The sequence below is a fragment of the Spermophilus citellus genome (assembly GCF_964194105.1).
Source record: "Spermophilus citellus genome assembly, chromosome: 1".
Taxonomy (NCBI): Eukaryota; Metazoa; Chordata; class Mammalia; order Rodentia; family Sciuridae; genus Spermophilus; species Spermophilus citellus.
The window spans coordinates 239,288,239-239,413,501 of record NC_138182.1 but is presented as its reverse complement, the minus strand read 5'-3'; the positions used below and the strand labels follow the sequence as shown (position 1 = coordinate 239,413,501).

At 36.6% G+C, this 125,263-nt stretch overlaps 1 protein-coding gene across 1 annotated transcript; it reads right to left on the bottom strand.

Moving 5' to 3' along the window:
• Positions 1-27,759: 27,759 nt before the first annotated feature.
• On the bottom strand, positions 27,760-95,809 carry ELOVL7 (ELOVL fatty acid elongase 7). The gene is made up of 8 exons (XM_081302919.1): positions 95,655-95,809; positions 55,791-55,921; positions 45,469-45,659; positions 41,550-41,630; positions 40,593-40,649; positions 38,335-38,440; positions 32,907-33,043; positions 27,760-30,418 (listed from the first exon to the last, which is right to left on the bottom strand). Exons 2-8 carry the CDS (start codon positions 55,852-55,854, stop codon positions 30,209-30,211), a joined length of 846 nt encoding a protein of 281 aa, XP_081159045.1. The 5' UTR covers positions 55,855-55,921; positions 95,655-95,809; the 3' UTR covers positions 27,760-30,208.
• Positions 95,810-125,263: the final 29,454 nt, after the last annotated feature.

Genomic DNA, 125,263 nt, shown 5'->3' with positions numbered 1-125,263 from the left:
TATACACTGAAAATATAAAACACTGCTGAGAAAAATTAAAGGTACAAATAAGTGTGGAGATACATAAAGTTCATAGGTCAAAAGACTCATCTTACAAAAATGTCATTTCTTCAAAAATTGATCTGAAGACTTTGTGCAAAAATTCCATCAAACCTTTTGTAGAAAATGACAAGCTAATACTAAAATTCATAAGGAAATTCGCAAAACCTAGAATATCAAAACAACTAGGAAAATGTTGGAGGACTCACACTATCTGATCTCAAGGTTTATTACAAAACAAGAGAGTGCTATATTGGTGTAAACATAGACAAACAGAGCAACAGAACAGAATAAAGTCCAAATATCAATGAATCACATTCCCAACATCCATTTGTAAATAAATTTTGAAACTCAAATAAATGATTTCCTTATAAACTGGAATATTAGACATTATGGAAAGAGTCCCAACACCCCCATCAAAATTCTATTGAGCTAAAATATCCAAATTTATGGTTCTGCTGGAGTTACCATTGAATTTCTCCACCATGTGGACTGTGTTATGCATTCTCTCAGGCCTACAGCTAGTTAGAGAATTCTGTATCTCTTTTCTCCCACTTGCTAGAAAATGGGAGAAAAAATTCTCCTCATTGTATCAGACTGAGGGCTAGCCCTGTGGCCAAGAACAGAGACTCCAGCAAGGTAGGGGCTGCGTGGCTGGAGGGACAAGGGCTTTATATTGTATGAGCCCCCAAAGGCATTTTTCCCTCTGAACTTGGGATACCCAGATGGGATTCTTTTCCTCCTAGCCTATGTTGGGAAAGAATGGTATTCCTCTCTTATTCATGTTTCCATATGTGGAGACTTCATTAAAGCAGTGGTTCTCAAGTTAGCATACTAGAATTACCTGGGGAAGCTTCAAACCTACTGATCCTGCCTTCCACCTTCACAGATTGTGATTTTAATTATTCTGGGATGTGACCTAGACATAGGATTTCCAAATGATTCTAATATACAATTTAGTTTGAGAATTGGTACCCTAGAGAAATATTTCTGACCTTGTAACTCTCCTAATATGGAGTTTAGAAGGTAAAACTAAATTAGCAGGGTTCAGATTCTCTGGATTTTCTGTAGGATCTGCCTGCCTGTAAAGTCTGCTATTCTGTTCTACAGCTCCAAGCCATAAATTTTATAAAAACAAGCCTGTGCAGAGGAAGCAGGAAGTGGGAGAAGTCCACTGTTGTCTAGGACTGATTATGACAAAGTTAACTGTCTAATTTAGGTAAAAGGAAATAGCAGAGAGCCCACTAGTCGCAGGCCTAAAGCCATCTTCTCTTAACTACTTACTGCATTTTTTATTTGGAAAAATTTTGAACCTCCAGGAGACTTCAAAGTATCATCCAAGGAGACCTATATATTCTCCACTTACATTTATCAATTGTTAACACTTTTGCTCCATTCTCTTTCTTTCCCCATCCCTATCCTCCATCCCCCACCTTCATACTTCTCTCTTCTAGTTTTTGTTTTGGTTGAAACTATATGTCTCAACAGGTTTCTCCTAAGAACAATGACATCTTTCTACTTAACCACAAACCATTTTTACATGTATAGTTTAACATTGATACAATTATATTACTTGGGGCTGGGGTGTAGCTTAGTGATAGAGCACTTGCCTGGGATGTTCCAGGTCCTGGGTTCAAGGCTCAGCACTAGGAACAACAACAATTTTTTAGAAAACAATAACGTTATCTAATATGTGATCCATATTTAAATTTTTCCAATTTACCTCAAATTTTCCCTTATAGCTATTTTTAGGAACATATTATCACATTTGGTGGTTTTCTTTACCTTCTCTAATTTAGAAAATAATATTTTTACTAGACATTGACCAATTTTAAAAGTCTAAGCTATCTGTATGGAATGTTCCATTATGACTGCTCCTTATGATTGGATTCATGTAAAGTATTTAGCAAGAATGTTATGTTGATGATTGTATGTACTTCCAACTGCATTAAATTAGGAGAACGTAAGGTCAGTTTGTCTCTTTATCTCTGATGCTAAGTTTGCTCACTTGGTTAGAGTGGTGCCCACCAGATCTCTCCCTGGTAAAGACACTTTTTCCCCGCTTTATACTGTACTGAATAAGCAATCTATGGAGTAATGCTGTGAGATCACAAGAACATCCTGTTCTCCATAAACTTTCACCCAGTGTTTTTTAATAATCTTTATGTTATGGTTTGTATGTGAAATGTCCCTCAAAAGCTCACATATGAGACACAATGCAAGAAAGTTCCGAGGAGAAATGATTGGGTTGTAAAAATCTTAATCCAATCAATGATTTAATCGTCTGGTAGGGATTAATTTAGTGGTAACTGAAGTGGTAGGGTGTGACTGGAGGAGGTGGGAATTGGGGTGTGGCTTTGGGTATATATTTGTATCTGTCCAGTGGAATCTCTCTCTCTGCCTCTTGATCACCATGTGAGCTGCTTCCCTCTGCCACACTCTTTGCCATGATGTTCAGCCTCATCTCAAGCTCTGTGGAATGGAGCTGGCCTTCTATGGACTAAAACAGTTAACCTCAAATAAACTCTTCCTACTCTATAGTTGTTCTGGTCAGATCCTTTAGTCACAGAAGCGAAAAAGCTGACTAAAATACCTTACAAATATCAATTAGTGATTGCAAATACTGACTTTCCAATTCCACCATTCTTTCTACATGTTTAGCAGACATTCTTTGGGTATGAAAAGCTTTCTTCCCCTCCCTTCCACTGCATTTTTTGAATATCACTATATACTCATGAATTCTTTGTTCATTAATGAATTATAATCCGTCATATTATTTTTCTTTTTGAAACTGACTCTTACATCCCTTTGCTATATCCCCATTAGTCTTTGAGTAGTTTTTATTTCTGCTATAGTGAGATGTTTCAAGCGCATCTTGTATATTGCCGGCTTAAGGCCAGGAATCAAACAATACTCTAAGGTACCCCAGTTTTTTTTAACAGGAAATGGCTCTTTTCTCATAGAATTTTTCTGAAGTAGTCTTAATGAAGTTTCCATCTGCCTTGCTCTCCTGCATTATCCTCTAAGTTCCTTACAGAGTCGTCAGGGGAAAAATAAGGTGTTTTGTTATTGATCCGCCTACACCTCGACTGACGCCTGACCTACTGTGATATGGAATAGGTTTGTCACAGGTGGGTGGAGAGTTGAAGCTCTAAACCTCAGTTCTTGTAGTTCAGTGAAAGGAAATTTAAAGTCATACACAAAAATCCAAAGAGGAGAAATTTATTGTGAGTGAAAGTAAAGTAAGGCTCAAGCAAAGAACACTCACAAGAGAGAGTGGGCTGTCTTCAAGCACAGAAGGACAAAGAAAGCAATGCTGCTTCCAAATTTATTGCTGTTTGGTGTTCATCAGGAAAACTGGATTCCACCTTCTGCAGTCTTTACCAATTAGATGTTTAACTCCTTCATGTCAGGCAGAGGAATCCTTGACCCTGGTTGGTCCTCTCCAGAACTGCCATGATAACCAACCTATATTGAAGGTGCTTTGTCTACAAGTCAAATCCACCATTCGTGGGTGCTGGGGTCAGTGACTGGACAGACTTCATCTCAGTGTACCTGTATCATTACTGTAATCTCCCTTATGAAACACACTGAAATCTGTGGCCATAAATCTTTACTATGACTTCAGTAGACCCTGTCAGACCCATTGATCTTTCCATCTTGATGCATTTCTTAATTGTCTCCCTTTGTTTCCATGTTTTTGTTCTTACTGTTAGTACACCTGTTGTTGTTCCACGAGTTACTTGATTGTTTATTAAAGGTGATGATCCCACTACTTTGTTGGTTCATATTTCACTGCTCATTATGACTACCTAACAGATTTACACTTTCCTTATACTGATTCAATAAATATTTTTTGAATTTTTTTTTCTCTGTTAAAGATGATGTTAAGCTTGGGGCATATAACTTTAAGGAATATACACACAATCCTGCCTTCATGATGCTTACCTTCTTAATGGGGAAGACATATCAATCAGGTGATCACATAAACATTTAACTGAATGTGTCAGTGCTCCAAAAAGCAGGCACACTGAGTTCTAGGCATACCACAGGAAATCTCTCTGGGTAGATGGGAAGAGGGGTCCCTAAAAATAGGAACTTATATCTAATATCTGAAAAATGGGTCCTCTCCTTCTCAGGCCAAGGGAAGGGGTCTTTGTATATGCTGGGGACAGCCTGAGGGGTGGGGTGGGAGTGGGGAGTCTAGTGAGTAGGAGCCCTACAGAAGCCAAAAAAAAAAAAAAAAAAAGGGACCTGTACACTTGCAAAGCCAAATGACTAAATTGAACAGCAAACTGTGACTGAGGACAGGGCAGATGCTGACTCCATAGGCCCTGGAGGACAAGGGGAAGTATTTCAGTCTTATTTCTCAGTGTAATGAAAAGTCATTTAAGGGCTTAAGCAGAAGAGAGACATAATTAGATCTGTATTTAAAAATGAATATTGGCTAACAGAGAAGAGATTGGCAGGGGCAAGGGTGCCTGCTACCTAGCATTTCAGCTGCAATGCTGTTTGCAGTAGTGCAGAGAGCTGGCAAGTAGCACATTCTAGATTGGTGGCTGCAAAATGTCACTGTCACTTCCTGTCACTGAACAAGCACACACCCATTTTGTGGCTCTCTAAAGATTTCTAAAGATAATGGGAATCTAATTAATAAACTCTTTCCTAAGCTCTCCTTCCCAGCCCCCACTCTCTGGGTTGCCCCTTTTTTCCTTTTATACCTCAGAGAGAAATACACTAGTGAGACTGGAGTTGACAACGAGAGTTTAGGAACACAAAACCAGTAAACATACATCTTCAAATGCCTTCAAAAGTAGGGTAGAGATCTCTGGGTGAAGGGAAAGAAAGTGTAGGAGATGGAAATTTATTTGAATCTTTGAAAGGGAGAAGGAGAGGGGAGGTTTGAGGGGAGGAGAGGGAGGTGTCTGAGCCCAGGGCTCACCCTCACTCTTCCTAAGCAAAGGACTTGCTCCTTTGCCACCACAAGATGTGATACACAAGTTGGTTTGTCCCAACATTGGAAAGGGTTTAACATGGGGGCAGTGGTAATGGTTAGGATATAGCAGGAAAGAGTGTGGGCTGTAGTGAGGTCATACAGATGAGCTGTGATGAAAGAATTTTGGTAATGACAGCTGGGAGGGAGTCCAGAGAATAACCTGAATGTTTCTTTGCCAGTATACACAAAGCTGCAGGCCTGAAGTTCCAGTTACACAGGAGGTTGAGGCAGGAGGATCACTTGATCTCAGAAGTTCAAGATCATCATGGGTAACACAGTGAGAATGCATCTCAGAAAAACAAACGAACAAAAATGCAAACAATTCTTCAGCAGCATGAAAGCATCCAAAAAGATTTAAAAAACTCAAATGCTTTCCAACTCTTTTTACAATCCTATCATAACCGACCTCAAATCTGATAGACATAGTAAATACAAAGGGAAAATGGTAACATCAAAATAACCACCTTGATCAGATTTAAGTGTGCAGTTCAATAGTGTCACGTGCACTGATGTTGTGCAATCAGTCTCCAGAACCCTCTTCATCTCTTGCATCTTAACTCTTCATGATGTAAGAAGTTCTTTGGAACTCTTTTTTCATCTTGTTGGTATACATACTCAAAGGATAAGATTACAATTTCTTTTTAAAGTTTTAATGTTTATTTTTATTTATTTTGGTGCTGGGAACTAAATCCATGGCCTCATATATACTATACCTTGGAGATCTTATTTGGCTTTATTTTCTAGTCTAGAATCAAATAACACATCATTCCATAAAACAGAACTAGTGTTCCAATGAGCCAAGCAGAGGAGGTTAGTTTTATAGACAAAGAAGTCTGAAGAAAGCAGAAACAAAAGAACAAAAAGCAAATTGGTCGTTTCAAAGTTATTTTCTTTGTAAGGTGGGTACAGGGAGAAAGAACAATAGAAAAATAACTGGTTGGCTAACACCAGATTATTTCAGGTCACCTTTTTTTAATGAAAAGATTAAGGCAGAGGAACTTCATTATCTTGGCAGTTGAAACTGGCCTGTTTGAGAAGTTTGGCTGTTAATCACTCTAATCCTGATTTCTCAGGTCAGATAAACAGGTCAGTTTTAGGTTGGTGAGGAGGAACTTTAGTACAAGAAGTCCCATTTTGATTTTTAGCCTGGTCTGTTGGGGCCAAGTACAACACCGTTGAACAATAACACCCTACTCCACCCTCACTAGCCCCTGACAGTCACATTCTATTTTCTCTATGAATTTGACAACTCTAGACACCTTAGAAGCAGAATCACACAGTTTGCTTTTCTGTGACTGTCTTATTTCATTTGGCATAGTGTCCTTAGCAAGACCTCAGTTCATTTATGTAGCAGCCTATGTCAGAATTTTGTTCCTTTTGAAGGCTGAACAGGAGTCCATTATATGCATATACTATACTTTGTATATTTGTTCATCTAACAATTAATGGGATTAAAAAACTGCTTCCACCTTTTGGCTATTGTAGATAATTGCTACTATGAATATCATATACACATATCTTTTTTAAAAAATATATTTATTTTTTAGTTTTAGGTGGACACAATATCTTTATTTTATTTTTATGTGGTGCTGAGAATTGAACCCAGTGCCTCACGCATGCCAGACGAGCGCGTTACAACTTGAGCCACATCCCCAGCCCTACACATATCTTATTAAGACCCTGATTTCAATTCTTTGGAGCATATATTCAAAAGAGAACTGCTAAGCCCTAAGGTAGTTCAACTTTTAATTTTTTGGTGGGCCAACATACTGTTTTCCAAAGTGGCCACACCATTTTACAACCCCAACAGTGTACATGGGTTCCAATTTTTCTATCCTTCCCAACTCTTTGTCATTTTCTTTTATTTTTTTAAAGTGGTAGCTTTTTTAACTATTATTTTTCTTTTCTTTTTTAAAAATATTTTTTAGTTGTCAATAGACCTTTATTTAATTTTTTTATATGTGGTGCTGAGAATAGAATCCAGAGCCTCACACATGCTAGGCAAGTGCTCTATCAATAAGCTACAACCCCAACCCCAGTACTAGCTTTCTTAATGGGTATGTATTAATTTTTTAACTAGAAATATGTTTTTTGTGTGTGTGTTTAGAAATCAGACATACTTAAAAATGAAGAAAATAAAACCAAAAATGGTTTTGAACATTTTGTATGTTACATTTTAAAATGCAAATGCAAAGGGTTAGTATATAAATGCACAAACTTATTAAAATTTTAATAGAAAAATGAGCAAAGGACAGGCACAGAAAGGTTGCAAGGGATGAAAAAGACATATGCATGGGCTGGGAAGACAGGGATGGCAGCTGGCTAGCTCTCCTGCTCCTTCTGAGGTGGTCATAATAATAAAATCCTCATGTTCTTCTACAGTAGGGTTCTCCTCTACTCTGCAAGGATCCTAATGGTTAATGGTATAACACAAGAAAATGAAGCCTGGATAGCCAGATAAAACATTTCCTTCCCTAAGAACAAAACCAATGATATAGTGCTCCATGGAAGTTATGAGAAAAAACTAAATTCTTAAGAAGCTCTAACAATATGGGTTAAAAGCTCTAAAAACATTTTGTTTCAGAGAGAGTGCTGGGGCCATTTTGAAGAAAAAGCAAGAATATTAAAGCATTCTTTTCAGACTGCAATGCCAGATACAAGTTACTTGTGTAAATGTTGATTATTGGACTAGTAGCTCAACAACTCATCCAAGAAGCCCTGAAGATGTAGCAGCTCCCCCCTAAAACTGTAGCGGTTTGAAAACATGGCCCCAGCTGGGCATGTTGTTGCATCCCTATAATCCCAGTGACTTGGGAGACTGAGATAGGAGGATTGCAAGTTCTAGGCCACCCTAGGCAACTTAGCAAAACTCTGACTCAAAATTAAAGCCAGATACAGGTGATAAGGGGAAGTTGGGGGTATAGCTCAGTGATAAAATGCCCCTGTGTTCAATCCCCAGTATCTCCCATATTCTCTCTCTCTCTCTCTCTCTCTCTCTCTCTCTCTCTCTCACACACACACACACACACACACACACACACACACACACACACACAAGAAAGAGAGAGGAAGAAAGAAGAAAGCATCCCTCTAGAACACTGTAAAACACCTCCCATTGAGGTGGGTTTGTGTGATCTGTCTTCTCCTGTAAACTTAGGTGGGCTTATGAAGTGGCCAATGGAATACAGAAGATGTGATCCTGTGTGATTTCAAAGAACTATATTTTACAAGACCACACATCTTCTGCTAATTTTCTTGTATGGCTTACCCTATAGAACGTACTCACACTGTCCCGCTGGAACACAGACATTATGCTGTAAAAAGACAGGCTATGAAAAGGACAAGTCTCAATTCACTGTTGTGTCCCCACTGAGCCCAGCCTTAAAATCCTCTCAGGCCAGATTCCAGGCACAAAAAATAAAAAAGCCTGCATATGATTCCAGCCCACAGCCTTCAAGACATCTCAACCTTTTGAGTCTTCCCAACTGAGGCCCCAGACATCATAGAGATGAATGTACATGCTGAGTCCTGTCAGAATTCCTGATCTACAGAATCTGAGAGCATAATGAAAGTATTTGGTTTGTTTAAGACAAGGTCTCACTATTTTACCCAGGCTGGTCTCAAACTTCTGGGCTCAAAAGATTCTCCTGTCTCAGCCTCTCAAGTAGCTGGGTCTACAGGCATGTACCACCATGCCCAGCAAAAGTGTTGTTTTTGAATGCCACAAAGTTTAGGCAGAACAAAATTGTTAAATGACTAGCACTATAGAGAAATTGACTTTAACCACTGGTTAAGAATATTGATTTCCTTTACTGATAAGATGAATAGCATTATAAGGACTTAAAAGTCAACGAACTTGGAATATTCACGTAGCTGTTAAACATTTCTAGGAATGTTGTTCTCATTTTGTCAATAGAGCCATTCTTACATGAAAATTCAGATAGAGCTGTAGAAACAAATTATCCTGATCTTATGACTTAGTGTCCCACCAGTAGAAGTGTTCTTTGTCATGGGGTTTCATATTAATGTTTGATGATCATGGAGGATGTTCTATAGGATTCCCCATTGGGGAAGAGAAGGTTATTACTAGTGGCTATGAGCTCCCTTAACCTCACTTTAGAAGAGAGTGTAATGATATATTTTCTCTCTGTGGACTTTTGAGATAGGTGGTACAGGACAGGGCCCAAGGTAGACAGCCCTGTTACAGTCCTCGCAAGAGAAATGCTTATGGGATTTAACATAAAAATGAAGTGGCTAGTTATACTGCTGATGAATCTCTGTAGTAATTACATTAGGGTGGTAGACGGCCTTTGAACAAACCAACCATAAAATTGCTTTGAATATGCACAATATTTGCTACTAAATTAACAATCATAACATGAAAATAATACAGCATTTAATACAGTTATTAGAGGACAGGTATTAAAGAAATTTTTATAGTAAAAGCATTCTGGATAAAAATTTAACTTATTATTGTATAAAATTTTGAACACATAAAGGAATTATCTTAGTCAATTTGTGCTGCTGTAACAAAATACCATAAGCTGGGTAATTCATAAAGAACATAAATTCATTTCTTACAGTTCTGGAGGTCAGGAAGTCCCAGATCAAAGCACTAGACATTTCAGTGTCTGGTGAGGGCTGCTCTCTACTTCTACAATGGCTTCTGTTGCATGACCTGAGTTGGGTACAGGAAGGAACATTGTATCCTCAGATGGGGGAAATTAGAAAGGTGAGAGAGCTGTTCTGTTGTCTTACTTCATATATCAAAATTATTTATCTATACAGTCTAGGTCTTTTTCCATATTAGCTCATATTGTCCTTGATTATTAAAAAAAGTGTCCATATTTGCCACCTAGGTCTGTACGGCCATAAAAAAATATATTGCCAACAAGACATGGGATAAAATTAATGTTATCAAAGAACATTCTGAGTAATCTGCTACTCAGTTTCAGATTAGCAGCTTTTTAAAAAAACTTTTTTAGTTGTTTATGGACCTTTATTTTATTCATTTATTTATATGTGGTGCTGAGAACCAAACCCAGTGCCTCACACATGCAAGGCAAGTGCTCTACCACTGAGCCACAAACCCAGCTCCCAGATTGGCAGCTTTTATTTTTCAGTCTTACAATCCTCTTGTGTGTTACACATGACTATTAAAAACTTAGACCATAGTGTCTAGGAGTACTTAAATGTATTTACATTATTTATTTAGTTACATAATATCTAATGTTTCCTTTTCTTTTTGATTGAGGAAATACAGATGTAGTTTGTTTATTTTGCCTTGACAAAGGAAGGAGGAAAAAATCACAAAGGTAGATTACTACTACATGATGTTAAACAAAAAATTTTAAAAATATAGATTAAAGAATTAGAACTTTGCAGTATGAATTAAACATACCAATTGTTTAGACAACAAAATGCTTAACAGTGAAGATTATTCTTGCAATTTGACAATCCTTGTTTCTTGAGGCCCAAACTGTTAAAAGGGGTGAAATGCTATATTTTACTAACAATATATTACCTTTATTATTTTTTTTTCATTTTAAAATGAGAAAACAAAAATCATACAAGCATCCAACAACAAAAAAGGCCAAGATAGAGTTAATCAAAGTGCAGGTCTCCCAACAATGAAGTGTAAGAGCCTAGTAGGAAATAACAACAAAGATTTCTATGCAAAACTGTCAATGTTATTGTGCATCACAGATGACAATAAATTCTAAAAGTATTGAGATTCAGTTTGGAGATTTTTTGTGCTCTCCAGTAGGATAGAAGATCAAGAAGAGTCTGCATAATCAAATTCCTCTAGCCACTAGTAGCCCAGAAGGAAGAGGTGGGCACAGTTACTGATGGGGGTAAGGGGGCCACTGGAAGTACAAAACAAATACACAGTGGTACCACCACTGCCACCATCACCACCAACAACAACGTAGCCATCACCATCACCACCACCACCATCACCATAACCACCACCATGATCACCACCACCATTACCACCATCACTATCGCCACCATCAATGTGGCCATCACCTTCACCACTACCACCATCATCACCGCCATCACTATAACCACCACCATTACCACCATCACCATCACCACCACTACCATCACCATCAACAACATCACTATCACCACTATCAATGCTGCCATCACCACCACCACCACCACAACAACCATTGCCATCACCAACATCACTACCACCATCACTGATCCTGAGTGTAGCCCCACTGACCTTCTCTCCTCTGACCAAACACAAGAAATTGATTGCTGCACCTTTAACTTAATACTTTTTTGAATGGACAAAATGTTCTCAGACAAAATATGTTCAGTTTTATGCAAAAGTGCTCTCTAGTGAAAGAAGTAAATAATGACAAGGGAATGCGCTTTAGGTGAGGAATTGCCATGTGAGGCTACCACTTCCATAGCTATGAAATGATTCACATTCCCAAATCAGTCTTAAAGCTTCTTTCTTGGTAGCTGTTATTACTCTTATAACAGGTAGGGGAGTTATGGAAAGCATTTATCTTGATTCACCTTTCAAATGGTGTAAAGAAGAAAGAACGAGCATGATACAGCACACAGTGGGGACGATATATGGGTAAGTACCATAGGGCAAGCAATCAATCCACTAACAGCACGGGAGTGACAACTCAAACTGTATCAGGCTCTGACTCAATCACTTTCTGCTTGAATCCTGACCCAAAGACCTCCAAGATGTGGAATTCTGAGCAGTTTAGTTTAGTAAAGTGAGAGAGTCAGAACAACCTCCCTGAGAGGATTGAATGTAATTTTACATGTATACAACAGGTATGGATCTATCAAAGGACAAGATCGCAACAATTTAAAGGTCTTCATTGGATTTATTTTCTAGTTTAGAATGAAGTAACACATCACTCCATAAAACAAGGCATGGGAAGGGAGGGAGGGCAGGGCTTTTGTAATTTAACTTTGGAAATACCCTTGAGACATCCAATGACTACAACCACCCACTCACCACCCAGGGATCTAGTGCTGTTTCTCCTGGTTTCCTTCCTACGTTGAAACCAACTTCAAGGCCCAAAAGTCTTTACCAGGTGCTATGGTTTGGTGAGTATTTCCAAAGGTCCATGTATTAAAATTTCGTCCCTGGGGTGGTGGTATTGAGAGGTACTCTGGATCTTTTAGGAGGTTGTAGTTTCTTAAGTCATTGGGGATATACTTCCTGGCTCAAGGTTTAAGGGTAACTCTGCCACATATTCCTGCCATGATGTGCCCTTCTTGCCAGTGCCCCAAAGCAGGGGCCACCTAATCTTGGTCTGGAACCTTGAGAACTATGAGTTAAAACAAACCTTTTCTCTTTATAAGTTAATTTCCTCAGATTTTTTGTTATAGTAATGTGAAGCTTCCTTATCAATCAAGCTCTTTTTTCCCCAACTGACTAGAGAGTAATGTCTTCTTCCCAGGGATAAAATCAGAGGGCAGGTGTAGGATTCCTCTGTTCTCAGGAGCCACAGGTATCTCTCGATATCTTTAGATGTCACTCCCCACTTGCCTCTAGGAAGTTAAATACTTTCATTGCCTTGAGAATTACTAAATATGAAGTCGGATGTTTCTGAGGGGAATAAGTTATATATCAATCATATATGTAACGATCTATCATATATGTAACATTTAAGTTCACAGTAGTGGTTTGGGAAGCACACCATAATCAAACACATTCTGCATAATCAAACATATTTCTGCAGTGAAATATATGAATATTCACCCTACATGAATGAATAAAGAGATAAATTGCCTTGCAATGCCCAAGTCAGGTTTGACCAACAAATAAACTTGCTGCAGTCTTATAAACTTTTGGTTTCAGGGTTTTTTGGATTTCATAAGCACAGGAAGAGATTGTGGATCAGTAATTGAAACTGAGTAAGTTAGACATAGATATGATATAACCCCACTACACTACAATAGAAACAAACAAAAAAAGGTGTTGCTAAGAAGGTCTGAAAAGATTTTACAGAAGAGAAAGCATGAAACAATGACTAGAGAATGTGTGAAATCTGCAATAATAAAAAAAATGAAGAAGAAAAGAGGCATCCTGTATGAGGAATAAAAACGTGATTACACTCAACATCATTTGTCATAAAAAAGTGAAAACTTAAATAATGAGATAACACTATTTACCCACTAGAAAATCAAAATTTAAAAATCTGAAGATACAGTAGTCCTCTCTCTTATATAGGGATGGCACGTTCCATCCCTAGTAGATGCCTGAAACCGAAAATGCTATCAAACCCTACATACACTGTTATTTCCTTTATTCACCACTGTTAGTCAAGTCCCAGAGTGAATCTGTCCTTCCATGTTTTATGCCTGGTATTTCATTTGCATCACCATTCTTGTACTTTAGAGACATTAAGTGAAATAAGGGTCATTTGAACACAGCAGCACTTTAGAATTGTGAGTCAATGTTGTAACCGAAGGTTCCTATGTGACTGACAGGTGGTTAGCATATGCAGTGTGGATATGCTGGTCAAAAGGATGATTCACATCCCAAGCAGGATGTCATGAGAATTCTGCATGCTAAAAAATATGGCATGCAATTGAAAACTCGCCGTATTTCATGGCATAATCAACACTACCACATTAATGTATATCCACAAGTATTCTGTGTATCCTAATCATCTATCTTTGCACCAAAGATAGTTCAGTAATAAATTATTTTAAGTAATATTAGCACAATTTTTAAAAAATTCAAATAATGGTTGTACTACACCTTTTTATTAGTTCATTACAGTTATACATAATATCGGGGTTCATTTTTACAAAACTGTACAAGCATGGAATATAATTTGCCTCAATTCAGTCCATAGTACTTCCTCATTCCCTCCCCTCTCCTGCCTCCACTCATTCCCCTTTCTCTAGTCTACTGAATTTTTTCCTATTTGTTCATAGGTTTTTTAGTGCATTATGGATATGCATAAAGATGAAATTCACTATGGTATATTCATTCATATATGTGCATCAGAAAGTTAGGTGAGACTCATTTTACTGTTTCTCCCTTTTCCCATCCCTCTTCCCTCCCCCTCAATCTCCTTCCTCTAATCCAATCATCTCTCTTCTATTTTCATGAAAATATCCCCACACATCTTTCTTCCTTCCTTCCTTTCTTTATTTTCCTAATGTTGGTCTCATTTCCACAAAGGAGAGAAAACACTTGATCCTTGACTTTCTGGATCTGGCTAATTTCACTTGGCATGACAGTCTCCAGTTCTATCCATTTAGCAGCAAATGCCATAATGTCATTCATCTTTATGGCTGAGAAATATTCCATTGTGTATATATACAACATTTTCTTTATCTATTCACCTGTTTATGGGCACCTAGGCTGGATCCATATGTCAGCTAGTGTGAACTGTGCAGTTATAAATATTGATGTGACTGCATCCCCATAGTATGCTGACTTTACATCTTTTGTATATTAACCCAAGGAATGGGATAGTTGGATCATGTGATTCCATTCCTAATTTTTTGAGGAATCTCTATACTGCTCCAGAGCAGTTATACCAATTTTCAGTCCCACCAAAAGTGTATGAGTGTACTTTCCCCCACATACATCCTTGCCAACATTTATTATTATTTATATTCTTGACAATTGCCATTCTGACTGGAGTGAGGTGAAATCTCAATGTAGTTTTAATTTGCATTTCCCTAATTATTAGACATATAGAACATTTTTTCATATATTTATTGTTTATGTTTATGTTTCTTCTTTCTTTTTTATTGATTGATTGATTGATTGCATTTCTTCTTTCAAGAAGAATCTCTTTAGGACCGGCAGGTCAGGCCCAGCAACCTGTGGAGTGACAGAGCTGCCCCACGCGCCTGCAGAGTAGGCGGACCTGCGACCGACCGGCAGAACAGACCTAGCGGCCCGCCAGCGTGGTAGACAGATCACCCCAATTGGAGGAGGATCACAGCCACTACCTGCCCTGCAAGGGAGATTTTTCAACTATACAAGAGCAATATAAATAAATAGAGGGAAAATTTCAAAAACACAACAGTTTCACCAAGCAGAAAGAAATGCGAGCAATATGAAAAGACAAGGAAAGAAAGGACCACAAGCAATGCAGGTCAACTCAACTCTAGAAGAGGTAATAGTTGCAACAGATGGAATGTCAGATAAAGAATTCAGGATATACATGCTTCAGATGATCTGGAGTCTCAAGGAAGACATGAGACAGCAAAATCAGACAATGAAAGATCACTTTGACAATGAATTACATAAACAAATCCAAGAAGCAAAAGATCAATTACACAGGGAGATAGAGGTAATAAAAAACAAACAAATAGAAATCCTAGAAATGCAGGAAGCAATAAACCAACTTAAAAACTCAATTGAGAATACTACCAACAGAGTAGATCACTTAGAAGATAGAACATCAGACAATGAAGACAAAGTATTTCAACTTGAAAAGAACATAGACAGCTCAGCAAGATTGCTAAGAAACCATGAGCAGAACATCCAAGAAATATGGGATAACATTAAAAGACCAAACTTAAGAGTCATTGGGATACAGGAAGGCACAGAGCTCCAAACCAAAGGAGTAAACAATCTATTCAGTGAAATAATATGAGAAAACTTCCCAGACTTGAAGAATGAGACAGAATCCCAAATCCTAGAAGCCTACAAGATGCCGAATGTGCAAAATCATAAGAGATCCACACCTAGACACATTATAATAAAGATGCCCAACATACAGAATAAGGAGAGAATTTTAAAAGCTACAAGAGAAAGGAAGCAGATTACATTTAGGGGTAAACCAATCAGGATAACAGCTGATCTTTCAACACAGACTCTGAAAGCTAGAAGATCCTGGAGTAACATATTTCAAACACTGAAAGAAAATGGGTTCCAACCAAGAATCATGTATCCGGTGAAATTAAGCTTCAGGATGGAAGATGAAATTAAAACCTTCCACGATAAACAAAAGTTAAAAGAATTTGCAGCTAGAAAACCATCTCTTCAAAAAATCCTTGGCAAAACATTACAGGAAGAGGAAATGGAAAATAACAATGAAAACCAACAGTGGGAGGTAGGACAGTAAAGGGGGGAAAATAATCAAAGAGGAAAACAAATCAGGTTTAGTAACATTAATAAACAAATATGGCTGGAAGAACAAACCATATCTCAATAATAACCCTATATGTTAATGGCTTAAACTCACCAATTAAGACACACAGGCTAGTTGAATGGATCACAAAACAAGACCCAACAATATGCTGCCTACAGGAGATGCATTTGATAGGAAAAGATATACATAGACTGAGGGTGAAAGGTTGGGAAAAATCATATCACTCATATGGACTGCGGAAACAAGCAGGAGTGTCCATACTCATATCAAACAAAATAGATTTCAAGCCAAAGTTAATCAAAAGGGATAAAGAGGGACACTACATACTGCTCAAGGGAACCATACAGCAACAAGACATAACATCATAAATATATATGCCCCAAACAACGGTGCTGCTATGTTCATCAAGCAAACTCTTCTCAAGTTCAAGAGTCTAATAGACCACCATACAATAATCATGGGAGACTTCAACACACCTCTCTCACCACTGGACAGATCTTCCAAACAAAAGTTGAATAAGGAAACTGTAGAACTCAATAACACAATTAACAACCTAGACTTAATTGACATATATAGAATATACCACCCAACATCAAGCAGTTACACTTTTTTCTCAGCAGCACATGGATCCTTCTCAAAAACAGATCATATATTATGTCACAGGACAACTCTTAGACAATATAAAGGAGTAGAGATAATACCATGCATCTTATCTGATCATAATGGAATGAAACTGAAAATCAACGATAAAAGAAGGAAGGGAAATCATGCATCACTTGGAGAATGAACAATGGGTTACTGAATGATCAATGGGTTATAGAAGACATCAAGGAGGAAATTAAAAAATTCTTAGAGATAAATGAAAACACAGACACAACATATCGGAATCTATGGGACACATTGAAAGCAGGTCTAAGAGGAAAATTCATTGTTTGGAGTTCATTCCTTAAAAAAAGAAAAAACCAACAAATAAATGATCTCATACTTCATCTCAAAATCCTAGAAAAAGAAGAGCAAAACAACAGCAAAAGAAGCAGAAGGCAAGAAATAATTAAAATCAGAGCTGAAATTAATGAAATCGAAACAAAAGAAACAATTGAAAAAATTGACAAAACTAAAAGTTGGTTCTTTGAAAAAATAAATAAAATCGACAGACCCTTAGCCATGCTAATGAAGAGAAGAAAAGAGAGAACTCAAATTACTAGCATACAGGATGAAAAAGGCAATATCACAACAGACACTTCAGAAATACAGAAGATAATCAGAAATTATTTTGAATCCTTATACTCCAATAAAATAGAACATAGTGAAGGCATTGATAAATTTCTTAAGTCATATGATCTGCCCAGATTGAGACAGGAGGATATAGAAAACCTAAAGAGACCAATATCAATTGAGGAAATAGAAGAAACCATCAAAAGATTACCAACAAAGAAAAGCCCAGGACCGGATGGGTATACAGCAGAGTTTTACAAAACCTTTAAAGAGGAACTAATACCAATACTTTTCAAGCTATTTCAGGAAATAGAAAAAGAGGGAGAACTTCCAAATTCAATCTACGAGGCCAACATCACCCTGATTCCTAAACCAGACAAAGACACTTCAAAGAAAGAAAACTACAGACCAATATCTCTAATGAACCTAGATGCAAAAGTCCTCAATAAAATTCTGGCGAATCGGATACAAAAACATATCAAAAAAATTGTGCACCATGATCAAGTAGGATTCATCCCCGGTATGCAAGGCTGGTTCAATATACGGAAATCAATAAATGTTAACCACCACATCAATAGACTTAAAAATAAGAACCATATGATCATCTCGATAGATGTGGAAAAAGCATTCGACAAAGTACAGCATCCCTTTATGTTCAAAACACTAGAAAAACAAGGAAAACAGGAACATACCTCAACATTGTAAAAGCAATCTATGCTAAGCCTCAGGCTAGCATCATTCTGAATGGAGAAAAATTGAAGGCATTCCCTCTGAAATCTGGAACAAGACAGGGATGCCCTCTCTCACCACTTCTATTCAACATAGTTCTCGAAACAATGGCCAGAGCAATTAGACAGATGAAAGAAATTAAAGGCATAAAAATAGGAAAAGAAGAACTTAAATTATCACTATTTGCAGATGACATGATTCTATACCTAGCAGACCCAAAAGGGTCTACAAAGAAACTATTAGAGCTAATAAATGAATTCAGCAAAGTGGTAGGATATAAAATCAACACGCATAAATCAAAGGCATTCCTGTATATCAGCGACAAATCCTCTGAAATGGAAATGAGGACAACCACTCCATTCACAATATCCTCAAAAATAATAAAATACTTGGGAATCAACCTAACAAAAGAGGTGAAAGACTTATACAATGAAAACTACAGAACCCTAAAGAGAGAAATTGAAGAAGATCTTAGAAGATGGAAAAATATACCCTGTTCATGGATAGGCAGAACTAACATCATCAAAATGGCGATATTACCAAAAGTTCTCTATAGGTTTAATGCAATGCCAATCAAAATCCCAACGGCATTTCTTGTAGAAATAGAGAAAGCAATCATGAAATTCATATGGAAGAATAAAAGACCCAGAATAGCAAAAACAATGCTAAGCAGGAAGTGTGAATCAGGTAGTATAGCGATACCAGACTTCAAACTATACTACAGAACAATAGTAACAAAAACAGCATGGTACTGGTACCAAAACAGGCGGGTGGACCAATGGTACAGAATAGAGGACACAGTAACCAACCCACAAAACGACAACTTTCTTATATTTGATAAAGGGGCTAAAAGCATGAAATGGAGGAAGGATAGCATCTTCAACAAATGGTGCTGGGAAAACTGGAAATCCATATGCAACAAAATGAAACTGAATCCCTTTCTCTTGCCATGCACAAAAGTTAACTCAAAATGGATCAAGGAGCTTGATATCAAATCAGAGACACGGCATCTGATAGAAGAAAAAGTTGGCTACAACCTACATACTGTGGGGTCGGGCTCCAAATTCCTCAATAGGACACCCATAGCACAAGAGTTAACATCTAGAATCAACAAATGGGACTTACTCAAACTAAAAAGTTTTTTCTCAGCAAAAGAAACAATAAGAGAGGTAAATAGGGAGCCTACATGATGGGAACAAATCTTTACTCCTCACACTTCAGATAGAGCCCTAATATCCACAGTATATAAAGAACTCAAAAAATTAGACAATAAGATAACAAATAACCCAATCACAAATGGGCCAAGGACCTGAACAGACGCTTCTCAGAGGAAGACATACAATCAATCAACAAGTACATGGAAAAATGCTCACCATCTCTAGCAGTCAGAGAAATGCAAATCAAAACCACCCTAAGATACCATCTCACTCCAGTAAGATTGGCAGCCACTATGAAGTCAAACAACAACAAGTGCTGGCGAGGATGCGGGGCAAAGGGTACACTTGTACATTGTTGGTGGGACTGCAAATTGGTGCAGCCAATTTGGAAAGCAGTATGGAGATTTCTTGGAAAGCTGGGAATGGAACCACCATTTGACCCAGCTATTCCCCTTCTCGGTCTATTCCCTAAAGACCTAAAAAGAGCATGCTACAGGGACACTGCTACATCGATGTTCATAGCAGCACAATTCACAATAGCAAGACTGTGGAAGCAACCTAGATGCCCTTCAATAGATGAATGGATAAAAAAATGTGGCATTTATACACAATGGAGTATTACTCTGCACTAAAAAATGACAAAATCATAGAATTTGGAGGGAAATGGATGGCATTAGAGCAGATTATGCTAAGTGAAGCTAGTCAAGCCCTAAAAATCAAATGCCAAATGTCTTCTTTGATATAAGGAGAGTAACTAAGAACAGACTAGGGAAGAAGAGCACGAGAAGAAGACCAACATTAAACAAGGATGAGAGGTGGGAGGGAAAGGGAGAGAGAAGGGAAATTGCATGGAAATGGAAGGAGACCCTCAGGGTTATACAAAATTACATATTAGAGGAAGTGAGGGGAGAGGGAAAAATAATACCAGGGGGAGGAATGAATTACAGTAGAGGGGGTAGAGAGAGAAGAGGGGAGGGGAGGGGAGGGGAGGGGGGATAGTAGAGGATAGGAAAGGCAGCAGAATACAACAGACATGAGTACGTCAATATGTAAATCAATGGAAGCGTAACTGATGTGATTCTGCAATCTGTATACGGGGTAAAAATGGGAGTTCATAACCCACTTGAATCAAAGTGTGAAATATGATATATCAAGAACTATGTAATGTTTTGAACAACCAATAAAAAATATATTTAAAAAAGAAGAATCTCTTTAGTTCTTTTGTCCATTTATTAACTGGGTTATTTGTATTTTGGTATTTTGTTTGGTTTGTGCTTTGTTTTTTTTTTTTTTTTTTTTTTTTTTGGTGCTAAGTTTTTTGAGTTTTTTTTAAAAATATATTCTAGATATGAATCCCTAACTGAGAAGCAGGTAGAAAAGATCATCTCCCATTCTGTAGGCTCTCTCTTCAAGCTCATTACCTTTGCTGCGTAGAAGCTTTTTAATGTGAAGCCATGCCACATATTGATTCTTGGTTTTATTTCTTACACATTAGGCATCTTGTTAAGGTAGTCAGTGTCTGTGACAATATGTTGGGGTGCTGAGCCTATGTTTTCTTCTAGTAATTGTAGAGTTTCTGGTCTTATTTCTAGGTCTTTGACTTTGAGTTGACTTTTGGGTAAGGTGAGAGATAGGCATCAAGTTTCTTTAATCTACGTATACCTATCTAGTTTTCCCAGAACCATTTGTTTAAAAAGGCGATGTTTTCTCCAATGTAAGTTTTTGGCACTTTTTTTTTTTTGGTCAAGTATTAGATAACTGTATCTATGTGCATTTGTCTCCATCTTCTACTCCATTCCAATGGTCTTCATGTCAGATTTGGTGCCAACACCATGCTATTTTTGTTACTATACCTCTGTAGTATAATTTGAGGTCTGGTATTGTGATATTCTAGCATCAATTCTTACTCAGGATTGCTTTGTATATTCTGGGTCTCTTATTCTCCAGATAAATTTTATAACTATTCTCTTTTTTTCTAGTTCTGTGAAGAACTTATTTTTTTTTGTTTGTTTTTAGTAAGAGGTATTGAACCCAAGGGTACTTAATCACTGACCCACACCCCCAGTCCTTTTTATTTTTTGAAACAGGGTCTTGCTAATTTGCTGAGGCTGGCCTTGAACCTGACATCCTCCTGCCTCAGGCTCTCAACAAGCACCACCATGCCTGGATTCATTGGTATTTTGAAGGGGGGGGGTCACATAGAATTTGTATAACACTTTTGTTAGTATGTCATTTTGATAATATTAATTAATTCTCCCTGTCCAAGAACATGGGGGTCTTTCCATTTTTGAAGGTCTTCTTCAGTTTCTTCAGTGTTTTCACTGTGGAGATCTTTCATCTCCTTGGTTAGATTTATTCCTAAGTATTTTTTGAAGCTACTGTGAATAAAGATAGTTTTCCTAATACCTTTTTCAACAGACTCATTATTGGAGTGTAGGAAAGCAATTGATTTACCTATATTGATCCTGCTACTTTGCTAAATTTGTTTAGCAGATCTAGAAGTCTTCTGGTAAAGTTTTTTGAATATTCTAAATATAGGATCATATTATCAGCAAACAGATAATTTGACTTCTTCTTTTTCCTATTTGTATCCTTTTCATTTCCTTCTCATATCTGGTTGCTCTGGCAAGAGTTACAAGGAATATATTGCATAAGAGTGGTAAGAGTCACACGCCACTTTAACAAAATTTGGCATAAAGTCTGCAACAATTATGCAGTGAAATATGATATGAATTGTTTTTGTGTGGAATTTTCGATGTAATATTTTCTAACCACTGGTGTTGGCCCAGAGTAATTGAAACCAAGGAAATCAAAACTGTGGATGGGGTGGAGGAGCATAATGTATCAAATTTTGGCAAGAACAGGAGCACCAGGAACCCTCATATGTTGACAATAGCAATGTATAATTGCAGAAGCACTTTGGAAGATATTTTGGCAGTTTCTTACAAATATAACAGTCCTACAATTTTATAACTGTGTTCCTAGAAACTGATTTTAAAACTATAGCCATACAAAATCAAGCATGTGAATATTTATATTAGCTTTATTCATAATTCCTCCCAAACTGAAAAAACCAAGGTATCCTTTAATATGAGAGTGGATAAACAAGTGTGTTTCAGTCATACAATGGAACCCTACTGAGCAATAAAAAAAGAATGTGCTATCAAGCCAAACAAAGACACGGACGAATCTTAAATGTATAATTCTAAGTTAAAGTACCTAATCTGAAATGGCTACATATGGTATGATTCCATTTATATGAAATTTTGGAAAAGGTAAAACTACAAGATCATATAATCAGGTCAGTGGATGCCAGAGCTTCAGGGTGAGGAAGGGTTGAACCAGTGAAGTACAGGCTCTTCAGGGTAGTGAAGCTATTTGGTATGATACTATAATATTGGATCTATGATACCAAGCATTTGTCCAAACTCAAAGAGCATTTTAACAGAGTCAACATTAATATATGCAATTTTTTAATATAAGAGGGGAGAGAATAGAATGCAAAATATGATCAAAGAATTGAACGATTACAAATATATGCAATAACAGCATTGAGGAGGATGGGAGGAAGGTGCTTATCTCTGAAAGCATTGAGCCTCAAGATGGAAAACAATATTAATTCTGGTTGATAAAGTGAGGTATGGATCAACAATTCTGAACTACTATCTGAACAATTAAGTGACAACACGGCAGATTTTGGGAACTAGATTTCTCGGTGCTGGAGTTACAGACAGGAACGAAGCAAAGGCTAAGGGGGTCAGTGTGGTAAGGAATTAGAGTTGAAGACATCAAGATGAACTCATGTTTATATTAATACAGATAGAGATGGTCACACATAGAAATATTTATGGATAAATGTATATATACTGGTTACTGCACCGACATATATTTACTTGTTCTGTCAGCTGAGAGGGCCTAGAAGCAGACACTACCATGGCAATGAACACATCTACTACCAGGAATTGCTTTCTAATACCTTTCTCCAATAAAGGAACCAAGACTCCCTGAAGAATTAACTGATTTTAAGACTAGGACATAATATATAAAGATATGCCCAAAACATCTTGTGTGTTAAAAAGTAAGGAAGTGTGGGTATGTCAAAGTAACATACAAGCCATCATAAAAAGTTCCCAATATCTAAAGCTGGACGAATTTGAGCAACAGAATAAAGTAGTATTGGATTATAATCCAAAGTAAAAAACAGATTTTCATGAGTCCATACAAATACAACGAAAAGATTGGATGAGTAAATGAATGGGTGGATGAATAAATAAACAAATAAATAAATGGGAGAGAACAGGCAATTCCCTCATGCAGAAGAATTCCAAATAATTTATGTAGATACTTGTGACCTTAAAAGGTATCCTTAAGTTTAATGAGCAAGAGTGACTTCTTTCCAGAGAGTATAGTAAAAAACAGAGGAAAAAGTGAGATATTGACTCAGCCAGGATATCCAAGTCAAAATCACCAGTGAAAAGTCATATTGACTGTATACATGTACCATTGGTATAATGTGGAAGGAAAAGAATGACATTTTACCTCTACTGTCTTCCTCATAAAGCCTGATAACTCCAATCTAACCATGAGGAAAACATCAGACTAATTTCAGTTCAGAGACATTTTATAAAATACCTGATGAGTCTTCCTCATAACTCTCGAGGTCATCAAAAACAAAGAATCTGGCCTAGCATGTGTGAGTCCCTGGGTTCACTGCAAGAAAACAAAACAAAAACCAAACAGTCTGTGAAGGTATCACAGCCAAAAGGAGTATTCAGCTCTCCAAAGTTGTTGACAACTTTAAATCACTAAATTTTGGAATGATTTGTTAGGTAAGCATAGATAAACTACGATAGCTTAATAAACAAAACAATACTAGTTATAGAAAGATAAAGGCTACACAAATAGTATATTAACTGAATGGAAAATTATGTGCTGAATATATCATTAATTTTAAAAACTATAGTTATGATTATATAATTAGAAATAAAGATAATTGTATATAAAGTATATTAAATATATAATAAATTATGTTACATATATTACATATAACATGTCAATTATATGCATTTGTGTATACACATTTTTTTTTTCATTCAAAAATAATGGTTGATCATTTGCTAATGCCAGGCACAGTGCCGGCCCTAAAGGATGTGTTCGATCACTTTTCCTTTTCAATATTGAACAACTATATGTATTTCTCTCCAAAATAATGGCTCATTGTAATGGTGGAACCTCAATTAGTAAAGTTACATCAGTTGCCTACTCAAACTTCATTTCTTACCTTCATCCCTACTAACAGACTCTGATTTTATCAGAGTTGTCAGTGTGCCCATCTAAATTACATTTCTCAGCTTCCCTTGTTGCCAGGGATGACCATGAGGCAACTTTGACCATAAAGACCTAAATGGAAATTGCTATATGGGCACCTGGGAAAGTCTTTCAGGAAACAGGTTTTTGTGTTTTGGTTTTGGTGCTGGGGATTGAATCCAGGGCCTTATGCATGCTAGGCAAGCACTCTAACACTGAGCTACATCCCCACTTCAGGAAAGTCTTAAAGAAGGAAATAGACCTAGACTCTGATTTAGTACCCTAGAACTAGGCATCTGAAGGCACATTCTTTCCCTGTGGCATATATGCAGACTTTCTTTGCACTGCTGCCCCTTCTCAGAGGCTTTGCTATATAGCATGATGGTTTAGAACAACAACCAATGGCTTCCCACAAAGACACATAATTAAATGGTAACAGGGAACCTGAAGTTCCATATGAGGGATTCTTCTCCAGAGCCTTTCATAGCAAAACTGATTGTTACTCTTCCAATAAAAACTTTCAGGGATAGGGCTGGGGATGTGGCTCAAGCAGTAGCATGCTCGCCTGGCATGCGTGCGGCCCGGGTTCGATCCTCAGCACCACATACCAACAAAGATGTTGTGTCTGCCGAGAACTAAAAAATAAATATTAAAAATTCTCTCTCTCTCTCTCCTCTCTCACTCTCTCTTAAAAAAAAAAAAAAACTTTCAGGGATAGCTGGGGTTGTAGCTCAGTGGCAGGGCACTTGTCTCAGACCTGTGAGGAACTGGGCTCAATTCTCAGCACCACATAAAAATAAATAAATAAAATAAAATATTGTATTTATCTACAACTACAAAATATTAAAAAAAAAAAACTTTCAGAGATTCCTAAATAACATTCTTATTGTTGTAGCAAAACAAATTATTTTACTTTAGGAAAATAGATAACTGCAAATCTGTAATAAGCTTTTCACTTGGCAGTATGTATGTCATTCTAGTTTTTGTTGTTATTGTTGTTGTGGTTTAGACCTTTATTTTATTTCTTTATTTTAATGTGGTTCCCGGGATCAAACCCAGTGTCTCACGTATGCTAGGCAAGCGCTGAACCACTGAGAAACAACCCCGGCCCACCATTCTAGTTTTTATTAAATTTTTATGTAGGCCTTTTTCTAGAAGTAAACTATTTCTTCTTTTCTTTTTTGCATACTAGGGTATGGGACCCAGGGGCTCTTTACCATTGAGTTACATCCCTAGCCCTTTTTGAGACAGGGTCTCACAAAGTTGTCCCTGCTGGCCTTGAACTTGCATTTCTCCTGCTTCACCTCCTGAGTGGCTGGGATTATGGGTGTGCACCAACTCGGTTGGCTTTCTGTAAACTTCTTAAGGGCAGAGACACATGAGGGACATTTTAAAGTTTCTCATAACACTTAGATGCAGCACATAGTCTAAGTGGTGGCTGGTCACTGGAAAATGATTATGTTAATTCTGTCACTTTGATTCCTAGCTTAGAATTGAAAATTGCATCTGTATAAATGTTATAATATACACAATTTCTAAAAACTGGAAAATTTCAAATATATACAAAAGTAAAGAGTATAATAAACTCCTTTAAATTCACGACTCAACTTCAATATTTATCAATACCTTCCTTTCTTCTTACCAGAACATTTTAAAGTAAAATTGGACAATCTATCATGCAAATTCATACATACTTCAGTGTATCTCTCTCATGGATGAGGACTTTTAAAAAATATTTGTAATACTATCATACCCAGTATTAATAATTTCTTAATATCTTCTAATACCTAGGTCATGTTTGGCTAGATCTATTACACACAAAAAATGCATTTTTACGATTGATTTGTTCAAATAAAAATTAAAATTATATTTGTTGGGCATGTCTTCCCTTCTTGACTCCCTGTCTTGAGAGAGGGTATTTTTATGTTGTCTAGGTTGGCCTCAAACTCACAATTCTCTCACCTTAGTTCTCCCAAGTTGTTGGGATTACAGGCATGCACCATCAACACAGGGTTTTAAATCTTTTTTTAAAAAAAAATTTATTGATTCTTTTTAGTTATACATGACAATAGAATTTATTTTGACATAATAATAAATGCATGGAATATAATTTGTTCTAATTCAGTCCCCAGCACTTTCCCTCCTTTCTCCTCCTGCTTCCTTCCCTGCTCCATTCCCTCTACTCTACTGATTGTTCTGCTATCTAATTATAGCTTTTTTAAAAAAAAAAATCTATGAAAATTCCCTTCTCCTGGCTTTCTAAAATTTTTGTTTATTTTTTTAGTGGTACTGGGAATCAAACCCAGGGCCTTGCACTTGCTAAGCAGCTGCTCCAACACTGGCCCTCCCTGTCAGTCTTTTGAAGTTAGGTCCTACAGAATTTTCTGTATTTTGGAATTGGTTGAGTGTACTCCCTGGAAGCCTTTTAACATTTTCTTCTATCCACGTTATTTCTTACAACTGGTAGTTTAGGTAGAGAGGATTGATGAAATTCAAGTTCAAAAAATATTTCTTTTTGGAAAGAATACTTCATAGTATAGCATATTGAGAGACACATAATGTTTGTTTGATTGTCACACTTTCAATGACATTGAGAATTATCAGTGGGTTCAGGTCATATCAGCATTAAGTCACCATTATAAATTCCCTCTTCAACCTTTCACTTAATTGTTTTAGCAAACATTGAAGATCATTACTTAGAGCCATTGCTTCAGTTAGGGTTGAAACAATTATTCTTTTTTAGTTTGTTATTTTACTTAGGAAATCTTGCCTACTAACCCATGACCTGTTTTGCAATTCTGTACTTAAACATACAGATAAAATTTAAATTCCTTCATGTAGTCTTCCCTGTTTGCTAAAGGGCAGGACTTCTATCCATTGGCATCTCTCATATTCTGCTCTGCCATAAAATTTCATCTGCCAGTCTGCAGGCCCAGGAGAGCCCACATATGTCCTTGGGATCTATGTATCACTATAATTTTCAGCACAGTGCTCTGAATATAGCAAGTGTACAAAAAATATGTGAAAATGTTTTGGTGAGGTGAGTATTCAGATTAAAAATGCCCAACGCATACAAACACAAGAGCTAGATTCCAAAATGAAAGATACACACACATACACACACAAATATACATGTAATACCACAAATTTATTAAATACACAGAGAAGAACAAACCCAAACTTTGACAATATCAAGAGTTTTCCACAGTCTTTCAAAAGTTAACAGAAATAAGGGATAATTGAGGGGACATAAATTCATAATTCACGAAACAATGTAGCATACTCAGTTAAGAATTACACTGAGGAGTTAAGACTATAAAATGGCAACATCCCATAGATATTTAAAAATTTGTATTTGTATTTATTTACAATATGGATATAGGTCCTCAAGGACTCATAGAGCTGTAGGTAATAAACTAGATTATGTAGCTGGGCTTTTTGTCTGTTAGATAAGCTCATCCAATGACAATAAAGTCTTACAAAGTGGACAAAACCTCAATAGAAACTGTTTGACCGCACAGAGCCCTTTAAACAAAACATTGCTCACACAAATCCTACACCCAGGGACGCTTATCTTAATTTGCTATTCCTATGCAGAGAATACTTCTGCCAATTGCAATCTGTTTTCATGTGGCATTCTAACTCCCAATTTCTATCCACAGAATTGAGAATGTGGTTTCGTGGCATATTGCTGTTAGTTCATAGGCACATCAAACATTCTAGACTTCAGAAAGGTTAGGAAAGGTGATGCTATGTGGGTCATAAAAAAATAAATCAAATTCCCTGTTTTATCTTCAATTTTTTTCCTTCCTTTTGGTCTTTACCTTATTTGGGTCCCCAGGAACTGTTATGTATGTATAGCAGCACCCTACACACCTTCAGATTTTTAGCATTTTTACTTTGGATTCAAAGAACCAAAACAGAAAACACTCAAGGAGTCGTGAGACCTTTACGGTGGTATTACGGTGGTAAAAACTGGAATAGCTGTTTCTTTTAGTTCTGCTCTCCTGTTCTTTCTTTATTTTTAGTAGGAAATTCCCCCCATTTACCAACCCTCACCTTCTCATACTGTAAGCAAGTGAGATCATAAAGGTCAGTTAGTGAGAAATAACCTTATGAATCTGGTAAGTGTGAAGACAAAAGGTCATAGTATAGTCATGGGCCTGGGGGAGACAAAGAACAACCGATATTACAATCAGTGAAAACTCAGGCTTTGTTGTACAATAAGTATCACCGTGTGTTATACAATAACTGGGACCATAACTGCTAATTGTTCAAAGTCGTTTGCACATAAACAATCCTTCAAAATTTAGCATAAATATAACAACAACAAAAAGCACAAAGGAAAGGTTCACAGATGTCCAAATACTGCAGTTCTTGGACAAAACTATCGATTGGTAGTTTTGATTCTCCAATAAGATAATGTGAAAACAACAGCATACCACAAAGTAGCCACTTTAGAGAAAAAAGCAAAAACCTATGACAAATGAATTTCAGCACTTCATTATATGGTGTGTAGTTCTGAAAAAGAGAAATCCAGGCTAACTCACAAAATACTTTATTCATGTAGTATCTCTCTAACAATAAATATGTAAATCTATAACTATAATGTAATTTGTCTCTCAAAATTTGTCTCTTTATTTATATAACCAAATCTTCCCCCAATACTCTCTTGTGCCACCTCCTGCCTCCAGTTGCTTCATAAACCACTCTAAACCCTATCTGGATACTGTGTATGATGAGTGGTCTAAAATTATTTATGCTTTAAAGGTACCTGCAGTATGCTAATCATATGAACATTTACGTCTTTAAACAATGTATACTTAGCCAAGATAATTCTTTAAACCATGACAATATCACAAAATGACATTATAATATAACGGACAACAGATTTTTCCCTACTGAATTACATAGTATTTTCTTCATTGATAAATTCACCTTTTTTCCAGAGATATACAGAGTTAATTGCAAATTTGTAACAGCTAAGTGTTCATTAACCCATCCAGGCAAATCACCTTGCTTCCAAAATAATATTAACTCTACCTTAGTGTCAAGTGCCTCAGGGTACTAACTGGAAGGAATTCTCATCAGCAAAAGTGGTGGAAGCTGCTCAAGAAGATACATTAAAATTTATCACGAGTGATTTTTAAAAGTGACTGATCCCAAATTCATGTTTATCAGTGTTAGTGCTTGAGAATAAGAATTGACCTCTAAAATAAATACAGTGTCTTCTGAACACAATCAACAAGTGACAGAGCCCGAGCCTACAGTGGAGGTTTCCAGCCCCAGCAGAAGGAATCTATTGTACTCCATGGGTCTCTGTCCGTGCTCAAAATATCTAATATTTTTCATCTATACTGGACGTCTTTGAAGAGTACTATATTGTTTCACATCCTTCTTTCACTGTAACAAAGCATATTAAACAAAACTTTTCAGTTCAGTTTAAAAGCAGCTGGAAAACCCATGGCTGCTCTAGGCTCTCATTATCAAAAGACTTATCTGGGAACTTTGGATTCTCAAATATCAGAAACTCCAATAACTTATCAAAAAATACAAGCTCTTGGTTTTGAAAAATATACAAAATCATGGCATAGGTAAATATATCTTGATTGTCAAGGAAGACAAGATATCAGTCTCAATCATGCTGTGCTTGTATTTTAGTGACGTTTGTTTTTGCAGTTTCCATTATTTACACTTTTAGGCAATCTCTGACCCTTGGTGTAAGCACGGTACCAAAAGTGGAGAAAGAGCAGCAGAAAGATGAACCCATAACTCATAATAATGTAGAGAAAGACTGGAAACTGGTACTTGCAATCCTCCATGAAAAATATCTGGCCTATGTGGATGGTGACAATAACAAACTGCACCTAAAAAAAAAAAAAATCAAAGAATTAAAAAAAAAAACATTTAGATATGAAGAGTTAACAATTCTTTTCCTACTAATGTTTATACACTCCTCACCCAAATCTGGGCCAGGGACGTTCACCTTTAAATCTAGCCTCCCTGAGAGTAGAAATGGAGGGCATAATATCAAAATACAGATGGGAGTTTGGAACCACTGTACAGACCTGCTGAACGGTGCACCTCCAGGGGGTCCCACTTAAATGTCCACTGGAGTTGTACTCCTCAGAGAACCAGCAGGGCAGGTTTTCTTTGGCAGTCTGAGTCCTTTACTCTGACAAAATGTACATAAGACCACTACCTCATGGCCTAATTTTCCATATTGGTTTCAAATTTCCAATATTCTCTCCTGCTGTTAGACCAAGTATTTCAATTTTTGGAAAATAAAAATATTCAAATTAGAGTTCCTCTCATTTTGTAGGAACCAATACATCCCTCAGTCCTCATATCTGCCATGTGTCTCACATTGTCACACATAAAAATAGTTCCAGATGCCAACTAGGTGTAGAATTAGCAAGGACTTAGAGGGTACTCATGTCCCCCTAGTAATACTCAAAGGCTTTCTGGACTGGATCATTCTATGCATTTCTAACAGGCTCCTTTTCTATGCCAATGTCAGACTTTGGGATATATATATTTGTCCCTGATTAAAAGGGAACATTGTTCTAGGGAAATTTAAGAAAAGAATATTCTATAGAAATAAATAACAATTACAATTCATCTAGTTACAACCATGGTTAAGATTTTCAGTTTCTTTTATAACCATTTTATTGTTATCATCATCCACTTTCTTTGAATTATTTTAATGAACTTTTCTTACATTCCTGCCCAGTAGCTACTATTCCTTTCATTTAATAGAGGAAGGAAAACTTAAGATCAAGCAAGCTCTACACTCCTATGCCTGTGTGTGTAGATGACTAACATTTGAAATAATCATCAACCAATGTCTACCCTTCACTTCTACATAAAAGTTTTTCTACTTTACTGAAATTTTTTTCAAAAAATTAAAGAGTGTGTTAAGTGAAAACAAAGACAAATACAAATTTGTTTATGTAGTATAATATAAATCATATAAAATGTACACACATGTGCATAAAGGAGAAAGCTGAATAAGAACAAAATATAATTTTCAGTATGATAATCTCTGGGAGGTGGAATTATGCTTGTTTTATTTCTCTTTGGCTAATTAGGTGGTGTAATTTCTCTGCAATGAGCATATATCATTTAAAATAAAAAAATATTTTTTAAAAAACAACAGTAAATAATTTTCATAACTTCATAGAATTTCAAAGTATATGAAACTTATGCCTCTAGTTCCTTATGTCTGGTCATTTAGGTTGCTGCTAATTTCAGATAAGATAAACAACTGCATCTAAGGAGAGTACCTTAGAGGAATCTACTAAATTTTACTCAGCAAGTTGTAGGATTTTAACAACAAAAAATATCTATCCTTAATAGTCTACGTATAATTACATTCATAGTTTCCCCTTGGCATTGCTGGCAGAATATGACATCCAATTTATTATAGACTACAAATTTGGAAATATGAAGTTAGCAGAATTCTCCTTTTAATAGAAGACAGTAACACTTAAAGCAAATAATTATCTTGTACCCAAAGTTATAATTTTAAAATTTATAAGCCTTATATATTTTAGGATTAATGCTTAAGTATCATTTGGTGTGAACTGAGTACCTCTGCTCTTTGAAACACTGTCTACGTGAGGTCAGTACTCCAAAATGTACATCACACATGTATGTTGATTTACTGCTGTATCCTTTAATCGTCACAATACATTTCCTTATTGGAGGAAAGATATACTTATGAATGTTAGGAGTAGATAGGCACGCAGAAAGGCTTGTCATTCCCTCAAATTAGAGTGAGGATATGGAATTTCTAACTTCTAATTTAGTATTAAGCCTATTGAGGGTCACATAACTTTGAGGTTGGTTATTTGCTTATTTTGTAGTGCTGGGGATGAAACCCAAGCTTTACATATGCTAGGCCAGTACTCTACCACTGATCTATAGCCCAGTCCATATTTTTTTTTAAATAAATGTTGAGATAGCATACAGAGGGTATAAGATACTGATGCTGATTTAATTTTTTAAACCTTTTGGTTACCAAATATGCTTTCTTTTCAATGAACTTCCTGACAAAGTTCAAATAACATCAAAAGGATAGTGTGTGTGGGGGGGGGGGGGCTGGGGTTGTGGCTCAGAGAGGTAGAGCACTCGCAGAGCATGTATGAGGAATTGTGGTTTGATCCTCAGCACCACATAAAAAAAATAAAATAAAGATTTAAAAAAAAAGGATAGTGTCATATAGGGGCCAGAAAGTATACCTGTGCCGTTTCATAAATTTTGTTCTATATTTAGCAAGTATTCTAATTCACAGCAAAAACAAATGACTGCAGTTTATTTCATATCTGGTTTTAAAGAAAGTTAGTTACTCACAAGCTGTAAAGATGTCAAATATTTTTTCCACCACAAATACTTCTGGTAGGCTGGTCCCAGTGCACAAAGTCCATAGTAGAAATACATGACTACATGCACAGCTGTATTTACAAAGGCATGGAATGTTCCCAAACCACCTGGGAAAAAAAGTTATTATAACCTGGGGGTGTTGTTCCTTAAAATCAGACACATTTTTGTCTGACCTGAGATTTTAGTATAACTATTTCTTGAATTTTAGAAGGAAGAAAGAAAAGAACATATAAAATATCAATTATGTTAAACAGTTATCAAACTAGAGAGAGCTTGGTACTATATTTAATAAAATACAAATGCAAATCAGGAAATAAATCAGCACATTTATTTATTATATTCTAATTTAAGAAGGTTTTTTGATTTTGGCTTACTTTAACAAACTGAGTTATCTCCTAAATATGATACTTTGTTTAATAATAATCAAAATCTTCTTTTAGTGAAGGTTAACACATATAAAGTACACAAAGTACATTAATGTTAAGTGTTCAACTTCAGGTTTTTCATAAATACACCCACATGACCAACACAAAGATCAAGATATAGAATATTCACAATACCACATAGAGTCCTATGTGCCCTTCCCAAGGTAACCTCTTATTTCTATAAATCACTCTTAATTTTGCCTGTCATTAAGTTTTATATAAATGGAGTTACATGGGAGGTACTCTTTCATGTCTGCCTTCTTTCAATCAGCATAATGTTTTTAAGATTCATGCACATGTTGGTGTGTGTACACTAATACTTGTCTTTTTACTGTTGGCAGTATTACACCATATGAATGCATCAATGTTTATTCAGTCTCCTGCTGAAAGATACTTGGGTCATTTCCAATTTGGGCTATTAATAATAAGATTGCGAAGCATATTTTTATACAGACATTGTGTGGAATCAAATCTACTTTTCCCACTCTCATTAATTTACATTAAATATTTTTAGAGTCACAAAAATACTGGCAGTAAAACCATTGGCTTCCATTAGTAGGCTCTGCTAAATTTGCTTTAATCAATTATTGTTTTTTTCCAAAATAAACATTTATTAACTGTTCAACCATCCTTGCTTACTAGCTCGATTTGATTATGCCTTCTTATCTTGGTTTTCCTCTTTTAATTTCACCGTCTTTAATTTAGAGGAAGAGCCAAGAACACTTGGGAATGTAAGAAGAGATCTTTTAATTGTCTTTAGCTATAATAGTAGTCACTGGAAGAGGTTGTAGGGAGTTTAGCTGATGGTAGGGGAAAAAAATCCCAAAAAGTTTCCTGAGGGTCTCTTTCTGAAGAGGCACAATAAGAAAAATTGGCCTTCTTTATGTACAGTCTGACTGTGCTTATTAATGTTCACCTGGAATTTAAAATTTTCTCCAAAATATTTTTTGTCTTATATACCAGAATTCTTTGATTCAAGAAATAAAACAAACCTCACATATTTGAACTAATTATGACAGAGGAAGGACCGAAATCATAAACACTATGAATTATAGAAAGTTTAAAGGGAAAACACAAATTTAACACTTTTAACATAATCATCTAAGAAAAATGTCATAAAATTATTGCATATCAGAAACAAACTATTATTTGATAATTTTTCATACCAGAGGCACTTCTAGATACTTCTGAATAGTACCTCTGCTAGAGTACTCCCTTCAAGTGACCTGTTCTACCTAATTACTTTTGAGTAGTTAAATCTTCCCCTAAGGCATACTTATGCTATTTTGCTCTGCTTTGTAAACATTTTATTCCTCAGTAGAGTAAATCATATTTTAGCTAATCCTTCAATTTCCACAAATTTTAGAAAAAACAATTAATGAAGCTTATTAACAACTCTCAGCTTTTATTATTTAAATTTGGATTAGTCTTATTTCCCCCAAAGAAACTTGAATAAATAAATAAATTATTGTGGTGTGAAAACACCTTTTCTAGGGTAATTTAAAAATAGAGCAGTTTTCTACTTCTGATAGCTTAGGAGTCCAGTTGCTTCACAGAGGATAAGCCAAATACCTCTCCAGTCCATTTATGTGTCATGATAATATGCCCACAGGAAGTCTATGTCGGCCTTCATAAAGAACTATATCAGAGCCTTTTTGCACTCACACTCCTCTCCCATTATATGATAGAGGAGCAGCCATTTTCCTTTTGGATACTTTGATCATTTAAATGTCCTAAGATGAGAATCCTGTGACAGGGATTGAACAAAACACTGGTGTAGCTAAGAAGGTTTAGTAAAGCCTACTGATCAACAGAAGCTATACAATAAAATCCACTCACTTTTTTTCTCCTGTAATGAATATTTTCTAAGTTATTTCAATAAGTTTCTTCATAGAACAATCACATCTTAATTAGCAATGCTTTTTACTTTGCTATTTGAAGTACTTTCTGAGTTTGCTTGCTTTATGAGAAGGGGTCTAAAAAACAACCACCTCAGAATGAATTAAAATCAGTGCCATCACATTATACTCCTTTGGTTTGGAAAGAAATAAAGGAATCACTGGGTAATTATCACAATTTTCCATATTGCTCAAAAGGGGTACATACATAATTAATACAAAAAAACTGCCACAGAAATATTTTCATTATATCCCAGAGAAGGGCACATGATGCAAACAGGAAATTAAACACTAGATAGAGATCAGCTGTGCTCAAGTTTTTGACAAACACCGCTTAAACCAGACAGTTTCATTCTAGGAATGGAGGCCAGTGCCTCTCTGCACCTCTGGAAATATCTCCTGTTGCTGTGCTTGCTACTGAATAGACATCAGGTAAGCTGTTCAAGTGTTTACTAGAATTTTACACCTAAGAATGAGTGGGAATGACAACTCATGAAACATACAAGAGACCAGAAAACATTATCTTCTATATTTTGTAAAAAAAGGGGGACTAAGGTTTGAACAAGGGATCCATTATAAAGTGAATGATATCCATACACATGTTAACATTTAAAAATTGGGGTACATTATATATTCAAATTTTCATTATTGAAAGCATTACTTGTTTTTGAAATGGAAATTTCATCTGTGAGCTAAAAAATTAAAGTGAGAAAGTAACTACATTATTTAAATAAAATTTACGTTTTATATATATAAAATTTTATATATCAGATATACAATACAGAAAAATGAGAAAATACAGAGAAGGAAAAAGAGAAGAAAAACCAGTTTTTATTTCAATATCTCCAAATCAATATTCTGGAGCATTGCTTTGCAATGTTTTTTCTATTTCTATTTATTTGTCAGAGTTGTAATATAGTGTAGCTGTCTTTTGGTACCCAAGGAGATTGGTTCCAGGACTCCCTGGGGATACCAAGATGTCTGGATGTTCAAAGTCCCTTAGATAACATGGGATGGTATTTACATATATTCTATGCACATCCTCCCATATCCTTTAAATCATCTCTGGAGTACTTATAATACCAAAAAATGTAAATGATATGAAAATGGTTGTTAAGTTGTATTGTTTAGGGAATAATAACAAGATTTAGCATAGATGTAATTTTTTTTGCATATTTTAGGTTCATTGTTGGTGAAATACATGGATAAAGAATCCATAGATATGGAAAGTCAACTGTATTCTAGTCTCATGGAAGAAAAGGACATAAATTATAAGGATATAGAAATGTCTTTACTAGCATTCTTTAATATAAAATAATCATTTTCTGATAATTAGGAGTTAAGCTGCCTAATGGAGAAGATGAACTAAATACTTCTCAATATCATTTTGTTTCATGGTATTTATACACATAAAAAATAAACACTCTACTACTAGGCAATGTTCAGGTATTTTGCAATTTTTCGTCAACACAAATAAGGTGTTAATGTAGATCACTTAAGAAAAACCTAGAGACACAATGTATATGTGAGAGAAAAAAATAACACAGATAAGTAAAATAACAAAGATTAAATACTATAGCTACATTTGATTTGTGAAATGGACACAGCTAAAGACATCTTGTTAGAAAGTGAATTAAATATTTATATTAACATGCATCATAAGAAAAGGAGTTATATTTACTTTAAAATTTTCTTAACATATAAATGCCAATTTGGGACAAAGAAGAAAATTTTATGTACTGGGAAATCCAATGCCCACAGGCCCTGTAGGGAAAATCCTTTACCCACATTTCTCAGCCCTAGTGGCTTTTCTAGGTTGATGCCTAACTGAAAGGAGCTATTCATAGAAATATTAAAGCATTGTTTCGTATGAGCTATAGGCTTATTTGAAGAATTCTTAAATTTAGGAAATTAGACTAAATAAATCTTACCTTGCTAAGGTAAGAATATGTCCGTGGGGGATACTGCTTATTTAAGACTTTATGATGGGATAAAATTACTGCCTATTTTCTCCATTTCTAGATATTCAAAAACATAAAACCAAAATGAAATCAACAGAAGAGGCTGTTTGTCAAGTTTTTGATTTAAACTATTTTTGACTTTAAAAACACCAGAATGCTTTGGGAAGTTAAGCTAACTAAAATTTGACCCATTTTTAAAGAGTTGTTAGGTCCTGGGGTATGCCATTGTTTGAAAATGTGTCTTTCTCCAAAGGTTCATGTGTTGGAAGCTTGGACCCAACATAATGTGTGCTGAAAGGTGGTGGGACCTTTGAGAGGTAGGGCCTACTGGGAGATGACTGGGTTATGACCATCCCCAGGAAACTGTTATTGCTGGTCTTTCACAAGTGGATTATTTCCCTCCAGATCAGGTTTATTACAAAAGAGTGAATCAGGACCTTCCCTAGTCTCTTGCTTCTTCTCTTGTCATATCACCTCTCTCTAGCATGCATTCCCACCATGATGCTATCTGCCATAATATGACACAGAGGGCCCTCACCAGAGCCAAACAAATGAGACTAAACAATTCTGGACTTTCAGTCTCCAAAACTGTGAGCTAAAGAAATACCTTTTTGTATTTATCAACCAGCTGCTGATACTTTGTTACAGCAATACAAAATTGACCAAGATGGCATATATGTAAGTTATTCGGAATTTGAAGGCAGATAAGACATGGGAACTTGAGATAAATATTCTGACTTCCTGGGAACATATAAAAAATAGTTACCTAACTAGAGTCCTAGGCTTTTTACCATTTTACATATTCACTGTTTATTTATTTAAAGACATGTAATAGAACTCTTTGGGAAAAGAATAAAATCCAAACAAAACTAAAAACATTTATACAAGACTGTGCCTCTAAATCATGTGTACCTAAAGATTTGGGGAAAAAGTCTAACTAACAGTCCTATGTTTACATATCAGGTAATAATTTGAAAGTCAGAAGTTAACCAAAGTGACTCTTTGATTTTTTTTTTTGTTTCTTATAAAGTATATTTAAGGATAAAATTTTTTATTTGTAGCATACAGAAATGTTATCATTCATATCACATGATCCCAGCTCTCCCTTGGCTACCTGCAGCAAATTTGACTCCAAACCACCAGGTCCATGGCATGATGGTATGATGGAAGACATGAAGGAAAGTCACTTGGCTACTTTTCTTACGCAGAACAAAAAAGATCTGAAATAATTTAAAGATAATCAAGTTCATAAAAATTATGCAATAATTTATTGAATATTACAAAAAAATTGGCAAAGAGCAAACTATTTCACATCATGATTTGCTTTGAAATAACTGCCTTATGGAAAGGTTATAGAATTAGCTGTTTCTCTGAGTGGCAGCTCGAAAGCTAACATATGACTAGCTGGGAATGATATCTCATCATGGGAGAACCAATAAGAAAGTGAAAAGAAATTTTATGCAGATATAAAAAAATCAAAGATATAAAGTGAAGAATTTGGCTAAAAAATGATTGAAAGAAAGGCTAGTGGTTAAAAAAAATTCCAATGGCCTTTGAAGTTTATGGGAAACTAAAAGTCCTTAATTCTCAGAACTGAAATTATTTTTATTCAACATTGCTCTCTGATACATCCTATCAATCTGGAATAAGGGATGAGGCAAACCAAGAGAGAGGTACAACATATCAAAAGTTAGCAAGTTAATATAAAAGGAAGATAAAGAAGAGTTAATTTTAAAAATACAAGGGCAAAGAAAGCAAAGTTGTATAAGAAAAATGAGAAGGGCAACAGACGTACCATTCAGATCATGTGAACTAGGGGGTTTGTAGAATCTTCACAAAATGAAAAGCAGAATTTTGGGGGGAAATGTTCAAAAAATATTCACAATACCTGAACTTAAACTAAGATATATTTTAAAATTCAGGACTAAACAGAATAGTGCAAAGAAAAGTATTACTGTAATGGGAATAGTTGAGAATATAGAAGCAGCAACAGTTTCCTTGCAGAAGCTGGAACTGAAAACATGCAAAGCAGAATCAATGAAGCAAAAATGCATTTGTTTATGCACATGGAAGAATGAAGCCTGGTACAGCAGGAAAAGCCATAAATTAGCACTCTGGGTCCTGGTCCCAGTCAGTAGTAGCATTCCTCTGATAAGTCACTGAATTTTTAGCTTTAATTTTTTTCTGAGTGAGGACTCTAGAATACCCTAGGTGTGTCTTATAATATCCAAGCATATTTTTAAAATAGCCATGTTTGGTCTCTACTCCAGACCAATTGACATCACATCCCTGAAGGTAGAGTCCACGTTTTGTTGTTTTTGTTCCTAATGCAATTAATTCTACGGCTATGAAGACTAAGAACCATTAGACTATGACAAGGAGGTTCTCACTTTAAAGTGTGGCCCTTGGATGAACAGCATTAGCATCATCTGAGATCTTGTTAGAAATGTAAATTCTTGAGCACCATCTAAAACCCATTAAATCAGAAGCAAGGGGTCCAGGCATTTGTGGTTTAAAAAACCTTCCAGGTAATTCTAACACATTAAAGTTTAAGAGCCACTAGATTCTAATTTCACTAAAGTCTCTTCCAATTCTATCTAACATAATAAGATTAGTCAACTGAGAAGTCGAAACATGTTAAGATTTCCTATAAGCTCAGGGATAGTACACACTTGTCAACCTCAAAATCAGAAAGGATTCCAAGTAACTAAGATATATTTGCCAGGGAGATATAGTCAATATTCAGCTTCTGGAAACAAAGGCTCATGGCTTTCTTCTCTCATTGACACTAATCTTTGTCACTCTAATCTTTGATATTTGCTTCTCCCTGGACCCAGTCATCCAAATACAGAGTTGATCCTCACCAGGATCTCATAGGAAGAGCTAGGGCCAAAAGCACACAGTTCAAAAAGACAGTTCGAGAAGTCCTGGTGTTCCCCCAATTCCTCCTACCCCAGTGGTAATCTCACATCCAAGTGTAACCTTAGGGAATTTGAAGCACTTATCCTCTTAAAGGAGTGTGGAGGAACATTGCTTTGGTAGAAAAAACTAAAGGGCTCTGTTCTTTGCTTCATGAACTTTCTTCATAAAACTACACTACCATCGACATAAAGATGTATAGTTTTTGGAGAATAAGTGAGAATTAAATGCTTAACTTAATCAGGTGTTAAATACCTTTGGGAGTTTGTGAAATATTGGAAAATAAGCTTATCCTGCTGATTCTAGTAAGCTACTGATAATAAAAGGTAAAAGAGATAAGAGTAGGTCTACCTGAGGAGAAATAGCCCAAGTTATTAGACAACTGAACTAGAGCACTTTATTGCTTTCATTGAAACATCAAATATTTACCAAATGTGGTGACCACATACTCACAGTGTCTAACAGCTCAATAAATTTGGAGAAGTAATAAAGCCAGCAGGTGTGTGCCATCTGCAAAAATACACACAGTTATGAACTCATTTTATTATATTTTTAGCATGGACAAAAGTTTATTAATTTTTTTTATAAAATAGACGCAACAAATTTATCACCTTAACCATTTTGGGCATGCAGTTCAGTGGAGTTATATTCCCACTGTTGTGCAACTATCACGACCATCCATCCATAGAATTCTTTATCTTCTAAGATTGAAACTCTGGACTCATTCAAAAATAACTTCCCATTTCCTCCCTTCCCTCCAGTCCAGCCATCATTCTATCTTCTGTGACGAGGTGACTACTCTAGGTACCTCATATAATCATGCAATATTTACCCTTTTGTGACTGGATAATTTCGGTTAGCATAATATCCTCAAGACTCAGTCATGTTTTAGCATGAGTAAGAATTTCTTTTCTTTAAAAGGCAGAATAATATCCCTCCCTGTCCCCTGTCTACCACATTTTGTTTCTCCACTCATCCCTCCATAGACACTTGGTTGCTTCCACCTTTTGGCTCTAATGAATAATGCTGCTGTAACAGAGAATATTCAAATATCTCTTTGAGTTCCCCCAATTCCTTTAGGTATATATACAGAAGTGGAATTTATAGACCTTACGATAATTATTTTTGCATTTTTCTGAGGAACCTGATATAAATTTATTTTTAAATTGGAGAAATTCATAGAAAAAGCACTTATTTTCATTTTACATTAAACAACACACTGATTATTTCCTGTAATTTTTAGTTTTCTTCCCCCCAACATATACAATCTGATAATGGAATCATTTAGTCATTCTGAGTTCACAGTCATTATTGCAAATAGAGTCCAAAAGGTTTTAATTTGGAATTACAAGTTTTCAATTTGGAATTATAAGTTTTTCCAAAGAGAAACTTACCCTTAAAAAAACTTACCCTTAAAGCTGTGGGTGACCGTGAATAGTCAACAATTTCACATTGAAATGAATAACCTGTACCCCAGCCAGACATCACAAACTGCAAGAAAGCACATGCATATCAAAGAAGGAAGTGTTTGCTCAACAGCTACAACAAAGGTAGTTTTGATTGTGTCTCCATTAGTTTATCAGCTGAGTAAGCAGTCAGTGCAGCAGAGAAGGCGGTTTCAACAATGACAATCTACAAACACGCTTGACAGAGAAGCTTGACATTGAGAATTTTCAAAATCTTAGATTCATATATTATCTTTATAAACTGTATTCTGACAAAATTTTCCATCTCTTGGGATGGTTATTCTAATATAGTGAAGAAAAATCCCTGGGAGGGTTCTGCTTAAACAGCAGCTACTGAGAGGTAATTTATCTTATGCTCATCTATATTTGTAAGTCTATGCATCTGTATACTTTTAAAGGGAATACCTGGCTCTGAATCAGTCTTTTCAACTCTCCCCTATTAGTCAATAATTAAATAAACAAATTAAAGTTCATTGATGTACTGATAAAGTGACTGAAGCAACTGAGTTTTTCCTGTCCCTGGGTGAAGGGTGTGATGTGAAGTGGTGGACCATGGCTCTCTTATTCTTTCCTCATTTCAAATCAAGATGGGCCATGAAGGAAGATCAGTTATAGTACAGGAAAGGGACCTGGTTAGGGACAGGGGAGGGCAAGGGAAAATACTGGCAAATGATATTGGCCAAATTATATTGCATACATATACAAATATGCAAAAACAAATGCCACCATTATGTACAACTATAATGCACCAATAAAAAAATATGGAAAAATAAATTTAAAAAATCAAGATGGACCAGACCCAAGACTCACATACTAGTTGTGATTTGGGTTCATAAGATGAGAGAGGAGAATGCTCTTGTTAACAATAGGAGTACAATCTGGAAGGCCTTAATTCCAACACACCCACAAAGTGACTTTCCACTGGTGGTGAGAAGAAAAAGCCTATTGTTGATAAGTCTGAATTGTAAATCAAAGATTATATTGACATTCTTTCAGGCTGATGGTGGGAAGATCTTCTTTTAAAAACAGTATCTGAAAATGAAAAGCCAAGGACTTTAATTTTAAATTAATGCATATGTTAAATGGTTTGCTTAATTTGGGATAGGACAATATGATTCTCTTCTCTAACTTCTTCTCACAAGTGCTAACATCTTCCTTGCACTGTCCTCCTCCTCAGTTTTATGGTTATATCATGTTCTGCCACTGAAACACATTTTTAAATTTCTATTTTTGTCACTGATAAAGCTAAAATTACAACTTCACACTAAATTAAATTCAAAAGCAAACACCTATTAGTCTTTATCAAAATGACATTTTACTGGTGCAAAAAAAAAAACAGAACAAAAGAGAACAACTTTTAATGATGGTATTTAAAAATACAGCTTTCAGGGCTGGGGTTGTGGCTTAGTGGCAGAGTGCTTGCCTCACACCTGTGAGGCACTGGGTTCGATCCTTAGCACCACATAAAAATAAATAAACAAAATAAAGATATTTAAAAAATAATAATAAAAAAATAAAAATACAGCTTCCCTTTCTGATATAAGCTCCTAGTTTGATTTATAGGACAATATAATACATTGTTAACCTGACAAATTATGAAATACTGAAATTAAGGCTCACAAAAGTACAAGATACACATTTCATGGATCAGAAAAAATGTCTCACAAAAGCAGGTCAACAGATCTTTTCAAAGGAACAAGGGAATGTGACAAACGGCTAATTCTGTTTTACAAAATCCTGCTCTAGTGAATGTTCTCATGTCCTCTTATACTCAGACTCATTTTGACGGATGTAAGTAATACTCTAAGCCCAGAGCTGTTTTCTTAAAATGAGGTGACTAATTCTCCACCTTATCCTAACACAAACAAGTGCTATGTTGAATAGAAGAAGCGGTATGACTTGGCCTATAGTGGGGTCTGACCTGGTCTGTCTTTATTAGGGTCTGACAGATGCCAAGTATCTAGCACATTTGAACAATCACTCAAAGGCATCTGAGTTCCTTTAGCCTGATGAGTTTCTCTTTCCTTTTGTTCATATCTGGCCAAATATTCCTAGTGGAGGTGTTTACACCAAATGAAACCATGGTGCACACAATAGCCATGTGTTCAAATGTGCCATCAGCAGATGGCATGTGGTTTGGCTGCTGAAAGTCTGTTTAAACCGAGAGTGGAACGTAATGTTTTCCCGATGTTAGGCTCATTCCAACAACCCATAAAGTTTTTGCTATATATGTCTATGTTTGAGGCTAGAAATAAGAAGAAATAATTTATATTTGGCAGGTAATAAGCCCTGAAACTTGGTTTATTCAAGTATTATTCAAGTAACTCAAGTATTTAGGGTGAATGCAGATAGAAACTCTCAAATTTAGATGTTTTCAAACCTTCTTTTATGTTATAATTGATAAAATGGGAACCCAAACTGCCTGATTATAACTGGTTTCCTTTCCAGTCTGAGAAATACATTTGGGGGACATCACAATCAATGACACAATCAGACAGAGAACCTAAGAATACCAGAGCATTCTGGGATCTGAAAGACAATTTGATTCCATTCTGGTTTTATAAAATGAAAGGACTGAGGCTTAGCAAGATTTAGTAACTTCCTCAAAATCATGTTGAATCAGAGTACAAAGAAACCATGATGGTGACAACTCATTTTAGAACAGGATGAACTCTGATATCAGATAGACCTTCATTCAAATATTAGCAAAACCAGGACTAAATAGTCCTTGGTCTCCTAGCTTCCAAATTTATTCTTATCACTACTGTAACATGCTATTGCTATGTCCTATCTCTGAGAACATGCTAACAGCATGTATTTTCTGTTTCCCATCCCTACTACTCTTTCCCAGTCTGATGTTCATACTCTAGAAGGGAGAGTAGAGTGAGTTAATTTAGAAAAAATAGTAAAGGAAATAGAAAGTAGCAGAGTGAGTCCAGACTTAGGGAAGGCCCATGAAAAACAAAGCTGGAGCATGAAAAGTGACCTGATCAGGTGGATTTGCAGCAAGAAGAGGGTAGAAAGGATGCTCATGGTGAGACTTTGTTGTACAGAGAGGCCACTGAAGTCCTGGGGGATTAATATGAATCCCAATTATGACTAAGCACAAGCTATGCTGGAGAGGAAGTAGAAAAGAGGGCAAGGAAGCACTGGAGTAGGAGAAGAAGCAAAGAATCCCAGAGAAGCAGATCTGTGAGGGTGGCTGAGATACTTTTTAAGAGCAGAAGGAAAAGAGAACATCCATGAATATGCTTTTGGTCCTGGAAGATTCCCATCTCCATTAAGAACAATTCAGGAATAGACTTCCTACTGCTTTGTATGGTTCTGTATTCTTTTTCCCCTCAAAGTTCAACCAAACCCAAATAGTCCACTGTTGTACAGCTCATCAGAGCACACAGAAACCAAGAGTTTTCACCATGATGGTGACAACTCATTTCAGAACAGGATGAACTCTGATATCAGATGGACCTGATTTCAAATATTAGTTTTCCACTCACCAGCTATGTGACTACTTTGAGTAAGTTACATAATTTCTCTAGGCATAAGTTTTTCCAAAGCTAACATTTATGGACTTGTTCAATCATCTACTAAGGCTAACTGTGTGTAATCCCTGGATTAGGAATTAATTCTTTTCACTACCTGAGAAGTGGACTACCCTGAGATCCTCTAAAGAGTCTGTTATTTGATGTAGACCTAACCATTTTTTATCAAATACCTGCTATAATGAGTGCAGTTTCTGAATTCCTTAATTATTAAGGGTTGCCCTATTTTTAAAAAATGACATAAACAGAAAGACCCAGGCAAAATTCTTCCATTAGGAATACTGGGAAAAAAAAAAAACAGGGAATACCGAAGACACTTGCCTCATAACACATATACAAAGAAAAGAGTACTATGGAAAAATTGTACGTTATCATCACTTTCTTGAGTTCAAAGGGTTTTCGATTCTCCATGAGCTTTGGTCCCAGAGAAGTGACAAAATAGACATAGAGTCCCAGGATGATGGTTTGTGGCAGAGGCGAGGACATGAGGAGCCAATCTTCAACTCTTGGATCTAAGAGAAAAATAATATGTAAGTGCACACTTGCTTAGCTAAGAGATACGGACAGCAAACAACACTTCCTGAGGTAAGCACCTAGATTGCAATGCTGACAGTGTAGCTTTGGGCAGTGGTCACCAGTGACTTTAGGAAAGGTAGTGGGAAATCATCAGAGATGGTGGAACACCCCTGGCCTAGAAACAGTGAGGATGTTAGCACCCTTGGATCTCAAGTAGTAAGCAGACCTCAGAAGGACTCATGTGGAACAACTCTTCTGGGGAGGAACTGTGTTATAGAATGAAAGTCTGTGCCCTCCCAAAGTCCATATGTTGAAACCTTAACCCCCAATGGGAGGCTGATGGGCTTTTAGGAGGATGGAATCCTCATGAATGAGTTAGTGCCATTATAAAAGGGACCAGGGATTTCTCTTGCCCTCGTTGTGCCATGTAAGGATACAGGGCAAGAAGACAGCAACCTGGAGGAATTTCTCACCAGAACCCTACCATGCTGACAACCTGATCTTGGACTTCTGGCTTTCAGAGCTGTTAGAAATAAATTTTTGTTGTTAGTGACAGACAACAAAGTAGCCTGAACAGACTGACAAGCTGTGATCATCAGTTGGGCAGGATCTGGCCTGCCCAAGACAATTCTGCAAGTAAATGGCCAAAGGAATAGACACCTGAAGCCCACCCTCCCTCTCTCTGGTCTCCTGAGGTTCTCCATTGACTGAACCCAATCAGAAACCAGTGCACAAGGGTGTAAGCCCAAGATATAGTCCTACTAGTCATCCTCCAAGGGCCTAGCACAGGGTTGAAGTAGATCTGGAGGAAAGGTCACCCCATAATGGTCCATCATCCATCTATAACCACTGTTAATATTCAAAAGTTGTTCATCCAGACATTCTTTTATACATAAAAATGTTTGTGTTTGCTGGCTTCTTAAGTTTCTTCTTTCCCTAAGAAAACTGGCATATTTCCATATATTCTGAATCATAGAATCATAGAGTTGAAAGGGACCTTAGCATCATCTAAGTACCTAAAGTGTGAGCTCTGCATGTCCAAAATTTGGGCTAACCAACATGATACTTTGTGTGTGTGTGTGTGTGTGTGTGTGTGTGTGTGTGTGTGTGTCCTGGCCTTGCAATCATGTAAAGAGAAATTCACCCAGTCCTTGCCAGTTTCAGGCTGGCAAAGTTGGATTGATTAAAAACTTCAACTCAAGATGAAATGTGATTAGCTCTATAATTTAAAGTGTGATTCAAGTGGAATTTCACTGAATGGCCTCTTGAAGCCAGAGTATATGAATGAAAATAAGTATAGATAAGTTTCTAGTTATATCTGACTCAAAATTGACAAGACTTGGAATTTGAGTACTTTGATGAGCCAGAAAAGAAAAGTGAGGAAATGCAGGCCTTGCTTATTTAAATTGCGAATGATGAGGCCAATTACTGACAAACTTTGAGTTACCCCTGAAAGTTTGACTTCCCACCCCAGATTTCTTCAGTAGAGCTCTGTGATTGATGACTCACTGGGACTCACTTTTAGTGCTGGAAAGCTAACTTTTGAGAGTTGGCTGTACATGTAGCTAGTAAGATGATTTATCTTCATTCAAGTGGGCCTCCCTCAAAAATATTGACAGATGTCCCTGTGTCTAAATAAATAAAGCCAAAGAGTCAACATTTAGCTCTGAAATAGACCCTATGATACTTAGGAAATTAACTGATGATTAAAGAAGCCCCCAAAACAGAGGAGGCAGAGACTAGTCAATAAATGTTGATAGGAAATCTAGGATAGGAAAATTAGTTGATAGGAAAAATAAAGAGCAAATGGAGTTTGCTCTTTACTTCATAGCCTAAACAAACATGCCCTTAACTATGTAATGGATGTAAGATATCTAAGGACTCTCCATAAAAGTGGGGAGACTACTGAAATGCTGAGTCAAACAGGCTGTTTGCTGCAGGAGTTTAGTGCCTGTGTTCACTGTGAATGGACAAGGTGGAACAGTGGTATGTAGTATTCTCTAAACTTAATTGGCCATGAGACCCTGTTTTTTAATAGAATACCATTTAACATTGTATTGAACTAATGCTCTGTGCAACACAGTTTGGGAAGTAGAATTTATTTATTTATTTATTTATTTTTAATACATTTTTTTTAATTGGTTGTTCACAACATTACAAAGCTCTTGACATATCATATTTCATACATTAGATTGAAGTGGGTTATGAACCCCCAATTTTACCCCAAATGCAAATTGCAGAATCACGTTGGTTACACATCCACAATTTTACATAATGCCCTATTAGTAACTGTTGTATTCTGCTACCTTTCCTATCCCCTAGGGAAGTAGAATTTATACATTTATTTGTTGTTTGTTGAGCCAGTAAAGATTAGGTAGTAATAAGTGAAGATAAATAGGAGCCTACTTTGAGAAGAAAATGTAAAATTTTTTAATTGGTTAAACACAGGGAATGAAACATAGATAGAAGCTAATAAAATATTCAAATTTTTAGAGTTTGGATAAAACTCTAGAACATCATTACACTGAGAACAGAGAATAAGAAGCCAGAATGGTCAGGTCAGAACACTTTATATTAAAGGTGCCTGTAAAACATTTGTATGGAGATTTCCATAAGTAACTGGATATATAAATCTGGAATTAAGAATGAGATCTGAGTCAGAGATAAAGGCTTGGGGGTTACTGCCACATAAATGATGAACAATAAAACACTGAGACAGGCTAAAGTCAGAATTCTAAGGTCTTGACATTCACAGGAGGAGAGGTAGAAAAAGAACGACTTAGAAGAAGACTGAGAAGCAATGGCTAGAGAGGTAGAAGGAACACCACAAAAGTGAGATCTCCTAAAGCTAATGGAAGAGTGAACTTTTGGAAAGTATTAAATGAGGCAGAGAAAGAAAAAATGTGGACTGAAAAGTGCCACTAGGTCATTGATGCTCTTAGAAAGAATGATTTTAGCAAAGCATCATGCACAGAATAGAAATTCAACACAAGTTTGCTGACACACACTCTCAAAATTATGAAGTTCCAAAATATTAAAGTTTTTTCCTATGTTATGGTTTGTCATAATTTTAAATCTGGGAGGAAAAAGTACAATCAGCTATTCGTGTATATGTCACTGAAATTTTCATTGATTCTATTAGTTTTCCTTCCTTATAAAAATAGAAGTTTCCTAGTACTTCTGGTTGCCATGTGCAATTAAGATGGCCATAATAAACTCTGGCTATGGACTTATATGTTACTAGAGAAGTCTCAGTAAATAAAAGCTATAACAGAACTGTGGCCAGTGGAGAGAATTAAAACTGATCAATCTTTGATGGCTTTCTTCTGTCAATGGGTAACACAAACCTTAAATATGTGAACCTCATAAATCATAATATTCTGTCTAGCTTTTATTCCAAATAAAATAAAGACTAGTTAAAGCAGTACCAAAACAAGACCTCTGGAAAGATGTTAAAATCACCACCTTGAATGATGAAGAGTACGAATGATTTTTTTTCATTTTTTTCCTTTTCTTTATAAACAATTCCAAATGTTTCTCTTAACATGTTTCAATGCATCCCATGTATGGTTAAAAACTAGGTTACTTTTTAAGTGTCAGCAAAAGAACTCCTTAATTAGAGATGTATTTCATTTTATTCTTTCACTGACTCAGCAAAGGGGGGAATCAAATGACATCATCTTTCTGTTCTTCCTCTGACAATAGTAAAAAAGAAAATACGCCAGGAAAAGCTTGCTGGGCTGACTCAGGAAGCAGAATTCCAGTAAATTTAACATTTTCAGCACACACCTTGTCTTAAAATCTTGTATATGACTTTCAAGTTCTAAGGATAAAAAATTATCATGGAAAAATCTGGTTAATTTAATTGGATGCTGTTTTCAAATAATAAAATAAAATACCAAGCTTTAAAACCCCTATTTTAGCAGAACTCTGGTGCCATTGGGTCTGTGTTATGACCCTGGCTCTCCCCATGGCCTGCTATGTGACCTTGGGCAATGAACCTGACTTCTTTACACTAACTTTTCAAAAAATCTATGCATTGGCATAAAGTAACACATATTTCATGAAGAATTGAATAAATTTTATGCAAAGAAGTCAAGCACTCAGTAAACTTGCTATTGTTATTACAGCATAGCTCAATTCTGTCAGCACAGCAGAATCACTTCTGGAGCATTTAAGTGTCAGATGACTATATAATATATAAATCCTGGTCCAACTGATTCAGAGTCCTAGAACATGAGGACCAGGTGTCTGAATTTTTAAAAATCTGCCATTAAAATATAATGGGCAAAGGACTTGAATAGACATTTTTCAAAAAAGACAAACAAAATGGCCAACAGATATGTGAAAATAATGCTCAACATCACATCAGGGAACTGTAAATCAAAATAATATCACCTCACACCGATGGGAATGGTTACTATCAGAGAGGCTAAAGACAGCAATTTCTCACCAGGGTTTCAAGAACAGGGAACCTTTGTACGCTCAGGATGGGGAAGTAAAATAGTACAGTCCTTATGGAAAAATATACAGAGGTTCCTCAAAAAAATTAAAAATAGATATACCATATGGCCTGGCAATCCAATTTCTGGGTATATGTCCAAACAAAATTAAATTAGTATGTATGTTGAAGATCTATCTGTATTCTTAGGTTTGCTGCAGCATTATTTGCAATAGTCAAGATACAGAATAATCTCAGATGTCCATCAACAGATGAACAGATAGAGAAAATGTAATATATATGTACACACCCACACAAAAATATTATTTAACCTTAAAAAGAAAGAAAAGCCTGTCATTTGCAACCACATGAGTAGTCTAGGAAGACATTTTTATGTTGGTGAAAGAAGTCAGACACAGAAAGATAGATACCATATGATCTCACTTCTATGTGAAATATAAAACCCTAGAACTCATAGAAACGGAGTGGAAAGGGCTGAGGTTGTGGCTCAGCAGTAGAGCGCTCGCCTTGCACATGTGAGACTCTGGGTTCGATCCTCAACACCACATAAAAATAAATAAACAAAATAAAGATATTGTGTCCATGTATAACTAAAAAAATATTAAAAAAAGAAATGGAGTGAAAAGGTAGTTACTAGAGGCTGGAGGGAAAATGGAAAGGGGGAAATGTTGGTCAAAGGGTTCAAACTTTCAAACTGGAAGAATTTTTTTTTAATTTACTGCATAGCACAGTAACTATAGTTAATATTAGTGCATTATGTATTTTAAGAAGGTTAACAGTAATTTTTTTTCTGGTACCAGGAATTTAACTCAGGGGCGCTTAACCACTGAACCACATTCCCATCCCTTTTTTATTTTTTATTTTGAGACAGGGTCTCACTAAGTTGCTTAGGGCTTCGCTAAGTTGCTGAGGCTGGCTTTGAACTTGCAATTCTCCTGCCTCAGCCTCCCTTGTTGCTAAGATTACAGATGTGCACCACCAGCCCAGCCAGAATAATTTTCAAATGTTCTCACCACCAAAAAAGATCAGAATTTGAAGTGCAATCACTTCAAATTGTGCTAATTACCTTAGTCCAATCATTCCACAATGTATCCACCTACCACGACATCACTTTGTGCCCCATTACAATTATAATTTGTCAATATATAATAATTTCTTAAGTTTGTTGAGATGATCATGATGACTGTCAGAGTTAAGAACCAGGGATCTGGTGGGTGACAAAGTCCCCTAAACTCAGTGCTGCAGCATTCCTCACTAGGTGCTGGGCAGTTTTTATGTACATTCCCTGCCTCAATTGAATCTGTGATAGTCATCTTCCGTACAATTGCTAAATTCACTTTCTACAAGTAAAGCTCTGTTAGATTATTCTCTTGCTTAAATTAGCTCTCCCTCATAGAGAAAATAAAATTCAAAGATGTACATAACTCTGACTCTAGTTCAATTTTCTTACCTTGTCTTTTAGCAATAGTTACACACCTTTCCAAAAAGGGAGTCTACTTCCCAGAGAGATTAGTAGAACTCTCCCCATGAGATAGGTACCTACAGGTCAGGCATGGATGACTTGATGGGGGGGTTTGGAAGCCACTGTGCAATAACATTTAAAGTTACTTCTGACTCAATCTATGATCCCACAAATTGCATCAGGTTCAGGGGTGAGTGCTCTCTGGTTTCCCCAGAGACAAAGGCTAATGAGGGAGGGAAGGTTTCATGTATCTCTATTTGGCACTGGAGTTGGTTTAAGTATCATGAATGGAGCCAAAGCAGAGGATGGGAAGACAGTCCATCTGACCACCTATACCCCAGAGACTACCAAAGTTCTGATTTGCCGCTAGCTTAATAATCCTTTTCTAAGAGTTCCAGAGAAAGGGGGAGGAAGGGAGAGAGGGAGAGAGAGAGGACAGAGGAGAGGGGAGGGAATGGAGAAAGCATAATGCTGAATTTATAGAATATTAATGAGCTTTTCCATCAACTAATAAGACAGTGTTCTCTTAGAATAGCATGTACTAGATCAAAGAGTACCCCCTTAAAGATTCCAAGCACCAATAAAATAAAGAAGCTGGAAGGAAAAGCAAACATGTACCTCAAGTACTTTCTAAAGCACCAAAGGTTCAGAATGGCAGCAATCTTACTTGTACTACATCTTTTGCAAAAAAAAAAAAAAAAAAAAAAAAAAAGCCAACTAAGTCTGAAAAGCCATTCCTACCATCCAAATACAAAGAAAGCTGCTTTTTAATCATCAAAACCTTTCTCACTTCTATATCTAGGGTACCTCCCAAACAATAATCTAATGATCATTGTAAAATCCTCTTGTAGCTTAAATATTAATTAAGCCACCTTAAATTTTTGTGCTGTGGAATTTTCCACATGAAATAACCAGGCATGACTACCACTTCTCCAGCAATCAGAAAACCAATGAATAGCTGTAAGTTTTCCCAAGGCTACTCAGGATTAGGGCCAATGCCAAGAATATACTTGAAATTCTTGGCCCTTGATCATAGATTCAGACCTTCCTGGGGTAAGCACAGTAAAACTGGGCTAAAAGGACCAGAAATGATTCCTAATGCCTCTCAGAGATCAATATCACACTAAGAAGAAGAAAAAAACTTTCCTGTTATTCCTGACAGGGTTTTCATAAAGTTGTACATCTCAACATAAAACCTTTTAACTATACGTTAAGACATGATAGAAAAAAATAAAAATAATTTTAAAAGTGATATGCTATATTAAAAATATTTACAGATGTAATCCTCTGTCATCTGTAACAATTGTCACCACTATTTGTGTTGGGGTACCTCCCAAACAACAAAGTAATTTCTGCATACTATCAAGTAGCTGGTAGGTATTATTCTCACCTTTGTTTAACTCATAAAGCAACTGAAACCCATAGATGATAATAATTTGTTCAAGATTACCTGGTTGGTCCACAGTAGCAAAGAATCTTGATTTATGTCTTCCACATTCCTCATTCCATATCCCATGCCCTCTGTCCTCTTCCCAAGACTTCATATTAACATAACTTCAGACAGTGGCTTTCTCTTTGGTCTCCTGGCCTCTCTCTCCTCTCATCTTCCCTGTTCTATTTGCAATGCTGTTTCTAGGATCCTCCCTACTCTCCATGTTTAAGCACCTCCAGCTCCTTATCAGTCCACTGTCTTATCTAAAAGGCTCAACTTTTCAATAGAAATATTACTAATAAAAAGCAAAAAGTGGATCCACAGATAAAGATGGAAGTAGAATTCTGAAGTAGCTCATACTAAAACATTTTGTACTTCTAGTACCATATAAATATTCACCATCATTTAAGTTCAAATTTGGCTCTTGAGTGAGGATATTGATTATCTGAATCTCTTGAGTTCTTGCATTTGGAAGAGTCTATTTAGCTTCTGAGTTAAAATACTGATTATCTGAATCTCTTGGGTTCCTGCGTTTGAAACAGTGAAAGCAAGATTTGGATCATAAGAAATCTGCTCTTCCAAATATACCAATTCAAAAATTGTACCCAAATCCACTTGGTTTTCCAAGTATGAATAGTGAGACTTCAGTTATCAATGTATATCTCTACTTCAAAAGCAACTAAAATTTTAGCATTTAAGTTAAATATTGAGTTTATGAGAAATTAGAAAGAAAGCTGATCTGTCAAGAAATCTATAAGTTCTCTGTGTCACTGTGTAAGTTGAAAAACTCAGGAAAAAAAGGATACAGTCATTCTCTATCCCCTACTAGAGAAGAACTTACTTATGGGATACTAAAAAGATCCTTGGCATTCTTTGGGGGCAAAGTTGTTGAGATCTACTTTAGTGAAAGAAAATTGGACTTTAGCAGTCTTTTGAGAAAGATGTCAACCATGAAACAGTATGTCTTTGCTAAAATCATTGCAAACTGAGATATAATTTAACTGTGTTAGATGCTAAGAGGTGGCACTTTTTCCCTCCTGAATTGGTGGATATGTGATTTCTGGATAAGAAAAACCAAGTGGTTCTTAAAGTGATGCTGGTGGTAAATATGTGCAACTGTCACTCAGAAATAGATGTTATATACCAGAATACTAATCAAAAAAGAAAACACAGGTTCTAGTCTTTTCTTTTTCTTTTTCTTTTTAAAATACTGTTTAGTTTTCAATGGATTTTAATTTATTTATATGTGGTGCTGAGAATTGAACCCAGTGCCTCACACATGCTAGGCAAGCACTCTGCCACTGAGCCACAACTCCAGCCCTAGTCTTTTCTACCATCAACTAAACATGACCTTATACAAGTCATATCACTGGGTCTCAATTTCTACTCTAAAATGAGACATTCGCTTCAATTATATATAAGATTCATGTAATCACTAATATGCTCTGATTACTTGCCTATTTAAAAATTTTCCTTTGTTCTAATTTAAAGCACTGGTTAATAGTTATAAAAAACAACATGTACTGGTGTAGTTTAAAAAAACACAGACATAGGCTGGGGTTGTAGCTCAGTGGTTGAGCGTGGTTTGCCATGCATGAGTGAGGCACTAGGTTCGATCCTCAGCACCACATAAAAATAAATAAATAAAACAAAGATATTGAGTCCATCTACAACTAAAAAAAATTTAAAAACACAGACATAGATAAGTAAATAAAAATCAGGCTATGTGTATAGCACAATGGTATATAGAGTACAGGATGAGTATGTGCAAGGTCCTGGGGTTTAATTCCCAGCACCCAAAAATAAAAGAAAATAACCCATAATTCCACCCCAGAAATAACTATTTACCTTACTAAAAAGATACATGTGGTACCTTATACCATGCTTTCAGTTAACATGTTTTAAACTTCTTGGTATGACATTAAATGTTCTTCTAAAACATCAATTTTTTTTAGTTGTTGATGGGCTTTTATTTTTTTTAATTTATTTATATGCACTAAAATTGAACCCAGTGCCTCACACATGTTAGGCAAGTGCTGAGCCACAAACCCAACCCTTGAATTTTTTTTTTTAATCAGCAAGGGGAGAAGGCAGACACCCTAGAGACACTTAGGGGTGTCCCAAGCAAATGCTTCATGCTCTGATATCCATCTCAGGGCTGCGGCTCTTCCATTCATGAATCACCGTGTACAGCGCGGCTATCGGCAATAATTGCAACTTCTCTGAGAATCAGAGGACAGAATCAAGGCAAAGAACGCTGTCCCTCTAAAATTACTTTCAATGGCTACTAAGTTGGAATGTTCTATCATTTATTAGCCAATTCCTTTCACTGCATATATTTAGGATATTTTCACTCTTATAAACACTATAATGAATATCTGTGTAGCTCCATCTCTGTATATATCTGTAATGAAACCATTGACACTTCCTCACTTACTCTTGGTTGACTACTAATAAGAAATTGCAAAGTCTCTCATTCTGTTGAAATCCTATCAATATGAGAATCTCTTTTACTAGGGGGCAGGGGGTTACCAGTGATGGAACCCAAGGGGCACTTAACCATTGAGCCACACCTCTAGCCTTTCCTTTTCATTTTTTATTTTGAGACAGGGTCTCATAAGTTGCTTAGGGTCTCACTAAGTTGCTGAGGCTGGCTTTGAACTTGCAATCCTCCTGCCTCAGCTTCCTGAGCTGCTGGGGTTACGAGCATAAGCCAAGAATCTGACATAAAAAGGAAGGATAAGACTTGATTGGGAAATTTGATTACTCACCAGCATCTTTGATAAAATTATCATAAAAACGCACGGTCCTCGATGTAAGATCACTGAAGGCCATTTTCCACAAGATTTACTGGCTCTTTTAATGGATTCTTCAGAGAAAAAAAAAAAACCGAGTTGATGATCTATAAATGAAATAAAGATAAGCTTTTAGTAATACAATATTAAAAATGCTAAAAATTTAATAGGAAAACCTGGCAGAGCAACAAACTTCTACTGAGGGTAAATGCATTAGTGAACCATATTAAGCCGTGATGCAGTTGCAAACATTACAGATGTCCCCTTCTTCTAGGGCCACTGCTAACTTCACTGAAAAAAAGGCTGAAAATCTATGTACAAAATACAAAAGAAGTAAATGATTCCCAGAACTTTTATAGGCACAACATAGGTCAGGAGCAGACAGCACCTATGATGGTGAAGCTGAAGTAAAAACCCAGGAAAATAAAGTCAAGATGATTCACAAACTTTCAGAAAAGGTACAATAATCCTAGACTTTCAGCTCATCAGCCCCAATAAGATCTTCTATGTGCAAGTTTTTATAATTTAAGTGGAATAGAGGCCGAAAGAGGGAGGAAAAGACCTTGAAGAGTCAAGAGGAAGCTGTTTCATTTATCTGGACAGGCAGACAAAGAAAACTGGAAAAAAAAATCTTCAGAAAAAAGCAACTATCAGTGAGGAGAAACTAAGAACTACTGTGATGTATAATAAAGGGTATTATAAATCTTCAATAATTAAAATAGTGCAGCATTGGCACATGAAAAGACAAATTAATGGAACAGAATAGAACATTCAGAAATATACCAAATACATTTGGGGATTTAAAACTACATTCCAGTAATTCTAAGACATATGCTTTCCCACATCTCTGAAATCAGGGTACACCTTACCAATGGATGATGTGTCATAAAATTAATGGTGTGTTTTATTTAAAGCCATATGGCAGAAAGATGAAAAGTCCTACAGCAGGATGGTAGAAGTAGTTGCAAACAATGTAAATGTACTTATGGCCACCAAACTTCACATTTTACAATGGTTTAAATGATACATTTTATATTATGTATATTTGTTCTAAGAAAACTGAGACTTTATTCTAAAGAAAGAAAGTCATTTTATTTACATAAAGATAAATAAATAAGACGTAGTATATGATAAAGGTGGCATCTGAAATCAATGGGCACCGAACTACTAGCAGTTACTTAATAAATGATAGGGTACAACTGGATAGTCATCTTTAAAAAGAGAGCTGAATTCAAACATTGTATTATAAGCCAAGATAAACTCTAAATAGATCAAATATTTAGCTAAGAAAAACAGAACCATGAAAGCACTAGATGACAACATCTAAGAAGACATTTATAACTTTGGCATGAGAAAGACCTTTCTATGACTCGAAACTCAGAAGACAAAAGAGAAGGCTAACAAATTAACTATATGAAAATCAAGAAGAAACACAGATGGTGTCGTAAGGACAGAGCTCTGAAGAAGTGTGGAGAGTTCAAACAACAGCAATAAATAAATAAATATAAAACAAGGCAGCTGATGCTGGCTCCTGAGAAAGGGGCAGAGACCAGCAGCATCAAACCAGGGTAATGGGTGGTAAAGTCCTTCTCCTGTGTGTGTGTTTGTGTCTGTGTGTCTGAGGGGGAGATTACTGAAAACAGTCACTCTGGGTTTTTGACTCTGGGGAACTGAAGTCAGATGGGAGTCTCAGCTCCTACTGTCATAGGGAGGGAAAACCTCTGAGATAAGAATTCCAAGATTGCTAGGGAAATTTCCACCGAGATATTAATCAGTGTGGTTCCTGTATTCTTGCTGGAACTGGTTTCTCCATCACACCCCACCCTCTCTATTTAAACAGAAACAAATCTTCAAAGAAGTCCTGGAGCATGCTAGACAGAAACATCTGGATGTGTGAGTATGTTCCTTTCCAATGATTTAGTAAGGTCAGAAACACTGAAATATATTAAAATGTGAGGGAGGACTACAAAGTGATAACCAGTTTAAAGCAGGATTTTTCTATCTTGACAGTATTGACATTTGGACCAGATAATTCTTACTTGTGGGGACTTGTCCTAAGCATTGTACAATGTTTGGAACCAACCCTAGCTTCTGTGCACAAGACAGATGCCGGAAACCCATCCTCCCCAGGGGAGACAACCAATAATGTCTCCACAAATTGTCAAAAGTCCTCTGGAGGGCAAAACTGTCCAAGGTTGTACATCACCGATTTAAAGTAATTTAGCAACATGTATTCATCCAAATAACAGTATTTGCCTTAAAGTAGTCACTTTGGCAAATGTAGACTCATTTCAGTGATGCTGTTGTTCAAAACAATTTTTGAGCTTTTCTTTATAAATTAACTTCAGAGTTTTTATCATTTTTTAAAATGGTCTTATGGGAGAAAAACCTTTGCCTACTACTTCCAAAAAGCAAATTCATAACTACAAGTTAAGAATGGTTTTGAGGGGCTGGGATGTGTGGCTCAAGCGGTAGCGTGCTCGCCTGGCATGCGTGCGGCCGGGGTTCGATCCTCAGCACCACATACAAAGATGTTGTGTCCGCTGAAAACTAAAAAATAAATATTAAAATTCTTTATCTATCTCTCTCTTAAAAAAAAAAAAAAAAAAAAAAAAGAATGGTTTTGAGGAGCTGGAGTTGTGGCTCAGTGGTAGAGCTCTTCCCTGGCCTGTATGAGGCACTGGGCTCAATCATCAGGACCATGTAAAAAATAAACAAAGTTATTATGTTCATTTACAGTTAAAACAAAAACAAAAACAAAAAAGAATGGTTTTGAGGTAAATGTAGCAGTTCTAAGAGGTAAGTTTATAGCACTAAATGCCTATATTAGAAAAGAAGAAGGAGTTCAAATTTTTGAAACCCTAACATTACACCTCAAGGAATGAGAAAAAGAAACTAGTCCAAAGCCAGCAGAAGCAGATTACAGTAGAAATAAATGAATACTAGAATGATAATAAAATAAAGTAACTAAAAACATAAGGGTTGGTTTTATGAAAGGAAAAAATTGAAAAAAAAATCTTTAACCAGAGAAGGAAAAAGACAACTCAAATAAACATGAAAAATGAAAAAGGAGCTATTACAACAGACACCAGAGAAATACAAAGGGGTCAGGTCAGTACAGATTTTTTCTGTTTTCTGTATTTCTTATATAAGTCAGTGGTTCCCAAATCTGGCTGAAAATCAGAATCACTGGATTTGGATTCAGTTAGCGTTTGGGGGAGTTCGGATGATGGGCTAGGTTTGGGAACCTCTGCTTAACACTGCATAAACCATTCTCAGACAGGATGACACCCACAGCATGTGGAACCAGTACAAAATACATGACAGAGATTTCAGCACATTTAGGTCACCTGGAAAGAGTAAGGCATTTGGATCTAGAAGGGCAGGAAGAGGAGGTGTAGTTGATACTGGAAAAGATTAATTTGATGATTCAAAGGAACTTGCTGTGAAATCTGGGAGCAGATCTCTGAGTCAGCACCAACTTCCAGGATGTGAGGAAACTAACCTCCTTTGGGGGAGAGTGAAATAAGCTTGAAGTAAGAGAAAAAATGTTCTGACTTGTCATTTTAAAGGAAAAAGACAATGACAGCCATTCCAAATATTACATTCTCACATACCTTCCTCCAGAGCAGTGAAAGGATATTTTCTGTGTTTCTTTTTAGGAACTTCAAAGCCCTTCTCCATTCTACCCAGAAGGTCCTTAAATGGCCCTTCCCAGAAAGGCACCACATGCCAATGTCTAAACCAGGCACTGAAAAGGATGGGGGCTGTAGTGGTATCTTTGTTAATCAGTGTTATATATACCCCCCAACCCCCTGCACCCACCCACTCTCACTTTCCTAAGTCACATGGGGAAGCACATGGCCTTAGGGAGGATGGAGGATCCTGAAAGTAGGGAAAGTGGTTCGTTTACAAGGAAGGAGGGCATTAGCCTTGAGAAACAATGTTGGAAGAGGGATTACCCTCACTCCAGTGCCTTTTGCAGTATGATGAAGCTCTGACAGCCTGGCCCATCCAGATGCTTGCTACCTTTCCTGTCAATAAGTGCTCAGGATAAACAAATCTTGATTTTTGTTTAAACAAAGTATGATTAATAAGTTAATAAGCATGCACTATAGCACCATATAAGACTTCTAAGTGACTTTTAAATATCTGCGTTATAGATGATCTTGTCCCATAGCCTGTTTAACATAGATACCACAGTATGAATCTAGGAACCCAGAAAACATAGGATTGGACTACCACTTTTAATTGTCATTATACTATTTCCACAAACTTATGTTGTTCTGTCTGGTATACAGCCTACCTAAATAATGTGGATGTTTCCCAACCCCCGATAACAATGTCATAGGAGCATATGTTAACACATTTGTCAGGCCTGTCTTTCAATCAGGTTTACAAGCTGTCATTTCCATGTGAAGCAGTACCCCAAAACAAGGATCTTTATCATCCCTTCCATTCCTTACTACTCCATTATTTCACCTCAATTTTACAGCTTCATTTTCCCTTATTAAGAATTAGATGCCTCTAGTGCTGGGGTTGTAGCACAGTGGCTGAGCGCTTGCCTACCATGCATGAGGCACTGGGTGCAATCCGCAGCACCACATAAAACTAAATAAATAAAATAAAATAAAATAAAGAATAAGATGCCTCTGAAAAAGATAACATGTACATGACCCACCAGACTAATTCAGATTGCATTTCTATTTGGCTTAAACTCCGTGTGTCTGAGCAATGAAGCAGACCAACTTTAGTTATGATGTTCACTTAACTTCCTCAGTATGTTAACATGACAACCTGTTAGAAACGAAGCCAATGGTATTAGTAATAGGCCCCAGTAGGAAACGCAATTTATGTGAAAACTTTAGCACAATGCAAAACATTGCTCCAAGAATTGTGCTTCTCATTACTCTTTGTTATTATTATTATTATTTTTAATATGGTCTCTCCCTCTGTTGCCCAGGGTGGACTCAAATTCATGATTCTCCTGTTTCAGCCTCCCAACTGGCTAGGATTATAGGCAGAGCAATCAGTATCCTTCCCAAGTCTCTGGTCCCAATACAGCATTCTATAATTGGAGAGAAAAGGCAAACTTAGAGAAGAATCAGAGAATCTTTAGGGTAAATAAAGGACCTGCTCAAATCACTGGCCAATTTAAGTTCAGAGGTAGGTAGTAGGGAAGAACAGGATAAAAATGGGACTCTACCCTTGGGCAGCTTCAATTTGTGAAAAAAATGTTAGAAAATGGGACAAGGAAGTCTGAGAGGAGAAAGGCATTCTACAAACTGTGCCTACCGGGGACCCATGGTACTCATTCTGTCAGAAGAAGTGGTGAGTACCTCAAAGGCAGCTTAATTCTTATTTATAATCTAAGTCCTAATACATGCCTTGAATTAAACACATGCTTAATAAAAATCTGCTGGATGAATTTTAAAATGTTGTAAACTCCAAAAAACGTGAGCAAGGTAAGGGGCCCAGACCAAATGCTCCATTCCTTAGGCCTTCTTCTCTACTTTATTGAAATAAATGCAGAATACTCCCATTTGTTTTCTCTTTAAACAAGAGGAAATTTTTGAGGGCTGGGATCACAGCTCAGTGGTAGAGCACTTGTCAGGCATGTATGAGATATCAGGTTCGATCCTCAGCACCGCATAAAAATAAATAAATAAAAGAAAGGTATTGTGTCCATCTACAATTTTTAAAAAAAGAAAAAGAAATAAAGAAATTTTGAGCATCAATTACTGTGCACAGAAATGCTGAGCAGGATGCAATATTGTTTTTTAAATATGGTTCCTAAATTCAGTCTGGCAGGGAAGAGACACTTACTCATATATCTATGATGCAAAGCAAAATGCAGGGTAAAGCAAGCAGTTCACATAGAATAGGAAAGCCTTAAGCGTCACATCTGGCACATGTAACTCAGAAAAAAGGCATATTGGAGGAGAGAATATTTGAGCTAAGCCTTCAGACCGGGATTTCAACAGACAAAAATGTGCATACCTGGAAGAGAGGAGAGGCATACAACACAAGCAGAGAGAGCTCCAGTGGAAAAATTAATTCATTTACTCAACCAATATTCTTTTTTTTTTTTTCCCTGTAAGGGGACCTTTGAGCAAGTCAGAAAGCCTGCTAGACAAATTCTAAAAGAGTTGTAATGCTTTCAATCAATACTCTTAACTGTCTATTATAGCCAAGCACTGTTTAGGGTGTCCATGATATAGTGGAAAACAAAACAAAAATCCTGCCTTCATAAAATTATGGAAAAGCTCCAGTTGTGTTTCTAGAATATGTGTTTATCCATCTTGGTAATATATAACACTAAGGAGGGCAAAAATAGATCAAGACAGAAAAGACAGATCTCGGAGTGGTACTTGATTATGGAAGAATCAAAAGCCAAGCAGGCTAAAGAATTTTTTAAGACTTATTTCTGTTGACAGTGAAGTGTCATTACAGGTTTTACAACTGGGGAATGTCTTCATCAAAGTGGTGTTTTGGAAAGATTAACTGGGCGGTGGGATCCAGGTTGCGTGTCATGAGGGTGTGGTTTAGAAGCAGAGCCAACGGCTGTGCAGTGTTGCATCCTATTGGGAAAGACATATAAGCATTACTTCCTCTGAAATGCCATCCCTGAGCGAGCAGTTCAGGAACAGGTGTCCCACTAAGGGATCCTTGACATAATCTCTCATCTATGAGAGCACATACTGTGTAGTATTGCAAATGCCTGTAACTGATGTGACTCTGCAATCTGTATACGGGGTAAAAATGGGAGTTCATAACCCACTTGAATCAAAGTGTGAAATATGATATATCAAGAACTATGTAATGTTTTGAACAACCAAAAAAAAAAAAAATAAAGGATTCATAAAAAAAATGAATCCTTTATCTTCTCTACTCATCAAGAGGGAAGAGATTGAGCCTCACTATCTTTGTAATCCAGTGCCTAGACTAGTGCCTGGTATGTAGCAAGAAATATTTGTAGCATGCATGAATAACCAGGAGTTATGAACTGTTGTGTCCCCTTAAAATTTACATGTTGAAGCACTAACCTCTGTTACCTCAGAATGTGATCTTATTGGGACAGAGGGATTTTATAGAAGTAAACACTTAAAATGAGGTTATTAGGGTGGGTCCTAATCCAATATAATTGGTGTCTTTATACAAAGGGGAAATCTAGATACAGACAAGCACAGAGGCAGAATGTAAAGTGAACGTGAAGTGAGGATGGCGGTCTATAAGCCAAGATGAAAGGACTGGAACAGGTCCTATCCTCATACTTCCAAATGAACAAACCCTTCTAATTCTTTGATTTCAGACTTCTAAACTCCAGAGCTATGAGATAATACATTTACGTTGCTTAATCCACCCAATTTGTAGCACTAGGAGACTACTCTACCAAGTGAAAATGCTCATTCAACTTAAAGAAAATTCCAGAATCAGAGCCCAGGATGAAGGTCATGGTGAACTATAAAGACGGGTAATAATTAACATGGAGCAGCGTAAATCTTTGTGATAAATAACATACGAGGAGACACAGCAAAGGGCAGTACTTGAAGGAACACCCACGTTTAGGAAACAGAAAGAGCTGCCTTGTAATGGCTCCAAATATTGGGAAAAACACCCATAAAACTTCACAGAAACAACCAAATATGGAAATGCCAAACACCGATGTTCTAAATTTCAATAGATTGTGACCCAGGAGAGGCTTTGAAGCAGAGTGGCATCCACAACATGGGCTCTTCCCCTAGCTGAACCAGTGATGGCAAAAGAGCCTGAGAATTCTTATATAATTATCTCCAAATCTGAAGAGAAGCAAATAGACTATCTTTTTCTTCTCAGGCTGGCAAATGGATTAACAAGAGAGACTGTGATGATGAAAGTACCTTAGGTGTCCCCGTGGGAATAGAGATCTTGGTGCTGGTATTTAACAATACTTAATAATGGGAATTGTCAGACATGGTGGGGCAGGCCTGTAGTCCCAGTGACTTGGGAGGCTGAAGCAGGAAGATCACTTGAGCTCAGGATTTCAAGGCTAGTCTGAGCAACATAGTAAGCTCTACCTCTTATTTTAAAAAGTGATTTTTAAAACATACATTATATTCTTGAGCTAGCTTACTGGTAGAGGGCTTGCTAAGCATGCACAAGGTTCTGGGTTCAATCCTCAGCACCAAAAAAAAAAAAGAGGAGGGGTGTGAATAATAAAACAGATACAATCTGTATTAACCGAACTCTTCTTTCCTTCATTCTCCATAACCTTCAGGGTCTAAAGATGACCTTATGTGAGTATTTCTTATACACAGGGATTTAGTTCTGACCTAAATCCACCAATACAACTAACTATCCACTAAGGCCTTAACCTCACCAAAAATAATTACCTAATTCCCAAACACAAAATCAGTTTATTAAGTTGTAACTCTTCTTGGATAAATACCAGAAAGAGAATAATTTCATCATTAAATATAATAAGATTAATTCTAAAACTTAATGTACATTAGACTTTCCTGAGATATAGGGGAAAATGAGTCTAAACTGAAATTCCCAGCCCTCAAGTCATAGCTCAGTAAGAAAAATAAAGTGGGGTAAGAAAAAATACTGTGGCAACAGGACAACCCATATTATATCAGCACAAGTAGGTAGTCTGACAAGAGGTGCCCAAATACTCCTAAGGTGAAAAAAAAAAAAAAAAACAGAAAAGAAAGACTCAAAAACTTTACAAATAGATTCTAGGGGAAAAGTAAACCAAGAAAGGCACTTAACAAAGAACACCATCAAGAAAGAAATGTAACTGGTAACTAAAGCAATAAAAGGAAATTCTCCAAGACTGCTTTGAAAACATGTACTCATAAGATGATTTTTTTAATAAAATGGAATGGTAGACTGTAGAACAAGTGGAATAGATTGAAGATCAAAGTGTCCTTATTGTACCACAAATAAATTAGAAGCATTCAGAAACAGGGTATTCATAGGTAAACAGTGATTTCCTGAAATAGAAGAAAGATTGAAATAGTCAAATAAAAAAATGACAGATTAAAAGAATACAGAAAATCCACTAGGGAACATGATCCAATATAAAGATAATTGGTATTTCTAAAGCACAGAATTCAACAAAAGAAAAAATCAAAATATCCTAGATTTTGTTCAGTTGTGGTAGTATAAGTTCTGAAAGATTTAGACCCAACATTCAACTCAGCTGACTTGTGGGCTCATTATTCTTCTATACTGCCTATTATTCAAGATATTTATTTATAGGAATAAAGAGAAAGGAGAGGGAAGAGTGAAAGAATTATTTCATAGATTAAACACCCTGAATACATTTGTAGGAATAAGAAAAGGTGCTGGTGGAAAGAAAAATCCAAAATTGCATGAGTGTGTGTGTATAGATGCCTAAGATAAGAGTTTTGCTTTCATGGGAAATCAGAACAAAATAGAAAAACAAATAAGCCATAACACTGAGAGAAGTTCCCCTGGCCACAAGTGCAATGCAGGCAAGCAGGCAAGAGAAACTACTTCAACTTCTGTACTCAACCTGATCAGGTGGGTTTCTGAAATTTCTAAAATTTCAGTTGTTTGGAAATTTAGAGCATTTCATGTAACAAAAGCTTAACAGGCATTTCATTTTCTATACAAGTCACAAACACTGATTCACTTATCCCACAATGTGGGCTGGAGCTCTGGTCTGGAGAAGTAAACATTCAACACAACTGAAGTCACCACCTTTCCAAGGGTCTCAGGGTCACCTCAGTCCAGTATATCTTATATCCAGAGATCTCATTTTTGCCCTACATTCACCAATATAATCACCCACCAAGGCCTTAACCCTACCAAAAATGTTCCAAGTACACTGTTGCCTAACTTTCTCAACCCAACAAAGCAGCTTATTAAATTCTATCTTGTGTTGGCTAGATATGAGAAAGAAATTAATTTCACCATTAGCTAGAATAAGAGAGTAATTCTAAAAGTTAATGTACACTAGACTTTCCTGCAGTACTTGACAAAAGGCCTATTTCCAGGGAAGTTCTCCTTATGGGCAATCTCATTCAGGTAGTCCTCCAACCACACTTTGGAACACATTTTGTTTTGGGAGGGTTGATGTTGTTTTTAAGATGATGCTTAACAGAAATGACTGTTTTAGGCAATTAATAACTGTTTTAGGTAATTAATAGAATGAAATAAAGCATTTCTTGTATTACAAAGGTCAATAATGGAGAGTGGGGAGAAGAACTACAGATGCAGATTGGCCCAGACTTGGGTAGTAATCCTAGGATCCTGTCTCTGCTATGTGTTAACACACTCCTTTATTTTCCACTCATGAGTGAGGACCCTGACACTGAAGTCCTGTGGTGAAGGGGAAGGAAGATGGTGAGATCATTCACTTATTAAAGGCTTTTCATATGGCCTTTTCTATGCCTACTGCTTAGCTTTTACCTACTGCTTACCTAGACTTTTGCTAAGAGAGCTTCTGGTGCAGTATTCATGACATTTGAGACCTTCTTCTTTCCAATTCTGATAATTAGTTCATTATCTATATGTGTAATTATACAGCTAAATCAATTACAGGGTTATGCAAACACGCAATCCTATAGTGCATTATGTGGAACCAGTACTGATATTCCACTCTTGTGCCCTCTTGGACAGCCAGGTCAGTTTTTCAGGGCTGGCACCCAATCTGATCAGTTGCTCATCCTTGCCACACAAGTTTTTAAATATGTTGGTTTCCACTCCTGCATGTCCCTCTGTATTTGGTAGCCACCATAGTACATTTCATTTGTGAACATCTCTTACCTCACCTAAAATTCTGCAAGTTCTTATGAGGTAGGGTGGAAATGTGTCTTATATGGTACTGGCCTAGGGGAAGTTAGTCAGATAATAAATATCTATGGTATTAATCTATCAATAAAAGAGATTATCCCAGATGATAATTTTTTTGCTTCACTTGCTAGCAGAAAGATTCAATGTTTTTGGCTTCAAAGTTAAGTTAGAAGCCTAAATAAGGCATATTTATCTATAAATAGCTCACGTGACAAGGTCAACTTCTCAACTTTTTGCTGTTTAATTATGTTCTATTTGTGTTCTTGCCCTTTACTAAGCTGTACTTGATCCTCTCAAAAGATTTTATTTAATGAGATTTTATTCTCAAAAACTTGAGGAATGTGTTTTCATTAAGGTCAGTTGTACCTTTTTTTTTAACTTTAGGAGTAAGATTACTTGCAGTTTACTCATCTGAGTTATGAATCAGAAACTGAGAACTGGGGCCACCTAACTCCCACAAAGGTCTACAACCTTTGCTTTGATTTGGGCTTCATTGCCCAGTCTGGCTTCCATGTTGAGATTTACTTGCAAAAATGCAAAAAGATACTGAAATTTTATATTGTTACAAACAGAATTGTGCAGAAATATGCTCCTCATTATTGCTAATGTAAATTCTGTGAAAATTTCATGATAATTCATAATTAGTTTAAGTGCATGTTCTTTCATCCTTTGTTTACTGTATATTACTAATTAGGCCAAACATAAATCCAGATTATATCTTAAAGTGTTTTATTTAGTTTAGTTTAGTTTATTTACTTTGTGGTACTGGGGATTGAACTGAGGGGCATTCCACCACTGATCTACGTCTCCAGCCCTTTTTAATGTTTTAAATTTTGAGACAGGACTAGCTAAGTTGCCTACGCTGGCCTTGAACTTGTGTTCCTTCCTGCCATGGCCTCTAGAGTAGCTGGGATGACAGGTATGCACTATTGTGCCCAGCTATGTCTAAAAAAATTTAAAGTGAACTAAATGCTATTAAAAATTTTTGGCATAAATTACAAACTCTCCAGAGTAATTAAAGCCTAATAACATATTTTCAGAATAGCTTACCAGAGGAGATACTATCACCCAACAAATTTCCAAATGTCTGATATCCACATAGTTAAAGGATAAAAACACTAATCTTTTGTTATCTAGAACTTTTTTCTTTTAGAGTTTCTTATCTCAGATAGTCAATCATTATATAAAAATGCAGTCTGACCACTAAGTCACACCATTTAAACTACAAAAGGTTTTACCTTTACTCTCACTTTTATCCCACAGATGACAAGAGCAATATTTATTGGATTTCTTCAAATTTGTCATCTGAAGTATAGAATTTGTGATTCCAAATAAAATGTAGGATTATAACCCTAAATCAAGCTTACATAAGGTATGTTGACCTTCTATTTCTCATCTAACATCACTTATAGAACTCTTAGATGGTTTTCAGGTTATACCAGTGCAAATTCTTTCAGGAACCCTCTGAAATCCCTTCCCCAAGTCATGACAGCTATACTACCTTTACTAGAAAGCCAGCACTGCTCTATTTTCTACTAAGAATAATTTTCTATTTATCTTGTCTTAATCTTAATGTATAACAAGTCCTAGAAAAAGAAAAAAGAGAGAAATATATAAATAATAAAATCTTGAGGGGAAAGGAAAATATACAAAGTAATACAGGGATCCTTGCTGATACATTTGATAATAGAGAACCAAACTTACTGTTCAATATGTATTTAATTTTCATCAGAAAATGTATGTTGGAATAAGAAAACATTCAACTGGTTATGACCTATGTTGTTAAATCAGTGACCATAGTGACAAGCTCCTCTCCAAATCAGATCAGATAAGCTGCTAAACTTAATTAGAAAAAAAAATAAAGAAAGAATAGGCAGATGGTAATGAAATAAGGGCGAGGGATTGTTCTTAGGCAGATTTGGTATTTGGGATTCAGCACAGAGAGGACTCTAGACCACAGCATCTCTAAGGGATGCCATGGAAGGTGTAAATGTCCTCAGATAACCATCTTGCTTGATTAAAGGTATCTCTCTCACTGGAGCTCTATGCAAAGGTTAGGGACCTCCTTCTTTCTAGGCCCAAAGGCTTCTCTCCTGAGTTCTTATCTACCCTGATTTTCCTGCAGCCCCACATTGCTGACCTCTACTTCCTTGCTCAATCTCTGGCCTTGGCTTTCAGGACATAGCACTCTTCTGAGTGGCCTCATGCCCTTCCATCCTTCAGTCCTTCCTGGGCTGTTGGCTGCTGCTTTTTTTTTTTTTTTTTTTTTTTTTTTTTTTTAATTCTTGCACTGGCAGGGAGGGTCTCCTTGGAATCTCGGGACTTTTTTCCCTCTTTATCTACTCATTTCTAATACTACAGTAATGACCCCCAATCTACACTCTAAGCCTCAACCTTTTACTCATGCTGGAGTCCAGTATTTTCAACTGTCAATAAATATCATAACTTGGACATTCCACGGTCACAGGAAACTGTACTAATCCCCAAAGGAGCTCATCTTGCCCAACTTCTGTCTTTAACCAGTGGGCCTCTTTCACTGCCATTTCTACAGGTCTTAATGCCTTCACTTTTTTTTTTTTTTTGATCCAAAGCACTGGAATCATCTTTGACTGTACTCTTCCATCTCCAGCCTGAGTGCTCATGCTTAGACGGAAGCTTTCCCCTTCATCCTCACAACCAACAGCCACGACCACACTCCATACCTATGCTACAGCCACTTGGCCTTGATTATGTATATATAATAATATATATATATATATATATATATATATATATATATATATATATATATATAAAATCAATTTGTGATTCCAAACAAAATGTAGGATTATAACCTAAATCAAGCTTACATGAGATATGTTGACCTTTGATTTGATATAAATCAAATTGATTTTATATATATATATATATATATATATATATATATATATATATATATACACACACACACATATATATATATATCCCTTAAATTCATGCTTAGGGCTAATCTCATAATAAGAAAAAAATAATCATAAAATACTACTTTGATCATCTTTTCTCCCATCTCAAGAACCAACAATAGCCCCCTATTAGAAATCTCATCAAGTCCTGAGTTCTTGCCTCTGTTATCTGACTCCACTCTCCACATTCAATTTAATTCCCATCACTCTCTAAATTCTTTCCCTCCTTCAGTAAGCTATTTCTCACCTTCCGCTTGTTCTCCCTTCCAACCTCAAATGCCACCAATGGTTTTGTTCCCATCACATTTTTGCTATCAACAGAAACAGGGCTTTGGGGGACTCCAGGCTATAGATTCTGTTACAGTATCTGACAATTTGTAAAAAGGAGAAGCGGCAGCTACAACCAGACAGGCAGGTAGATCAGGGCTGAGTAATGAGGGTCCCAGGGCAAGTATGTCTCAGCCTTTTCTCCAAGCTGCTTAGCTCTCAGGTAAAAACACTGAAACAATCATGAAATTACAAAAATGCACAAATAAGTAAAGCAAGATATTAAGGCCTCCCTTGTGACCGCTATGTATAAGATTTGTAAGAACAAACACTTCCTGCCATGGGAACGTTGCCACTGTGTGCCACAGATGAAAGCAGTTCCTCTGCTTTCATAAATTATCCAAGAAGTTCAAAGGCAAGACGACAGACGACAGGAACAAGCTTAGCTAAATAAGTTCTCTGTCAAGTCAGAAAGATGTTTCTCCATAGCCCAAATCCACCTGTGTCAACCTAGAATCCTCATTACTGGGGATTTATGCAATTAAAATGTTGTCTTGATTAAAGTTTTTTAAGTTGGTGGTTAGGAAAAGAGTAAAATTTTAATAATGAGTTACTAGAAATGACCAAATCTATGAAAGAGGTCAGTCAAAGCTTAAGGAGAAATCAGAAAGCAGCCGTAGAACCACAGATGACAGGTCTCCCCCTCAGCCTCAACAGCCACCTTGGAATATTGCTCAAAAATGGAAGAGGTGGTAACAGATTCCGTGAGGAGATTTGCAGGGAGCTTTCCTAACGAAGGAAAGGGAGCTGACCTTGCATATCACAGGCGGTGCCACTAGGCACCTCTCCCAAAATCAACTGCTGCCCCTATTTCCTGAGGCAAGGGAGTAGAGTTGCTGCCCAAGTTTTCCAAGAGAATAACAATAGCACTCAGTTAATGAAGGCCCTGGGTTGGGCACTGTGCTAGATGCTCCATTCACATTATTACACTCAATCCTCAGAGCAACCAGATAAAACACATATCATTATCTTAATTTTACAGATAAAGAAACTGCAGCTCAGAGAAGTGAGGTAACTTGCTCCAGATCACACAGCTATTAAGTTACTGAGCAGGTGCTGAAAGTTCAACAGAACTTGAGTTCACCTTCCTCCACCACAGCATGCAGCTTCCCATTGCGGAGGGTGACATGAATAACAAGAAGGGAAACAGGTTTGGCCAATCAATCAACACTGATTAATACCATGGTAGGCCCTGTGATGGAGATTCTAAAGTGAGCCAGACAACCACTACAGACCAGGGCGGCTAAAATTAAAGAGACAGATGATAACAAGCATTGACAAGGACACAGAAAAGTTGGAATATTCACACATGTCTGGTAGGATTTAAAAATGATCATATCCAGTGTGGAAAACAGTTTGGTAGTTCCTCACAGGATCAAACAGAATTAACATTTAACCCAGCAATTCTCCTAGATATATCCAAGAAAACTGAAAACACAAGTCCACACAAAAACTTGGATGTGAATGGTCATAGCAGCATTATTCACAAAAGTCAAAAAGTGGAAACAACCCAAATGCCCACAAATAATGAGCCAATAAATATGTGATATCCATAGAGTGAAATATTAGTCAGCAATAAAAAAGAATGAAGTATGGATTCATGAGATAATTTCACATGGACAGACTTTGAAATATTATGCTTAGTAAAAAGTGAGTCATGAAAGACCACATATACGAAATGTTAAGAACAGGCAAATCCAGAGAGACAGAAAGAAGACTGGAGGTTGCCGAGGCGTGGAGAGCTGGGGGTGGGAGTGGAGTGAGAAGACTGCTAGTGGGTATTGAATTTTTTCTTGGGGAGATAAAAATCTTCTAAAATTGATTGAGGTGATGTTTGTACAACTCCTTGAACGTACTAAAGCTTACTGAACTGTACGCTTTAAATGGGTTAGTTGTATGGTACATGAATTGTATCTCAATTACAGCTGTTTTTAAAAAGTGAATTAGACAGAGTGTTTGCTTTCTTGGAGCTCACATCCAAGTAAACAGAATACACAGTGCATGCTCTACAATAACCATAAGTTCAGGATGCTTTAGCAACAAAATGGGGCCGAAAGGGGTAGAAGCCAAGAAAGTCTTCTCAGGTCTGAGCAGACCACTCAGAGGATAAGGAAGCACTAGGATGACAACCCAGCCATACCCCAGTGAACTTGGGCAATAAAAGAGGTTAATATAATCTAGCTGAGCAGCCTCTGATTATTTAATGATAATCACACGAACCTTTAAGCCTGAAATGGCTTGTGATTCACATTATTACTAATAGTGCTAGTCTACCATGTAGAAAGTCACAGGAAAAAATAAAAGTGGACTCAGGGGGCTAGGTTGTGGCTCAGTGGCAGAATGCTTGCTTAGTATGTGTGAGGCACTGGGTTCAATTCTCAGCACCATACATAAATAAGTGAATAAAATAAAGGTCTATCAACAACTAAAGACATATTGTTTTTTGCTTTTTCTTAAAAAAAAAAAAAAAAAAGCAGACTAGGGAATGGAAATTTCAGGTTCCCAACTAGACGAATCTCTGAATTCAAGGACAAAATCTAGAAGTCAATCACCACATTCACAGACTGAAAGTTAACACAGAGTGAAAGGTCTTTATGGGACAGGTCTATACATCCTATGAACTGGGAATGAAAGCCAGCCAACCTGCTCATAATGATGAGGTGCTACCCTTCATATGAACAATAAATAATTTAAAAATTATGGGGCTGGGAATGGAATTCAGTGTTATAGCACTTGCCTAGCATGCATAAGGGCCCTGGGTTTGATCCCCAGCTCTGAAAAAAAAAAAGTAATGCATTAAAAAATAATTATGTGGTACATAGGCTTTAGTAGGTTCTGACAGTCCTGTGGGAATTAGGGAAGGTGATATAAAACTGAATATGAGCTGTAAAACAGAGGTTTCCTCAAAGTCTTCAAAACATAGCTGGTAAGGTACTCACCAGGGTTTATCAGCACTGCCTTAGAAGGTATTGTGAGTGAAGTTTGTTTTTTTTTTTTTTTAAGAGAATCATCTCAAGAGAAAAACAGGTCAAACACTCTGCTTTAATTTTATCAAGCAACCTTCTCATCTAGACCTGAATCTCCTGAGAAGAATGACCCACCTTCACATGTGCTTGATCATGGCTTTGTTTACACATATGACAATTTTGAATGAATGACTTGGAATTCAAGTTTATGGATCAGTTTCTTGAGTGTGACTGGTCATACATTAACTCACCAGATCCTAAGAACATACTCCTTCCCAGGAAACGTACTAAACAACTTATGTCTTTAAGTATCCAAACTGTCCAGTTTAAGGGCTGTCCACACAGACCCCATACAAGATATATTCTCTAAGAGAAGCAAGCAAAATCTTCTGGAAGATCTTATCCTGCTACAGGGCAATTCTGACTAGTAAGCATAAAATGCAGAACTGAAGGCTCTCTCCTCCTCCCCGACATTTATAAATCCTAAAATTCCCATCCCATGAAAAACATCACATAGATTACACTATAGTAATAGGAAACTATGAGTATGTGAATTGATAGACTCAAATACAAAGCACCTATGGAATTTTAAGTGGTGGCCTCTAAAGATAGGCCAGGAAGCTGATGTAATTCAGCTGATGAACTGAATCCAAGACTAGTGTTACATTATACAATAATCAACCTACATGACTTCCACTAACAAATACAATTTTTGATTGGATTAATGAATTTCTAGCATGTTTTTCCTCTAACCCACATAAAAATACTTGTCATTCTTTAAATGCTTTTGTTCCCTCACTTCTATAGGGAAAAATAAAATTATTGAAAATACTAACAAGATAAAAATCATATCTAAAATCAAACAGCTGGGAAAGAATTTAAGAAGGATCTAAATCTACCCCTTAAATTCAGATAACTAAATAAGCAGATGAGTAGTTTATTTTTTCTTTTGCATTATTCAGAGTGACGTCTGAAAAACACTGTAGAAGTCAACTGTCTTTGCTTAGCCTTTCCCTTGATAAGAACTTAAAATAGACATTATGTTGTAAATCTCAAATATAGACAATAAGGCTTATTTTAAAATTAAATTAAATGAAAATAGTGTGATCCTTTAGGTTTGCTAAAGTAGAGATGGAACAGGGGAGTTATGCAATAGACCAAAAGTTATGGTAGTTATTGCCTCAGTTCAATGGAGTGAAAAGACATCTTGGGCAGATCTGAGGCATGTTCTGGAATGATAAGGGATAAAAACAAGTTACAAGACCAGAACCCGAGTCTGAACTCTGCCAACTTGCTCTAGGATCTAAGATCTGAGAAACCTTCATTTTTCTGAGTCTCAATTTTCTAACTACAAATGGGGATAATATACATTCCTCATGAGAATTAATTGCATGATTAATCTTAAGCAGTACATAGTCCAAAGGCTTACCTTAATAAAATGGGATCAATAAGCTAAGCTAACTTCTGGAGGGCAAGGAACATTTATTCACTTGTATCCCAACACAACCTGTAATACCACAAAGTCAATTCTAGAAAAATATGCCAAATTACACCATATCATAACAGGATTTTGAAATGAGGCTAACACTGGCCATTTGCACATGAGTCTCTTGGAAAAAGAAACATTAGCAATGACATGGCATGTTCTATCTCAACTGTGATAGCTTAAATATTTAAGAAACTAACCAGCATGTATAGGAATTTAGTATGTGATTTATACATGTGCACTTAAAATGGCTGAGGAAAATATGGATTATTTAATAAGTAATGTTAGGGCAATAAGTAACCAATTGAAAAAAATAAGTTGGAATCCATTATCTCATACAAAGTAAATTTCAGGTGGATCAATAATTTAAAAGTATAAAACGAAATTATGAAAGTACCTGATGTTTGGAGAAAACTGAGTGAAGGGTACAGGATCTCTCTGTATTAATATTGTAACTGCCTGTGAATCTATATTTACTTCAAAAATAAAAAGTTAAAATAGTTGGTGAAACATTACATAATTCTTTCATAATATTGGAATGAGGAAGGCCTTTCCAACCATAACACAAAACATAGAAGGCATAAATGTAAAAATTAACTAAATATAACCATCTAATATTAAATGTATATATGAAAAGCTTAAGTAAAGCACTGGGGATGTAGCTCAGTGGTAGAGCATTTGCCTAGCATGTGTGAGGGCCTGGGTTTGATCATCAGTGCTGAGAAAAAACGAAGTTAAGAAAGTCAAAAGATTACCAAACTGAGGGCTGGGGTTATGGCTCAGTGGTAGAGTGCTTGCCTAGCATGAGGGAGGCACTGGGCTCAATCTCAGTACCACATATAAATAAATTAAATAAAGGTATTAAATCCATGTACAATTAAAAACTAAAAATAAAAAGATTGTCAAACTGAAAGAAAACCATATTTCTTTAATATTCTCAACACTACTTTTTCTAATATATAAAGACTAACAACAAATCAAAAAGAAAAAACCCAACTCAATAGAAAAAGGGACAAAAGATAATGAATAGTTTATAGAAAAATAGATACCAATGACTCTAAACAATATTGCACACAAAAGGATGCCCAATATTATTTATTAATATGATAAGTGCAAATTTAAATTGAAATGCCATTTTAACATATCAGATTGGTCAACTGCATCAAGTTTGATGATAAACTTTGTTGGCCGAGTTGAGGGAAAGCCACTCTCACAAACTGCTGGTGGGAATGTGGATGGTACAAGCTCTGTGGGAAGGATTTAGCAGTGTCTACTACAGCACAGACATTCTATATGTATATTTAAACTTGTGTGAAGTATGTGCACAAGATACTTTCTACTATGACAGTATTTTAATAGCACAGGAAGTAAAAACTATCCAAATGTCCACCAATATGAGACTTGTAAATACACTGGTATATTCATACCATGGAATGACATGCCATACAAAGGAGTGGAGTTATAAAAAGGAATGGAGTTATAAACAGGAATAGAGTAGCAAAGCATCTATTTTGCTATGGAATATTCTCTAAATATATATAATTAATGCCAGATACAAGACAACTACTTCCTTGTATGTGCACAGAATAGCTGTGGAAAGAATAATAAGCAATTGATAAATTGTTTACTTATTTGAATAAAGTTAAAAATTAAGACAATAATATTTATTTATTAATGATCTCCAAATACACACAGAAGGAAGTGAGCTAGGCAGTAATACCAAAATTACATATCTTTACTGAGCACTTGGGTCAGAGCTTAAAGCTACAGTATACCAAAAAGATTATTCCCTAAGCAGAGAAGAAAAAATCACCAACACAAGCCAAACTCATCAACAGACAGCATGGATTTAAGAAAATTTGATGTAGACCTCAATACATTGAAAATAAGCTGACAGAAATGAGATGTTATTCATTCTTGCAGCATATTTTCATCCTCATTTCTCAATCTTGCATAGACTTAAAATTGGTACTCAAATGTTCATGAATGAATGAATGACTAGTTGAATGGAGGGTTTAGAGGGATAGATACACAAAGGGGATGGCTAACTGTACTGATGATCATAAGAAAGAGGGGAAGCTGAAGGGTTTGTGACATTTTTCTGCTCCCATTTCTTTCTGACACTAGGTAAACCTTATCTCTTTGTATTTCCCTGCACAAATGAGAGACACTAGAATGTATATGTGTTTAAGAACCATGGTCATAATCCCTGCATGACTGGGTACATAATTACTATTGTGGTAGACAAAATAATGTCCACTGTAAATATGTCCGTGACCAAATCCCTTGAGCCTGTGACTGTTACACAGCAAAATAGACTCTATTGATGTATTTAAGGTTATAGACCTTAAAACAGAGATTATACTGGTGGACACCATGCAATCACGAGTCCTTAGAAGCAGAGAATTGTCTTTGGTTGGAAAAAGGAGATAGTTTTAAAGCATGAGGATTCAATGCATCATACTAGGGGCCCACTTTCAAAGTCCCGAAGAACTAAGGACAAAAAGGAAAACAAGAACCCTAGCAATGTAACCACCAGGAGCTTAATTCTGCCCACGACCTAAGTGAGTTTGGAAATGTTTTCCTCCCAGAACCTCCTAGTAAAAGCCCAATCAGCCAATACCTTGATTTTGACCTTTTGAAATGGTAGAGAAACCAACCATTCCAACCTGGACTTCTAACCCATAGTTGTTAAGTCTGTGTTGTTTTTAACTAAGTTTGTGGTGCAAGAGAAAACTAGCACGCTATCTTTCTGTTTAGTTTAAGAACAATTTGTTGAGCCTATTGCACATTCTAGGCCTGTGAAAAGTGTTTGGGTGGAAAAACAGGCACACATTCTCAAGAAGCTCATAAGCATGGTAGTGCACACCTATAATACCAGCTACTTGTGAGGCTGAGGCAGGGGGATTGCAAGTTCGAGCCCAGGCTGGGCAAATTATACCCTTATCAAAATAAAAAATAAAAAGGGATAAGGATGTAGTTTGGTGGTAACAGCACCCGTGGGTTCAATCCCTAGGTATACACACATACATGCATGCATGCATGTAGACATACACATAGCACACACACACACACACACACACACACACACAGAGAGAGAGAGAGAGAGAGAGAGAGAGAGAGAGAGAGAGAGAGAGAAGTAAAAGAAGGAAGAGGAGAAGTTCACAAGCACATAAATCCATTGAACAAGTAAGTATATGATAGAGATTAGCACAAGTACTACAGGAATTCAGAGAGGAGGCCCCTAAATGGTGTGACATCTTCAGACTCTGACTTCTCACATCTCCTAACCCTTCCTCTTCTATTATGATCTCTCCCAACTAACTGAACCCTATCACAATTCACAAATCCCTAAGCTCCACTGACCCTCAAGACCATATGGTTTATGCCACCTTAATAGAATTTCTCCTAAAAGTGCCTTTTTACTTCCTTCGTCCTTACTTCCTTTCCCAACCACTGATTACTACTTCCTGACCCTTATCATTACTCACCTGGTACGGTAATGACCTCTCAACTAACTTTCCAGTCTTCCATTTTTCCACAATGCCACCAGGGCCATCTTTCCAAGGATCAAGGTGACCATGCTATGCTCTTCCTCAAAATTTTTTGAAAATCGCCTACAGTAAAGTCTAACTCCTCGATTACCGTTAGCATCCTTTTACGCTCTTTCAGGGAAAAAAACATTCCTGGGTATCTTCTAGTCTCAGTACCTTGGAAGAATCTGAAATGCATCTCATTCTCAAAGTATTAGCCAACTGAATGACCTCAACCCTGTCTGACTCTATGGCCTCATTTCTTGCCTTTTTGCAATCCTCCTCCACTCTGTTCCCACTGTCATCTGTCTTTGTGGTTCCAGCAGACTCCACTTTCCCTCTCTATCTATACTTCATTTTTCCTCATGACCAAAAAGCCTTGTCCACCTGCCTGGTAATCATATCTTACTTTCTAAGATTTTGCCCTCCTCTAACAGACTTTTGGTTTGCCTTTCAGCTGAGCCATTCAGGCAACCTGTTCATTCTCATCTGAGCAGAAGGCTCAATTATTCATCCATAACAGAGCAAACACAATCAATCCACCAATCACGGACAGATTGAGAAACACAACTCTAATAATCTCAGGTGGGGCTTACATCTTACGCCTTTTGGGAATGTTGTTTGCTGCCTGGGCCAACACAGGTATTCAATAAATAGCACTGAGAAAATTAATAAAGATGTGAATATTAAGAAGTCTTTGTGGAATCAATGAGATATGAACTACTTTTTGGTGAATGGTAGGAAGTGGGTGCTTTGGGGCAAAGTCACTGGAGATACAAATGAGCAGTGTGAAAAGATGTTGCACAAGCAATATGAAGCTTTTCAAAGGTGAAATGCTATGCAGAAGCTCAGTTTGTAAAGGAACTCAACCAGACAGTTCACCAGAGTCCTACCACACTGTCACTCCCAAGTTGGCATTATTCTGCAAGCCTTAACTGTAGGCAAATCAGCTATGTGAAGGATGAATATGACAGGGGGTGGGGAGCCTAAGAGCAGGGAGATCAACTAGAATTTTATTGTATGCATATACAATTTAAAAAGCCTTTCCCTTTTCTAATGGGAAAGACTGAGGCTTCAACAAGTGTACAGATAGTTTGGTAACATGTAGTGGTGGTAGACACAAAGTGGAGAAACCTCTATGAGGCAATGCAAAGAGCTTGGTGATTGATTAGGTAAGAACAGCAGAGCAAGACTGAAGTTTCTGGTTTGGTCTGAGTGACTATGTGCATGGTGGTGCCACCAGATGAGATAAGGAATACAGGAAGACAAAGAGGTTTAAGGAGAAGGTGATTAGTAAATCCTGTTGTGACAAACCTATGGGACATTCAGGTGGAGATGTCCCAAGAGACACTGGAGGAACAGAAAGGCTGAAGATAAAGCTTTTAGAAACTTTCACATCTAGAGGGTGATGAAAACCACAATAATGGATGAATGAGAAAAACAGTGGTCTAAGGAGAACCTTGGAGAATCCTACAATGTAAGGGGTAAGCTGAGGGAATAATCTCACAAAGACGAAAAAGAGAGTCAAAAAGATACAAAAAAATGGAATATGTATGGAATTACAATAACAGAAGTGGGGAAATTTTGAAGCAATGAAAACAAATGCATCAGAAGGCCCAGTGTGACAGGGATGAATGGTCTCCACTGAACTAATCCATCCAGGAAGCCCCTGGCTTTCAGAAGGGAAAACTAAGGCTTAGTGATGAGGTAGAAGTCAAAATAAAAAGGCAAATGAGTAACAGAAGGCCCTAATAGGCCTATTGCAAGACTCCTAGTTATGAAGGCCAGAAGTGAGGAAGGATGCTCAAAATTATCTTTATCATTGTCAAGGTGGCAACACTTCAACTGTTTTTATGGTGAAGGAAAGAACCAATACGGAGAAACAAGGAAGAACAACCAATGAAAGTCAGGAAAATATGGGAGAGGATGGAAAGCAAGGTGACCTCTTTCTCCACTGGGGCAGGGATGACCCCTCCTCCTCCAAGAAGTTAAAAGAGAAAAAAGAGTGTGATAGATTCGTTAAGGGAGTAGGATTTCTTCCCCAAGTCTGAACTGTGGCCCTTCCTGCAAGCTTTAGCAGCACTCACCTGTGATGTAATTACCTAATTGACCTGGCTGTGGGCAGCCAGGAGGGCATTGAGCTCACTACAAGAGCCAGGAGGGCATGGACTGTATTTGTCCTGTGCACCATTCTATGCCTAATGCGTAGCACAAAGTCTGGCACAATCTGGGCCTAAATTAAATGCATAGACAATTAGTTGGAGACAAAAAAATTAAAGGGGATTCACCAACAAAAGCTTCCATTTTTCTAGCCAAGAAGAAGGTGAGATCAATTGCTGAGGTTATAAACTGGAGTTAGATAGGTGATTTTTAGAGAGTAGTGAAAGAAAAGATAGCTTCTGAGAGAAACGGAAAATAAAAATTCCTCAAAGACAACTTTCAAATAGTGGTTCTCAATCCTGGTTGCATATTAGAGTCAGTGAAGATCATGAAGAAATACTGAAGATTGAGTCCTATCCTCATAATTTCAGATCTAATTGGCCTGGGCAGTGGGATTTTTTTGTTTTAAGTGCCTAGAGGATTCTATTGTGCAGCCAAGGTTGAGAGTCACTGAGTGAGCTAATTAAATAATGTTGGTCAAGGTTTATGAAGACTAGAAATCGTGAATTAATCGATTCACCTCTTTACCCAGTTTTCCACAAACAGTTCCGCTTCCGGGTATACATGCAAAGGATGACTATAGGATTAATTTGGAGTCATAGCTTTGCCAGATAGGCATGGAAGTGAGACTAATAAAGATAAAAAGTTCAAGGGAAAGCAAAGATCACTGAGAAAGTGGAGAGGGGCGGGGTATAAAAGCTAAAGCTAGAGGCTGTGGCTTAAAGATGGGACGTTAGGGCTCATTATACATTCTTGGCACACTTTCAGGTAATAAGGCCTAGAGATAGGCCACCAAAGCAGATGGGTACAGTGCCACAGAGGTTGTGAAAGTCAGATCATATAAGACTTTATTTAAGGAACTTTATTTAAGGCTGCTCACAAAGTGGCGTCTTAAAGGATTCTGAAGTCTCCCAGAGCACTAGCAGGCATGGGGATGGAGAAATGTCCACAACACATGTGGGCAGGAAGCAGAGAATGACAGAGGGTTAAGAACGGCAGAGGGAGCAAAGCCCAAGAGTGAGAGTTTTATTCAAGAAAGCAGAGTTTTATTTCATTTTTTCCGTGGAAGTGAAAAGGAAGAGTTGGATCTGAATATGGCAATGGACATAGGGGATTCTGGCCAGTTTGCTTAGACAGGTAATTCCTTTGAGGATTGGAGAGAGCCTCCTTCTCTCACCCTGACATCAAATCTATCAGCAAATCCTGACAACTTCACTCAAATCCCATCACTTTTTATCTTGCCAGAAGCAACAACTTAGGAACACACATTTCCCTCCACAATTTATCTGCATAAGATGTAGTTTAGTTTAACCTTCCTCAGTATAGGCCTCTCCAACCATGACCCCTTCAGACAAAAGCTCAACATTAACAAAGAGAACCTGCGGTTAACATAAGATTAAAATAATGATTGCCCTTTAAAAGTGATCATGGCAAATATTTGCAAATGTCTTTCTAGGTAAACACAGAAAGACATTCTCTTTTAGATGATTTTACAGAAGATACTCATATGCTATGGATTTTTGTTGAGAGCCACAGCCAAAGGGGCCCCAGCAAACTTCCAGCTGCCGGCTGATGATTGGCTCACAGCGGCCCCAGCAACATCTAGCTGATTGGCTCCTCTGTGGTGATGCTCATTGGGCTGTTTCCCTGCCCTTTCAGACCACTGAGCTGCTCATTAGGGGACTTCTTTGGCTCCGCCCACGCAACCCAGCCAATGGCTTCAAGAGCAGGAGGATTGTGGGAGGTGGGAGGCTGGTGTTGGGGTGAGAGGCTTGTGGGAAGCTGGTGGTGGCAGTTGGGCTCTGAGGGTTTTTTCCTGAGGAGCTGTTTTGTTTGGCGTGTGTAGTTCTAAAAATAAAGTTAGTTTCTTTTGACAAGTGGCTCCTGAATTGTGCCCAGCCAGACTGCGGCAGATTTTCTCCCAGGGTTATTGTGGGGAGTGCAAATGGGCAAGCAAGAAATATGAAATATTTATGAAATATTTATTCTGTCCTGTACACTATTGCAAGTCTCAGCGATATGGTGTTTGAAATATCTCAACAATTTCTAGACCTTTAAAGGCTCCATCATAAAAGAATTGCCCAGAAGTGGCCACTGTGGTTAAGTCTCAAATTCTACACATGAGCATGTAATTTGATCACTTGAGCTGCAATGATTCACAAGGAATAGAAACAAAGGGATGTCTATAATCTCAACCAAAACACTCCTCTGACCAAGTTTTGTTGAGACCTATTTTAACCCACAATCCTCCCATGTTCCCAGCTCCAAACGTTGGCTCCTGACTTTCAATCACATCCATCCTCCACCATCCCATTCCATTCCATGCACAGGCACACCCCTTTCTAGGCTCTGTGCTGCACCAAGGGGGCAACTTCCCCCATTTATACCTCTAGTTTCCTTCCACTAACAGTGTGACAAGCTAGCAATCTGAATCACCCTGCTCTTTTCAGAACTATCCAGCCTTCTGTAATGGAGTCTTGAACCAAACTGGATTTCCTGATCATAGGCTACATTAACTTGACTCCTTTTACCCCTTACCTGTGCCCTTCATATTCCTGATAAACAGGTCTTCTAGCTGAGTAAAGTTTCTTGCCGTTCCCTGAATTCTCCTTGTTATACCCTACATGAATTGTAATAGGAATAAATTATTCAGAGACTTTGAGGATTTTGCATTTTTCCTTTAAAATTTAACACTACCTTTAAGATCAAAAAATTATATTGTTGAAACCCTAAGAACAAATAGACTAGCTCTGCTTTATTAATTTAAGAAAACATATGCTTAATATTATTTCATTTTCACTCTATTTCAGGAGAGGTATTTGTAGCTTTAAAAAAAAATGTATTAAATATATCATAGTATGGGACCTTAAGAGAACGTCATAAACTACTGACTTTTATGTACCCAGTTCACACTTCTTCCCTGTACCAATCCCCAAAATATAAAAGGTTTTTAAAAAGTAATGCAGAAGTAGGTTGATGCTGCATTTTAAATATAAACATTGAGAATAAAGAAATACCAAAGTTAATAAAATATAAACTGACACATTACCTAATAACACATTCATATTTATCTAAGTAAATTTATCTAAGTAAATTTCTCCTACTGTTTCTCTTTTCTCTGTGATTATTCATCCTATAAATTTTTAAAGTAGACTGCATATCATCTCATTAGCCAATAATTTTACACTATTGCCCTTTTATTCATAACCTGAACAATGTTTATTCTTTAAATGTTCATGTTGATTGAATATTGATGAAATTTGGGGATTATTTTAACTTCTTAGGTGTGAGGATGACATTGTTTTTTTTTTTTTAAAGTCCTTATCTTTTAGAGCTATACTGAAATAATTACAGATAAAACAAGGTTAGCCATGATCTGGGTGGTAGATACATCCAGTTCATTATACCATTGTAATTTCCCAAATGCTTAGACATTTCCAACATTTTAAAATGTTTTTTTTAAAAAAAACATAAAATTTCCATGTTGAAAATACTTTGTTATAAAGGATTTTTGTTTTGTTTTGTTTTTCTAGGAAAAAAAAAACCCAAAACATACTAGGAGATGGTTCTTAAACTTCATCTAAATTATTTATCAATTTTAATTCTCAAGAAAAACTTGAGGGGCCAGTGAGCGTGGTGACAATGCCAATAATCCCAGATGCATCAGGGAGGGGGAGCTAAGGTGGGGAGGATCATTTGAGCACCCATGAGTTTGAGACTAGTCAGGGTAGCCATAGTGAGACACAAGAGCACTGGGGATACAGTTTAGTCAGTAGAGTCTTGCCTTGCATGCATGAGGCCTTGGTTTCAATCCCCAGCACAGAAAGAAAGAAAAAGAAAGAAAGAAAGAAAGAAAGAAAGAAAGAAAGAAAGAAAGAAAGAAAGAAAGAAAGAAATCAACAGCCTTTTCAAAAATGCCTACACAACACTACACAGCAATTTTCCAATATGTATGGAACTATCAATTCTAGTTGGTAGGACTGTGGGCAACATGCTCTCTCTTATAAATTTTTAGAATTTTTTTGTTACATTTTCTATATTTTAAAAATTAGCATCTATTATAGCCAGAAAATAATCAGTACCTGGAAGTATGATTTTTTTTCATGTCAAGCATAGTAAACCTCTGTCTATAAATTCTTCTATTTCTATGAACTATAAAAAATATTAATGAAAACATGAACACAAAAGCCCAGATGTCCACAAAAACTATCTGTGGGGTAGCAGCAGGATATAAAGGGTGAGTTTCAACTGTCACTGGGGAAAGGCAGGCTGGGGAAGATGATTCTGGAGTGATGGAAAGGCTGGTAAGATTCTAGTCTCATTTTGGCAAGGCAGCTCTATTGACTCATACTACTGAGTGCTCATAATGGGTTCTCTAAGAGCAGATGGTCCAGAGGAATCAGGCGTTTCTGGGAATGTGATACATGATATCTTACACTATATTCATCTGATGCATGATTTAGGAAGGGTTCATGCCCAGCAACTGATATATAGCTATAGATTAGTTTTCTCTTGTATTTCTTATAGATAGGTAGGGAGAGAGAAGAAAGGAAAAGTTTCTCTCCATCCTTACATGGGAGGAAACAATAAATGTGTTTTGACTCTTTGCCCTGAACATCATTCTTTCCTCCTCCTCACTACATCACTTTATTTTGAGCAAAACTAGTTGCCTATTCTTTGTGAGGGCCAGCCAAGAGGGTTTTAAAGTCCTTGCTCACAGGCACAGCTCAAGGCTACAGGCACTGGGTATCAGGAACTGTAAAGTCCTTAGGGGAAGGGACCAGGTCTCTGTTTGCTTATTCAACAAATATTTGAAGCCTACTATGTGCCAAGCACCTTCTTGACCCTAGGGATATAGCAAGATCCCTGTTATTGTGGGGTTTATATTTTTATAGGAAGACACACTAGTAAGCAAAGATACACACACAAATAAGAGAACTAGTGGAAAAAATTATGAAGAAAATGTAACATGACAGAGATGTGAAGGGGCAACCAAGGAAGAGGACTAACATAGCAGAGGCTGGTCAGAAAGGAGGAGGAGGGGCTGGGGTTGTGGCTCAGTGGTAGAGCGCAAGACTAGCACTGTGAAGCACTGGGTTCGATCCTCGGTACCACATAACAAGAAAGGAGGAGGACACTGAAGAAGATAGGAGGGCTTGTGGTCTTCAGGGAGACAACAGCAAAGGCCAAATCTCCAAGGTGGGAACAAACAGTGCATCAGAGGAACAGAAAAAAGAGCATAAGAAGAGTGACAGGATGGTTCTGAGAGATGGGCATGCAGTGTCTTCTGACCTCAGCTGAGTAGTCTAGGTTTTATTCTAGTGCAAAAAGCTTTTTTTTTTTTTTTTTGAGAATCACTAGTTTTCAAATTTTAAAATTATACTAACAGTCACATAACTTTGAGTTTACAATCATCAATCATTTTTAAGGGTACAGTTCAGTGGTAGAAATATAATCATATTTTTGTGTGACCATCACTACCATCCATCTCTGGAACTCTTTGCTTGCAAAACTGAAACTCTTATCAGAGGCTTTTAAGCACAATAGTCACATGATCTGACTTATGTTTTTAAAAATTCACTTGGTTGCTTGGTAGATAATTGATTATAGGAAGTCAGTGGGATTAGGAGCTTATTGAAGTAGATGAATTCAGGAAATATTTTGCAGACATAGCTGACATGATGGCTGCTAATTTGGTTGTGGGCATGAAATATAGAGATAATTTTTGGATTTTTATATCTACAGTGTTTTGAACAATAGCCAGTAAATACTGATTTAACACTTAAAAAACAGAAACCTTTCTTCCTTAGAAAACTGAACAACAGAAAACAAAGCTACCATGCATACTACAGGAGACACTTTTTTCAAGTTGTTTGTGCTAATTGTGCCCTTAACATGGATAAAGTCTACACAGTTGGTTCATGTCATCATTATCTGCCCAATTTCAACATTAACATTAAAGCTTATTATTTTATGTGTTCATAGTAAGTTCAATTTTATTAATCAGTTTACATATATTATTTCATGCATTTCTTAAGTCAATGGCATTTAAACCTTGAGACTATAGTACCATGGGATACCATCTCAGAGATTACATGAATAGACAAATTTGATGTTTAGAGAATTTATGTATCTTCTCGAGTCCATCTACAAATCAACTTTATGTTAAAGAGGCTCTGCTCTATATAGTGCTAGAGTTGTTTTTATGCATCATTAGGAGAACCTAGACCTTATTAACATAGTGTTAGAGATTTTGTTGTAATTCTTTCCAAAATTTACCTTCATTATCATCTTAAGTCAGTGGTCAAAAAACAATTTTGTGCTGGGGCTCAGTGATGTAACACTTGCCCAGCATTCATGAGGTCCTAGGTTTGATCTCCAGCATCAAAAACTAAACAAAACAACATTAATATTCATTTGAAGAATATCTTTGTACCTTGACAAAACTGTTATTGAAAATGTTATTCAAAAAGCAATTCAAGATCCCTTTTATAAAAACATATTGATAAATTTCTTTTACTAGATATCAAGGGAAAAGAAGCAAGCAAAAACCAAACCATTAGAGCTGTGGGGAACTTTTCAATATGAGCTCCCAACTAACAGTTAAAATGTGGTGCTCCATCTATCACAACTGCATGACTTAGGTTCCCCCCGCCCTTCTATGATTGGATCTTAATATTATTTATTGTGAGCATTCAAGTCTTTTTGGAAAAAAAATTGGAATGTAAATTACAGATGATCATATACAAACTTTATAGTCTTCTACTTCATAAGCACATAAACCTTCCAACATTTTTTTTCTAAAGATGAGAAAATAGACTTTAAGGCCACATGTAATAAATACTAGGATGTATTATAGTCAGAATACCTGTCTGACTGGTCTGCCCACTGCCACTCAGATGACAATGTAAAAAAAATAATTTAAATTCCTTGGAGCCTCAGATTTTGGTCTCTAAAACTGAGTTGAGAGCACACATCATACAGGGTTGCTATAAGGATGGAGTAGTGACACTCATTTACCTGTTGTGAAAGAGATAGCTAGCAACCCACCCTTGATCTGTCCACTGATGAAATGCTAAAGACCAAAGGTTGGGGTTGACAAATGTTTTTAGGAAGTGAACAGCAAAGCAAGGATCATTAATTCTCTACTGACCTTACCCCTACCCAATCTCACAAATGATACTCCATGAGATACTTGGGCAGTCATCAAAAGGGGATGAACTTGGAACTAAGGACAAACATGAGAAAAATAAAAGAGGAGTGTTAGATGAGGAGAAAGCCCATGGTTTGGGCTGGACAGCTTAATCCTTTTTTTTTTTTTTTTTTTTTGCTAAAATAACACTTTTTTTTTTTCCTCTATAACCATCTCAGCCTTGGTTCAGGATTAAGTCTGATAACATGTGAGCCTCAGGGCGAGACACATCACACACTGCATTGCCTTAGCTTCCTTTCCTACCAGGGAAGCAGAATCTTTGCCTGCCCACCTTCTACAGTAAAGTCTATAGGAGTAGTAAATGCTGCTGCTTGTAGACAAGGATACCATGGAATAATTTAGTGTAAATTCATAGGTATAAAGTCGTATTCAGAATTAAGGCTAACAAGGAGAAAAAGATCCCATGTTAGAAAAGCACCGCAGATCCAGCTGGGACGAGGGTGCCAACAAGACCTGAGGCCTTGGCCAAATGACTTGACCTTATTGAGCCGCCATGTCCTCACTTGTAAAAGAAGTTGGCCTAAATGACCTCTAAGGTCCTTTGCAGCTCAAAACACTTTAGGATTTCTTTTAAAAATTGTATATATGCTCATGTCCTAGCAAAGACTTTACTTCTTATTACTTCTTAGCCTCTTGAATGGGATAATTCTGAGACATGCCCTAGTAGGGCTGAACCCCAGGTTTCCTTGTTTATAAAAAGGGAATAATATCCTCCTTCTCAGAGGGCTTTTGTGAAGACTAAAAGAGATAAGGCACATGTAGAATTTAGCATAATGTTTGGTATATTGCCAGTGCTGAGTATATAGTATTATAATCAAATGTACTTATTTTCTTGTAAATTTAATCTTCGTTCATTAACTTATTAATGCTTTATAAAAGAATGACTATACTTTCATAATTATTATTAGAAAGTTGAATTAGTGCTGCCCTGCCCAATTCAACTTGTCAGCTTAATAGCACTACGAAATTTATCAAGTTTAATAGACTCTGGCTAATGCTATAGTACATATTTTGCTTCCAATTTTTATGTAAGCTATTTAAGGCAGGTAGGAATCAGCTACAAGTTCTACATATTGGCTTATATTATTAAAATGAATTTAAATGTTATATAGATTCCAAAAACCCAATTTAAAATAAGAAGTAAGAGTTTATTATGGACCATGATCATGGTGCGCTAAACAAAGAAAAACTATATTTACTTAGGTGAATTACATCCTCAGTGGCAAAGTTTAGCTTTGTCTTTATTGCTGTAGGTACACAGACTGACTCCGGAAGCAAAGGTTCTGGCTACTTACTATATTAAACCATAAACAACTACAGTCAGACTAATAGCAGACTGGTTCTGTTGGTTGTCTACAAAAAAAAAAAAAAAAGGTTCATAGTGAAAAATAAAAAAAAATTTACATGCCATAAACATTTTTTTACCTTAAAATATACAAATATGCATTAATTCCCCAGTTTTCCAAAGTAGTTCTAAGTATGTTCAAGGAAGAGCTTGTTGCCAATATTTTTCTGGTATAAATCACACCAATACTTTATTTTTTATGATTTCCAGTGTTAATTTTCTAAGTGGACCAAAACATAATAACAAAAACAAAACAAAAATCTAACTTTAAGGCAAGTTCAGGATATTATCTTTCAAGTTTTTGTAATATTCTTTCTGATCTTTACAGTTTTCTCAACTACTTTTTTGTGACTCACGTTTATGGCAACTTTTCAAAAAATTCAACTTGCCCTTCACAGAAACAATAATACTCTTTCCTCTTGCACTTAAGTTTCATAACTTTATACAACTTATCTAAATTATCACAATAACAAGCACAACTGGCACCAACAGGTTTGCAATAATCACCTAGCTGGGGCAGAGTGAAGGCTACTAGAAGCCAGTATTAATAATGCCTGGGTACCACCCACTCTGCTTTATGAGAAAATGAATAGTATAGTATCATCAGCTCAATTGGTTATAGGACTGTGTTATGATTAGGACAAACCACATGCAAATTGCCAACATCAAACTATTTTTTTAACCTATCGAACTATCAATTAAACATGTACTACTTTGGCGGGGGGTATTAGAGATTGAACCCAGAGGTTCTTTACTACTGAGCCATATCCCAGCCCTTTACGCTTAGGGCTTTGCTAAGTTGCTTTGGCTGGTTTCAAACTTTCGTATATAGGCATGCACTACCATGCCCAGCCATATGTACTACATTTATTGTTAAATATTTTATTAAATATTTAATGTTATATTTCATTTTTTTTTCTTGGAACAAGAAATAGGGGTTCTCACAACTGGATTTTTAAATTCCATTCCACATTTGCTCAGGAACTCACTCTGAATAATCAGTACTTGGCCTTTGAATTCCTAAGAAAGTCATTTCTACTTTCCTTCTTTCAAGTTAAACTCACACCTGTTAGAAGATGAAAGATGAAGGTATCCTTATGTGCCTTTATTTAATTGTTAAGCAGCAGAGGGATTAAAATGTGAGGTCAACACTTGTTTTTTAGGTTTTTTCCCTAGATTAATCTTTTTGGTCCACTGGACCCAGCAATAGTCTGCCTAAAGAAGGCACCATAAAGACAGGTAAGACATGAGGCTGAAAAGCTCCTGGACAGACTTAAAATAAGTCACCCTTAAGTAGCAGGCACCCTTTATTTTTGTTCTGTGCTTATTATGTCATTTAACTCTAACAAACAAACAAATCATAAATGCGCTTAGAATAAACCACAGAAACTTGTAACAGAAAGGAAGTAGAACTAGGGACTATGTTTAGGTTAAGGATTATTAGACAGATTTTCTAGATTTTACATTAGTACCACTGATCCTAAAAAGTCTAAGTCAGGTTTATTTTTATGATTGCTCTTATTTCCTTACAAAACTATCATACAAGATTACAGCTCTAGCACCTCCTATGTGCACTCTTATATCAACCCACAGAATTAATATCCAGAGTCAGAAGAGCCCAAACCTCATAATTAGACCTGGACTAAAGTTCTGGCTGTGTGCTTCTCCCAGTGTAGCCCAAGCACCTTTCCTAATTTTTCCTCCTTTCCGTCCCCAGATGGGTGAGGAGGACTGTGGTGCCAACCTTGCTGACTTCAGACTGTTCATGAGAGAATGCAGGTAAAGGGCTTCACTGCAACTGTTACTGGTGCCTTAAAAAATGCCAAAAATTTCTACCTTCTAATAGTCAATAAGAGATTTAAAATTTAAATGTAGACTTAAGCATCCTATACACATAAAAGACAGTTTATTTTCTATTCCAAAATTCACATGCTTAAACAAGATATCTAAATGAACAATGAAGGTTGCTGTCCTTTCCAGATCAGATAGAGAAATGAGATAGAGCCTGTACTGAAAGAGGTTTCACAAAGATAAAGCAGCAAATACCAGATGTGTAAAAATGCACATCTTAAATGGTCCCTTCCTTTACAAGTCTCCAATGCTTCCCCCACAGACTTAAAGATAAAATCCAAAATCTTTAGTAGGTCAAACAAGGTTCTCAGTACACCTGGCCTTGCATGCCTAGGCAACTCCATCTCACACCCTCTTCCGTAGTCACATTGAGATATTTCTGATTCTCTGATCATGCCTGTATTCTCTGCCTGGATTTATTTCCTGTTCCTCACCTCATTTCTCAGCTACCCAACTCCCCACTCTTCCTCCTTGAAGCTCAGGGAAGCTACCTGTTCTGCCTCCCCACTGCCCTGTTTGTGTATACCATAATACAGTCTATTACTCTATCCTGTAATTGTTTGCCTCCCTCTAATTCACAGACCTGCCAGCCTCTGTACTTGACACAAAGCTGACGCTCAGATATTTGAGTGTGTAACTTCTGAAACTCTTAAATTTTGTCTTGTATTACAAATGATCAGAAACTGTGCTACTGAGTGTTTATAGCCTGAGTGGCTACTTCTCCAGAATGACTCATTAGTCTTAAGCTGGAAAACTTGTAAATGATATAAAAATTAATTTATTTGAATAATAGTCAAGAAATATGTAAGATGCTATGTCTACTTCTATCATTTACAGAAATGATAATTTACTTGCCAAAGTAAAAATATATGCTTTAAATATATCTAAATTTGTTAAAGAGAGTAATGGAAAGTTTTGTGTTTTTTTTTAAAGACCAGTCTTATAAACTGCCCAATTTACATGAGTTTTCAACTTTTCCACAACTTTTGAATGGTCAAAAATGAATAAATCACATGGCTGGGGTTGCGGCTCAGTGTGCAGGGTGCTGGGTTCGATCCTCAGAACCACATAAAATAAATAAATAAAATGAAGGTATCCAACTACAGCCAAAATAAATATATTTTTTAAAATGAATGAATCACAGAAACATATATTTCTCTCTAAAAATGTATTTTTATCGCATGTTTTTACATACTATATGATTTGCATTATTAAAATTCCAAGTAATTTCTCAGTTTTATATTCTATCACATTTACAATGGTTCTAAAATTATTTGGTCAATTATCAGCCTTCCCTAGCCTAAAACTGATGTTTGCCCAAGAGGCAAATCACGGAGAATAAACAATTAAGTCAGGAAAAGTTCTACATTCTCAACTTAACCAAAAATTATTAAGGATAGGGACTTGCTTTAATGCACATTCCACTGCGTTCCACAAGCTATTATATTACAGCTTGAATTGTGTCCCCCCAAAAAAAAATTGTGATGAAGTCCTCAGAATGTGACAATATTAATTGGAAATAGAATCTTCGCAGATGCAATTAGTTAAGATGAGGTCAGACTGAAATTGGGTGAACCCTGAATCCACTATAATCGGTGTAATTACAAGATGTCTTCACAGAGCCATGTGAAGACAGAGGCAGGGATTAATGGCCTCTACAAACCAAGGACTGCTGTTGTACCAGAAGCTTGAGAAAGGCATGGAACAGATTCTCCCGCAGAGCTCCTGGAAGGAATCAACAATGAGGACATTCTGAATTTAGCCTTAGAGCCTCCAGAACTGTAAGACAATAAATTTCTGTTGTTTCAAGCCACCCTTTTTGTGGTTCTTTGTTACAGCAGCCCTAGGAAACCAACACACAAAAAAAGTACTATTCATATTGAACTGAATTATTTCCTAGAGAGGAAAGGTAGGTACAATGTATCCAACCTACTTTTTGTAATTACTTTCAAAAATCTGACAATGTATATTAAGAACCATAAAATATGCCACACTTGTTGACAAAGCAAGTCCATTTCTGGAACACTACTTTAAAGAAGCAACCCCCAATTAACAAAATGATATATCTTCAAAGATAAGAATTACCATAATTTAGGTTGTTTATAATTTCTTGCTAATCTACCTGTCCAACAATGGAGTATTGGTTAAGTAAAGAAAATTATAATTACTGGAATATAATGCAATAATAAGAGTCAAAAATTATGTAAGATGAAGATGAAAAATGTTGTCTATGTGTCACATGAAAACACAGAATACTAAAATTGTATATGGAATATAATGTAGAAAAACACTGATAGGAAAAAGAGAGACAGACAAAAGCAAAAAGGCATACTATTCCTGGTGGTAGAATTATGCTCAGCAGGGGCTGGGGATGTGGCTCAAGTGGTAGCACGCTTGCCTGGCATGCATGCGGCCAGCCCGGGTTCGATCTTCAGCAACACATACAAAAAAACAAAGATGTTGTGTCTGCTGAAAACTAAAAAATAAATAAATATTAAAATTCTATCTCTCTCTCTCTTTCTAAAAAAAAAACTAATAATAATTAAAAAAAAAAGAATTATGCTCAGCAGGTTGGAAGTCTCTTCTTGTCTCCCCAGTCTCACCATTTTCGCACCACTGTGTAGTCTTTTTACTCCCCACCTCAAACTTCCCCTCAAATAGCCAATTCTTTCTTGGCAATGCTGCTTGAGCTTAGTTCAGGCCTACATCATCTAACACAGGCTTTGTGAAAAGATTCCTATTTGACCTGACTGCAGCTTCACCCAACTATAATATCTTCTTCCACAAAAGGGCATTTTACTGCTATCAAGTTAACTTGCTCATTTGTGTTTTATGCACTTTTATGCTTGTGCTATATTCTTCAATAAAAAGTATTTTATTAAAAAATACTGTGGTTTCATATTTAGTTTTATATTTTGTTTTTTTTAAGGAAAGCTTCCTGGTTCCATGCTATTTGGTCCTACTTCATGGCACCTCTAATTATAATATTTAGTTAGGATAATTGGGTGCCAGCTGTAGCAATGCTGGTCACATAGGTGTCTTTCCCCTTCCTTTACACTGTCTGAAATCTCCCCCCATGTCTACCAATGCTAGCTCCTTATCATCCTATAAAACCAGGCTTAATTTCTACCATCATTATCTCCAACTATGCTACCTGAATTCATATTGTATCAGATTCTACAAATATTTATCAAGTAACTACAAAGTGTAAGATCTGAAGATGTAATGTCCTTAGTTGTTTATGACCTTCTTGTAAAAAGGGAGCACCTACCAAAGAAGATGACCATAGTAGAAACTGGTATATAGTAAGTGATAAACGAGTATTCGAGATGGGTAAGAGGGAATCTGGTGAGGAAAGGATGGAATGGGGATGGAAGTTGAGACTGCTGAAAGCTAGAAGTGACCATATAAAGCTAAATAAATGTAATTTCATGATCAGGAGGTGACATGAGACAGGACTGCTCAGTTTTGCACCTAGGTGACTAGGATAATGGTGGGGCTGACATAAATCATCCTCTAGAGAAGCTCTGGGGAGAAGCAGGGCAAGTCCAAATACACACCAAGAGTTACTGTACTAAAACGGAAGAAGACACACCAGAGCACAGGAATCCTGTGAATAAGTAGAGGTGACAGAAAGTGAAGTTTCATGAAATGTATATTTTAAGAAGGCTAGGAATGTAGTTCTGTGGAATAGTGCACACTTAGTAAGCTCCAGGCCCTGGATTCAAGTCTCAGGAGAGAGAGAGAGAGAGAGAGAGAGAGAGAGAGAGAGAGAACGAACTAGAGTGAGGGGACCTAAGCCAATGCAAAGGCATACAAGAAGGAAAAAAAGCTGGAGTCACTACTGCTCTTATAGGTGTAGACTCTTTGCCCCTCAATTTCCTCATTAACAAAATGAGAAAAATATCATATAATTTACAGGACAGTTGAAGATAACAGCATTAACGCTCCTGCTTAGATCAGTGCAGGGCACACAAGCACTTGATAAATGTCTGCTATGGAGTGGGGGTGGATTTTATTTAGTCCTCGGTGACCTTGGGGAGAACAATTTCTGTAGGAGCAGAAGCTACAAATTAAGGGAATTAATAAGCAAGTGTGCGTTAAGGCGGAAGCACCCACAGTATCTATGACTCCTTTAGAGCAATTAAGCAATAAAGGGGAGGGGTGTGATAAAGGGTAACCTGAAAGCACAGGGTTAAGTGAAAATGTTTTCCGAGGGGCATTCTCACCCAGAAGGGAAACAACAGTAGCGAGGAACTCGATCGCTAAAACTATTCCTCAGTTGGTGTGGGATCTGTTTGCCCAACCATACAGGGAGCTAGATAGGGACAGAACCCCGATCTTTCCTGTTTCGCATTCCCCAGGGAGCTCCAAAAGGCGCTCTCTCCGCATCCGGTAAGTTTGAATCAGCGCTGACTGGTTAATGAGAGGGAAAGACCCATTTCCCAACCAACTACACCTCCAATGATAAAAAGACGGGCTTTCTTCTTCCATCTCCCGAACGACCTGTTCCACAGCTCTGTACTCATCCTCCCTCCCTGGCCAGCAGCAGCCACTGGGACAGGATGCTGCTCCGAGAGCCAAAGAAACAGCGCCCCTTTCCAAGAGCAGCGCCCAGAGTTCATTCCGGCCGCGAGAACACAAAAGCGCCCAAGAGGGGAAGGAAGCAGAAAGAAATGGGCGCGGGGATTTTTGGGGGATGGCTGATGAGGCCAGATGCCAAAACCGGAAAAGTGACCTCGGCCGCCAAGGTCGAGAAGATCCTCGTCTCTCCCAGTCCCACCCACGAGCACCTCGGTCCCTCCCTCCCGGCACAGCAGGGCTTAGCAGCTTGGGACCCACCGTCCCAGCTCCGCTCCGCCGCGCGCTCCCTGACCGCGACCTTCCCTTTGGGATGCTGGACGACAGGGGACTACCCAGAAAGGCTCAGGTGAGCGCGGCGGCACCGCGCTCTGGCCAAGGTCCTTCGGCCTCCTCAAGCGCAGGCTGTAAGGAAAGAACTTCGGAAGAGCCTCCCCAAGCCCAAAGAGGGCCTGGCCGGGCGCCCCGAGCGCCCCGAACCCGGCTCCCAATCCTCGTGCGCTGTGCCTAAGTTCCTCCATCGGCTGCTCCCAGCACCTTTCCCCACGGCTCCTTCCTTCTCCCGAAGCTATTCTTCGCGCCTCAGAAAAGTTTAGCCCCAGCCCTCTGCTCCCACAGCCCCGCACTCACCGCACCGGGAGCGAGGGCGACGGAGGGCGGCGGCTAGAGCGCGGAGCTCCTCACAGCGGCCTCTGCTGCCCCGGCCGCCGACTAGGCTATAAGAGGGAGGAGGCCTCCGGGTGTCACCTGCCCGTGCTCCCACCCCGCCGCGTCACGCGGCGCAGCGCCGCCCCTCGCCCGCCCTCCGGCTGCCGCCGCCACCGCCACCGCCACCAGGTGCGGGCGGAGGGGCGGGAGGAGGAGCCGGTCGGCTCTCCTGGGAGCCGCAGCCGAGGCACGCGGCGCCAGACTCCCCAGTTCCCCGGGCGCCGGATGCGCAGAGCCAGGCCCGACCAGGAACTCCTGACCACTCTGGGATTATCAGTTCTGGTCTTTGTACTAATTCCATTTCTTCCTGAGCACAAATGCCATCACCTAGGGTCATCCCAAAGCTGAACATAAATGGTGTGAAAACTGTCGTCATGCATGACTCGTCTGGGAATGTGTTGTAGGAAAATCTGAAATGAGGAAAAATTTGCCTGAGGGAGAGTCTGGAGGCAGAGGAAAAATGGGGAGCTCTAGTTGAAATTCAGAATATTGGTTCACATCTAAGATGGAAGCCAGACCAAGGATCCACCGCTACACCCCCCCCCCCAAAAAAAAAAAAAACCAGACCTGATTTGGGCCAGCTTCATCCCCTGCTTATTATTAAGAAACTAGTGAATTTCTGCAAATATTTGAGGGTAGAGAGGGGTATTAGAGCAATGAAGAGCAGATTGTATATAGTAGCTTTTTTTTTTTTTTTTGTAATAGCAACTGCTTCCAAAAACAGTCTCACATACTCTTTTCTCCTTATCCGCCTGTTGGATTGGGAAGCAGAGTGGATAGGGAATGTCAGACCCATGTATATGCACTTGATTTATTTATTTTTTAATCTCACCTGCCTGGTAAGTAAGTTTTAAAATATTTATTTTTATCTTGAGTCTGGTTATGAACGTGTTAACAGTTGTTAGGATTGGAATCATGGCATCATTGTCAATGGCTGGGAAGGGCAAATAGAAGTCTAGACAAAGTGCTTGCTGAAAAGGCAAAAACAAGAGCTAGAATTGATCAGTCACCCAGAAACCCCCAAATAACCTGAGAGTGGCTGTCCTGATCCAAGCATCTCGCTAAGATGGGCTATCGGGTTGTCCTTTGAATTCTCAACATGTAATCAGGATTTTTAAAAAGATTCAGGACAATTAGGATGGTGGGTAGGGAGATTAACAATCAATGGGACAGAAACACATTTTCCTCGTGAATAAGGTTTTAATGTTTTATTTAAAACTTTTAGGGCTCACTTAGTAGCCATTGAGAGGAAAGCCAAAAATCATGAAAGCTCAAATTTCAGAGAATCCTAAAGCCAAAGAAACTATTTTAAAAAGTTTATCCTTCCTTTTGGATAAACTTCTCTATCCTATTGTAAATAGATCATTAAGTAGATTTGGAGAATCCTTTGGGAATTAAAGACAATTATTTAATTACACTTGCCTGTGGTCTACATCTATCTATATGATATTTTAAACATGCAGAAGGTTCAATAGATTCATTCAGCAAATATTTGAGTGCTTCTATATTTCAGGATCTGATGATTCAACAGACAACAAAAGAAACAAAAACATTCCCTATTCTCAGGGACTGAACATTTATTCTAGTTGCGAATGACAATTCATGACATTAATGAATAACCAAGTAAAAATAGGTAGTGTTCAGGTTGTAATAAGTGCTATAAATAGATATAAAGAAGGAAAGGTTTTAGGGACTATGGGAGGTGGGGAGTTGCAATGTTAAAATGGTTAGGAAAGGCCTCAATGAAAGGAGATTTTTGAGTCAAGACTTTGAAGAGACAGGCAAGCATGTGTATCAGTCTAGGCAACAACATTCCAATCAGTGGGACCAGCCATCAATGGAAATGAGCTTGCCTGAGACATTCAAGTTCACAGAATGGCAAGGAGGCCAGTGGCTGAATTATAGTGAGTGAGGATAGTAAAAATAAATAAGGTTAAAGATGAAGGAATCAAGCCAAAAATTGACATCATCAGACTGACATTTTCAAAAGGAGTGTTTCTGGCAACATTTTTGAAAATGGAGTATGAGTAAGGAGAGGAGAGGAACAGCAGAAGCAAGGAGATGAGTAGGAGCCTCTTGTTCATTGCAGATAAGAGATAAAGTTTGCATGAACCAGGTTGGTAGTCACGAAAGGATCAGATTTTTAAAATATATTATGAAGGTAGAATCAACAGAATTTTTCAGGGATCTGATGGGATGTGATGTGGGGAATCAAGAATGACTCCAGGGCATTTGCCTAAGGCACATGGAAGGAGCAATTTGGCATTTACTAAAAGAGAAAAAAAGTTGAAAGGAGCTGAGATTTTGCAGGAGACTGATCTAATGTGAGAATCCTATTAGATATTCAAGTAGGCAGTTGGTTATACCATTCTGAAATTCAAGAAAGAGGCCCAGGCTGGCAATAGACATTTGGGAGTTGTCAACTGGATAATATTTAAAGACATGAAAGTGGTTAAGAGGATCAAGAATAAGGAAAAGGAAGAGGATTGAAAGTTGGCTCCTGGGGGTACGTTAGCAGTAAATGGTCAGGAATAATGAGGAGAAACAATCAGTGAAACTGGAGGAAAATCAGGAGAGTGATTTTGTCTCAGAAGGTGGATGCCTAAGTGGGTGATGCTGAAATAATGCTGCATAACAAATAACACCAGAGCTCAGTCACCTATAGCCATATATTTGTTCTCATGCCCACAGGTCTGTGGGTTTGTTCAGGGTTGGTTCAGCTGTTCTGGGCTGTGCTCAACTGAGTGGTCCAGCTTTAGGTTGTAGGTTGAATTTCAGTCTGTTCCATGTGTGCTCCTTTTGGAGCCCAGAATGAAAAGGTAGCATCCAATAGTAAATAGATCACCGAAGTACAAAAGCCAATGTAAAGCCCAGAACATATATTTTTAAATTTTTATTTGTATGGTTTTTAGTTATACATGATGGTAGAGTATATATTTTGACATATTATACATAAATGGAGTAATACATAGAGTATAACTTCCCATTCTTGTGTTTGTATATAATGTGGAATTACACTGGTCATGTATTCATATATGGACATCCCAGAGTATATTGAAGGCCTCTGTTCACATCATGTTGGTTTATATTCCATTGACTAGAGTAAGTCACTTAGCCACGTCCAATATCAGTGGAGTAGGAAATATATTCAGCCCACAGAAGAAGGGCAAATAGAATGAATAATCCAAAATGAACAATAATCCAGACTCTTATCACAACAAAAGACCAAAGTGTTACAAGGTGAAGGAAGTGATCACCTATGTCAAATGTATCAAAAGCAGAGGACTAGAAAGTGACAACTGATTTAACAATATGAATTTCATTGGTTGCCCTTGAGTAGTTTTGGAGAAATGGAGTGAAAACCTGAGTGGAATGAGTTTCAAGAATAAATGGGAAGAGAGAAACTGGAGAAGAGAAGTTTAGATAGTTCTAAGGATTTTGTGGTAAAAAGAAGCAAAGGAATGAGCTAATGGTAAAACGGGGAAATAGGGGGGCTGAGGTTGTGGCTCAGTGGTAGTGCAGTCATCTGGCATGTGAGGCACTGGGTTCAATCCTCAGCAACATATTTTTTTAAAAAAATAAAAGTATTGTGTCCATCTATAACTAAAAAAATATTTTTTTAAAAAAGGGGAAAATAGGAAATGGTAAGAAATAGGAAATAAGAAATTCCTTGTACCCTCCTCCTTTGTGGGCATTCAAACACTGAGCCACATCCCCTGACCTATTTTGTATTTTATTTAGAGACAGGGTCTCACTTAGTGCTTAGCACCTTGCTTTTGCTCAGGCTGGCTTTGAATTCGTTGCCTTAGCCTCCCAAGCTTCTGGGATTACAGGTGTGTGCCACCACACCCAGCTAAAGATGTGACTTTTATACTATGTTTGTATTTGGGGAAAATTTGGTAGAGAAAGAAAAGCTGATGATGTTGAAAAGAGGACAACTTGAGTAGGTGAGTGGGGCTGGATTTAGTGCACAGTTAAGAGAATTTGGCCTTAAATCTAGAAAAACACATTCACTCATAAGTAACAGGAGGGAACTTAAGAGTTACAGGCACTTATTGGGGGGAAAAGGGAGTTTGCATTAATAGCTGTCTTTAGTTAGGTCTAAAACAATGATATTGTTCACCGTGCAACTACTATTGTTTTCTAAATTTGGCGCTTTTTTTTAAGAAATATGACAGCTAAAGTTCCAAACTACCTTAATCTCTTTCATTCCCTCAAAGTCATCTACATTTTCCATGCATGTTTTCATACTTTCATGACACATAAGTCTATCTCAATATACACTGGAATTTTGCATATAGTTGCATTTTTATATAATTAGTAGCATACTGTATTCTGCAACTTTGTTTTCAATCTTTGTAAAGATTTTTTCCTATGGATACCCATAGTTCTTTTTCATTGATTTAATTACTATCCCATATTCTATTGCATGACTAAACCATTTATCCATTTTCCTGCTAATGAACAAAATGGAGTTACTTCCAGTTTTATCTTTTTAGAGACAATGAATATAAGTAATAATTTTTTGTATACATATAGAAAAATTTATTGGGTTTATACTTAGAAGTAAAATTGCTCATCATAAAACAGATTGTCCTCTTACAGGGACATTTATTATTTTTCAGCTGCCCTGTATCTGAGTCTTCTTACTCTGTTTGAAGAAGTTCCTATTTATAAGGCAGTGGATGGCAAAACTCATCTCTCAATACAGAAGATACAAATGTGTGCTATTTTCTTTGCCAAACATTTTGGAAGCCAAAGAACATGGTTGTGGCTGAATCCTACTCAGGTAGACAGCCCTCCACTCCCATTCCCCAACCATGATTCTGAAGTTGAAGCTAGTGCCATAAAGAAGTTGTGTTTGCCACAGATCCTTCTTAAAATAGACCATATAATATGCCATAAAGCAACTCTTAGCAAATACAAAAAAGTAGAGATACTACCATGTATTTTATCAGACCATAATGGAATGAAACTGGATATCAATGACAAAATAAAAAATAAAAAATTCTCTAACACCTGGAGACCAAAAAATATGCTACTGAATGAAAATGGGTTGCAGAAGACATCAAGGAGGAGATTAAAAGATTCTTAGAGGTAAATGAGAACATAGACACAACATATCAAAATCTCTGGGACACTATAAAGCAGTACTAAGAGGAAAGTTCATTGCATGGATTTCATTCCTTAAAAGAAGAAAAAGTCAACAAATAAATGACCTCACATTACATCTCAAAGCTCTAGAAAAAGAAGAACAAATCAGCAGCAAAAGCAGAAGAAGGCAAGAAATAATTAAAATTAGAGCTGAAATCAATGAAATCGAAACAATTGAAAAAATTGACAAAACAAAAAGTTGGTTCTTTGAAAAAATAAATAAAATCGATAGACCCTTAGCTACACTAACAAAGAGAAGGAGAGAGAAAACTCAAATTATCAGAATACATGATGTAAAAGGTACAACAGACAACAGACACTATAGAAATACAGAGGACAAATAGAAATTATTTTGAAAATTTATACTCTAATAAAATAGAAGACATTGAAGACATCGAAAGATTTCTTAAGTCATATGATTTGCCCAGATTGAATCAGGAAGATGTACACAATTTAAACAGACCAATATCAGGTGAGGAAATAGAAGATGCCATCAGAAGCTTACCAACCAAGAAAAGCCCAGGACCAGATGGATACACAACCGAGTTCTACAAGAAAGACCTTTAAAGAAGAACTAATACTAATACTCTTCAATTTATTTCAGGAAATAGAAAAAGAGGGAGCACTTCCAAATTCATTCCGAGGCCAATATCACCCTGATCCCCAAACCAGGCAAAGACACATCAAAGAAAGAAAATTTTAGACCAATATTTCTTATGAACATAGATGTAGAAATTCTCTAAGAATCCTATGATCGGGGCTGGGATGTGGCTCAAGCGGTAGCGCATTCGCCTGGCATGCGTGTGGTCCAGGTTCAATCCTCAGCGCCACATACAAACAAAGATGTTGTGTCCGCTGAAAACTAAAAAATAAATATTAAAAAACTCCCTCTCTCTCTCTCTCTTTCTCTCTCTCTCGCTCTCTCTCTCTCTTAAAAAAAGAATCCTATGATCATCTCAATAGATGCAGAAAAAGCATTTGACAAAATACAGCACCTTTACATGTTGAAAACACTAGAAAAACTAGGGATAACAGGAACATGTCTCAACATCATAAAGGCTATCTATGCTAAGCCTCAGGCAAATACCATTCTAAATGGAGAAAAATTAAAGGCATTCCCTCTAAAAACTGGAACAAGACAAGGATGCCCTCTTTCACCACTTCTAGTCAACATAGTTCTTGAAACACTGGCCAGAGCAATTAAATTAAAGGGATATGTATAGGAAAAGAAGAACTTAAATTAGCACTATTCACTGATTATATGATTCTATACCTGGAAGACCCAAAAAGCTCCACCAGAAAACTTCTAGAACTAGTAAATTAATTCAACAAAGCAGCAGGATATAAAACCAACACCCATAAATCAAAGGCATTTCTGTATATCAGTGACAAATCCTCTGAGAAGGAAATGAGGAAAACTACCCCATTTACAGTAACCTCAGGAAAAAAAAAAAAAAAACCTTGGGAATCAACTTAACGAAAGAAGTGGAAGATCTATACAATGAAAACTACAGAACCCTAAAGAAAGAAATTAAAGAAGACCTTAGAAGATGGAAAGATCTACCTTGCTCTTGGATAGGCATAATTAATATTATCAAAATGACTATACTACCAAAAGCACTGTATGGATTTAATGGAATTCTGATCAAATTCCCAAAGGCACTCCTCATATAAATAGAAAAAGCAATCATGAAATTCATCTGGAAAAATAAGAGACCCAGAATAGCTAAAGCAATCTTTAGCAAGAAGAGTGAAGCAGGTTGCATTGCTATACCAGATCTTTATACTACAGAACAATAGTAACAAAAACAACATGGTATTGGCACCAAAACAGACTGGTAGACCAATGGTACAGAATAGAGGACATGGAGACTAATCCACAAAATTACAATTATCTTATATTAGGCAAAGGTGCCAAAAACATGCATTGGAGAAAAGATATCATCTTCAACAAATGATGATGGGAAAACTGGAAATCCATATGCAACAAAATTAAATTAAACCCCTATCTCTCACCATGCACAAAACTCAACACAAAGTGGGTCAAGGGCCTAGGAATTAAACCAGAGACATTGTGTCTAATAGAGGAAAAGTAGTCCCTAATCGTCATCATATGGGATTAAGCCCCAACTTCCTTAATAAGACTCCTATAGCACAAGAATTAAAACCAAGAATCAATAAATGAGATGGATTCAAACTAAAAAGTTTCTTCTCAGCAAAAGAAACAATCTGTGAGGTGAACAGAGAGCCTACATCCTGGGGGCAAATTTTTACCCCTCACATATCAGATAGAGCACAAACCCCAGGGTATATAAAGAACTCAAAATGCTAAGCACAAACAAAACAAAACAAAACAAAAACCCACCAAATAACCCAATCAATAAATGGGCCAGGGACCTGAACAGACACTTCTCAGAAGAGGATATACAATCAGTCAACAAATATATTAAAAAATGTTCATCGGGGCTGGGGATGTGGCTCAAGCGGTAGCGCGCTCGCCTGGCATGCGTGCAGCCCTGGTTCCATCCTCAGCACCACATACCAACAAAGATGTTGTGTCCACCGAGAACTAAAAAATAAATATTAAAAATTTCTAAAAAAAACTATAAAAAATGTTCATCATCTCTAGCAATTAGAGAAATGCAAATCAAAACTACTCTAAGATATCATCTCACTCCAGTCAGAATGGCAGCTATTATGAAGACAAACAACAGTAAGTGTTGGAGAGGATGGGGGGGTGGGGAAGGTACACTCATATACTGCTGGCGGGGCTGCAAATTGGAGCCAATATGGAAAGCAGTATGGAGATTTCTTGGAAATCTGGGAATGGAACCACCATTTGACCCAGCTATGACTCTACTCGGACTATATCCAAAGGACTTAAAAACAGCATACTACAGGGACACAGCTACCTTAATGTTTATAGCAGCACAATTCACAATAGTTAAAACTTTGGAGCCAACCTAGATGCCCTTCAGTAGATGAATGGATAAAAAAATGTGGCATATATACACATATACACAATGTAATTTTACTCAGCAATAAAAGAGAATAAAATCATGGCTTTTGCAGGTAAATGATGGCATTGGAGAAAATAATGCTAAGTGAAATTAGCCAATCCCCCAAAACCAAATGCTGAATGTTTTCTATGATATAAGGAGGCTGGTTCATAGTGGGGTAGGGAGGGGGAGCATGGGAGGAATAGATGAACTTTATAGGGCAGAGGGGTGAGAGGGAAAAGGAGGGTGTAGGGGGTTAGTAAGGATGGTGGAATGTGATAAACATCATTATCCAAAGTACACGTATGAAGACACGAATTGGAGTCAACATACTTTATATACAACCAGAGGTATGAAAAATTGTCCTATATATGTGTAATAAGAATTGTAATGCATTCCACTGTCATTTATTTTTTAAAAAATCAATTAAAAAAGAGAGAAAAAAGCTGTTTTTTCCTGTGGTAGAGATGGCTCCCCAAACTAGTTTAGTGGCATTAAAGCTTGCTCTGGTTTGTCAACACAGAGTCCATTTTCTCCTAAGTTCCCAAGGTTGTTACCCAGCCCTTCTGGAGATTCTGTAATCATCTTAATATTTTTTTCACTAAGCTCCTTTTCTGTTTAAAAACAACCAACCAGAGTTATTTTCTACTGCTTATGACTAAGGCCCCAGACTCAGCTTGGATACTACAACAAAATGCCATATACTAGGTGACTTAAACACTACACATTTATTTTCTTATAGTTCTGGGTGCTGGAAATCCAAGGTTAGGGTGCTTCCATGGTCAAATTTTGGATAGAACACTTTTCTTGGCTTACAGATAGCTGTTTTCTCACTGTGTCTTCCCATGGCCCTTTATTCCTCTTCTTATGTCTCTGCATTTGACAGGAAGTGAGGTTTACTTTCCTGACCTAATCTAAGCCTAATTATCTCTAAAAGGCCACCAAAAGTCATTTGTATTTGCATTTCAGTAAACTAAATGAATTTGCGGAGGACTGACATTTAGTCCAAAACACTAACTGCCTTGCTTTCTTAATAATATCAATTTACACTTCCACTACAATATATACTAGCCCATATTTCCATAAATCCTTGACATTTGATGTTTTCAGACTTTGTAGATTCTCTGATATACAGATCTTTAGTGCATCTAAACTGTTTTAAAATTATTGTTTTTAGCTGGGCATGGTGACACAGGCCTCTATAATCCTAGAAACTCTGGAGGTTGAGACAGGAGGACCCCAAGTTTGAGGCCAGCCCAGTCTCATAATTTAAAAATAATAATAAAAATTAAAAAGGGGTGGAGCTGGGAATGTGGTTCAGTGGTAAAGTGCTCCTGGGTTAAATCCCTACTCTGTGTGTGTGTGGGGGAGTGGGGGTATATGTAGTTTTTAAACAGGTAATATATGCACATGCCTTTCATATAAAAATGTATATAGTGAAAAATCTCCCTTCTGTCTTTTGTCCTATCAGGCCTTTCCAATATCCTTCCAGAGTTTTCTGTAATGCATATATAAAACAACATATTCTGCTAGTCTCTCTCTTTCTCTTTTTTTCATACAAATAGAATATGTATGGCTCATGGCACATGCCTATACTCCCAGAAACCCCTGAGACTGAGACAGGAGAATCACAAGTTTGAGGCCAGCCTGAGCAATTTAGTGAGACCCTGACTCAAAAACTAAAAGTTCTGGGGATGTAGCTCAGTGATAAAGTGCCCCTGGGTTCACACCCTAGTACCAAATAAAATAAAATGAAACAAACAAACAAATAAAACTCCCAAACAAATACTATAATACTTTACATATTGCCCATATTCCTCGCTTTTTCCCCCACTAAATATATCTTAGAAGTACTTTCATAAAAACTATATTTATTCATCTTTTATGTCTATATCGTATAAATCTGCCATATTATTTAATCAGTTCCCTGTTGGTAAATATTTACATTACAGTCTTTTGATGTTAAAAACAATAGCTAAAACAGGCATCGAAGGGCCAGGTACTTTCGTAAATACTGCTTACAAAGATTAACTCATTTAATTCTCCCTCCAACTCAAAGAGGTGGATGATATTTTTGCCTCCATTTTGCTGATAAAGGAATTGAGGCACAGATGATTTTATAATTTACCCAAGGACACAATGCTAGCATTAGAACTGGGATTGAAAACCAGGCTATTAGATTCTAGTATTCAAACTCTTAACTAGACACAGTGCTACAATGGATAACTTTGCACACTGATATCTGTTCACAGGAAATTTGTAATTTTTGATAGCTATTGCAAAAAAGTGCCTTCCATATAGAGTTGCATTAATTTACACTTCTGCCAAAAATATTCAAAAGTGTCATTTTCCCCCAAAAGCCTTACCAACACAGTGTGTTATCAAGTGTTTTGATGTTCGTCATCTTAATAGATACAGAATGTTTCAGTAGCTTCTATTTGCATTCACCTTAAAGTAAATGAGACTGAACATCTGTCCTATATGCTTTTTTCCACATTTTATTGATGCATTATAATAAAACATAATGGTGAGATTAGTTGCTGTCTTGTATGCTTAAAAGTCATTTGTATTTGCATTTCAGTAAACTATTTCTATCCTCTGTTTATTTTCTGTCAAATTCTGAGAGGCCTCAATGAAGGTCATAGGGGAGTTGGCTCTTTGCTGTGATGAGTTTCAGGTGTCCCTCCTCTTTCAAGAACAAAGAAAATAAAAAGAAAGAAAAATTCCATTATGGTTAAAAAAGCAATTAAAAAACAAAAAGATCCCCACACAAGTGCTTCTGTGTCTAACCTCTTGAATTCATCCCTTTCTCTGTTTTTCTTGTCTTGAGTTTCCATTCTCTTTTACTATTCTATGTACAGTTTATTAATTTATTTATTTAATTAAAATAATTTACTACTAGGGATTGAACCCAGTGGCTCTTTAACACTGAGTTACATCCCCAGCCCCTTTTATTTTTTGAGACAGGGTCTCACTAAATTGCTGAGACTGGCTTTGAACTTGTGATCCTTTTACCTCAGCCTACCAAGTTGCTGAGATCACAGGTGTGCACCAGCATGCCCAGCTTCTACCTACTTTTTCTTTCTTTTTGATTTTTTGATGTTGCAGTCCTGGGGATAAAACTCAGGATGTGGCACATTCTAAGCAAGTGCTGTACCGCTGAGCTTACAAACCAGTTTTATTTCCTTTTTTCTACATAAAACTAAGGTAGAATTTTGATTTGAATTGCCTTAAAGTTATCTAAGAGCTGGGCATGCCTGGAAACACGCCTGTAATCCCAGTGACGCAGGAAGATCAGAAGTTTGAGGCCAGCCTCAGCAACTGAGCAAGACCCTGTCCTAAAATAAAAAATAAAAAGGGCCAGGGATGGGCTGGGGTTGTGGCTCATCGGCAGAACACTCACCTAGCATGTACGCACCCTGGGTTCGATCCTCAGCACCACATAAAAATAAATAAAGGTATTGTGTTCAACTACAGCTAAAAAAAAAAAAAAAAAAAAAGGGCCAGGGATGTGGCTTGGTGATTAACTGCCTCTGAGTTCCATCCTCAGTACCAAAAAAAAAAAAAAATAATAATAATAAAATAAAGTCATCTAGGGATAATTTGCCACTTTTTATAATAAACACATTACTTCTATATTTATGTAAATTGTCTTCTTCAATAAAATTTAAATTTTCTCTGTATATTTCTCATATTTTATTAAGATTATTCTTAGGAACCTCATAATTATTTCTACTGCTATCAATTGTATATGTATTTTTAAGGTTATATTTTATAATTACAAATATTAAAATGTTTCTAATTTTTATGTAGTGTATCCTTTGTCTTTACTGAACTCTCCTTTTAGCAGTTATATCGTGAGTTTGATTTCTCTTGAGATGATGATAACCCTGTGAATAATTACCATTTTATTTCTTTTTAATAGTTTCCATTCTTTGAGAGAAGACTGAGTCCTTACCAGCTACTTCTTACTCTGTCTGTCTCTTATGGATTTACTTTTGTCACTGATTCTCAAACTTTAGTCAGAATCACTGGGATGTTAAAACGAGGGCTCCTGGAAATACATTTTCAAAGATGCTGACTTGGTAGGTTTGGAGTGAGCCAAGGAATTTATATCTTAACATATCCAATATAATTCCTTTTAAAAAATGTGTTCTTTTTAGGTATACATGACAATAGAGTATATTTTGGCATGTTATATACAGAGTACAACTTATTCTAATTAGGATGCTATTCCTGTGGGTGTATATCCAATAATAATTCTGATATAGTTGTTGAGGGAACTGCACTTTGGAAGACATCTTAGATGTAACTTGTATGTTCTGATATTTATCATTGACTATCCAACTAAATTATAAACCCTTGTGGACAATTTTCTTTTATGTTGTTGTTTGGTTTTTGAGGGGGTTACTGTGGATTTAGCCCAGGGCTACTTTACCACTGAGCCACATTCCCAGACCTTTTTATTTGAGACAGGATCTTACTAAATTGCTTAGGACCTTGTTAATTGCTGAGGCTGGCCTCAAACTTGTGATCTTCCTGCCTCAGCCTCTGTAGTCACTGGGATTACAGGTGTGTACCACTGAGTTCAGCTGGTCAGAGATTTTGTCTAACATCTTTTTTGCATCCTGGGTCCCTAAGATAGTAGCCTACACATAGTAGATGAGTGTGTAGATGGTGTAAAGGAACTTAGAAAAATGGTGGGAAGTACTTGTCTGAACTTATTTAAATGCTCAAAAATGTCTTCATATGAATTTTTAAAATATATAATTATAGCTTTGATATTATCAGAGGAAGATCATAATTGCACTTTTTAAATTTATTTATTTATTTATCTATTTTATTTTTTTTTTTTACTGGGAATTGAACTCAAGAGCACTCAGCCTCTGAGCTACATCCCCAGCCCTATTTTGTATTTTATTTAGAGACAAGGGTCTCACTGAGTTGCTAAGGGCCTTACTAAGTTGCTGAGGCTGGCTTTGAATTCACGATTCTCTTGCATCAGCCTCCCATGCTTCTGGGATTACAGGTATGCACCACTATGCATGGTCAAATATTTATACTTTAAAACATTATTTAGCTCTCATGATGTTTTGTAATTTATGACCATATACTATGTTTTCTGCATTGTATATTGCTCCAAGTCTTTTTTTTCCACTTATGATATACTTTTTTTTCCACTTATGATAAGATCCTATGTAATGATAGCTAACTGATTGATATCCAGTGTATCTCATAGATTCACATAACAATTCAGCAAACAGATACTCTATCTTCTTAGAGTTTCATTTGCATTAGGTCAGTATTTCCCAAAGTTGACTGATTTTAATAAATCTCTGAGGATAAATGTTAAAAAATACAGATTTTTAGCTATTCCAATAATGGTCTAGCCCTATATTGGATGGCTATGAAATAACCAAAGGAACGAATCTTGATCAGTTTCGTTTTTTTTTTTTTTTTAACATTATATATCCACTTTTCTTCTAGATACACCTGCTATTGAAGAAATAACCTGTTTGGAAGATTACTCCCTTGAATAATCACATTGTGGAGAAAAGATATCAATTTGGGGTAAAAGAAACTTATGGATAATTTTATTAATAGGCTATCACATAAAATTTTGTAAAAGTATTAGATTTGTCCATTGGATTCTATATATTATATGATACTTTTAATATTTTTGTGGTTTGTAGATATTTCCAAAAAACTACTTATCTTAGTCCGTTTGAGCTGCTATAACAAAATGTCATAAACTGGGCAGCTTAGAAATGATAGAAATTTATTTCTTATAGTTCTGGAGGCTGAGAAGTCCAGGGCCCTGTTTCCAGCAGATTAGGTGTCTGGTGAAGCTCTATTCCTGGTCTTTAGACAGCACCTTCTGTGTCCTTGCCTGGTGGAAAGCAGCCAGCTCTCCAGCACTCATGGTCTAATCACCTCTTAGATGCTCCACCTCCTACTGTTATCACATTGCTGAATAGCTTTCAACATACTGATTTAAAAGGACACATTTAGAATCAAAGCACTGCTACTGTAAGCTGAAAGAGGCACCAGGGGTTATTGTTCATTAAACAATATGTGTGAACTATAATTGTGAACAAAAACATCAAATTAGTCAAATTGTCTTTACTTGTAGAAAGAATGGAGGCTTTGGTTGGGTAGAGTGGCACATACCTGTAATCCTGGTGATTCAGGAGGCTGAAGCAGTTGGACTTCAAGTCCAGGCTTACAGGCCCTACGCAACTTAGTGCAAAGTAAAAAAAATAAATAAAAAAGGTCTGAGAATGTAGCTCCATGGCAAAGCAATCCTAATGTCAGTTCACAGTATTAAAAAAAAAAAAAAGCAGCCTTAGATTGAAGTGCACATTTTAAACTGTTATAATTCAAGGTATAGTTTCCTAATTATGTGTCTTCTGGGTGTAATCTGTATTCAGTTAATCAGTGTTTATAGATCATTTGGCACAAGTGACAATGGAGGCCTGCTCTGAAAATCAGACTTAGTGGAGATGGGAGTATATATGCTAGTTGACTGCATTCCTAAACAAAGAAAGGAAATTATAAATTGCTTTATGTTGGCCACATTTCTGTTTCTTTGGCACAGATCATCAGGAGCTGACTCTGAACATGGATACAATTTAAAAGGCATTATCATTCATCTGTTGTTCTTGATTTTGCATAATCATTTTAATACATTTAAAATGAGTTTCCTATCTATTTCTAAATGATAAAGCAATTGTACAGATAAAACACTCTAGGAAATGAGGATAGAGGAGGTGTGATTTGTAATCTCCAAAAGCAAAATTTGTTAGTCATTCAGTTACAGCTCACTTGTTTCATCTTCTTTCTTCTAGGCTGATGTCAAAGAATAAAATCTGTTCAGAAGGCTTCAGGAGTATTTCGCAGGTAAGTGAAAACAACAGTGGGCATACAAGTAGGCAGTTCTTTATAACTGCTAATCCATAAAGGAATTAGCTCTTGATATATTGAACAAAGGGGACCCAGACTGTTTTGGTGACAGCCATGGGTAGAAACAAAGGGTATGCCCATTCATAGCTTGAGCTTATGATGGCAAACTATTCATGACATCTGTTTCCTTTTTCTCCTGGGTATACTCCACTTCCCAGCCTTTCTTACACTTTAAATGTTGTGACTGAGGTCTGCCCAGTGGAATTTGAGCAAAGTGTTGCTTGGCACTTGCAGGCCTGGTTTGTTTATCAAGTGAATACCAAGTAAGGTCCTTTAAGCTCTTTTCCCTGCATCAACCTGAAAGAAACCTGTATGCTGAATGTGGTGGAGCCACAAGATGGAAGGTATTAAATTAGTATTAAATTAGTCTCAAATTAGCATTTGGAGAAGGATCTTGTGTGAATTATGGACAGATTTATATTACATTAAGCCTCTGATTTTTTTAGTTTATCTGTTACAATAGTGAGCATGCCTTGACTGGTAAGGTTGTGCTCTCAATAAAGGATTTAAAATTTTACTTTGCATAAATCAAGAAATGGATAGGTCTTCCTTCCATCTGTCTTTGATATTTGCTAGATAAGACCTGGCAACTTTGGATTTCTTTCTTAATAGACTAGTTTTCTTAACTTCACCTTCATTATTACAATAGCATCTGTATCAATACAGTGACCAGAATCTCATGTCATTCTGTTCAAAACCCTACAGCATATCACATTTCAGAGAATAAACCAGTCTTTTCAAAGGCCTCTAGGATCTTTTACAATCTCCCATCTGAATCCATTACTTTTTGTCCTTATCTAATATTCTACTTTTCTGTTTACTCTGATATAACTACAAATTTCCCTACTATTCCCTGATAATACAAATGTTATCAGGCATAGACTGTTAGTTGTTCCTAAGTATTTGGAGTGTTTGTGTGAACAGTAATTGAACTCCCATTTTTTGGCTGAGTGCATAAGACTGAGCTTCCTTTTGTGTGAGGTGTGACCAGAAGATCTGGCCAACGAGAGAGAAGGACTATGCCTTCCTGTTCCCTTTTCTTTCTATCTAGAATGTGGATAAATGGCTAGAGCAATCATCTTGTATCACAAGGGACACTACTAATAGAGGGTGCAAAAGACAGAAAGAACATAGGTTCCTGATGATTTTTGAATGAGCATACCAGCTGAGAAGACTGCCTTTCTGTACTCTATCAGAAGAAATTTGCTTAGTTTTTATTTAAGCTATTCTATTTTTGGTTTTCAGACGAACCAAATCCTAATTCACAAAAGCCACTGCTATTGGGAAAGCATTTTTAGGTTTATCACAACCGCCACCACTATCTAATGTCTCCCTAATGTTGAGGGTTGGCATTTATCATAGCACCACACTACTGTTTTTCTCTTCATTAAAACTGAGAAAATGAGGGGCTTGGGGTTATGACTCAGTGGTAGAGCCCTTGCCTCATACATGAAGGCCCTGGGTTCAATCCTCAGCACCACATAAAAATAAATAAATAAATAAACAAACAAATAAATAAAATAAAGTTTAAAAAAATGAGAAAATGAAGCAGACGCCACTGCCATGCCATGAGGTCTCTTTTCTGGGCAAGGCCTTGGCTACCTCCGATGCTACTTCTGACACTACCTCTGTAATCACTGCTGCTGAATTGGAAGTCTCCTGTCAATCAACTGCTGCCTGCATCACTACCACCAACACTGCTGCCTCTGATTCCACTGCTGCCAGTCTGAGGTTGCCTGAAGGTATTCCTTCTGGGTGCTGCTGCCTCTGCAACTGCAAACACCTGCTGCTGCCACAGAAAACACCACTGCCTTGGATGCAATTGAGGTGGACACAGCTGCTCACCCCAGAAATTGCTTGATGACGCTGCCCGCACAGCTGCAATTATAGCTGCTGCTCCTGCTGACCCCGCTGCCTACTACCAACAACCACCACCACTACTGCTGCTACCACAGCCTAAAGACTTCTGTGGGGGAAGGCTCCAGGTTTGGTTGCTCGGGTTGCACCCATTTTGGGACAGAAGCCAGGGCCTGGAGCCCAGGTGCCAGCAGGTTTATCACCGCAAGAGCTTCTGTCTAGGGACTCCAGCCGGGACCTATAGGTACAGTGTGGGAGTACCTGGGGGTTTAGAGGATCCTAGGGTCTTCCTGCTGAGAGTGCTGGTGGCCCTTGTCTTGCTGCTGCATCTCGGGGTTGCTCCTTTGCATGAGTGTATCCCTGGTGGTCTCCCTGCAAGTAGGAGTAGCATTGAGATCTTGGGACTGCAGCATGGTGAGCCTGAGGTATCTGACTAGATTGGTGGGATAGTGACTGGGTTTGCGGGGGCTGATCTGGGTTTGGTGATCCCAAGAGACGTCAGAAACAGGGCCGATAAACTGTTGAACACTGACAAAGATAGTTCAACTTTCCAGCAAGATTTATCTTAATTTATTTTTTAATTTACTAATATCTCTACCATATTTGGAACAGTATGTTTTTTATGCATCCATGTGTGGAGGACAATGAGTGGTGCTTTGCATTTCTGTTGTATTCTTATGTCATTATTCTTATGTCATTAATTTTTTCTTTTGTTTTATTCTTCCTCTCTCTTGTCTTATTTCTTAGCAAAATAAAAAATACAAGCTATGGTAACAAGTGGAGACTAAATAATAGACTATTGAATGATGAATGGATAGTAGAAGAAATAAAAAATGAAATAAAGAAATTCTTAGAGGTAAATGAGAACACTGATACAAATATCAAAATCTCTGGGACAAAGAGGAAAGTTAATTGCATTGAGCACATTCACTAAAAAAAAAAAAAAAAAAAAAAAAGGTAAAGAGATAGATAAATGACCTAACACTACATCTCAAAGCCCTAGAAAAATAAGAATAAATTAACATCAAAGGAGTAGAAGACAGAAAACAATTAAAATCAGAGCTGAAATCAATGAAATCAAAACAAACGATTGAAAAATTGACAAAACAAAAAGTGGGTTCTTTGCAAAAATAAATAAAATAGATGTTCAAGAGAAAATTCAAATTACTAAAATATAAGATGAAGAAGGAAATATCACAACATACATGTCTGAAATACAGAAGATAATTAGAAACTATTTTGAAAATTTATATTCCAATAAAATAGAAAATATCAAAGACATCGAAAATTTTCCAGAGACATATAACCTACCTAAACTGAGGAGATCATACACGATTTAAACAACTCAATTTTAAGTAATGAAATAGAAAACACCGTCAACAGCCTACCAACCAAGAAAAGCCCAGGACCACAGAGTATTCCATGAAATATAAAAGGAAGGAACCTTCCAAACTGATTCTACAAGGCTAATATCACCCTGATACTAAAACCAGACAAAGACACATCAAGGAAAGAAAACTTCAGACCAATATCCCTGATGAACATAGATGCAAAAATTCTCAAAAAAATTCTGGCAAATTGCATACAAAAACATATTAAAAAGATAGTGCACCATGATCAAGTGGAGTTCATCCCAGGGATGCAGGGTTGTTTCAACATACAGAAATCAATAAACATAATTCATCATATTAATAGACTTAAAAACAAGAATCATATGATTATCTCAATCAATGCAGAAAAAGTATTTGATAAAATACAGCACACCTTAATGTTCAAAACACTAGAAAAACTAGGATAGTAGGAATATACCTCAACATTTTAAAAGCTATATATACTAAACCCAAGGCCAGCATCATTCTAAATGAGAAAAATTGAAAGCATTCCCTTTAAAGACTGAAACAAGACAAGGATGTCCTCTTTTACTACTTCTGTTCAATATCATCCTTGAAACTCTAGCCTGAGCAATTAGACAAAAGAAAGAAATTAAAGGGATACAAATAGGTAAAGAAGAACTCAAATTATCACTATTTGTTGATGGCATGATTCTATATCTAGAAAATCAAAAAAATTCCACCAGAAAACGTCTAGAACTAATAAATGAATTCAGTAAAGCAGTAGGATATAAAATTAACATCCATAAATCAAACACATTCCTATATATCAGCGATGAATCCATTGAAAGAAAATTTAGGAAAACTACCCCATTCATAATAGGCTCAAAAAAAAAAAAAAACCCACCTGGGAATCAATCTAAAAAAAGAGGTGAAAGACCTGCACCATGACAACTACAGAATACTAAAGAAAGAAATTAAAGAAAACCTCAGAAGATGGAAAGACCTTCCATGCTCCTGGACAGGTAGAATTAATATTGTCAAAACAGCCATACTACCAAAAGTGTTATATAGATTTAATGCAATTTCCATTAAAATCTCAATGACATACTTCATAGAAATAGAAAAAGCAATCATGAAATTTATTTGGAAAAATAAGAGACACAGAATAGCTAAAGCAATCCTTAGCAAGAAAAGTGAAACAGGAGACATCACAATACTAGACCTTAAACTATACTGCAGAGCTATAGTTACAAAAATGCCATGGTATCGGCACCAAAATAGACTGTAGACCAATGGTACAGAATAGAGGACACAGAGACAAACCCACATAAATATAGTTATGTCATACTAGACAAAAGTTCCAAAAACATTCTCTGGAGAAAAGATAGCTTACTCAACAAATGGTGCTGGCAAAACTGGAAATTCATATGTAGCAAAATGAAATTAAACCTCTATCTCTCACCCTGCACAAAAATCATCTCAAAATGGATCAATGTCTTAGGCACTAGAACAGAGACCCTGAGCCTAACAGAAGAAAAAATAGGCCCAAATCTTCACCATGTAGTCCTAGAATCTGACTTCATTAACAAGACTCCTAAAGCACAAGAAGTAAAATCAAGAATCAATAAATAGGATGGATTCAAATTAAAAAGCTTCTTCTCAGAAAAGGAAACAATCAATAACATGAGGAGAGAGTCTACAGACTGGGAGAAAATCTTTACCATATGTACCTCTGATAAAGCATTAATCTCTAGGATATATAAAGAACTCAAAAAACTTAACACCAAAAAAACAAACAACCAAATCAATAAATGGGTTAAGGAACTGAACAGGTATTTCACAGAAGAAATAGAATCGATCAATAAATATATGAAAAAACGTTAAAAATCTCTAGCAAATAGACAAATGCAAATCAAAACTAAGATTTCATCTCACGCCTGTCAGAATGGCAATCATCAAAAATCCAGGCAACAATAAATGTTGGCAAGGATGTGGGGAAAAAGGTACACTCACACATTGCTGGTGGGACTGCAAATTGGTGCAACCATTATGGAAAACAGTATGCAGATTCCTCAGAAAACTTGGAATGGAACTACCATTTGACCCAGCTATCCTACTCCTCAGTTTATACCCAAAGGGCTTAAAATCAGCATACTACAGTAATGCAGCCACATCAATGGTTACAGCAGCTCAATTCATAACAGCTAAACGATGGAACCAACCTAGGTGCCCTTCAATAGATGAATGAATAAAGAAAATGTGGTATATATACTCAATGGAATATTACTCAGCTTTAAAGAAGAATGAAATTATGGCATTTGCCAGTAAATGGATGGAGTTGGAGAATATCATGCTAAGCAAAATAAACCAATCCCCAAAAACCAAAGGCTGAATATTTTCTCTAATATGCAAATGCTACTTCACAATAAGGTGAAGACACTATGGAAGAACAGTGTTACCTTAGATTAGGTAGAGGGAAGTGCAGGGAGTGGAGGGGGGAATGTGGAGATAGGAAAGATAGTAGAATGAAACAGACATTATTACTTTATATATAGGGTGACTCCTTGACCAATATGATTCTACAATATGTATACTCAGAAAAAATGAGAAATTATATCCCATCTACGTATATCATAGTGTAAAATACATTCTGTCATGTATAACTAATTAAAACAAATTTAAAATTAATAAAAAATGAGAAAATGAAAAACTGGCAAAGCCAAGTGTTCCAAGAGAAGAATATGTCATGAAAGTGGAAACTATTCCTTATGTGACTACTACTGTGCCCCAACTATTAGTGCACACTGTACTAAATATACATGACTTAAGAAACTATTATGAAACAGATAAGAATACTGACCAGAATAGCACACACATGTAATGACAAACTTACTTTAATGACAATCTTAATAAACTAAAAATAAGGACAGGAATGCTAGTATTTTTCCCCACAAAAACACAGAAAATGATAGTAAAATACATTAAGTGAATTTTTTTTCTTGGCATGAAAACCTTTTGCTAATGATGGGTTTATAAGAAGGTGGAAATTGTGTCCTGAACATAAATTAATGTTTGCAAATAGAAATTTAACTATGTACAATATTTCCTAGTATGTTAAAGTTGGGGTAAAGGGATTCATATTACAAAGTTGCATGAATGGGTTAAATTATTTGTAGCTTTTTTTCAGCCAATGAGAGTACAGATATAAAGGATATAAACACCACCCAATTAGGTATTAGTCATTTGTGGGATCCAAAAGGATTTGTTTGAATAATTTTTGAACACTGTGCCAGTAATGGACATATCAGGAAATGATTTTTGTGTGATAAGTGAAGTTCCTATAAAGTAGACTGCAGAAGGCACTTCAGTAAGGCAATGCTAACATTACACTTGTTTTACAAAATGTAAATTCACAGTGGCAGTTTGCACAAGTCATACGACATGTGACTCTTATGATTCAATAAGTCACATTTTATTGAAAAAAAGCATGTCATGAATGTGGTAATTTATATTGTGAATTAGATGTGCTATGATGGTTTGAACCACAGACAATTGTCAGTGATTTCTTTACTCGAATTGTATGCACAACCCATGTGGTATGAGATTTTTGGAGGGGATGATTGTAAGAAACTGGTTTATATAACATAAAGTAAGTATCAACTGATCTCATTAGTAAAGATTTAGTCAAAAGATTGCAACTTTTGTTAACCTCATATACTTTTAAACTAGTTACATAAATGAGTCAATCATTTTACTCCTGTAATTTCTAGCTAAACTATAACTTTGGGAAACTCAACCAGGAAAAATATGGCTTACTTTAATATACACAAGTCATTTTTCATAAATTTAACTGAGGATTACCCTTATGGAACTAAGAACTGAATTCTGTGCTAGCTTTCTGTAATGTAACAAAATACCTCAGCATATCAACTTAATGAAGGCTCATGGTTTCAGAGATTTTATTTCATGGTACCTTGAGCCTGTGGCAGCACAGTACATCATGGTAACAGCATGTGATGGAGGAGGTTGCTCACCTCATGGTAGCTGGGAAGCAAAGAGAGAAAGGGGCTGGAATCCAAATAGACCCTACAAGGGCATGAACTCAATGCCCTAACTTCCTTTTACTGGACCCAATTTCTTAAAGGTTCTACCATGTGCCAAAATCACCAACATAAAGACCAAGACTTTAAAACATATCCTTTGGGGAATAGTCTAGATCCAAAACAGCAAATTCTTAAGTTATTTGATTTCAAAATCCTTGAAAATGAACAAACTTAGCTCAATTTTCCTTTTTATTAAAAAAAAAAAACGGTAGTATACTGAAGTATACTTTTAAAAACAAACCTTGATCTAAATTCTATAAATTAGTTGGGCTGATATTTCAAATATACAAAAAAGGATATTGAGCAAAGAATCTGTTTTAGAAGAACCATATCTATGAAAAACTTTTGCACTATTTATCTAAATAAAATTAATGTTGCTCCCAGATGGTGTAGAAGAAAGATGTCACATTTCTCTGGTTGAAAAATAAAAAAATAATGAATTATAGAGGAAAAATAAAATCAAAACACCTACTTATACATTGGATATTTGAATTTTATATCAGGAAATTTAATCTCCAATATCATACATTTATTAAATTATATGCTTAAACCAGAATATTAAAAAGAATATGATTATAATTGTTAAATCTGATTCTAGGTACCTCTACTTTTTCATCATTTACTATATTTCCCTGCCTTTTGTGAACATTTGACATTGTGAGCCTACATCTTATTTTGCCTACATTCATTTTAGGTAGAAAGATAAATCAATGACCCATATATGTAAACATTTCAGAAAATTTGTTATTTTTCTATATTGTGGGACACAAGAACACCACCCAGATCTTTAGAGTCAAATGCAATATGAAATCTTTAGAGTCAAAAGAAATATGTAGTCCCATCAGAAGTGGAGAAGAACCCACAGGGAAATCTGAACTCAGAACTTCATAAAATTCCCTTACTTTTTAAAGATTTTTTGAGATTCACAAGGCAAGTCCCCCAATATAACCTATAGTTAGGATACAGCTAATAAGCAAAGAATCCACTTTGAAAGATTCAGGGAGGATCTATGTTGGGTGTAAATGCCAATAGCAACTCTGAGAAAAGGACCATCTGCCATTTTGTGAGAAGACTACAAGGTTAATGAAACACCCAGATTATCAACTGATATTTAAAAACACTTTAAATTACAAAAATAATTAGTTGTGATTAGTTATTGTAGTGCAGTTAAAGGCTTGGTAATGGTGTTGTTCACCAATTAATTCAATGATTTTGGCACCAACTATTTGTTAAGCAGTATTCTCAGTGCTTAAGATACAGTAATAAATGAAACAGACAAACTCTCTGCCCTTTTAATACTTTCTAGAAGGGAAAGACAAAGTAAGGACAAGCAGATCATGTCCTTGAGGTAAAATGTGAGTGAATTTCAACAGAAGCTCATAATCCCCAAATTTTGAGATTTTAAATAAGAGTTCTACTAGCTGTATGATTCTTATGTATCAGAACTTTATTTTTCATTTATTCTTAAACATTGTAAACTTCCTTCTACAGAATGAAGAAATTAACTCAGGATGTTAACTTGCAAAATCCAACAGCTAATCAGTGATGACCCCAATAATAATTTGGATGGAAACTTTAATCATTTAATTTAGGCAAAATTTAATTTTCATTCCACTAGATTTCGAGTATTCATTTAGTATAAGGCAATTCAAGAAACTTATTAATAATGACACTCACTCTACCTTTACCTTCAATAACATTTGTCTTAAATAAACCCTTGTATTTATACATTTTATACAGTGAACACCATTTTAAAATGCTTTCAAAATCTTAGTGTCTTATTTTAGAGTAGGAATGCACTTATTTCCTATTCTAGTTTTCTGTCCTCTTCATTTTTTTTTTTGTATTTTAACTAATGAAAAACAAGATAAAAAGATATTACCTAAATAATACTTAAGTATCATCTAAATGTTTAAGATTACATCTCTTGGAACAACGTTTTCCAAACACTAAAAGATAATGGGTGCGAACCAAGAGTTTTGTATCCAGCAAAACTAAGCTTCAGGTTTGACAATAAAATAAAAATCTTCCATGATAAACAAAAGTTAAAAGAATTCGCAGCCAGAAAACCAGCACTGCAAAGCATTTTGGGCAAAACACTACATGAAGAGGAAATGAAAAACAACAACAAAAAACAATAGTGGGCAGTACCTCAGTAAAGGGGGGGGGGATATGAAAAACTAAACAAAGAGGAAAAACAAACCAAATCTTAAAAATAATTAAATGAATAAACAGACATGACTGGAAGTACAAACCATATATCAATAGTAACCCTAAATGTTAATGGCTTAAACTTACCAATTAAACGACATAGGCTAGCAACCTGGATTAAAAAAGCAAATCCAACAATATACTGCCTTCAGGAGACTCATCTGATAGGAAAAGACACACACAGGCTGAAGGTGAAAGGCTGGGAAAGATCATACCACGCACATGGGCCTCGGAAGCAAGCAGGAGTGGCTATACTCATATCAAATAAAATCGACTTCAAGCCAAAATTAATCAAAAGGGATAAAAAAGGACATTATATACTGTTAAAAGGAACCATTCACCAACAAGAAATAACAATTATCAATTTATATGCCCCAAACAATGGTGCTGCTACGTTCATAAAACAAACCCTCCTCAAGTTCAAGGGACAAATTGACCACAACACAATAATTACAGGTGACTTCAATACACCTCTCTCACCATTGGACAGATCTTCCAAACAAAAGTTGAATAAAGAAACTATAGAACTCAATAACACAATTAATAACCTAGACTTAACCGACATATATAGGATATATCAACCATCAACAAGTGGATATACTTTTTTCTCAGCAGCACATGGATCCTTCTCAAAAATAGACCATATATTATGCCATAGGGCAACTCTTAGCAATTATAAAGGAGTAGAGATAATACCATGCATCTTATCTGATCATAATGGAATGAAACGGAAATCAATAATAAAAGAAGAAGGGAAAAACCCTACATCACTTGGAGAATGAACAACATGTTACTGAACGATCAATGGGTTACAGATGACATCAAGGAGGAAATTAAAAAATTTATTGAGATAAATAAAAACACAGACACAACATATCAGAATCTATGGGACACAATGAAAGCTGTTCTAAGAGGGAAATTCATTGCTTGGAGCTCATTCCTCAAAAAAAGGAAAAACCAACAAATAAATGATCTCACACTTCATCTCAAAGCCCTTAAAAAGAAGAGCAAAACAACAGCAAATGCAGTAGAAGGCAAGAAATAATTAAAATCAGAGCTGAAATCAATGAAATTGAAGTAAAAGAAACAATTGAAAAAATTGACAAAATTAAAAGTTGGTTCTTCGAAAAAATAAATAAGATCAACAGACCCTTAGCCATGCTAACAAAGAGAAGAAGAGAGAGAACTCAAATTACTAGCATACAGGATGAAAAAGGCAACATCACAACAGACACTACAGAAATACAGAAGATAATTAGAAATTATTTTGAAACCTTATACTCCAATAAAATAGAAGATAGTGAAGGCATTGATAAATTTCTTAAGTCATATGATCTGCCCAGATTGAGTCAAGAGGATATACACAACTTAAACAGACCAATATCAATTGAGGAAACAGAAGAAGCCATCAAAAGAATACCAACCAAGAAAAGCCCAGGACCAGATGGGTATACAGCAGAGTTTTACAATACCTTTAAAGAAGAACTAATACCAATACTTCTCAAGCTATTTCGTGAAATAGAAAAAGAGGGAGTACTTCTAAATTCTTTCTAAGAGGCCAACATCACCCTGATTCCTAAACCAGATAAGGACACTTCAAAGAAAGAAAACTACAGACCAATATCTCTAATGAACATAGATGCAAAAATCCTCAATAAAATTCTGGCAAATCGGATACAAAAATATATTAAAAATATTGTGCACCATGATCAAGTAGGATTTATCCCTGGGATGCAAGGCTGGTTCAATATACGGAAATCAATAAATGTAATCCACCACAGCATTTATACACAATGGAATATTACTCAGCAGTAAAAAGTAACAAAATCATGGCATTTGCAGGGAAATGGATGGCACTAGAGCAAATTATGTAAGCGAAGTTAGCCAATCCCTAAAAAACAAATGCCGAATGTCTTCGCTGATATAAGGGAGGTGACTCAAAACAGAGTAGGAAGGAAGAGCATGAGAAGAAGATTACCACGAAATAAGGAAAAGAGGAGGGAGGGAAAGGGAGGGAGAAGGAGAAATGCACGGAAGATGGAAGGGGACCCTCATGGGTTCACAAAATACATATACGATGGTGTGAGGGCGAAGGGAAGGGGAAAAAAAAGAGAGAGATAAGTGTCACAGTAGTATGGGTAGACAATAGGGATGGGAGGGGAGGGGAGGGGAGATAGGGAGGGCAGCAGAATACAACTGACACTAGGATTGCTGTATGTATACACATGGATGTATAACCAATGTGATCCTGCAATCTGTACACGTGGAAAAATGAGAATTCATACCCTATTTGAATCAAATGTATGATATGTCAAGATCATTGTATTGTTTTGAACAACTAATTAAAAAAATAGATTACATCTCAGGTCTTCTGATTTCCAGTCTCTTATTTATCATTTACTTTTAATGAAACCAATATAATTGAAAAATAATATTGCCATTTTTTAATGTTCATAGTTACCGCCACTGAATTTTTAAAATATTTTTTTAGTTGTAGATAGACCTTTATTTTCTTCATTTCTTTATATGTGGTGCTGAGAATAAAACCCAGTGCCTCACAAATGTGAGGCAAGTGCTCTAGCACTGAGCCACAACCCCAGCCCACTGAGTTATTTTTAATAACTTTTTTCCCATAGTACTGAATGAAACTTGGACAAAATTTTGCGTATAAATGAGAACATTGCAATTGTATAATAAAACAGCTAACTCAATTCTCAAATTAAGAATGTTATTTCCTTATTTTAACACAACTTTGAAAAATGTATTTATTTAGAAAATATACATATTTTACATACAGTGGATGAAACCAACATGCAGGGTGTAGAGAGAAGCTGGAGAGGTGTGTCTAAATGGCATGTTCCATGGTCCTGCTGGTGCTTGTCCAAGAAGACGTTAATAAATCCTGATTTAGCACTGTTGCTAAGCTTGTTGCAAAAGATGAAATGAACAAAAGAGAAATGGCTTGGGCAAATCACTTGAGCCAAAAACCATTTGCTACCTTCAAGAGTTGACCACCAATGCCAAGGAAACAGTCACTGGCCAGGTCCAGGGCTAAGAAGTTCTGTAAATCTTATGTAATAACCACTGATAACCTGACAGGGCACTAAAAACAGGAGAAGCTTGGGGAATTTGGACTTCACACGTTGATTTCATTGTAGTTTTAGTGACAGAATAATAAATCAGTTTAGGATTATAAAACCCATTTCTTCCCAAACTTTAGGAGATCATAAACTAGGTGAACTGTATCTACCTATAAGTACAAAATTGACAGGTAAATTGACAGGTTCAAAACTATTATCTCTGTGAGGAGTGGCTATCCTAAAGGCCATTCATTTGCAGGCTCTTACTCATGGAGCACTAAGACAGGTCACAATGCATATTGTCTTATGCCTTTCCATCGCCTTGTTTTGAATTTTCAATTGTCTAATTTAAAAAGGGGGGGGGACCCAGAAAACAACTAGATAACAGCAAAAGAACTATGCCTGCTGTATCTGAGGATGTTGCTGTCAGAACTAGTAAGATACATAAGTTTGTAATATAATACATGACCTATAATGCTTCTAGACTCTAAGGTTTACTTCAGAGAGTCTAGGCAGCACGGAAGGACTTCACATATTCTTTGCAAGGAAGAAAAGTCATATTCACCATTGAACTTTGTTAGATAATGTGCAGAATGGGGCAGGGAAAGAAGAACCAACTCTCTAGCATGAGCAACAGATTTCACCTCCAGATGTCTAGAACGTTTATCATAATAGAAAGCAAGTGACTGTTCTTGTTTTGTAATTGGTTCCTCTGTTATACTTTTTGAAAGGCAAAATCTCAAGTGAGCCAGACTCTTTACCATTCCATTTCTGGCACTGTATGACTAATTTCAAAGTATTTGTTTGTAAAATCATATAATATACAGAAATATATTTAGCTTTTCTAGTCTTCTATACTTGTATCATTTAATAGGAATAACTGAGTACTAATATATTACTGAACAGTAATTAAATATTTTTAAGTTAAAACTATGCAACCCTTATTTCAACATATAATTGGAAATTTTTCTTTCCATTTTGAGGCAGTAATTTATCTTTGAAAGATAATTTGGACTAGTCTGTTGATATAAACTTAGTTTCTATCACTGTCTTATTCAAATTTTAAAAATAAGATAGCTAAAGGTTTTTGTTTCCTGGTGTCTCATCAATAGTGAACTCTATATACTTTTTTCTTCCTTAATGAAAAGTCATCATTTTAAAGTTATTTTGTATCTCATAATTGGTATAATTTAAGGGTTTGTTTTCAAAGCTTTCTCTATTTTTTTTAAAAATCTAGTTTAATGGAACCTTTTAGTATAACCAATGCAAAAGGAAAGCTTAACTTGAAGCAAACAGTTTTCTCTATTAATGTTTTTTTAATCAATTATAAAGTAAAGGCTTGGTAGCAAGTGTCAGAGAGGTCAAAATTTTCAATGATGTTACTTTTAGGTTTGCTAATTAACAGGTTTAGGGCTATGTCAATACAACATGTACATTTATTATTCCTATGTTTTTGAAAACTAAGTGTTTCATAGTTGTAGCATGAACAACTTTAGTTAAAACTAGGGTCAAGTTGAGGTGAAGTAAAAAAACTGGCATGAGTATTCTTTGACATACAACAGGATAAAAATATTTTATGTGACTAAAAGATGCATACTGTTAGTAAGACAGTGTGGAAGAAAAATATGTAAAATGTTCAAGACACTGCAGACAAGTTTTAAGCAAATACTGCTTTCATGATAGTTCCTTGATATCTACTGTGAATAGGCCTTGGAAAATATCAACTGAACAAACACTATTTAAAGTTTCAAGTAGAAGCTTCTGTAGACCTCCCATATTTCTCTATAAGTGCTTTAAAAAAATAAGTGTTTAGGGTAGAGAAGGGAACAA

Excerpts from the sequence above, each read along its gene's own strand:
- ELOVL7 (XM_081302919.1), bottom strand. The coding sequence starts at position 55,854 with ATGGCCTTCAGTGATCTTACATCGAGGACCGTGCGTTTTTATGATAAT. Across the intron at positions 45,660-55,790 it reads TAATTTTATCAAAGATGCTG|ATCCAAGAGTTGAAGATTGG; the intron begins GTGAGTAATCAA and ends TTTTTCTCTTAG. Across the intron at positions 30,419-32,906 it reads ATTTGACATCTTTACAGCTT|GTGCAGTTTGTTATTGTCAC; the intron begins GTGAGTAACTAA and ends TTTTTTTTTTAG.